The following is a 135,281-nucleotide window of genomic DNA, read 5'->3' as shown; positions in this document are numbered from 1 at the left end:
CAGAGCCGGAGTGCAGGGCTCCCTCGGCACAGACGTGTTGGCGGCAGTTCAGAGGGAAGCCACACAAATGATCAAAGGCACAGGGAGACTGATTTCTGAAAGAAGATTAAAAGGCTTAAATATATATATTGCTTGGTTAAGAGCTGTCCATGGGGAGACAAACTAAGAGCCTTACAGATCTGGTTGGAGTAAATAGAGAGGGAGGGAAGGAATTATTTAATAGAGTACAAGGGGCATCACCAGAAGGGATGACAGGAAATGAAGAAATGGAGCATTTAGGTTGAATGTCACAGGGGAAAAAATCCCCTCTGCTGACAGCAAAAATTATGAGGCTGCGACGTGGTTCCCTGGAGGGAGAAAGTTCTGTGGCTTGAGATATTTAAAACCAGACAGGATCAGTCTGAATATAAAGGCGCCTGGGATCAGCCACTGGCAGGGACTGTGCGGAGGAGTGAGAGCTGGGCAGGGATGCACCTCATTTCCCAGCTCTTTCTCCACTGAAATATTTCTTCATATATCACATATATAAAGGATATGCATTTTTTTTATTTATTACATATATGTACTTCTGCTACTGTAGAGAAAATCACTGACATGATAGATGCTGTGCCAGGCAGGGCTGAAAAGGCTTTGAATTCTGAGAAACTTCACTATGGGTCTGGAGGGGCATTAGAGGTGTGTTAATGACAGGTCTGAGGTTGCTGAGTGTAGAACCTGCACAGTGGGATATGCCCTGCAGCACAAGGTCTCCTGCAGCTTTGGCTTCTGTAGAACATCTCTTATCTCAGTGGCTTTTTGCAGGATGCTCTCCAATTGACCAAGGAGAAGCCAGGCCACAGCTGGCCAGTTGCAGATCACCCATAACCTTGGTTAACACTCCATCCTTTCACCTCCAGCTAATGCTCAGTTTGCCAGAGGCTGTGACAAGATCCCTTTGGAACAAAACAGCATCGATTGCGGCCCCACCCCTCCCCATCTCCTGCCTCACTGGAGGTCTGTGCGTGCTGTCAACAAAATGGATTAATAGTCCTATTATCAGTTCAGATGGATGGCCAGGGTGAGGAGAAAACATCGCGTCCCAGGGAACTCAAGTAGACACATTAATAAAGATGCCACATTTTGGCTCTGAAATCTAAAAGCTTCGCTCCACTCCTTGCAACACAATTAGTTTATCCAAAGCCCAACACTCCTGTTGCAATGCACCTGATGATGCCCCTAGCATCAATGCCTGGTGGCCTGGCTGCGAGGGAGGGAGCTGGTGGCATGGTGGTCCCCATGTCCCCTTTGGCCAAACCTCCTGCAAGAGCTCTCCATACAAGACAGCAGCCCACTTTGTAGTACCGTGCTCCAGTCCTGCTGCCATTGTGGAGCTGCATCACATCCCCCTTGGAGCCAGCTTGATGACCCCAGCATCAGACTGGGGGTCCAGGGTGGGCACAGGGCCAGCCTGAAGGCTGAGGAGTGGGACAGCACCATAACCTGTCAGTCACCCACCTCATTGATGGGTTCAGGCAGCGTGGAGTGGAGATATTGGTTCTGCCCACGCTGTAGAATAAGGAAAGCTTTTGATCAAAAGCAAGTGTTGCAGCTTGCAGCCCTTTGTTAGAGCACTAATGCGATGTCTCCTTTCCAGCCCAGCATTTATAGCTGTCTCTCTTGTACCTGTCAAAGAGTAAATCTCAGCATCTGAAACATGTATATTTAAAACTATGATATATAAGAGGGCTGGCAAGCCTAGGGGTTTTATTAAACATTCCTTGTGCAGGGATGAGGGAAAAGGACAAGCAGGGGATGGACCCTTGCCCACAAACATCTCCTGCCTGGCCAGCTCCTGCTCGCATCCCTGCCTCCCCTGGGATGTGAGACTGCAGAGGATGGTGGGCTTTGGGGGCTCAATGCCCGCTCTGCATCCCTCCCTATCCAAGGCCCCTATGGATCCTTACCCTGCTGGTGGTACCCAAACAATCACTCACATCCCCTGCTACAGCATGGGGGGAGTAAAGCCCTCTCTAACTCCTCCCATTTCTCTGCAGGAACATGCACAAAATAGTTTGAAAATTTGAAATCTGTTTTAAACATCAAGGAGGAACTTTATCTTTTTAATTTTTCAAAACCTTTCTTTTAATTTCATGTTTCTGAAGTGTTGTTTTTCCCCTTTCCAGCACCTTTTCCTTTTAGCTCCTGGGTGAAATAAAATAAATGATGTAGGTTTATTTTTTCCTTTCTTTGCTTATCCAGTTCTGCACAACTTGAAAGCTTTTCAAAGCATCTGGTGTCAGGAGTTACAGTTTAGATTTGTGCTTTTTTTCTCCTAGCAATGTTTCTAATATCACAGTAAAGTAAAAAAAAAAACACCAACCTGCAGTATAGAAAAAGGAAATGAAGAAATAAGAAAACTAAGAGTAAAATCCCTAGACCATTCAGCCATCAGACATCTACTGTGGGAGGAAAAAGGAAAGGCCTAACTGGAGAAAAATACAAGATTTTCTATTTAGGGGGGAATTTGGAAAATAAGACATTAGAATTAAACCCATTTTTTTTCCCTTTCATCTTGTGGGAATTCAGTGCCCATTCTCAAGAGGGTTTGGAGTGAAGAGATCTTGGCCAGCTCTGCCCATCAGCCCTCTGAGAGCCAAACTTTATCGAGCATCTTCAGGACTTGCAGACATTTGTCTGTGTAACTCTGTTAGCAGTTTGCACATAATGCAGATAAGGGACCGCTGCTGTAAAATATTGAGTCTTTAGACTATAAAAAACTGTCTTTCTAAGCTGAAATCTAACTTTATTTGTACTCCTGCAATTCCACCCAAGTCAGCAGGGTTTCCTGGCTGTTAGCAAGGGCAGCGTCTGGCACGCTCCTTCCACAGGAGAGGTTAAAGTGCCAAAGAGAGGACAACATCACTCCCAGGAATTCGATAAACTCCTATCACTCAATAGTTTAATTCACTTTTACTGATGCAGCATCTTTTATCAAAGATTACATAATGCTGAATAATCATGAAGCACATAATGCAGTGCCAGACAGGCAGTTATAATCAGATTTAAAGCCTATATTAAAAAAGTGACAGGTGCAGGGCTAATTCTCCTCTCCAACACTGGTGTCAGTCCAGAGGAAGCCCGCTGGACCCACTCCCGATGTACACAGCCTGTCTGGCAGCAAAATGTGGGGAAAGGGGAGAAATAGTCGGATGGTGCTTTCTGGAAGTACCTAAGGAGCCAAGCAGGCACATCCTGTGTGAGCAAAGGCAGCACAGGGCACAGCAAGGAGCTGGGAAGTGGCTGGCTCTCTGCAGCCTGCACAGAGCAATAGCAAGGCAAGGGCAGCCAGCATCACAGAATGGTTTGGGTTGGAAGGAACCTTAAGGATCATCTCTTTCCAAACCTCCCTGCCATGTGCAAGGGCACCTTTCATTACTCCACATTGCTCACAGCCCCTTCCAGCCTGGCCTTGAACACTCACAGGGCATCCACAACTTCTCTGGGTAACTGTGCCAGTGACTCCCCACCCTCACAGGCAAGAATTTCATTCTAATATCTAATCTAAATCTACCCTCTGTCAGCCTGAAGCCATTCTCCCTTGTCCTATGACTCCGTGCCTTTTTCCAAAGTCCCTCTTCAGCTCTCTTGTAGCCCCTTTTAGGTACTAGAAGGGGCTCTAAGGTCTCTCTGGAGCCTTCAAGATCTGAAACAAAAAATGCTGCACGATTCAGGGGGCTGTAATAAGTGATATTTCCCCGCTTCACTGGCTGTGCCCCTGTGCCCCACTGGCTGCTGCAGGATCACACCAAAACACTGTGCAGCTTGATTTAATCCCGTAGCTTGCAAGAAAAGCTGACTTGAGGGTCTGAAGAGGGCTGCTTGTCACCCCCTACAAGTGGCTCCCCACAGTGCTGTAGCTCGCCTGCACCTGGCAGCCTGTGGGGAGACACAGGTTCCAGCCATGCTGGCTAAACATTTCCCATGCAATCAATTCCAGGGTATAAAACCATCAAACAGGATAACCTTGTGATCAAATGGCCAACAGAGAGAAGTGCTTAATATTATCCACTCCAGATAATGAGCCGTATTTCCAGCTCAGGCCCCAAACACACATCACCATGCGCTAAATGCCCTGCGATCGCCTGCACAACAAGTTAAGCAAAGATTAAAAGCGAGGAGGAGAAAAGAGGGAGGGCAGAAAATGAAGCACAAGGAAACTGGAATGTGTGCCACTGGCACATGTGGGAGCCGAGCCGGGGGAGCACGGCAGTGCAGCTCAGTGCACAATTCCATGGTGGACCTTCTGCGCAGCGCGTTGGACGCCTGCCTGGATTACAAACCACGCGTGCTGTTCCCCGCACAGGTGAAGAACAGACGGCCTCAGGGTTTACAAGGCAACGCTGCCATGGATGAATTAAGAGGCAACCAAACCTCTCTCTGCAGGAGACCCGCCTGCTGGAGAAGGTTATCCCGGGTGATGGCAGAATCTCTGCTCTTTCTGCCCTGCTTACAAATAGCACGTCTTAATTCAGTCCCTGGGTCCCCACGTGGACAAACAGATTGCGAAGGTCGGGGAATAAAGACACCTGGGGAAGGACAGTGATTTAGTGAAACAGAGAAGTGCAGTGCCTCTAGTCTGAACAGCTTCACAGAGAGCACATAGAGCTTAGCCAACTCCGCACAGCTGCTCCAGCAACGCCCATCCCATCTTTCAAAACAGTCATGAACACAACTAAATCACTCATTCTACATTCCTCTTTCTACTTTTCTCCCCTTTATTCCTGCATGCTACTTTATCTGCTGCTGACCCCATGCAAGGGGTCAGAGAGAGTGCAATTCTTCCATCTTCCAGCACAAATTAGGTACCTGGCACTGGCAGAATGTTGACAGCTCCCAGACATTCATCTGCCTTTACCCCTGAGCCACAAGCCTCCTGCCCAGCATGCCAACAGGCAGGAGAGCTCATTTCTGGGATATACAGCCTCCTGCCACAGCGCTGAATGCCAACTGGGAGATTTCAGCAGCATTCCTCAGCTGGTGCAACTTGCCCCAGCTCCAGAGTTGCTGATGGAGACATGTAGCACCAGATGAGAAGCAGCTCCAGGGCCAGGACACGGCTCCATCCCACCAAGGTGCCCACACTGGGGAATCTGGCTCTGGTTCCTTGCTGGTACTAACTTTGCAGCATCCCACGGTTTGACATTTCAAACACTGCCTGCCTTATCCTACACCTGGCAATTAGCAGTCCAGGCACCAGTCGTGGTGTGCTTCCCTCCTCTCCGGCACCCCCTGCTACTCCTGCAACTGCAGGCTTAGGGAAACTGCAGAATGCCCCTGTCAAAGCCCCAGCATCGCCACGTGGATCATTTTCACCCATCAAACTGAGATTCTCACGTTCTGGCACCCCACCTGTGCTGTCTGCAGTGAGCCTGATGTTCCCACACTGCAGCACAGCCGGGACACCAGCGGTGTTTGAGCTGAGCGCTTGGTGATGTGGGATGTCAGGGAAAGTGATTTGTCACATAACATTACCTGCGAGGGAAGGGAGAAAAAGCTAGAAAAATGCCTAACAATTGCTGTAATTATGTCCTCTTGAAATGGCTACACGATGTCAGACAAGGGCTGGCATATCTTATCACAACTGAACCTGGGTGGATGGTGTTCCAAGCCAGTGATTAATAGTCTGCAAGGATTTGTTTTGGCACAGTGGAAAAAAATGAGCACAGTGTCTCAAAAAGATGCCAGATGGATGGCCTAGAGCAGAGCCCTCCAGCCAGCCACCAGCACACCTCAGAGCAAGGGCTTGCTCCTAATTTGTGGGGTAACAGCATTCTGGCAGGGACCAGCTCATATCACTGCCCCAGCGCTCCTCGAGCTGTTCCCCACAGAACAGGTGGAATGCTGGATGCAAAAGGCAATGTACAGGCAGGGTTGTTGGCTCTGTCCTCCCACAGCACAGGCTGCTCAGCAGCATGAGCACATGGAGGCAGCCTTATCACCATTCCTGCATCAGGTGCACCTCCACAAACAAGTTCCTGGGCCCTCATTTCCAACAGGAGTGCCAGGACAAAGCTTTGCTTCTGCAGCACAGGCTGGTCCTCCTCCCCTTCCCCAGTCTGCAGACCTCATTTGCTCTGGGCTGATGAAACACCATACTCTGGGCACCCAAAACAGCAGCTGCATCTCCAGAAGTGCAAAAGTATGAAGCATGGACCCTCGGGAGGCCACCCACCTGCCATGGAGCAGGTGTGCAGGGTGCCCAGCCTGGGATGGATCTACCTTCTCCCCAGAACCCTGAGACAATATGCTACCACAGCTGACATGGACCCTATCCTTCAGAAAAGGACACAGCAGGGAGGTGGCAGCCATGCATATCCAGCATCTCACACCACTCATTCTCTTTGGGAAGTAAGAGGCAGGTCTTGTCTGTCCATTACATCAGGTACCAACATCTCAGTGTCTACTGACACCAACATATCCTAAGTGTGAGGCTCAGGATAAAAGTAAGCCCAGCTGGGCCACAAGACATATTGTTTGGGTCAGGCTGAGAATCACTTATGCAGTGCTTTATTAACCATAATGGATAGCTGTGCCTGGTAAAATGAGTAATAATCTTGTTTGAGGGCTCGCTCCTGAATCACAGTGTTGTTGCCAATGCTGCAAACTTTCCTTACTGCTCTGCAGGCCAAATCCTGTCCTGTAGCAAGTGATACTCAGAACAGAAGACCACAAATAAGGCAGAAACAGCTTTCAGCCTTTTTTTTCCTCTTTTTTTTTTTTTTTTTTTAAGAAATAGAGATAATATGACAGGTAGCATCCTCCATCTCCCAATCTCTCTGATTTTCTCACTTCATCTCATCTCAGTCCATCAGCAGTGCTATCTTCCCCAGCACTTACCCAGCCTGCTGCTCCACATCCAGCTTGGGTGTTTCCCAGGGACAGAGCTCTGCCTGGGGTAAATGGCTGGTGGCTAATGGAAGAAAATGGAGGAAATAGTAATTTACATCAGCTAAGCATTTATTCTGTACACTGTTATTTTGTGATCATCTATAATTTTAATCTATTAACAGCAAAAAGCTGCATCTGTTCTCTGGGTTCATCTTGTTTACAGGTGATGTAAACAAGACCAAGGGACCAGTCTTCTGTTTGAGAGCATTTTGGGAAATTTTGTGTTTCCGCAGTCTTGAGTCACCCCTGAAAGCAAGGCAGGGCACTTGAGGAGGGACAGCATCCTACCTGATGGAGGAGCTGCCTTCAAAGCAAGACTTGCTCCAATATGTGACACACTCAGGAGCAGCACCAGGTGCCACATGGATATGTCCAGGACACGTTTGGAACATGGAGACACCCCACTGCCATTGCCTCAGCTCTGGGTAGAGAGCAGTGAGTGGCAGCAGCCTGGGGACAGATACCCAGGCACTGTGCAGAGCTGGGACCAGAGACCCACCCTTGGGACCTGTGGGGAACATGCCAGGATTCCAGAGAAAGCAGTTGCCCACAGCACAGCTGTGCATGCACATCCTCCTGACACACTTCTTCCCTGGGCAGACAATGATAAAACAAGGGGTAACAGTTTTAGACTAAGAGGACAGATTTAGATTAGACCTAAGGAAGAATTTCTTTAAAAGAGAGGGAGGTGAGGCCCTGGCACAGATTGCCCAGAGAAGTTCCATCCCTGGAAATGTTCAAGGCTGTGGTCAACATGGTCTAGTGGAAAGCGTCCCTGCCATGGCGGCGGGTTGGAACGACACAAACTTTAAGCTCTTTTCCAATCCAAGCCTTTCTATGATTCCCTGGTTCTCTACACAGCATCCAGGACCCTCATGCAGCCAAGCTGTGACTTACTCAGGGCACCAAGCTCTCCTGCAAACAGGAAATAAGTAACCATTAAACTTAAGGCAGGCACCACATTCAAAGGGAAAAGTCACAATTACAGCCGAGACCACGCGTCAGAGTGACGTGATACACTACGTGAAAACACACCCCCCACGGCAGAGATCTAACATATACCCCAGCCTTGTCATCATTATTTACTTTAATTGGCGAGCTAATCAGCTGACGGCGCTGTGGAGCCAGGGCTGGCACTAAGTGACAACCGAGGGTCCCGGTGGAGGCAGCCACCGGTGTGAGCCACCCTCGCAAGGCATCCTGAGCCTGCGTTAAGCTCGGAGGGTGCAGTGGGGGGGGAAGCTCAGCTTCCTTCCCTGTCTGTCTGTCCGTAGGAAAAGGCCTGAGCAGCCAGCCCGTGACCGAGATCAGGTTTCCAGCCCTGAAGAATGAAAACACAGCTTGTTGAAATTCCGGCTGCCTTCGCAAACAAAGCCCGCTGCTGCTCCGGGCTGGGAGCCCCGGCTCTGCCTGCACGGCCGGGAGTTCAGGTGGACCCTACGAAGTAGCAATACCACTTCTCAGCCTCCTATAAACAACAAATAAAGGGAAATAAATACTAAACGGTTCCCTTGCAGTGCACGAAAATGCCATGGGGACCATCCTCTTTAATGTGAGCCGGTCCGCCCGTGGGCACCTCCTTTGAACTTTGATTTCCTCCAAGCCCAGGACCTTTTTCCAGCTGCTGTCAAGGCCAGCAGCACCAGCGACCTGTTCCCTGCTGCTCTCCCTAAAGAGATGTTCCTGCTCACACCAGGAAATGGAACACACTTACTGGGATTTTGGCTAAGTCTCCTATCTCCAGAAATCACAGCCACCACCAGCAGCTTTGCCCACCGGGCTCTGGTTGTTCCCATCATTCCAGCACTGAGATTTTCACGGCTTTAGGCACCGCAGAACCTGAGCTGGAACGGACAGAGTTGGTTTGGGTATTCTGCAAATTTGCAGCAAACAGTTTATTGAAAACATTTAGCCCTCTTTCTGTTCATTAACGAAGTTCAAACACGCTTTGATTTTCTTCATATTTGCTCATTATTTGAAATTGCACAGGGATGCTTTAATGGGGATGTTCCAGAGTGGGGACTGCCTGCCTGTTGTTCAAAGGAAGCAGCAGCCACAGCACATCCCTGCTCCGGCCCCGACAGGCTCTGCAGGACGGAAACCTGGCAAGGATTCAGGCTCCTACTGCCGCCCCCCAGACCTCCTCTTTCCACAGGCTTTTCTGGAAGCAGACTTTGCTCCAGACGCAGAAGCTCTTGCTGAGAGCAATTTAAAAGGGTTTGCAAACACCAGCATGGTTCTTATTGAAACAAATATCCACCAATCTGCACTGTGCTCCGAGTGCACCAGCTTTGGGAAAGATCACATCTCCCCAGCTGGTTTGGACACGGTGCCATGGCAGCAGCCTTGGGGCATCTCAGCCACAGGCAGCCCCCTGCCAGCCCTGCACATGCCATAGGGCATGAGCCCAGGACACCTTCCCAGGCATGATGGCACCCTGGGACCAGTGCTGGAAGAGAAGGGGAGAGGTCAATGCAGCTGGAGGGCATGAGGAGAGACCCCATGGCCAAAATATCCCCTGTGGTGGGAGCACCCAAGTCCAGGTAGAAGGTCGTTGTAGGCACCAAGCACAGATTCTCCACCCTCCAAACAATTCCTGTGTGGCTAATAAAGCTCCACTTATGTGAGGCAAGGAAACACAGAACAGGGCCATGAGGTATCTCCTTCCCCTGCTTCTTCAGCCCCCTCCTGACCTGAGACAGGTGGAGTCACCAGGAGGCCTGCATGACCCTGGTAGGTATAATCACAAGGGAGAACTGCAGGGTAAGACACAAACCCCTTATTAAACCTGGTTACACCAAGAAGCATCAGTGTCACTGCCACATCTCCCAAGCTGCAAAAGAAGGTCTCACCCAGGCTTAGCAGAGCATCCCTTCCTAGCCCAAGCCTCCGCAGGGGTTTTCCAAACCAGGAGCTGACACCGACAAGCAGAAAGCTTTGTGTGGATGCTCCCAACCACTGCCAAAACTTCTGTGGGCTGAACATTCCAGACCTGCTGTGACATTTGCATACCTCACATATATTGCACAATCCCAGTTTATTTTGGGAATTACATGGTGATGGATAGCTAGATGCAAGGAAAGGCCATTATATGCTATAAAAAGCTGCACAGTCTTCCTGACTGCTCCGTGCTCTGTGACAAACCATCTGCTTCTCCTGCACCTCCCTTTGTTTATCCTGCTCAGCTCAGCTGAAATTAAAATTGACAAAAGCAATTTCTCCCGATCAAGTTGGAAAGATAAGGAGAGCGGCTGCTGCACACACTGCCATAGAAACCTGGGCTACTCCAGCACTTCATCCTTCTCCCCATGCACCAGCTCAGCCTCTGAAGTGAAGTGCCCAGCTGCAGTGGGTAGATCCTCCTGCTCTCACCAAAGGAGAAACACAGATGGATTTAGCCATGGGAGATCAGTCTCACAAATGCAGCGCTGAGAAGGAGTTTTGTTTTATTTGTGCTCCAATCCCCTCCCCTTGGATTCAGAAGTACAAAGTGGCCCCTTTGATTAGAAAAGCACATTTGGATGAATTTGGAATTATTTCCTGTTCAAGGGAAAGGAGGGGGGAAAGCAGCATATTTTCTTGGAGAACATTTCTGGGGCATTTGAGAACCTTCTACATTATATTTACACTGCTAAAGCACTTTTCAGATCAAAGCACTCTGAAAAATATGGGTCCAGGCTGCAGACACAGCTGTAGCTCAGCTCTGGCATCAAGCCTCCAGGATTCAGTCCCACAGCCTCTGACAACACACCTGCATGGGGCTGTAAAAGCTGTAGATGGGAGAGAGCCCCCATCACCTCACAGCACCTCTCCCCAAGGTTCTGGGTCACAACACCCCCCTTTCAGCCCAGCGGGGTCAGCTCCTGAAACCTATTTGCATCCCACAATGCCACACAGCTCACGTAGAAGCCAGGAGCCCGAGGCACAGAGTACAGCTCTTAAAAGACGAGGGACCTTCATATTTCTACATCCAATTTCTTTAGACATGTTAATAGCACAAGGCCTTTTTTCTCTCCGAGATGCAGGAGCAGCTGCTCGAGTCTCCACTGAATTAAGCTAAGGGCAAGTTTTATGTTTTGAAGAGAGATTTTGGGGGTCTGGTATTTTTCTTTCAAACCTGAGAGCAAAGAAAGACATCACAACAACATCAAGCTGCAAGACATGCCATTTTCCCAGTGCTGGTATAACTCAGGAATCACTGAATAAAACCACAGTCCATGTTCCTGACAAATTCCCTGGTGGGCTGAGTAAAGGCTTGAGAAATTCCACCCCAGAAGGTAATTACTTTTTTTTTCCTTCCTGAAGTTATTAGAGTCACAGGAAGGCCTTGCAGCAGAAGCCCCTTGACCCACAGGAGCAGCAGCCCCGTGCAAGCTGGAGCCCATGGGCTGCACACAGGGATGGTGGGCTTCAGGGACCAGCCTTTGCAGGGCAAAGCAGCAAAACGTCAGGGGACATCAGATGTTACAGCCCTTCTCTCACTAAAGTCACAGGTGGAAACCTCCAGGGACTGAGAGGAGACCAAGAAGCATTTTGAGCAGGAGCAAGAGCCTCACAGACTGCACCTTTTGCTGGCATCCACGACTCCACAACCACCTTTGGCAGCAAAGAAAAGTTCCCTCAGCTCAGGTGAAATGAGAACAGAGGGTGCCTTGATTCGCAGCCAGCACTTAACCTCCTCCCTCTATTGTACTGCTCTTACATAGGAAGTCTCATGGTTTCCCAGCTGCAGCAGCCACCACAGTCCTGCAGCTGGAGACGCCCAACGCTCACTGCCAACAGTTAATCAAGATTCATCAAGTTTCATCAACTGCTTTGATTGCATTACACATCAAGGGGCAGATAACACCGATAAACCCCTCTGCAACGAGGGGAAACCAGAGTGACAACGCCAGCAAATCAATAGAGCCATTCTGGATTTGCATGGGATGCATTACCTCAGGATCTGGATCTGCTCCTGGGTTTGTCCAGGATAAGCAAGATTAGATCTGGATCAATCCCGGGCTTACTGGGGCTAAGCAAGATTAGACCACAGATCAGCCTGAGTATTGATCATATAATTTGTCACTACTATGCTTGGGAAAAACATCCCTCATGCAGCTAATGGAGGCTGCACCAGCACGAGGGGGTGGTAATGCCAGCCCTGCTCCCCTTGCTGTATTCATTAGACGTGTCACTCACTCGACACAGTCATTGTTTTCTGTGATAACGTACTTAAAATTCAGCAGTGCGCTCTTCCCCACATTTAAATAGAGACAGAGTTACCCCTGGACATATATTATGCATTAAAACAGCATTTTAAGAATTGGAGTAAGAATTCACCTGACTCCTCATTTATCTGCAGCTAATGAGGCTCCACAAACCAGCACCCCATGAAAGCTCCTGCCCGGGCAAGAGCCAGAGGGACCATGACATCAGGATGGCATGCACAGAGGGAGCAGCATGTGGTCTGGGAAGTAACTCAGGGGAGAAACCAGATGAGCATCCAAGGAAACCGGGTACACAAAGAGAATGGGGAATGATCTGCAACACCACTTGCTTGACAGCGTCTGCCAGCCACCGGCCGATGCAATGTGACATTTCAGTGTCTGGGATGGGGACGTGACTTCATCTAGACCTCACTAAGTTGCCCTGGGAATTTGAAGGGTTTGATGATTGTAATAACTTGTTGGGGTTTTTTTTGCATGAGCCACTTTTTATGCATCCCCGACTATAGGAGTTAGAAGGAATCAAAGACTTTCAAGCCTTCTGGCAGCTTTGGGGCCCACAGCGAGCAGAGAGTAGAGGGAAGAACTCTCCTGGCCTCTGAAGTCTGCTCCTCCTCGGGGAGCAGCGGGAAGTTATTTCTGCAATATTGCAGCTGGATCAACCGAGGAGGAGATGACATGAGATTAATGAAATAATCGTGCTCTGTGGGCTGAGCGGGGAGCAGGGCAGGATATTGCCCTGGCAATGCTCCTGGCAGCAGGCTGAGCAGCAGGCAGGGAAATCACAGTCACCAGCCTTCTGCCCCAGCCTTTTGCCTCCAGCAGCAAGAACTTCTGTCTGCATCTCTCCTGTGCCTTGTCCCCTCCTGGGCAAAGGAGGGTCATTTCCAGGTGCAGAGACGAGAATTTACTCTGTTCAGGAGCACCAGACCACAGCTTGCTGCATTCAGTGTGGTGAGTCCGGTGTGCTTGGTGCTCATCCATCCAAACAAACATCTCCCAGATTTCACTGCATTTTCACAAGGTATCCATGTCCTCCTCTTGCTGAGTGCACTATTGAAAGGGTTATCTGCTAAAGTCAAGTGTTTTTGCAAACGTGGCGGGTGACACCAATAAATCACTGGGTCACACTGCTACCAGGGAGATCCTGATGGGCCACCTAGTGATGGGTTTGTGACCCTCTTGACCCCCACATTCCCCTTTCCACCCCAAGGTCTTGCTTTGTTGTCCACTGGGAGCCCCTGGAGAGCTCAGCCACATCTACAGACACCAGTTTCTACAAACAACCCCTGTGCAGGTTGGGTTTTTTTTGCTGCTTATCCCAGTAAATATGTTTCAGTTAATCCAATTTGCTCCCACATTGAGTCACATCAAACACAACAGCTGCCAACCAAATATTAAAGACAAAAAAAAAGGCAGCTTCAGCCCCTTGCTCACAGTTTGGGAGAGAAGGCTCAGCGTGGGCATCACACACTGCAGAGGGCAAACAACTCCCTTGGTCCCCTGAGACACTCCTGGGGTGCACCAGTGACAAGCAGAAAAAACATAGGGGCAAAGGACTAAATCACACTTGTACATCCTCCTCCATGTTTCTCTGCATTATTTAAGAGAAAACATGTTCTCTTCTAGTCTTTACTCTTTTCCTTTTGCACTCAATTCCTACTGCAGGCAAGTGAACTAAATCAAACACTCCCAGTCCATGTTTCACAAAGCCACTCTGATTAGACTGGGTCTAATCCAGGTCTGGGAAGTCATCCCCATTCCTGCAGCAGGGCAGAGCCAGCTCTTAGATCAGACAGACCCAGAGCCATGCAGACCTGGGCTCAGCAGAGCCGACAGCTGCCATGCATGGACTAAAAGCCCAGAGCCCAACACTTGTAGCTTTGAACTGCAGATCCAGGTCCAAACTCTGGCAAAGAGCCATGCCCTGGGAGTACACACATGGGCAGCTGCCACTGACTCTTCCCAGGACCATCAGAAGACAAAGCACGAGCCCGAGGCCACCATGTCAGGCAGAGTTTGGAGCAGAGGGCAGACACCACATGCCAGCATAGCCCCAGGTTCCTCACTGGAGCATCATGTAGGTGTGGAGCACTTGCAGAGCCATCACACCCCGCTGTCTAGACAACCCAAAAGGAGCCCCCACACCCTCACAGCACCAGAACCTTGCAGGAGCACCATTGATTTTCCCAGAAAAATGACTCCTACCTGCGCCACTCCAGCAGACACCATGGGTAGAAAAAGGTGGGGTGACAGGGGGGCAGCCCCACTCATGGCCAAGTAAGGGCAGGGAGGGGGTTCTTCCCCCTCCAGGGCACCTGTAAGGTCATGAGGTTAGGTCAGGCACCAGCATCTCCATGAAAAACATATCCCTGCAGAGCAAAATTGATTTTTTTAAATTAATCTATACAGAGTTGGAGTTGAGCTAGCTTTAGGTGCTATTTAAGCTTCTTTCCCTATGCCTCATGTTCAGCATTTGCATGGTGGGATTAAGTCAGATGGAGGGAGCAGGAGCTGAGAAATGAGTGCCTCTGGGTGTGCCCAATGTCTGCACACCCAGAGTGAGGTCTGAGCCTCCTCACAGCCCTCTATCCTACCCAAAGCATCCCTCCATCAGGGCAAGGTTGGGGGAGCAGTGAAGGAGCCCCAAAAGCTTTGGGGTGCAGCATTGGAGAGCCAGATGCCAGCAGCCTGAGGTGCTCCAGCCCAGCAGAACCCCCAGCAGCCTCCACCAGAGATCTTTCACATGTTGGGAAAAAAGCTTAGCAAGGATGATTTCTCCTCTCTGTCATTAACCTGACATAATGTCTTTCCTGCTGGCAGCTTTCAGGCTCAGCAGGTTTGTTATAAAATTCATTATCAGATATTGCAATCACAGTCACCTTTATTGGGCTCTGCATTTACAATAATTAGGCCAATAAACACTGATTTATAAAAATGACAAACAGGAACTCCCAGTAAGCAAGAAAAATGTGCTTTCTTTAGCAAGCAGTTTCTCACAGAACAAAAAGAATTGTAAAAAGGCAGAAACCAATCACTGCAGCTGACAGCAAAGTAAAGCAGGTTCTCCTGGGAATTTCCACTTCCCAGCCAAGACCTCACCAGGGACAGACACAGGGTGCAGACCCCAGTGCCAGAGTCTGTAGCCCCTCCTGCTGCAGAACTGGGGAGCAGGGGAGATGCTGGAGGTGCAATGGGAAGAGAAGATCTTTGCAGGTGACACGGAGAGGGAAAAGAGCAAGGAGAAGGCAGCAGGAACCAGGAGAGAGAACAGGAACAAAGTGAAGAAAGAGAAAAATTCAACAAAAGGGAAGCACCTTGGCAGGGAGGGAGGCAAAAAAGAACCTGACAGGTGTAGCAATGGGAGAGCAGAGCAGTAGGAGAGAAAGAAGGTGGGATGGAGCTTCAAGCCCTAATATCAGGGAAAAAATAAGAGCAGGAGTGAGAGAGGAGGGAGAGATGTGTCATCAGAGAGAGGGCACTGCAGATGCTCTCTGCATTCCCAGACTGCTCCAAAGGTAGATGCAAACTCAGTCTAGCCTCAGTGGGTTTTGTGGGGCACAGCCAGGCTGTGACAGCAAGCCAAGCCCCCTGCAGCAGACCCTTGTGTGTATGTTGTGCAGAAGGCAAGGGCAGACACCCCACACACAGCAGATATGTGTGTGATGGTGATCCCAAAGGCAAAGACTCACCAAGTCAAGGCAAGAGCAGAGCTGTGGCCAGCCTGGCTGCAGGGGAAGCAAGCTCATGGGGCACAGAATGGAGCCAAGCACAACACCAGTGGCCCTGCACAACAGAGGCCTAAGTCAGCTCTCCTACAGACCCCAAGACAGGTGCTAGGAGAACCTCACCCAGGGTCAGTGCCCTGGGACTCAGGCACCTCCCAAAAGGGCAATAGCTGAGTCACCCAGGTTTCGACAGCACCCCCAGTCACAGTGGGACATCAACTCCTGGAACAACCCACAGCAGCTCCCTGTACCACCAGACACAGTCAGGAGCAGTGGGAACCCTCCGGCCCGACACCAGCCAGGTAGTAGCCTCAGGACAGGGCTGCCCCTACAGCTGGGCTGGAGGGAGCACGGCAGGAGCGCTGTGTCCGCGGCAGCCAGACCCCTCCCGCAGGCGGGAGAGCGGCGTGTGCCGCGGTACAGCAGCAACAATATGCTCATCGTCTCCCCTCTGCACCCCCTCGGCAGCCCATCTGCGAGCACACATGGCTGAGGCGGAGAGAAAGCTGCAGAGGAGAAGGAGGAGACCCTCCCCTGCCATCATCGCCCCGTGGGCACACAGCCCAGCCTGACACAGGTGCCACTGCCCTGCAGGAACGGGGCTGCTCAACGCACACATCAGTGCCGTGACCCCACGGCTCCCGCCTCACCTGCACGCACCAGAGCCTCCCCCCTGCTCCGTTGCCTACCTTTTTTTCCGTATTTGTCCCGATTTCTTCATGCCGATCCTCATCACACTGTATTCCTGGGAGCCCTGCAGTCCCCCTGCCACCAGCAGCCAAACGCAGAGCCCAAACCCAGCTGCAGCCACCCCATCCCCTATATACCCTCCCAGCCAGCTGAGCAACATTGGCTCCAAACACCTTTGCTCATGAGGAACACCTGATGCCCCAGGTGGAAGCTGTCTGGAGTGCCCCCCAACCTGGGCACCCCCAGGGCCCCTTGGCTTCCAATGAGCATCCAGAGGGGAGCCTGCACCAGCTGATGAACCCCAAAAGAGTTACAGAGCTTTCCGCTTCTTCTTTCTGTTGGAGCCAGAGGTGGGCAATCATGCTGACTTTAGATCGTTTTATTTATTTTATTGATTTTTAAAATAGCTGCTTTTCTTTCCAAAAGGACTCTGGGGCTGTGAACAGCTTGACTGTACATGTGAGAGCTGTGAAAAAGGCAGCAGTGGAGCTGGAGGTGCAGGGAAACAGATAAGGCTGCGTGGAGACACCACTGAGAAAGAACCAGGCAAACCCTCATCTCCTGAGCCTCAGAATCTTCCCAGGAACCTCAGTGCACCCAGTACACCTGGGAATTCATCCTCCCATCGCTGGGCTGCGGCTGCACGTGGTCTCAGGGGAAATGGTGGTTGCAGCAACACAGAGCAATTAATGGCAAAGGCCATCAATGGGAGATTTAATGACATTCAAAGAAAAATTAACTGCATTGAAATGCTTTACTTTAATGGATTCTTTCTTGATTAGTAGCAGTTGGGAGTAATTTCAAATCTGTCTTTGTTGCTTTAGTAAGTAAACAACATTAATATGTATATCAGGTGACAATAAAATAAGGCAGGAGCCTATGCAATACTGAACTGATTCAGCAGGAAACGTTCAGTATGTTAATATTAAATATTTTAGGTTTGCTAAGCAGTGATAATACACTAATTATTCTCTTCACACAATCCTAGTGCAATGAAGTAATTTTTACCAAAATTTTTCTTCTCCCTTTAGCTTTCCCACTCTCAAGTTCTCAACTGAGAACTTGGGGGACCTGGCAGTCCCTCAAAGGGGGAACCTGGTGCCTCTCCACGTTGGGCTTACTGCTGCTGCTGGAGGGACCCAGAGTATCCCTCCATCCTGCAAGGGACTCCCAGACCTGCAGTACCACACCTGCAACTCCCTGAGGAACCAGGCTGGCCTCATCCACCTCTTTCTCCTGCACCTCAGACACAGTCATTACAAAATTACCAGCTTCTAATGAAGCAGGCTGGCAATTAACTGCTGCCAGAAGAGCGTTGGCACCACTCCGAGCATCATCTGCAGCCATGAACAGGGAACCAAATAACACCTCTGTACGGTGGTTTCGGGTAAAGGGCAACAGGAGGGAGATCACTGCAGGGCAGGGGAGACACTAACCCATCACTCCCAGGTGATCCTCTTCCTGCTTTCCTTTCTTGCACATCCAAGAGGAGCCGCAGAATATTCCTTCAGATGTACACAACTCTCAAAGTATTTTTAATAAAAGTCTTTTCAGTGTGACACCAACACACACGTAGCTTTCAATTACATTTTAGCATTCCCAGTAGGAAGCAGCTTTTTATTGGGAAAAGTGATTTACAATAGTGCAGGATTATGGGTTTGGTCTTTGCGTTACAGGTATTCAAAGCCTGGTGAAAATAAAAACTGCTCAGCACATATTCTGCAGCTGAGCTGAGCCTTGTGCATGGGGAAGCATTTCGGAAGAAGTTAAGTGTTTGAAATAAAACCGTGTAGTCATCTGGTGGAACAGAGACATGAAATTGTTATTTATCAAGATGAAACTGGCATTTGGATAAAATTCTCCAGCGCTGTTAATAACTTCTGTTGACGAGGGAGTCGCAGCAGCAGCAATGAGGCAGCCGTCCCCTGAGCTCGGAGGAGTGGGATTTTTCATGGGCTGTGAGCAAGGAGAAGCGTGTGTCTTCAGTAATAACTTTCTGAGCACCTCCATCAGAACGGCCACCATGAATTTATCTTTCTCTTTTCTCTCCAAAAAGCTTTGTCAGTTTTGAATAATTTGCTGTGAGTAGCGGCTGCTGGAGTGCCACATGGCCACGCACGTCTCCAACACGAGCTCCAGCTCCCTGAGCAGTTTTATCATAATGATTAAGTTTCTTAACTTAAATCAAGGATGTCTCTGGAGTTCCCTGCGATGATGTGAACTTAAGATAAACAATGAATGATGAATAGGCCAATTACTGAAACCTCCCTTACTGAAACTTTCAGTTAAGGCCGTGTATGGCTGGTTGGTAAGAAGAGGTGCTTGTCCTCTCATCTGACAAATGTTACAAAAAACAGGATGGTTTGAAGCAAAGACAGTTCTGTGTAATCAGGCACTGGCTAATGAGCAATTTTCTTTTATATGTGATTTTTCCCTTTCTCTGTTTTGCTGTCTGGGATGTTGGAAGTAGAGAGGGAGCTGACAGCCTGAGCCACATGCACGCAAATGCTTCATTCTGGTACAAATCCCTGCCCTCTGCTCCCACAGCTGGTCCCAGTCCAAGGCACAAAAGTAGCAGGAGATGACCAAGGGCTGTGTAGTGGTACTACACATCTCCTGATGGTGAGGAAGCCTTTCCTGAGAGACCCACCCAAACCAGGGGAACAGCCTTTCCATAAGTCCACCTTGGACCACAGCTGAGGATCAAGGGACAGGCACCTTGTACCATGAATGCATCACCTCAGACAATCTGTCAGCCAGTCCTCTGGATGTGTTTTGGGGCTTAAGCACCTAAAAAAGCAAAGCAAGAGGCACTTTTCCTCAGTGGAAAACAAGGAGAAGGGGCAAAGACTGATGAAGAGGGGGACACAGTGGGGTCCCTCAGGTGCTGAGGTTCTGTGTCACTCCCCTGGTTCTGTCCAGGAGCCACCACACCACCCGCCAGAGAGAGCAGCATCCCACGGTAAATTATATGATTTACTTACTGCCCATGGAATTGCCCAATTAATTCACTATCCACATTAATATTATGCCTCATTTTTAACTTTACTGTCTCCATCGTTCCAATTTAGTGCTGCTCAGAGATGCTGCCACTGACCTTAATGGGTTTTTCATTATAAAAAAGAGCACGATATTAATCACGAGGGGGTTTCAGCTGGAGGTTGCTGCCCCAGCCCCACTGCTTGTGGGAGCTGCTTTTTAGTGGTTCGGGGACCTGTTTTATTTCTGCCAGGCTTTTCGCCCCCGCTCACACTGTCTACGATCCTTTGTGCTGTCCAGGAGGAATTTCTTGGTATAAAATTTCCAGGCACAGAGATTTTATGCAGCAGTCAAGCTACGCTGCGGATATGATGGATTTTTCCGGGCAAATTGGAACAAGGAGTAGAAAACTGAAAGGATGCACCAGTCATAGCCAATGAGCCTCTTATTGTCCTGTATAAAAATCAAATGCCTTTTAATCATTTCAAATGTTCTTCTGGGTATCAATTAGTCACACATTAATATCAGTATTGCTTCTCTTCCTCAGTTTGCATCAGATTAAATTCTCCCCTGTCATATGCACTCGTGCTCATTAGCTTCAAGGAAAATTAGTGATTGTTCCCTCTTCATTGGCATTGATGAGAGATTTTCATCAGAACTGCTTTTTATACAGGGAACCTGATTGCCATTTTAAAGAGATTGAGGGTTTTTCCCCCCAAATTGTTGTCTTTTCGTAAAAGAAAAAAAATGCTTTTTTTCCCTCTAAACCCCTCAACTCTGAGCATTGGGAAACGGGGGGAGGGAAAAAACCATCTTGATGAGTGTCATCCTGCAGTTTCTGTCACTCTCTGCATCTCAAATATCTGTCTCCTTGTCAGGATCCAGTGGCTGTCGCACACCCACAGCTGCTGGGCGGAGGACACTTGGGGTTGCACGGGGTTTTTTGTTGATGTCACCCCTCCCTGTTCAAGGCTGAGTATTCATGATGCTCTCTGTGGAGAACAGCAGTGTTGAGGGATCTCATTCTGCTCCCTGCCCTGTATGGAGCTAGGATATGCAGTGCTGAGCTGGCTCTGGGGCTCCACGTGCGTGCCTGTGTGTGCATGTGTATGTATGCATTGCGTATGCCCACTCCCATAGCTCCCCCTCCCTCCTGGGCAGCAGTGCCCAGCTTTGCAGGCTGCAGCAGAACTAGGTTTTCAGCCCAGACACAGGATCCCCCCACACCCCCAGCACTCACCTCAGCTGCTCCATCCCCTGCACTCCAAGCGCTGGAAGGGACTGGTGATATTTATTGAGTTTTATTAACTCCCGGCCCTGGGAGGTTCTCACCTCTTCCAACTAATTCAGGCACCTGACTCCTGCTGGAGTTACAGTGATTGCCATTAAAAAGCTTGACATTTACCTTACAACAGTAATAAAATAATAATGCCTAATTTAGTTTACGAGTGGTATTTGCAGTGTTTCCTGTGCCTTGAGTGGGGGATATGGTGAAGATCCCTGCTCTGCTGATCAATTACGTCTGTTTAACGCCACTGCTGTAATTCTTTCCTGTAATCAGAACCATCTTTCAGTAGAGCTGTTCCAAAGTTTTCCTCTGAAACTCTAATTTTGACAAGAAAAGAAAATGTTTTCAAATACGTCAGTTTCCAGTGAATAACAAAAGCTTCTGAGATGGAACTTTCTAGTGAGAAGTGGAGACAGACAAACCTGGTGTCTGCACAGATTTGCTGCATTTAGATTTCCAAAATCTCTCAGATATTTTCAAAGGCTGCCTGTGATTGTTTTCCATTAAAAAGGGATTTTTTCCTCCTCCAAATAACCTCATCAATATGATTCCCTTCTGTTATTGGCATCTCAAATATTAAACACCCCTGGTGTGTTTTACATCCCTGGCACTACCAAGGGACTGTGGGGTGAGGAGCTCCTGCTGCTCCAGGGCCAGGGGGCCCAAGCCCCTCTGCAGGGAGCAGATACACACCAGGGCACACTCCCCTGGCACACACAAGTGCACAATGCTCTCCCCAAGCGATTCAGCATCTCCACTTCTGTCCCTCCGGGTTTCACCCCCAGGTTGCAGGTAGCGACGTTCCCAATGCTTGCAAAGCCAGCCCTGAACCTGCTAAAAGCAATTTCTGTCTCCATTTCTCATCCTGAGCAAAACTTGATGTGGATTTTCATTTTTTCTGTGCAATTTTAATTAGTACGTGATGCGCTCTGGGTTTTTATTAGAGTAAACAGCTTGGAAAAAGAGTTCCATGCCAGCCCTTCTACACCAGGGAGCCTCATCATGTTCAGACTAGAAACCTCACTCCGGATTCCTGAAAGCCTTTCTTGAGATGGGTTCATTTCCATGAAGAAATGCTACGATTTCAACACAGGGAAATTTTTTTAGCATATTGAAAGAAAAAATCAGTCAGGAAATTCCTGGCTAGGCCGACTTTGGGGCAAGGCTCTGCACGAGGCGGGCGTGGGATGCCACAGCCCTCCACTGGGAGAGATCGGGCTTCACGGCACACACACACTGCGCATGTGCTCACACGTGTGTACGTGCACACCCGTGTCCGTGTCCATGCAAACACACTGCACACACACACACACACACACCTGTGTGCACACACATGTACATACACACCCATGCCCACCCGTGCCCGTATGCCTGCACACACGTGCCCGTACACATGTGCCCACACACACTTGGTCCCCCACCATTCCCATCTCCCCCCACCATGCCCATGTCCCCCTGCCACGCAGTGACCCCACTGTCAGCTCCTGGGCTGCACCCACTGCAGAGCCCCACTCACACACATGAACAGAGGTGAGCAGCCCCGACTGCAGCAGTGTCCACGTCCCCAAGCTACAGGGGGACTGGCGGCATTTGCACAGCCTGGGCACCTCCAGCCATTGGTGCATGGGCAACAGGGTAGGGAAAAAGCAGAGATTAAACCAAAAATGTGACCCTGGATGGATATGACAGACACCGACCGCGCTGTGAGGCTCCATGTGGGCTCGTCTCCAGCAGCGTGGGAATGGCTTGTGCCCTGCAGACAGGAGCGCTGTGGGAGCGCCTGGGGCCCCGCAGGCTGTGGGGAAAGCTGGCTGCACATCCATGGGGGCGGCCGTGACCCAGCCTTCCCACCGCCTGTGCAGACAGAGCCTAACTCCACCTCGGAGCGGGCTGGCGTCGTCGCACACGGAGGAGACCATGGGAGGGACGGCTCGGGAGAGCCCGGAGCACTGCCGCTTTCTGGACGTAAGTTCACGGCTTGCCCTGCCACCCTGCATCTCTACAGCACCACAAATGTCTGATACCTGCGTGTCCTCCTCCCTCCTCGAATCCTCGGCACACCCTGGCTATCACTGTTTTGTCATTAACTAGGCAGAAGCAGCCAAGCCGCGGAAGAAGAGCTGCCCCAGGTACCAGCTCTGTGGACTGCTCCTCAGCGTGCTGCTCCTTTCTCTTATTCTGATATTTTTTGGTGTCAAATACCTCTGGAACCCAACACCCAGAAAAGTAAGTAAAAACTCTTTGATACAGCATTTCAAAGCCTTGTTTCCCCAGACAGAGTTGTCCTCCTCCCCTTAACCCCTGAAATTTTAACTGCTCCCCAAAACCCAAGCAACTTCACAAAGTGCATTTTCTCAGACCACAAGTATTCATGGCACTTTTAAAAATCTCTGTATTATTCATAACTAGCTTTTACTTAATACAGGCTGAGTTTTTTCCCTGCCACCGCATTCTTTCCCCAGTTGACAATTACAGGGGGTGGGAGCTACGCCATGAAGAGTTAAAGTTACTCTTATTTCACCGGCAGCAAATTTTATGACAAGTAAGAAAATATTTTCCATTTCATTTCAATTATCTTGCCAGAAACCGGTGGAAAAGTCATTATGCCACTGCATAAAGAGGAGAGAAAGCCAGGACGCAGTGGTGATTGATTGTCATGGATTATATTTCTTACTTTAATGTGTCTGCAATGTGAGGGGACGGTGAGACGGATTAGCTTCTGGAGGAGCTCCTGCTAACTGGATTGGGCTCGTTTATTCCCAGCTCCAGACGGACACTGCTGTAAGTGCCGAGCATGTCAGGGTGGCAGCAGGACTGTGCATCTCCTATCCGTCTCTGCCTGCTGCCACCCAACATCCTGACAGTTCTGCTAAAACTCTTTTTTTATCCCATACCCCAAGTAAATCTCTTAACCTTGAAGCCAACAGCCTGCCCAGTACCCCTCATTCTCCTTTCCTTTGAATTTCCATGCTCACCCAGGAGGCCCCACTTTGCACCCTGGTGCCAGCAGGTTTTGACAACTCTCAAGAACATCTACGAAATTCCCATGTGCAGCCAAGGCAGCCTGTTTCCCATGCTGGCATCTCCTCTCTCCTCCCTGCCCCACGCCGGAGCTGCTCCAGCCTGGCCAGGCTGCCCTCCTGCCAGGCAGAGGAAGCACCCTGCTTGCTGGAAACTTTGTCTTCTTATCAGCAAATAGAAATAAATACCCCCCAAAATAAAAGAAAAAGCAATAAAAGCCAGATGTGCCTCCAGGATCCTGCCAAGATATAAAGTCTCTACTGTTCCTAGAAAAACAGGGGTCATGCCAGCCATGAGGAGAAGAGGTTGTTAACCCCTGGAGGGGAGGATTTCTCTTGACAGCACAGAGACATTGCCAGTCTCAGAAAGCATATCCAGAACACCAGTCCTTGGCATCCTCACCAGCGGGCACTAGTGAAGGATGGACTCCATCCAGCCCTCCCCAACACCTGATGGGCAGAAAAGTGGAATGTGAGGTCACAGGAAAGCAGAGATGTTCCTGCAGTGGAGCTGCATGCTGACACTCCCAGTGTCCAGCACTGCTGTGTCCCTGTGGCTGCAGGGCAATGTCTTCTCCAGCTGACCCAGGAGCACTTGGGGAAAAGCAGGATGGGGGAGGCTGGAACTTCCTGACACTCAAAAATATAAACCAAGGGGAATTAAACTGTTTAAAGAACAAGAAACCCTTCAAGCTCCCGTAATGTAACCAGAGTGTGGGGAAAAAAAACTTGAAAGAAAAGTTGTTCCTCCGAGGGGTTGCCTTGGATGTGGCTGTGCCCCCTGCAAGTCAGCACCCATGCCAGCGGGCACAGCAGATGATGCAGCTAACAAGGGGTTTTCATCACAGCCTGGCAGGGGGGCATATTTCAATGATTCACCAGAAAGTGTCATTTTTAGCCCTAGAAAACATCTCACAGCTCCCTGAATAGCACGGAGCTGGCAAAGCCCAAGTGGGTTAACTGGACGCTGCACTGGCCAAAGTAATTCTTTGTAAATGGAGTGGCACTCAAAGGTAAGGTGCCACCTGGGATCCTGCCCTCCTAGAGATGATTCATGGCACCATGCACGTTTTGTCAGTCAAAACCAGCAGCCTCACAGCCATTTTAGGCTTCAGACTGTTTTTACCATATCATAAAATCCATTGAGAGCTATATATCTTTGTAAAAGCTTCCTGCAGACCAACAGGAGATGCTCATCACTGCCAAGGTGCATATCACTCCTCTAACCTTAAAGCAGGGGTGAAGGTACCTAGCAGTTCCCACAGCCGGTTCTGTGCCCAGGTGGATGCAAAATGGGTTATGCTGATGCTGGAAACATTGCTAAGAGACTTTGAAGCCCCCAAATGGGAAGATATGTGCAGGAATCAGAAGACTGTGAAAGGGGGTTTGGGTTGGCACTGAAGGCAGAGCCCCTGCCCCACACCAGTGGGGCCAGGGTGCTCCTTCCCTGGCTCCATGGCCATGTCAGGGGATTAACAGGGCTTTCCCATCACCGTGTCTCCCTCCCTCCTCCCTGCCCAGTGGACTTGAGGGGTTTTGCACAAGCCCTTTGCTTCCACACAGCACCGGGAAAACAGGACTCCCTGAGGCTCGCCAGCTCACGCTGCGCCAGCAGGATAATTTTTGTGCTTCAAATAGCATCTGCCACTACTCATCCTTTAAGGGTCAGGCATCCGCAGAGACTGGAGGGCTGCCGGGCTGGCTGAGTGCGGCGAGCACCTGCGAGGAGGGGAGGGCTGCTCCCTCCGGCGCTGCTCACCCCGGCTCCCCGCGGGGAGGAATGCCGCCGGGAAGCCGGCTGCTACGCCCCGAAGCTCTTCAGCAGCCCTCAAGGAGGTCTTTGATCCGCAGGCAATCCTTGATCTCCTCCAGGCAGAGAGAGGCTCTTACCTCTGCCTTTCCAGGAAAAACAGAAGGCGCAGAGATGGAGTGAGTGAGCTGAGGACACAGTGATGGAGTAAGCGAGACGGGGATGCAGTGATGGAGCAAGAGAGACAGGGAGACAGGGATGCAGCAAGCAAGGCAGGGAGAAGGGAAAATGAAGTCCCCCTGTGTTCAGGACTTCAGTCCAGCCTGGGATGTAAGCAGGCTCATGCCACAGAAAGCACCAGTAAGAGCTGAGCTGTGGCAAAGCTCCTGCTGCAAGTGTGGGATGAGCATCTTTTCCTAGGTTTGACACACATCCCAGGCTTGACAGACAAGTTGCCCCTCATTCTGGCTGCATCTTGACCTTCTACTGAGCCCTGGCACCTGGGAGCTGCTTCTCCTTGTGCTATCCAGAAGGTTGCTTTGGCTCAGAGCCACCGTGTGAGTAAGCAGCCATGGCAGGATACCCAGCATGGGTGATCATGCACCCAGCACCAACCTGTTCACCCACTGGGCAGCGTGTGAAACTGGGAGGGGTGCTGAGCTGACCCCTGTGTGACTTTGGCCCGTACAGGTCTATGATATGGAACACACGTTCTTCAGCAATGGTGAGAAGAAGAAGATTGTGATGGAGATTGACCCCCTGGCCAGGACGGAGACCTTCACCAGCGGGAACGGCAGCGAGGAAATCCTGGAGATCCATGACTTCAAAAATGTGAGTGTGGCAGTTTGTCCCTGAGACCCCCCCAGTCTCGCAGCAGGACTGATGGGACCCCTTAGTGTGCTGTGGAATCACTGAAGCAAGTCCCAGGACCATTTGCTCCTGCATCAGGGAGAGAAATGCTCAAACTCTCTGGGGATACTCTCAAAGGAAAGGAGATGTGTATCTACATAAGCTTCCACTGGTATTTTATAGAGGCGTGGTCAGTTCCAATGAAATACATCTTCAAGTGAGACCTGGTTATTGGATTTACCCTTGCAAAGGAACACAGTCATCATCAGTCTATCCAAGCCCAGTACATTCATCTGTCTGGAGAACATTAAAACCTCATGACATTGTTGTAGGCTCTCTCTGAAACCTAATTAAAATTTGTAGGGAAATACCCTGTGCAGTGACATATGGCAAAATTTTGAGCTAATAGCCTAGCAGGAACTGGGGGATGAATGTTCATATAACCATAACGGTCAGATGCTATTCTGCATATTTTTATTTATGATAATGAGAGCTCATGATAGTTATAAGGAGAAGAGGAGTGGAGTAAAATTTTATGACTACCTGCTTTAAAATATTTACAAAAATCCCAGTTCTCCCAAACCATAAAATGCAATATCGCTTAGGAGAACCTGTTAGTGCATCTTAGCACCACTGTGGAACAGAGGTGGCACAAAAACACCAACATCAAAAATATGACTAAGTCCTCCTCCAGCTGTACCATCTGTACAATGGGTTATTTGTCCTCCTCTTTGCCCTGACTGCTTTTTGGGTGTTTGCTTTGATCCTGTAGGGAATAACCGGCATCTTCTTTGTGGGACTTCAAAAATGTTTCATCAAAACTCAGACTAAAGTCCTACCTGAGACGACAGAGGCCAAGATCCCCGAGCTTGAGGTAGGTGAATAAAACAGGGCACCTCTGTCCCCTGTGAAACTCACTCCTCTCCCTGGCATAGGAGAGTGGCTGCCATTCCTGCCACCCTCCCATCTGCGCCAGCCTTCCCAGAGAGGCTGCAATAAAGAAATAATGAGCTGTGATCGCTTCATAAAATGCTCTTATTTCAGAGGATTGCTTATAAAAACAAGTGAAAAGAGACGGGATTAGACAGCGACAGACAAAAACCTCTCAGCACAATACCGGAGATCAAGAACAATAATCCTGTTGTAGTCAAAAGGTCGCAAGGCAGCTCAGGATTAGCAGGCACCAAAAAGTCAATCAAATTGTTTTCTCCCACGTTTGAGCCTCATGTTCTCAAGCAGAATGAGGCAGAAGTAAGGGATTTAAAAGAGCAGCCACTTCTAAGAAATGCGATTTGAGAAAACTCTTGGTGTATAGACCTGAGAGGTGGGAAGCACCAGGCTGGGGCCACTTCCCTGCATGGACTTTCCTCCCACTGATGTGCCTGGTTGCTTCCTGCATCAATTTATCTTTTGCCTACTGCATCCTGCTGCAAGGAGCCTCACATTTTGCATGCTGCATGGAAAAAGGTGTTGGACTCCCTATTTTAACCCTTCTCTGACCCCGGAGTGATGGCTCAGTCCTTTGACAGCAGTTGTCCCCTGGCCCTGTCCCCATCCCCAAGGCCCCCGTGGTGGCACAGCCTTCCTGCCTCCCCATTTGAGAGACGACGGGTGTTAGCAGATTGAATCCCCCCCAAGGATGCTGCCACAGATAAAACACCAGCAGGACATGTGTTTGAAACGAAGCGTGGGCAGAAACATTTCCCTGAATCATGACCCAAATTCCCAGACACCGATTCTTTGATTATGCCCTAAGAAGCTAATAGATCTTTTCAGCTACCATCATAAAAGGGATATGACTTCCCAGGCTTTAGCAGAACATCGCCCCGGGTAGAGAGCTGAAATGTAAAACCCAATGAGATAAATGTAGATTTAAGCTCTTCTCAGAGCCTGCACGCTGCCAGGTGCTGCAAGCAGCACCGCCCCAACCCCGCAGCTTCTACCAGAGAATCCCAAAACGACCCAGACTGGGTCAGGTTGTGTTGGCTCCTTCCTGTGTCTTCCCAAAGTCATAAGAAAAAAACTCTGTAAGAGAGATATACAGCTCCAGACGCCTTCTGAGAGAAAAATGCCTTTTGCCAGCTTGCTCTATGGGCTACCACCAACAACATAGACAATGTTGCCTTGGCAGAGAGCTCAGCGCAGATCCATCCAATAATCTTTATATATCTCCCTCCCTAAGTGCCTGCCAAAACACACCATGGACTAATGCAACGACAGAGACATGTGGTATAAATTACAGAATACAGCCGTGCAAAGAATTTCTGTGAGGAATAAATTAAAGTGTTCGATCACAAAATCAGTAGCAGAAGGAGAGAGGGATTAAGTACTAAGAGCAAAGCAGAGAGGAGATGTTTTAATCTTGTGTTTGAATGAGTTGGGGTGCTTCAGAAGGCTCTTCCAGATAGTGGGGACTGCACAGGAGAAGGCCTTTGGATGATCAACTAGGAGAGAGCATAGTGGTTTTGACTGAAGGTGGACAGGAAAGACAAGGCTTTCTTTCTCCCCATGTGAGGACCAGTTGGGTACTTTTTGTACACCCAGAGAGCACCATGAGCCAAGGCAGATAAAGTCCAGATGCTCTCTGGGAGGGGAGAGGTGCCTCTGGGTAAGCCAAGGGAAGTGGAAGCAGCCAGTGGTGGGGAGAGGGTGACTCCCATGTGGGTGACCATGCCAGGGCCAAATCTTGCTCTTTTTCCAGGGAGAAGAAATCACCACCACCTACTTTGAGCAGTCTGTAGTCTGGGTGCCTGGGGAAAAGCCCATTCAGAACAAGGAATTCCTGAAGAGCTCCAAAATTTTTGACATCTGCAGAAATGTGACCATCTTCTGGATCCACCCCACACCAATAGCAGGTACAAGGAGCCATCTCCTCCCCAAGGTGCTCTTGTGCCCTCTCACCAGGAGCAGCTCTGTCACACACTCGTGGCCCCCCTGCCACGTCCCCCACTGTGACATGGTGGGAACCCATTTTCACAGCCTTGCTGTACATCTCAGACATGAACACAGTGCTCCCCATGACCACAGGAGATCTCGGCCAGTGCAATAGCAGGGGCTGAAGTTTCTCTCTGCAAAGCGCTTGTCTCTGCCGGCTCCCCACTGACCTGTGCTTTACAGAGTGGCCACCCTCCTCATAACAAGGGAAAAAAAAAACCCAATCCTTTATACCTGCAAAGAAACCAGCGCTGCTGGAAACTGGGACGCCTAAATTCTCGACACCGCATGAACATCAGAGTGTGAGCAGACATCTGCATCTAAATCACACGGCGGGGTTGCCACCTCCAGCTGCTCACTACACAGCCCTTACAGAGGTTGTGGCCTCTGAGATCTGCCGGTGTAATTACCCACTCTCTCTAACCCACTTCCAGCCGAATGAGCTAGTTTAAAACTCCCTACTGAGAAAACTCCCTCTGCTCTGCAGCCACAGAGCCACATCATGTCCCCCACAGGTACCGGCCACCCGTGGTCCTGAGGGCAGGTGGGCATCAGAGATCCTTGGTGCAGAGGGAGGCTGTTATCCTTGACTTGTCCCCTTTCTGCTCCCTCATCCCTGCTGTTAGACTCCGTCTGCAGCGGCACTTGTGTCCCAGGTCAGTGGGTCCAGCTGGGTCACCAAGGTGCATCCAATGCCTTTACCAGGACAGCAGTGTCCCGAGGCTTCCTGGCACCTCCCCCAGCAAAGGAAATCAATGCTGCTGTGGGTCTTACCCAAGCTATGAGTGCTGTATCTACAAATCCACCTCACAGCAGCAGATCCCACCATGAGGATGCACTTCTATACACCCAAGACTCATGCAGGAGATGCCAGCAGCACCCACGGACACCCATCACCCATGGGGATGGAATGGGCCATTACCTCCTACAGTCCTTCTCCCAGGCTGGGTGAGAGCAGGAGGAAATGGAGTCTGGTGGGTGTTTTCTGTACCTTGGCACCACATTCTGGTAGACACATTAGTTCTTGCTGCAGCTTTTGCCCCCCTGCTCTGTAGTTGTTGACAGTAACATTTGGGCTCTTCCTGCAGCTCCTGAGCTGGCCAACCTTGAAGGGGCAGAAGAAGAAGACCCTGAGCTGCTCATAGACAACCAGAGCTGGTTGGATGGGGGGAGCGAACACGAGGTGGAGAAGGATGCACAGCTGGGGCCCAAGCGCCGGGCACGACAGCTCACTGAGGAGGACCTGCCCGTCAATGACTATGTGAGTGAGAGAATCCCACCCTGGGGTGCCCTGCCCATGATCTGGGGTGCCCTGGCCACAACCCTGGAGTATCTTGGCCATGCTCCCACAGTGTCCTAGCTATGCTCCTTGGAATGTCCTGTCCATGCTGCTGGAATGCCCTGTCTATGCCTCTAGAGTGCCCTGTCCACGTTCCTGGGGTGCTCTGCCCATGCCTCTGGGGTGCCCTGGCTGCCTTCCCAGGATATCCTGTCCATGTCCCCGGGGCGCCTAGGCCGCACACTGCCCTCACTGCACTGACTCTGCCTCTTCCCCGCAGTCAGAGAATGGGCTGGAATTCCATCCCCTGTGGGACGAGCGAGGCTACTGCTGTGCCCAGTGCCGCCGTGCCAACCGCTACTGCCGGCGGGTCTGCGAGCCCCTCCTGGGCTACTACCCCTACCCCTACTGCTACCAGGGCGGGAGGGTCATCTGCCGGATCATCATGCCCTGCAACTGGTGGATCGCGCGGATGCTGGGCAGGGTGTAGCACCCACCTCTCGGGTGCTGCCCCACACCCGCCCGCCGCGCCACCACCCAGCCAGGTGCACCCTGACACAGCCAACACGCAGGTCACCACCTGTTTGATGCCCAGTGAGGTGCAAACCTGCCGACTGTGGCACCCTCACCGTGTGTGTCCCCCGGCATCCTGCGCTGCTCCGGCGGGGCTGGGTGAGGCTGCGCTCGAGTGCGTTGCCGCCATGCTGAGCAGCAAGAGGCAAACAATAAATGTCTTGTATGAGTGATTGCAAAGAAAATGGAAAGTCTTTTAGTCTCAGTCTGATGCTTAATGGGTCTGAGAAGTGATCTAATTGCTTGGCTGCCTCGTCATGAGCATCCATAACTCAGGTACTGGGTCTGCCGGTGCTCACCTCACTGGGAACGTGCAGAGGTCCCTAATTTGCTCTCTGATGGCGCTGGTGGTTGTTCAGCATGTCCTGACCCCCTGTTCCAGCATCCTCTGATGTGTTCAGTAGTTGTTGCTGACAGCTCAGGGGTGCCACCAGTCCACTCTGGAGTTGTCTCAGCACAGGCAGAGGAAGGAGCTGGCACAAGGAGCTCCCTGAGGAACCAAGCATCCAAAGTCAGAGGGAGCAGAGGGTGTGGAGTAGGGTGACCACTGTCCCCAGCTCTGCTACCAACAGATGGGCAAAACTTGAGCTCAAGGGGAAAAAGTAAGCCCTTGACACTGCAGCTGCCCTGAGCAGGACACTGCCTGCAGCAGTGCTGAGGGCTCACATCAAAATCCCTGTGCACTCCTGTGCAGTCTTCCTCTGCCCACAGCCTTGGGGCTCACACCAGACCCAGGTTCAAGCTCTCATCCCAGGGAGCCAGCTGCTGCCAAGGAGCTCTGACATCCCACAGGTATCACCAGGTGAAACCCTCTCTGTGTCACCAAGGAATCACACACTGTCATGGCCAGAACGTACATACAGAGAAGGGAGGAGAGGTCAGAGCCAGACCCTCCTCACATTCCTGCATCTCCTATGGGGACATAAGCATATTTTCAGAGCAGTTCCCTTCGTTGCTGTTGATGGCTGTGCTGACAATGTGGTTAAAACACTGGGAGCACGGTGCAGCAGAACTCCCCACGTGATATCCCAAGGGACACCAACTAGCTTTGGGGACACCAAGCCTGACAAGTCCCCTGAGACATTTATCCCTCAGAGAGGAAAGGTTTAAACACCGTGGGGGATGTGTGAAACCCACCCAACCATAGCTGTTGCAAGAAACCAGAGCCCTTCTGTCCCTGCTCAGTGGGTCCAGACAGGTGACCAAGGTGCCTTTGCTAGGACAGCAGTGTCCCAAGTCTGCCTGGCACCTCCCCAAGCACATGCCTGTTCCTCCAGAACATCTCTCCAAATTAAAGTGAGTTGTCTGCACAGGTGTTATTCAACCAGGTAAGATCCACACACTCTGATGGCCACAGTGCTGTCACTGCCTACAGGAATGAGCAGGCTGAAGAAGCCTCAACACTCCCCAGGTTGGCACAATCCATGCTGGTTTTCCTGCAGCAGCTCAGAAACCTCCAGGCTCCCTGCATCACCCTCTGCTGGCACTATCCTTGTCCGCCTGGCATCACCTCCTCCAGCCACCCTGGGAAGGGATTTGCCTGTGGAGGCAGAGGCACAGACCAGGGCAGGGCAAGGTCCTTCCCTCTGTGCAGGCTTTCAGATGAGGATGGGTTTATCCAAATATGGTTCTGCTTCTCACGTGTCCTTGCCCTGCCTCCATCCATCCGTTAATTGCCATCAGCCAATCTCCAGCCCAGTTTCTACACTCTGACGCACTCTGCCTTGCCATCCCAAGCCAGGAAGCTTTCAGCCTGCCAGGAGCTGACAAGAGTCTTGATTTACTCACCTGGGTTAAATGCAAACACAGGGATTTTGGGTGTTCCCCTCCAGGTTCCTCCGTCAGCAGGGAGGCTGAGCTGTAGTGGGTGATTGTCCACACTGTGGGGTGGCTGGGCTGGGACAGCTCACCCAGCACCAAGGCAGCATTTGCCAGAGTGGTGACACTGACAAAGGGCCACCACTGCTACCCATGGCTTCACTGCTCCATTTGCACCTGCCTCCTATCCAGGAATAGGACAGGCAGCCCAGCATCCAGCCAGACACAGCCCATTTGAGTTCAGTGCTTGAGACCCAAAAATCCCCCAAGCTCAGCAGAGGGGAACTTCACTACATCACTGCAGCATCAGGCTTGCCAAGGCAAGGGCTTGCTGATGAAACAGCCCCAAGATGAGCAGTAACAAAGGAACATAAAAGCTTAAATCCACATTTCTTGCCCTGGGGAGCAGCTGGGGACTGCCCAGCACTGCCCTGCCCTTCGCTCCAAGACAGTGGCCAGCCAAGGATGCACGTGTTTGCACTGGGCTGAACTTACCCACCTGGCTCCTGGGCTGGGATGCTCCAGGCCCTCTGCTCCAGCACCGTTACACAACCTCTGTCATGAAGAAAATTCAATTACAGAAGTTATTTGCAAGCACAAGTGCACCAGTGCACGTTGGAGGAATGAGAACTGCAATGGCCAGAGGTTCCCGCCTGGCCCAGGGTGAGCAGATCACCCCCAGGGGGGCTTGCTGCTCTTCAAGCAGAGGAATTTCTAGGACATGAAAGAAAAGTCAAGGAGGTTTCATAGAGTAAAATATCTTAATATTTATTGTGTCTCAGGACAAAAGAGTTCTACTCAATACATAAAATGAGTTGAAGCAGCATATAATACTGACAGTCAAGTCACAGCTGACTCGGTGCAAGGACACCTACCAAGGTAAAGGCACCAGGAGCTACATCACCAAATCTCACTACAGCTTAAAAAGAACCACTACAGCCTGTACTTCAAGAAGTACAACTATAAAAAAATATATAAAACCCGGGGTAAGGATGAGAGAGAGCTTGGCAACAAGCCAAGACCTGGCTGAGCCAAGGCTTCAGGCAGGCAGGGCCGTGTTTTAACTGGGCAACAGCCTCATCTCGAGAGCAACCACATCCAGAGAGTGAGGGGATCTCAAAGGGCTGCCAGAGGGGAGGGGAAGCATCGCTTTCCCAATGGAGGCACTGAAGATGAGCACCGTGAGTCCCACGAGGCCACCAGCAGGGTCGGTTCGACATGGCACAGCACTCTGCACTGCCAAGGAAAGGGCTGCAGCGCCCGGAGGAACGTGCTGGCTGTAACCACCACAGCTACACTAATTATCCCAGGCGGTGGCACAGCAGAGTAGTGTCAGGACAAGTCCCTGAGCACACCAGGACAGCTGGTGCACTCGTTTCTATGAGCTAGTTGAGAAGAAGATCAGTCAGTTCAAAGCAAGATTTCACAATGTGGCATCCAGGGGAAAACTGAAGGTGGAGGCATCCTCCCCAGCCATGGAGAGCATTCCCTGCAACGCACAACAGCAAAGAGATAACAGACAGGATGGATTTATACACAGCTCAAAATAACATAGGAGACACAGTCTTGCAGGTTCCCTCTAAGCACATGCCCCATGCATGGTGCCCCTATCCCAGGGGCGACCATGCAGCAGCCAGGGGTACAGAGACAGCCCAGTAAACTCACAGACATACCCAGCCACAGGCACAGCGTGCTGGGGGCCAGCTACACCATCTCATACTGATTGTTCGTGATGTACCGGGACAGGCAGCAGGCGAGAATGATGCCAATCAACTGAAAAAGAGAAAAAAATCCCATGTATCAGAGGTAGCCAAAACCAGGATGAGGTGTTCTAAGGAGAAAAACCTGACAAATTGGTCCGGAGTTATATAAAATCCAAGGATGGACAGTGGTGTTTACGAACCACAACAGGGGCTGCTGTGCCCTGCTTTGGAGTCACTGAAAGTGGCTGAAGCAGAGGATCCTGGCTGGCACCAGCCAAACAAGCTCCTCACAAGAGACGCTCCACATCCCATCCCGTTACATTTTGCTTCATGAAGCATCTACTGTTTTATGGTAATTGTGGAGATTACACAGATATCAGAAGAGTCACAGCCAATTACACAGCCACCAGAGAATGGCAGTACCTCTCCCTGTTACAAGGGCAGTGGGGAAACAAGGCTGCTGTTCTCACATCAGCATCTGAAGGACACGGTACTGTTATCACAACATGCTCTGTTATCACAACACAGCCCCCCAGCACCCGTGCAGACATTCAGGGACAGGTCCTGCACAAGCCTGGCCTCCACAAGTGGAGTTAGAGGCACATCAGCACAATGAGTCCCTGTCAGCCACACAGCCAGCAAGGCTAGCTGAAGGAGCAATAAAAGCTAGGAACTGGTCATAATTCCCAAGCCTGCTGAGATACTTTTGCAGCTGGGAGCCTGTGTGAGTTCACCATTTGTGTGTTGGCCACATCTCAGTGACCCCACAGCAAGCACAGCCCAACCAAGGAGGAGCGTGGGGCGAGTGGCTGGGCACAGCAGAGCAGCTACATCTCCCAGGCTCTCCCAAAGCACTTGGTAGCACAAGCTGCAGCCAAGGGCTGTCAGCTCATGCCTCTCCCCCAGTTCACTCCATCCGGTACGGAAAACACACGGCAACACACTCATTACAGCAGAGTATCTTGGCAGGGTTCCTTCTCCCCACGCCAGCACCGGCAGCCAGTGGTCCTGGCCAGCAGTGCCTTGATGCTCCTGTTATGGCCTCTGTGTGCTGGGTCAAGGGGAGGGTGAATTCAAGCCCCTCCAAAGCCAAGGCCAGCTGCTGAACACCGAGAGCCCAGCAAGCTCCCACAATCCAGCCAAAGGAGGGACGGCTGCACATCCGGTGCATCGGAAAACCCTCGGCACGTTGGGAAACCCCACGGCAGCGTCAGTGTGCCCAACACCCAGCCTGGCGGAGCTGGGGGCAGGGGCCTCTCGTTTCCTGCCGGGATAAAGCCTGCCAGAGCAGGGGCTGGCGGGTGTGCTGCTGCTGCGGCTCCTGCAGGAAGTGTCCTGCAGGATAAAGTAAAGGAGAGGCTGGGGAGCAGGAGGGAGGGGACACAACGGCCGGGTAGAGTGACACGTGGGGTGTCAGCCACCAGCACAGGTGGTGCCCCATGGGTACTTACAGGGACCCTCTCACACAGAAGCAATGCCAAAACACCTCCCTGATAACAAGAGAGGTTGGTGGGTAGGAAAAGAAAGGGTGCAAATTTGATTCCTGACAAGAGCAGGCACAGGGAGTTTGTTTGCCTCTGTTTGGCTTTCCTCAAGTCAGTGGTTTCGGAGGGGAGCTCTTCCCAAATAACCTGGGCTCATGGAAAGAGAACTGGTGCTTCAGCCCTGGGTGTAAGAGACTGGAGCATGCACAGTGGTGAGATTAAACCCAAGGGGAATCTGCGGAATAGCTGCTCCTCCCTGACTGAAACTGGCCGTGTCCTTTGTACACATCAGACTTTGAACTGAAATTAAATACCTCCAGAGACACACTAGCTTCATTCTGCACTCCTCCTGAGCCAGGAAAGGGAGATTTACCTGGAAACACGCGATGCCAAAGGAGATTCCAGCCACAATGCTCATTTTGGACTCCATAGTTGACATTACCAGGAAAAAACAACCCTGCAGAGGAGGGAAAGCAAGCATATGGGTCCAGTGCTTTTTACTCCCAGGAGTACAAAGCAGCACCTCCCCAGAGCACCCACAGCAGGAGCACGGAGTTGAGCAAGGTGACTCATCAGAGGAACACGCCTTGCATCATCCAACCATCCCTGTGGGATGAGGTCACCTGTGCTCACCACCAGGTCAGGACTTTGCACCAATGGGAGGTGTCACCATTACCGAAATAAACTTTACTGGGAAACTACTTCCTGACTCACCTGTTCTCCAAAACACACAGCCCCAAGTGCCAGTGTTTGGGTCCAGCTGGTCCCTGACCTCCAAGGAAGGAGTGGGGGGACCTGAGACAGTAGAGAGGACTCCAAACCCTTCCCCTACCTGCACTCCAGGGGAGTCTCTGGGCCACAGACCAGTTGCACTGATAGAACAGTTCTCCTTTTAAGCCTCCCAGGGACAGACTAGCCCTTCTCCACCTGCCCATCCCTGCCTCCAGGACTGGCAGTGGGATTTTTCTGAGCTTAACTTACATCCACAAACACTTTCAGCTTGGCCTTGTTCGGGTCTTTCAGATCTTTCTCCGAGCAGTCGTTCGGGCGCTTGCAGCAGCTCTGGGGGATGCCCTTCTGGCTGAAGTATTCAGTCCTCTCCCAGTCCGAGTAGTTCTGCACCCCACAGCAGTGCAGCTGGAGGGGGAAGCACATTTGGGGAGCGTGGTCACACCAGGGTACTGATCCCCTAGTCCCACCACCACTCCCATGGGTTCCCAGGGAACTTGCTTCTCCAGGAACTGCGGGATCTCATCCAGCATCTGTGAGATGGTGCACGTATGCCGTGACACTGATGGTGACATATGGTGACACCGATGCTGTGGGGGGTCCCAGGGGACACCCTGGGGCGAGGGGAGCATTCCCACCTGATGCCAGCCAGACACCAGCCTGGAGTACTCACCGTCCTCTGGATGGTGTCGACGGCCTCGCTGTGCCGATCCGCAGTCACGTTGTAGTTCTCCAAGGCCAGGTTCAGGTTACTCTCAAAGTTTGTCTTAATCTGCAGGAGAAAGGTCTCAGTGGTGGTGCCGTGCTCTCCCACGCTCCGGGACCCACGTCCCCACATTAGTCACCGCTCCATGATGGCAGGAATGACTCCGGCTGTGGCCAGCAGACACTTCCCAGCCACCAGGCAATTAGAGGCTGTATTAAAGGGCAGCTGGATACACTGTGGCAGCAGGGATGCTGCATGTAATAACAAGGACCTGCGCAGTGCCAACTCCCCCCCAAGCAGGCTGCTCTGTGGCGCAGGAACCCTCTGAGGAGCTTTAATTACTGAAATTATCGCAGAAGATAGATCAGAGCCAGAAATTACAGTCCAGGGCTACTCTGCCAGTTCTGGTGGAGGGGCAGCGTGCCGTGCTGGGCTGACCCTGCACCTAGGCTCATCCTTCTGGGTCCTTACAGGGACCAAGTTCCTCTTTGGGCTGTTTTAACACCATTTCTGCTAAGCTAAGCACCACTCCCAGCAGCACCTCTGTCCCTCCAGCGACACCTGCAACTGCACTTGGGTTAAAACCAGCATCAAACTCACTCCGAGATGGCAGCGGCCACCCAGACTCACCTCGTGCCTGAAGACAAAACCCACGACGGCGGCCACCAGGACGATGAGGAAGATGAGGGACAGGAGCATGGCATACTGCGGGCAGAAAGGGTGGGATGGGAGGGGGTGGATTGGATGGGGTAGGACGGGATGGGATGGGGTAAGATGGGATGGGACGGCATAGGATGGGACGGAATGGGGTAAGATGGGATGGAACGGGGCTGGAACAGGGGGAGTTGAGACAGGATTGGATGTGGAAGGGATGGGGTTTGAACAGGGCAAGTTGGGATGGGAGGGGATAGGGATGGGGTAGGGAAGGATGGGACGTTTCGGGATGGATCAGGGCAGGTCAGGATGGATTAGGAGAGGATGGGACCCCATCCCGCCCTGTCTGGGGCCACCCACCAGCTTGAGCATCCAGGTGCTGCCGCGGCAGGTGGCAAAGCAGCCAAAGGTGCCCAGGAGGACAACGACGGTGCCGGCGCCCACCAGGACGAAGGGGACGTTGGTGGCCTTCTCGTCCAGCAGGGAGAAGTAGACGGCCAGGCTCACCTTGCCCCAGACGCCCACGGCCAGCAGCACAATGCCCGACACCTGGGGAGAGGGGAAAGCTGCCGTGGCTACCGACTGTCACGACAGAGCGGCGCGGCCGCGACTTGTCGCGGGGGCTTGGGCGGGGCGGGGTGGGCGCTCACCCAGAAGATGAAGGTGTAGGTGAGCAGGACGCTCTTGAGGCAGGTGATCACCGGCTTCGTCTGCAGCCGCCGCGACGGGGACGCCATGGCCGACACTGGGCGACTGCCGGGACCGGGGCCGGGGCGGGGCCGCGGGGACACGCCCCGGACACGCCCCTGGGCGGGGCCGGTCCCGCCCCACCCGCCGGAGGGGCCCGAGCGCTCACGGAAAGGGCCGAGCGCGTAGGAAGAGCGGAGCCCCTGCCCCTCGGGGTACCGGTGTCACACCCCGAGCGGTGCCACCCCCTGTCCGGTGCCACCTTCTGCCTGCCCCGTGTCACTCCCTGCTCGTTTCCTGCCATTCCCTGCCCGGTACCGCCCGCTGTCTGGCCCGTGTCACCCCTGTCCAGTGTCACCCCCTGTCCAGTGTCACCCCCTGTCCAGTGTCACCCCCTGCCTGTTTCCTGCCATCCCCTGTCCGGTGCCTGTCCCGTGTTACCCCTCCGGTGCAACGCCCTGTCCTGTGTCACCCCCTGCTTGGTGCCACTCGCTGTCCAGTGTCGCCCTCTGCCTGTCCAATGTCACCCTCTGCCTGTTCCCTGCCACGCTCTGTCCGGTGCCACCGCCTGCACCATGCCGCCGCCTGCCCGCCTCGTACCACCCCCAGCCACCTCCCACCTGCCCCGCGCCACCCTGTGCCACTCGCTGCCCGACCCATGCCACCATTTCTTGCCTCCCCGGTGCCACCTCCTGCCTGCGCCGTGACACCCTCCACCTTCCCTGAGCCACCTTCTGCCCGATGCCAACCAGTTCCTGCTTTCCTGCCCCAGCGGCTGCCGATGCAGCCCCAGCCCCAGAAGGGGGGGCCCTCCTATCCAAGTGTCCAACAGGAGAGCCACCTCGTGGCCCAGCACATGGCAGTACCACCGTGCCAACAAGCGACGGGCTTCCTGCCCTCCGTGGGGTGAGCACCCCCACCCCCTCCCAGGGATGTCGCCGGGCTGCAGGGGCCCGTGGGCTCCCCACAATCGGCAGCAGCAGCCCCTCCTGGCAGCCCTCTCCTGCTCAGGACAGCGTTGTTAATCAGTGCGCTCACTGGCCTGGCCGCCACATAATTAGCCCATTGAGGCAGCACGTCCTCCCCCCCTCACCACCCCACGCCAATGTTCCTACCTGTCTGTGCCAGGCTCACCCTTCGTTTTTCCTTGCCCATGCAGTCCCGTGTTCCAGAGCCCAAATCCCAGGTGGCTCCAGCTCCCTCCTGACCCCAACCCCCGTGGGATGTGGGGCGGTGGGTCCTAACGAAGGCATTTCGTTACCTCTGCCTCGCGGAGGCTGAACTTCAGCTGGAAAACAGACCCCAGCTGGAAGCGCTTGCCTCATGAGCAGTTTCAGAGCCCGCCGTCTGCAGCAGAGTCTCTCCCTCCCTCCTAGAAAGAGGTGGGAAAAGGGTCCCGGCTCCTGCGGTTTTGTGCTTGTCCCCCCCGTTGCCGGAGCCCGGCAGGGCTGACAGAGGCTCGGCTTGGCTCTTTCCTGTGTTTAAACACGCTCCTGGCTCTTCTGCTTGCAAAGAAAAACCTCTTACAACTTTTTAAAGCCTCGGAGGAGCAGGAGGAGCATCGGAAAACGGGCGATCCTAGGACTTGTAATTTTTTACAATCTCATCATTTTGGGCCTGACTCACGGCTTTTGAATGTTTGGGACGGGCAGCCAAGGGGGAAAGTAAGTTTACTCAGCACCAGCAGCACAGCCAGGCAGGGGAGACAGGCGTCTGTGTGGTGACCAGGCGACGCAGGGGGCCATCGTCCTGCTTCCAGCCCCTCTCCATCCTCGTCAGGGCTCGCGGCTGCCCCTGGACCCAGCACGGCAGGTGGGCTGCCCGGCCCCCCGACCCCCAGCATGGCGCAGGAGGCAGCCCCCGTCCTCCTGGTTGTCCTCGCCAGGCTGGTGTCATCCACGTGGCACGAAGGTGAGTGCGGGCACAGCGGGGCTCCCGGGGATGGCAGCCTGCAGGGTCCCTCTCCCGTCGGGGGCTCGTGCTGGGGAGGGAGGGAGGGAGGGTGTCCGAGCGATGCCGGGAGAGCATCAGTGCCTGGGGGTACTGGGTGCTTGCGGGTGTACGCTGAGAGGTGCAGGGAGGAACTGAGTGGGTGCTGGAAGGCATCCAGAGAGGAGCAGAAAACCAGCCTCTCCATCACACCCCTGCCTGCAGGAGCGCAGATTCTCCCTGACTCCTTGCTCCCACGGGAGCCATCGGTCAGCAGATGTTTGCCTGAATGGAGCACTCAATCCCAACCGCCCCACGGCTGGGCAGCTGGATCAAGGGTTGCAAGCCTTGTTTGGGGGTTTTCCCCCTTCCCTGCTTCTATCCCCTCCCCTGGCCGTGCTGCCAGCACGCCTGGCTGGGGATGCTCCTGCCCGGTGCAGCCGGGGCTGCGAGCTGACCCCAGGTGAGAAGGAAAAGGCAGCACCTCTATAAAAAGGGAACATCCCATTAAATGGCACATTTGCCTGTGGGGACACAGTGCACGCCGTCCCCAGGGCCCCAGGGGGGAGCTTGGCATGTGCCCCTGGGAAACAGCCCTTCTCACCAGGTCACCAACACATCCCCACGGCCAGCCCCGCGGGCACCATCACTGGGCTCTCCCCCGGCTCCTCCGCTCTCCAAGGCACCACGGCAGTGTGGGAAGGGCATCAGGACAAAAGGCTTGTGAACAATGAGTGGGCGACTTGTGGGAAGCAGTAGGGAGTCACTTTATAGTAAAAGTTCGCGTCTGAAAGATTTGCAATGGAGTTTCCTCCCCGTGACGGCAGGGCTGCTGCTCGGATTGGTCCCGGCGGATATCCCCTTCCCAAAACACAGGACAGGGAGAAGAGGAGATGATTGGGTGCAACCACAGCGGGGCTGCCGCTTCTCCTGGGGTCCTTTCCCAGGCTGAGCATCCCCGCCATGCCGGAGAGGGGAGCGCAGTGGGGTGGGCTGGCGGCGAGGAGGGGGCAGCGCTGGCGGGGCCCAGCGGAAACGCGGCGGAAACGTGAGCTCAGTGCTCGGGAATGCCGCGGCCGGCCGAGGCGCCGAGGGGCCGCGGGTAAGGAAGCCAGCCCTCTCCCCCTGCACGGCTCTCTCCCCACTGGCGTGTCCCTTGCCCATGAAGACATAGTGTGGGCTAGAGGGTGGCCCGCAAGGATGGCGCAAGGCTGTCTTCACCCCATCCGGGGGGCCCCTCTGCGCAGCATGGATGGCGTGAGGCCAGCAGCTCCGGCCAAGCCTCTCCAGTAGCTTCATCCTTCCTTGAAGCACAGGCAAGGGGTTGCATCCCCTCCAGCCCCCTGAAGGGGGCTGGGCAGTGTGCTTCTCATCCCTTGCTTTGGCCAGGGGATGGGCAGGAGAGAGCAGCCTTCTTCCTTCTCTCGGCATGCCCCGTGGCAGGAATGGTGCCATGGGACCGTGTGGAAGGACTTCCCAGCAGCACGAAGCTGGGGGTCGGTGCCAGCCCACTCCGTGCCAGCACCCGTTTCCTGCCATAACCACAGTTGCTTCTGCCACTGTTTAGTCTGCGGCTGGTGCCAGCACAAACCATGTCACTGGGGACTGTGCTCACAGTGTGCCGGGCTTAACCCTTGACAGCAGCCCCAAGGATACAGGACAGGGTCTGCCTGGAGATGGGATTGCTTGTTGGGGATGTTTTGCAGCCACGAACAACCCCACAGCCCCCTTGACTCTTTCCTCCTCCCCAGGGTCTGGCTACTACACAGAGAGTCACACCAATGAGGTCTATGCAGAAGAAACCCCCCCTGAGCCTGCCCTGGATTACCGTCGAGGTAATGGCACCCAACCCGTCCTTTGGGTCCTCATGGGGAAACTGAGACACAGTGGGGGCCTCCCTCACCTTCCTCCTCTCCCGCAGTGCCCCAGTGGTGTGCCACACTCAACATCCACCGCGGAGATGCCACCTGCTACTCACCCCGGGGCAGCTCCTACCGCAGCAGCCTGGGGACACGCTGCGAGCTGAGCTGCACCCGCGGGTACCGGCTGGTGGGTTCCAGTGTGGTCCAGTGCCTGCCCAACCGCCACTGGTCTGGGATGGCGTACTGCCGACGTGAGTGTGCCCAGCTCCTGCTTTGTCAGCACCTCCACAGGCCCCCCAGAGGCCAGTCCTGGGTGCTCTGCCCACTCACATGGCTGGCTGCCACTTCCCTCCCCTCTTTGCTCTCTCCATCCCAGAAATCCGATGCCATGTGCTGCCAGCAGTGCTGCGGGGCTCCTACGTGTGCTCAGCGGGAGTGCAGATGGATTCCCGCTGTGACTACACCTGCCTGCCTGGCTACCAGCTGGAGGGCGACCGGAGCCGCATCTGCATGGAGGACGGGCGCTGGAGTGGGACCGAGCCAATCTGTGTAGGTAAATTTTCAACCCATGATTCTGAGGCACACAGGGGCCTGTCACCCTTCATCCCTGGGGTGTCTGCAGGTGTCACCCCACATCCAAAATGGGTATTGCCAGGTGCCAGCTCTTGCACCTCCCCATCGTAGGACCCCTGGTCCCTCTGCTCCCCATGGTGCCATTAGCCCCGAAGCACAGGCACCAGCCCAGGATTGGGCACCCAGCACTGGCTTTACAGCAGTTCCCAATGGCTCCGGTGTGCTTGGCTATGTGCAGCATCCCTGTGGTGGTTCAGTGCTGGGGTTGGTGCCTGGCTCTTGTAGCCCAGCCCCAGCATCCACAGGTTCCCCAACACCCTCTCCTCCCTGTGGGCAGACCTGGAGCCTCCCAAGATCCGCTGTCCAGACTCCCGGGAGCGGATAGCCGAGCCAGGCAAGCTGACTGCAACTGTCTACTGGGACCCTCCTCGCGTGAAGGACTCTGCTGACGGCGTCATCAAGAGGTGAGGGTGGAGGTGCCGCAGGCACTGCCAGCAAGGGCTGGAGGCTATGGGGGCCTGATGGAGAAACCCGTCTGCTGGGTTCAGGGTGATGCTGCGGGGCCCAGAGCCAGGCTCTGAATTCCCTGAAGGAGAGCATGTGATCCGCTACACCGCCCACGACCAGGCGTACAACCGAGCCAGCTGCAAGTTCAGTGTCCGTGTCCAAGGCAAGTGGGCTCCCCCGGGGCTCCCAGCTGCCTCTCCCATGGCTTCAGGCTCCACACCCCATGGCTGGGGCTGTGCTCCATCACCCCCAGCTCTCATCCAGCTCCCCTCTTCGCAGTGAGGCGCTGCCCTGTCCTGAAGCCTCCACAGAACGGGTACATCTCCTGCACCTCCGACGGCAACAACTACGGTGCCACCTGCGAGTACCTGTGTGATGGGGGCTACGAGCGCCAGGGCACCTCTCTACGGGTCTGCCAGTCCACGCAGCAGTGGACGGGCTCCCAGCCCCTCTGCACACGTAAGTGGTGTGGGAAGGGCAGGACCTGCCCATGGCAATGCCTGGCAGTTTGAGGGGATGCTGCCCAGCAGAGTGAAGGGGTGATGGGGGGCACAATGGCACCTCTGCACACCCTTGTCTTGCCCCAGCCATGCAGATCAACACAGCTGTGAACTCAGCCGCCAGCCTGCTGGATCAGTTCAACGAGAAACGCCGCCTCCTCGTCATCTCGGCCCCCGACCCCTCTAACCGCTACTACAAGATGCAGATCTCCATGCTGCAGGTGAGGAGAACCTCCTGCTGCTCTTCTTCCTACCTCTGCCTCCATCGCACCCTCACTGCCCCCTTCCTCCACAGCAAGCCGCCTGTGGGCTGGACCTGCGCCATGTCACCATCATTGAGCTGGTGGGGCAGCCCCCACACGAGGTGGGACGCATCCGGGAGCACCAGCTGTCCCTTGGCATCATCCAGGAGCTCAGGTAGGGCAGATGGGAGGCTGTCCTGCAGAGCCTGTGCGAAGGCACCGGGAATGGGGAGACCTCTGGGGATGGCAGAGCGTGAGGTTGCGATTGGATTCGTGGATAGTCCCTTCCTTCTGCACCAGAGGGGCTTGTGCAATGGGAGGACCCCCCAGCAAGTCTGAATGTAGCATCACCAGAGCCCCACAGTGCTCACAGCCCCAAGGAAGAAGTGGGAGCCCCCACTTCAGGAGGACCTGAAGTGGGCAGGCTCAGCCCTCAGTGCAACCCCCCAGCCCTGACCGGTGACCCCTCCTGTGCCCCCAGGCAGTTCCTGCACCTCACCCGCTCCCACTTCAACGCGGTGCTGTTGGACAAGGCAGGCACTGACCGCGAGCGCTACATCGCCCCCGTCAGCCCTGACGAGCTCTTCGTCTTCATCGACACGTACCTGCTGGGCGAGCGGGAGGCGGCTCGGCGGGAGCAGAACGGGGACCCCTGCGAGTGAGCCAGCGCCGGGGAAAACCCTCCCTCCACTGCCCTCAGAGGATGGACACCTTCCTTTCTGCTTTTCTAGTCGCCCACCATAGAGGAGAAACAGGGTGCCAAGGACCCCCGGGGAAGGGGAGCCCGTCTCTGGCTGTTCTGGCACAGAGAGGTGAACAGGGATGAAGACAGGGGCCGTGTGCCAGCAGTGGCCCCACTGCCCAGCAGACAGGAGCTCTCTGGCTGAGGGGTTGGATGGCTCAGCTTGGCCAGGACCGTGGCGGGAGACACCGGATTGCCCTGGTCAAATCCCAGGGCAGGGGGGAGACATGGAGCCAGAGCAGAGGAGAGCAGGTAGGGCAGCAGTGCAACAGCCTCTAACACAGCAGCTTCAGCCTCCCCATGGCCACCCTCACCCTGTGCACAAACCTCCCATCCAGAAAGCCCTTATTAAAAGCAAATGGCCCCACCTTCAGCAGAGCCGGTAGCAGCCAGCCAGGAATGCAGCCCACCCTGAGGGCTCGCCCTCCCCACTGCCACTTGCTTCCCCCTCCCACCACCCACAGGGCACCCTTCCTGGGAACTGCTTTGGCAGTAGAATATTAACTTGAAATAAATAAATTTGTATAAAAAGTCTGTGCTGGCAGATGTGTTGCTGAGAGGCCCAGAAAACAAATGTTTCCTGGGGACCACGACCCCTGGTGCCCCCAGGCTGACCCCACATGGTTCCATCCTGGTCCCTGCAGCCAGGGCTGGGGCTGGGCTGTGCACAGTGAGGAGGATGGAGACAACAGGGAGGGAGCAGACTGTGAAACAGAAAGGGTGGGAGAAAGAAGAATGGAAAGAAATACAAACCCAATGACATTTCAAAGCATTTTGCCTCAGGGGGGAAAAGGGAGGGTCCACCAGGACTTCAGTTCAGCCTGAAATGTGGTGCAAGGCTTATGACAAAAGGAAAACCCTTTAAATGAAGCTAGGCCAAGAAGACTTTCTGCCCAAGCCTGTTTAGAGAAGGTCATGTTTATTAAAGAAGAAAAAAGAATACCACAACCCACGTTTGGCAGCCCTGCCAAGCCCTGCAGTGAGAGTGGCTCCGGAGCAGCGGTGCCAGTCCTCAGCCGAGTCCAGGTGCTGGTGCCACAGCCTATGGCCTCAGCTTGGCCATGGTGGAGCGGAGCTGGAGTGTCCCCTCTGCCCAGGAGCCTGGATACTGGCACATCTTCTGCCACAGGTTCAGCTCCTCGCCCATGGAGTCCATCCAGTCCACAGCCTGCCCATTGCTCATGCCTGGGAGAAAGGATGGAAGAGGGCAGAAGTCACTGCCAGAGCAGGCTCCTGCTCACAGTGCAGCAGCTCCAAGAAAGGCTGCTTGTCCCTAGGGTCTGATGGGACCACAGGGCTCCTCACCATTGCCCACCCCTAGACGGACACCCCCAAGGAAGTCGTTGCTGGACAGTGGCTCCCGGTCCCAGACTGTCAGCTCCAGGCAGATGTGCTGCAGGTCCTCAGGTTTGATACCATTGTAGACAAAGGTGTGGTTGTAATGAGGGTTCAGGGTCTTCTTCACCACAGGCGTCTTCCTCTTGGAGGCTTTGTTTTTGTGTGGCAGGAGGTAGCTGGGGGAAGCAATCCCTTGGGTTAGCAGCACAATGGGCAACTGCCTTCTGCTCCGGGGGCTGGGGTACCTCAGCACCCCCGGACCTGGCCTGGAGCTGCTCTTTCCACCTTCTCTGACAGAGCCTTTCACCACAACCTCTCAATCAGCCAAAATCCAGGAGAGCACCTGGTATCAGGAGCATCTTGTCTCTGGTCAGACAGTGACTCTCAAGGTACCAACACAGGCAGTGCAGGGCAGCTAACGGAGAGACCCTGCCCTCCTCCAGGTCCCCATGGCAGCACTGAAAATATAGCCAGGGAGGACAGTGCCTTCATTGCCCACCCCCCCAGGACTCTCACTCACCCCTTGACAAAGCTGTCTGAGGTCCCCCCAGATTTGGCAGCTGTGAGGTTCTTGGCTTCTTTGATCCAGACCTGGAGCTCACCACCTTCCCCCGTTTTGCCTAGGAAAAACCCAACACATCAGTTAACCAACTTTAATTTCCACCACCACAAACTTCGGGAAAGGTCCTGCTGAACACCCTTCATCCCAGGGGCATGTACAGAGCCCGGGATGCCATTTCCTCTTGCCTTCTCCCCTACTGGCCCTGCCTGCTGAGGTGAAGGTGGACAATTGCTTCATGAAGGTCCAGTCTGGTCCAGCCCCAAGGAAGCACTGGGATGGCTCAGCCAGACTGAGGACAGCCAGCTCTGCCCTGACCCAGAGCAGCCTTGCAGGTGCTGGAGAAGGCTGCAGTGACACTACCCCAGAGCCAGATCACGTGGCCACAAGCAGATCCTGCAAGGCTGCACAGACATCCTGGAGCTCCAGCACTCACCTTTCCTGCCATTCCCAGCCCCGGGGTGCTTGACAGATGGGATGTACTTCATGGAGACAACCAACTCTCCCTTGTACTGGTGGAGACCAGCAGCATCTGCCCCAGTCTGCAAAGGAGATGAGACTTACCAAACACTGCAGAGAGGCCACGGCAGACACAGTGACAGCCTGGCCTGTGTGCAGCACCTTCCCAGGCTGGGACAAAGGGCTTGGCTTCTCCTAGATGTGACTGAGCTGGCATAAGTGCTTGCAAACCCTCCCCAGCATCACCAGATCACCCCAGCTCCTTTGGGATCTTATTTTGGCTCAATCACCTGAGGAACAGCCAGGAAACTAGGCTTGAGGCAGAAGATCTGCCCTTTTTTATGATAGCACTGCTGTCTACTTCTGGGCTGTTCACTTCTCCAGAGATTTGGCACGAGCCTTTTGGCAGCTCCCAGCTGTCTCCACACCCCTCTGCCCACAGAGGGCTATACCCCTCACCAGGGCCAGGCAAGGGAAGCTGCGGGCAGCAGGGGCACACCTTGCCATGCAGGAGCAGGAACTCCTCCAGGTGGCTGTCAAAGTTCCAGGCATCCAGTGGGACTTCCACCTCCCCCAGGAACGTGTTGCGGCCAAAGCGATCGTGGTGCCAGACCGAGAACTGCAGTGTCCTCGTGAGCAGGAGGGACTTGCTAATCTCGTACTAGGGAGAGAGATAGGAAAACCCCTGGTGAGCAGGCAGCAGCAGGCAGGGACAGACTTGGCAAACACCATCAGCCACAGCTCTCGATCAGGAAAGAAACAAGTTTGAGGAGCAGTGGATGCACACAGGAGTCTGTTCTTCTTTCCATGCCTGCTGAAACCTCAGAGTCCTGGGGCAGTGGTGCAGGAGCCCATGCTCTCCAGACAGACAGACCTCAGAGCCAGGCACCTGTCCACCCATCCCACAACACACAGAGCTCTGCCAGCCCACAGGGCCTCAGGGGGTCAGAGCATAAGACCTTAGTAAACCTGGCTGTGAGAGCCTAAAAACCAAACCACAGCTCCCACTTCCTCCTGTCTGAGAGTGCCTGGCCTCAGCAATGCACTGCCAGGCTCAGGGACAGAGTCAGCCAGTCACACCACCCCAAAGTGGCTGCAGCAGGGCTGGTGAAGGACAGTGCAAAGTTGTTCTGCCCTGGGGCCCAGAACTGCCTTACTTCTGCCTCTGCAGCTGTGCTGCTCTCCCACCAATGTAACCTGTTTCCAGGGGCCTGGAAGCCTTTGCCACGGAAGGAAATGCCCAGCGTAAGTAGGATGCCCCTGCGGAATGCCAGAGGAACCAGGGACATGCCCTGTGACATGTTTACATCTGCAGCTGTGCCTTCACCGCACCACGGCACTGGGACTTGACACCAGGGCCAGACCAGAGCAGGACTGACTACCTGCACCCCAATCCATCCCTGCTCACCTTCAGCAGCTCATTGTACAGGGGGTTGATGGTGTTGCGTTTGATTGTTGTCTTGCGTTTCCCCTGCCGGGATTTGTCAGGCAGGAGGTAGGTCTTCACGTACCTGCAGGGAGGAGCAAGCAGCACTTCACCAAGGTCCCCACACAATTAACCCCGTCCGAGCTCCCCAGGGCAACCCCAGACTTCCTGCCTTGTCAAGACCTCCCCACTTACAGCTCCCACCTCTGGCGGACACCCCACAACCCAGGTGGGCACCACCAGTGGTGTCACCAGCCATCGCCCCCCCGGCTCTCACGGGTTGGAGCGCTTCCTGCCCTCGTCCCCGTAGGCCAGCTGGCGACACTCCTTCACGTGGATGAACAAGGTCTGCGTCTTCTGCTCATAGCTCAGGGAGAAGGAGATGCCTCCAGTGACTGCCACACTGCCAAAGTCACCAGCCTCGCTGTAAATGCTGACCATGCTCCCCAGCGTGCTCTGGAAGACATGGCAGGGCTCAGCTGGCACACCATCACTTGATGGTCCCTCTTCATCTTCAGCAAGACTACTACCTCCTCCATACAGCCCCTCTCACCCTCTGTGCCTGGGGATGGCCACTGAGTGCCTCCCACCTGCATGGAGGCTCCCCAGAAGAGAGTTGGGTCTCTGCATTTCAATTCCCTTCAAGGGGAGGAAGCCCCCATGCCTCAGGCTCTTGCCTCTGCACCACCCTGCCTTTCTCCCACCTAACCCATTGGCACTGCCTTTCTCCATCATTACTCCCTGCAGCGGGGCAGAGCATGGCCACACCAGGGGGACTCACCGAGGAGGTGCCACTGCGCATGCTGCCCCGGGCCACCCGCTGCCGATGGATCTCCACCAGGTTATCAATGTCCTCCTCCTCCTCCTCCTGAAAGGAGGGAGACAAGTCAACTGTGTGGGGAGCAGGAGGGCACAGCCAGCCAGATACCCAGCTCCTCCACCACAGCATGCCAAAGGTCTCACCAGCTCCGTGTTGAGGCCAGGGACCGACTTGCTCCTGTCCCCCAAAGATCCACCATCCCCCATGAAGTCCTCGGGGCGCAGGTCGATCACCGACTTGGTGTAGTCTGCACAAGAGGTGGTGAGCAGGAGGCAGCAGCACAGAGCAGGACTAGCAGAGCCCTGCTGCTCTCTCAAACAAGGGACTGCCCCAGCCTCTCCCATCAGCACCAAAAGCTCACCTCAGCCCAGGGAGAAGCAGCTGCCCACCCCTGGCCGTGCTGGCACCCAAACCCCCTGCACCCCTGCAGCTCTCACCTGCAGGCCTCACCACCCGCCGCGGGTTCTTCTTGAATATCGTTTCATGCTCGTCCACCAAGGCGCTGCTGCGGGTCCCTGCAGTGGCATCCTGGGGAGGAGAGGTCCCGTCAGAGCAGGGCAGGGCTGGGCACCCCACAGGACTCCCGGCCCCATGCCCCAGGACAGGGCTGGGCCTGCTGGAGCAGCGTCACACACCCGTCCGTCGGAGTAAGCGTTTTTGGAGCGGAGAGGGAGGGTCAGGCTGGAGGCAGCAGGTCCTGCTGGTGCAGCAACCTGTTTTCCAGGGATGGCTCTCTCCAGGGAGTTACTCCTGCAGAGGACACAGAAAGGTCTGTCCCAGGCCACAAGCCCAGCTGGGAGAGCAAGTACTGGCTGGAAAGTACCATCTCCACACAGGCTCCCTGGAGGGACATAAGCTCCCTATAGCACGCCAGCCTGGGAGCAGAGGACATGCCTGCCCAGGGACAAGTTTCAGCCTAGCCAAAGGAGCTAGCTCCCCCTCACTAGAGCAAGAAAAACACACTTCAGATGAAAGTCCTCATTCTTTGCCAGCCAGTCTTGCCAAGGACAACCCATCTGGGGAGCCCCTCACCTGCCCCCCCCATCACCAGGACTAGATCTGTAGCCATCCAGGCTCATGTTTTCCATGGACTCTGTGTCACTTTTGCCATCCCGAGGGTCTGAGGCATCTGGAAACAAACTGCAGACAAACAAAACCACAGGTATGTCCTGTTTGGCAAGGAAGTTGGTCTGAGAGAGTTTCTGTGCCACCGATAATCCAAGCAGGGCGGCACCATCGCTCCCATCCCCGCAGCAGATGAGGGCTGGTGCCTGGAGCAGGTGGGACAGCAAGGATTCTTACCTGGACCCCTCCCGGGGTGCAGGGGGGCTCGGCTGCCGGGCTGCAGAGGAGCTTTTGGGCTCGCTAAGCTGAGCTTTCTGGAGGAGAGTTTGTCCTACAGTCTCTCTTTTGCTGGCTGGAAGGAGAGAGGCATCAGGAGGACCCCTGCTCCAAGCCAATTGCCTGAAGCAGGAGCTGCTCCCATCCAGCTCCACACTGTGCAAGGTGCACCGGGGAAAGGGGGAGCATCCCAGATGGCTGAGCTGTGGGAGGAGGAGTTGCTGTGGCACCCCTACCTGTCGGCCTGTGCCGCAGGGACAGCCGCACCATGTCGCTGCCCAGGTGGTTGGCGAAGCGGTTGACCCTCTGGTCGTAGAACCAGTCACCCGTTGTCTTCTTCAGCTCACTGCAGGGCAGGGAGGTGGGGGGGGCAGTCAAGGGCAGTGGGGGGCTGATCCTTGCACCCCAACCCACCCTTGGTGCTCCCACCACCCAAGGAGAACACAGACACAGTGGGCATGATCAGCAGGCGACTGGGCAGAGACAATTCACTGGGCAGTTGACGGGCTCAGCTACGTCCCCAGTAAATATGGGAGCAAGACAGGTTTTATAGGACAGGGGAGGCCAAGAAGGAGGAAACCTGGGATACTTGAAACACAGGCTGTGCAAGGGGAACTGGGGGATGCTCGAGTCAAGTAAAGGGGGGGGAAAGGAGTGAGGAGGGCATGGAGGAGACACAAGATTGGGGTGTGACTAAATTCTCCATCACCCAACCATGGGAATCCACTCCAGGAGCAACAGCAGAGCCAGCTGTCCTGCAGTGAAAAGGACTAGGCTAGGAAAGGCCAGACATGGGGCATCAAGCTGGGGAGACTGGGAAGAGGAAGGGAACAGGAAGCACATGCAGAAAGTCTCTGCCACTTGTCCGCAGGTACTCACGCCTCCTTGGTGCAGACTTTGCAGCGCCAGGAGCTGTTGGGGCTGTAGGAACGGCAGTCCCGACACACCAAGTGGTTGCAGCCCCGGCACGTGTTGGCCTTGGGGCTGACACGGCTCAGGCTCTGCTGGCAGCGGGCGCAGGTCCGCTCGCTGTACCGCTGGCTGCCCCGCTTGGCTCCCTTGCGCCGGATCTCCAGCAGCTCATTCTTCAGGCGCCTGCTCAGACCCGACACCGGGAGCTGTCAGAGCCGCCCCGGGGAACCCCCATCACCAGCACTCTCACTCCTCCACCCACTTCCAGAGCAAAGCAGGGAACCAGCTCCTGCCCAGCCCCAGCCATGTCCACACCTGATTCTCCTCTCCTCTGCTTTACGGAGCTCCTCGTCGCGCTGCAGGACCTGCAGGATCAATTCTCTCTCCACGTCTGACAGGAAGGACAGATCCACGGCTTCCGACATCGCTGCACCCGGGATCGCCGGCCCTGGCCAGATGTGTCCGTGCTAGGGACATGCCAGCCGCTAAGCCCGGCGGCTCCCGCCCCGCGAGGTGCTCCGTGAGCGCTCCCCGGGCTGGACCGGATCGCGGCACCCGGGACAGCGGTCCGCCCGCCGCCTCCGCCGCCCTGCTCTGGGCTGGGCTCGGGCCGCCTGCCAGCCCCGCCGCCCCGGTGACCTCAGCCGGCTCCGTGGGACCGCGCTGACGCCCAGCACCCGCGGGCAACCCCGGCAGGAAGGAGCCGCCCCGGGCTGCCGCTCCCACGAACGCAGCGGGGCCCGGAGCTGCCCGACCCCCGCGGAGCCGCCGGGAGCGGACACGCTCCAGGAGCCGCGGCGGGGGCAGGATCCGGTCCGGAGGCGCCGGCACCGGGACCCGGGTGGCCGCGGCCGCTCCAGCCCCGAAGGAGCAGGGGCGCCTGCTCGGGGGGCTGCAGCTCAGCCCGCTGCCCACTCGGGACCGCCGGCACAGCCGGGACGGAGCTTCCCGTCCCCGCAGCCGCGCCCCGGGGAACAGGGGGCGGTGGGACGGACCCCGGGCTCCTCTCTCGGGGGAGTCCGGGGCCGCCGGCACCGCGCTCGCAGCGCGGCCACCGGGGCAAGCACCGACCCCGACCCGGGACACCCGCGGCTCGACCCCCCAACTACAGAGGGACACCCGGAACCCGCCGGCACCCCCCCAGCCGAGGGATCCCCGGTGCCCCCCGTCCGCGGAGGAACCCCCTGTACCCCCCGACCCCCCGCCAGCGGAGGGACCCCCGGTCCCCACGACCCTCCCGGTACCTGCGGCGGCTCCGGCCGGCGCCTCCCGGAGCGGGGAGGTGGGGCCGGGGGGGGGCGCGGCGCCGGAGCCTTAAAGGAGCCGCACCTGCGGCACGGACGGGGCGGCCCGTGCGGGAGGCGGTGCCCGCACCCTCCAGCCCTTTCCCCGCTTGAGCTGCGGCCCCTGCGCCGCGGGACGCTTCCCTCCCGCACGACTGGGCAGGGCCCGGTGCCCCACGGCCCTGGCTGGGAGCGCAGCTGCTCCCGAAGAGCACAGAGCCCACCGCCACCAGAACTGCGGGGCGCCCTCCCGGGGTCTCCAAGGAGAAGGACTGAAACCCCAGCCGCGCGGCCGTGGTGTCCTCCCGCCGCAAGGCTCCAGCCTCTGCCCTTGTCCTTCGTGGCAGAGATACGGCCACGGCAGGACCCTCGTCACAGCCCACGGCGGCACAGGCAACACGGGAACCTCGAGCACACGCCGCAGGACAAGGCGCGGGGCTCTCACCAGTGGAGAGGTGGCTTCTTGCCACGCAGGTCCTGCGGGGAAGGCCAGCTGGGAGCAGCCCTGAGCAAACGCGAGGACGCAGCTCTTCCCACACTTTCGGCCGCACCCCGGGGCTCCCTTGTCACGGGATTGGAGAGAGAGAGGCTCCCAGCCCTACAGAAGATGAGACACCGACACGGGAAAAAAACATGGGGACGCCAGTGGGAGCTCCCTCATGCGGCAGAGGTTCTCTCCATCAGGGGTACACACACAATGCTTAGAGGGCTTTGGGCTTGCAGGCAGAGGATGCCAGCAGAGGTTTTGCTCTCTGAGCCCCTCCACACACCTCTCTGGGACCTGGCCTTCCCAGGCCCCCATGCTTGCACCAGTGTTCACATTTTAACTGGACACCAACAAGAGAGATGAGAAACATCCTTATTTCTGAAAAAATGTAAGAAGAAGCCAAGATAAACAGCCCTGTTTCCAGTACAATAAAAAATCACATTGGTAAATACGAGCACAAAGCCTGTCCCCAACCTGTTGAAATGAACCCAGCAGGAACCCGAGGTTTTTCAGCCCTGTGGTTCTCTCCTGTGTGGAAACAGGGCTGAAAGTGCCACCACATGTCCAAAATCTGGGCAGCGACTGGCAGAGTTGGGGCAGGACACAGGGAGCTCTCATCCCCATCTCACTGCATCCTCGACCTTGATCCTGGAGGGATCTCCCAGGGGAGCACATCCCTGGGTGCTCTGGGCACAGGGAGGCACTGCTGGGCAGGGGACATAAGCCACATCCAGGCTGGCAGCAGGACACTGCTCCTGGTGCTGTGGTAGCACCATTCCATGGGAGCTGGAGCCCCGACAGGGCCCATTCCCAGCTACGTGGGCAGTGCTGGCCGGCACTCGAGGTCCAGCACGAGGTGATGGACGTGGGGTGCGTAGGACTTCACTGCCTCGATGTGCAGGACCCTGGTGTGCCACGGCCGCCCATGCAGCTCCACCAGCAGCCCCTGGATCCGCGTTGCCGTGGTTTCAGCCCACCTCTGCCACTCGGGTCTGATCCTGGCCCCCACTGTCTTGTTCCCGGTGTCCTCCATTGGATGCTGTGCCTCTGGAGACCCCCACTCAGCTGGCAGGACCGGGGTCGGTGCAGGGGGAGTCTCCACGTTGTGGTGGATGTGGAGAACCCCACCCGTGTCCTTCTTGAGGACACGGCAGGCCACTGGCCAGCCTTCCTCTGAGCTGGGGATCAGCCCCAGGTTCACCCGGTCGGCCGTGTCCTGCAGCTCCAGCTGGGAGGAGAGGGGAGGTGAGGGGATGCCCGGTGCGGAGGGGGGCCCGCGGCTGGGCGGTGGCGCTCACCTGCCGGCTGTCCCCGTGGTGGATGTGGCACCGATCCTGCACCCCGTTCAGTGCCAGGGCCCGGCGCAGGGCCTCCACGGCGTGGACGTTCCACTCACAGGCATGGACAAAGGCGGCTCCCGCGTGAACCAGGAATGGCAGCGTGAAATAGCCGATGCCTGCGGGCAGGAGGTGGCAGTGGCTGAGGGCAAGGACCTGCTGGGGACCCATGCTCCTCCCTGGAGGCAGGGCGGGGTACATGCTGTCACCCCAGCTCTCCAAAACTGCTTTGCTCTGGGTTGGAACGAGCCCAAACACTGGGTAAATGGAAGTTCATCCCTCCCTCCTCTGCAAAAGCAAAATCTGTCTTGAAAAATGTTTAGAGGAGCTTATTTTACCTTCAGTCTCTGGCCATCAGCTCGAAACCTGCCCTGCTTCCACTCTGTGCAGGAGTGCCCAGACTAACATTTAATTAATCCAGAGCAGTTTTGTGTGTGCCACATCCCTTCAGTGTGGCACAAATTGGAAGCACTAACTTCCCTAAGCACAAAACAGCGGCAAATCTTTCCCCTGGATCCAAATGATCCCTTCAAGCAGCAGTGCTCTGCAGAGCCTGAGTGCAAGGTCATCCTAAGTGTTCAAAGGCAACAGGGACATAGGAGAGACAGAAGTGCCAGGATAGCTGAGGGCTCACAAACAAGGTGGGAGCTCTAAGCCTAAGTATTTTTCATTCCAGGCTGGAAATTACATCTGGATGCCATCTGCATCACTGCTCTCTGCCTGCCTACCCTGCCAAAGCCCTTCTCCATCCCCCTTACCTGCATAAAGATCCACCAGGACCTCCCCGGAGCAGGGCAGCGAGGCCACCCGCAGCTTCTCCGTGATGTTTCCCGGTGAGAACATGCACTTGGTCACGTCAAAGGTGTACCTGGAAGACCCCGCCGGGATGGTGAAGGTGGCCCCTTCCCTGTGCCGGCTGCATCCCGCACCGTGGCTCCTGCCTACCTGATCCCATTGTCCACGTGCTCCACCCAGCCGTCCTGGCCCAGCAGCAGGGTCACACTGGGGGTCCGCATCCCATCTGGCAACACCCGTCCTCGCCTGGCTATCCGCCGGGCACCCAAAGCCGAGGCCACCGTCTCCCAGAGCACTGGACCTGGAACACACCCATCCCAGGAGATTTGGGAAAGGCCAGAACAGGTTCTGTGGGCAGGATCAGGGCAGGCAGACCCTGCTCCTCCTTACCCAGGCTCTCCCACGGTGCAGCCCTGAAGCTGTCCTCACTCAGCAGCACCAGGTCCCCGTGCCGCTGCCAGGCGTGGGGCACATCCCGCTCCAGCTCCTCCGACCAGCTCCCGCCCAGCAGCTGCCGCAACTCATCCCGCAGCTTCTGGGCAGGCGCCCGCCGCCGGGATGCCCTGGAGGGGACAGGGTCCTGCTGCAGGGATGTGACACGTGGGGTTGAGACCTCACCGCCCCACGCAGGGCTCGGGGCAAGGGGGCTCTCCCGACCTGGATCTGGACCAGCTCACAGGGCATCTCCAGGGGCAGGCACAGCTGGGAGAGCTTCTCCTCCAGCACGGGCAGGGCCACGCGGCCCCCTGGCACCTGCTGCAGCTGGTAGCGCCTGTCCAGCAGCTGCTCCTCTTCCAAATGCTCCCTGCAAGGCCAAGGCCTGGTCAGGCCCTTCCCAGCTCCGCTGACCCTCCTGGTGCGGGACTGGCCCTGTGACCCTCCTCCCAACCCGTCCCACCATCACGTGCTGGAGCAGCACAGGGCTCCCATTATCCCCTCGCTCCCATTCCCCTCACCTGAGGCGCTGGGCGAGCCGCCGCTCCGTGGCTAGCGCAGGGATGGGGATGGAGATGTCCTTGGCTTCCATCCTGCCAAACCCGGGACGGACGGACTTCACCGGGTGCCAGGGACATCGGAGCCCTGGCTGCTGCCTGGGGGCACTGGGGACTGGGGGCACTGGGGACAGGGTGACCGGGGTGGTGGGGTGCCCTGGGGGTGGTGTCCCAGGGAATGGGATGCTCTGGGTTCGGGCAATACGGATGGGATGGAATGGCGTGCCTGGCAATGGGGCACTCCAGGAGATGGGGTGTCTGAGGCGTAGAGTACTCCAGAGGGGGCGTACCCTAGGGGTGAGGTGTCCCAGGGGATTAGGAGGATTGGGCACCCTGGGAGTGGGGTGCCCGGGGGTCTGATGGGACGGGGTGCCCTGGGATCGGGGCTCTCGGGGATGGGGTGCCCGGGGTGGGATACCCGGGGGACTGTGCCTCAGGGCTGGTGCCCGGAACTGCACCACCGAGGCCGCGGGGCTGCTCCAGGAGCTGGCACCTCCTGACCGGCTGTGCCAGGAGGGCTCCCCAAGGCCACAGTCGGGGTCGCGCTCTCGGTCCGAGGGTCGCGGTCCTACCGGGCGTTTCCCGCCGGAGCACTTTCCGAGAGCGCCGCCGCCATGTGTCTGTGGGCGGAGGCGGAAGCGGGGGGCCCGTGTGTGCGCGGACCGGAAGTGGCCGGCGGCGCGATGGCGGGGCTGTCGGTGCGGGACCCGGCCGTGGATCGGTCCCTGCGCTCCGTGTTCGGTGAGAGAGGCTGGGCTGAGGGACAGCACAGGGGCAGGGACGGGGAAGGGACGGGGCATCAGGCGGGGTCCCCCCCGCCCTTCGCCGTTGGGTCGGTCCCAGCCGCGCTGACCGGCGGCTCCGTCTGTGTCCGCAGTGGGGAACATCCCGTACGAGGCCACCGAGGAGCAGCTGAAGGACATTTTCTCGGAGGTTGGGCCCGTGGTCAGCTTTAGGTGAGAGCGGCCGCTGGCCTCCCCTGCGTCCCCCTGCTCGGCCCCAGACCGGGTTCTGGGAACCGCGGAGTCGGGAATCCTTAACGTTGGAAAAGCCCTCTAAGGCCGTCGAGTCCAGCCATTCCCCCAGCACTGTTACCGCTAAACCACGTCCCCAAGCGCCACATCCACACACCTTCTGAGCATCCCCAGGAATGATGAATCCACTGCTTCCCGGGGCAGCCTATGCCAATGCTTGACAACAAGTGAAGAGGTTTTCCCTAATATCCAGTCCAAACCTACCCTGGCACACCTTGAGCAGAGCAGTGCAGCATCTGAAGGGGGTTGTGAGGCTGTGCCAGCTGTGCTCAGGAACTGAGGGGCTGTGCCTTGGTCACCTGGAGATGGAGCACACGGAGCACAACAGAGGGACATGGGCTGGAGGGGCCACCCTGCTGTGGCAGAGGAGTGCTCAGGCTCTGGGCAGGCTCTGTGCTCCTCACTCCTGTCCCAGTGCCTCCCAGGGGTGTTTCCCGGGTCCTGAAGAGCTCTCAGTTAAGGGCTTGTGAGCTCCGGGAGCAGCCAGTCCCATCCTGTGCCCTTACGAGCTGCCTGGTGGGGTCAGAGTTCCTGCACACCAGAGCTTTGGGAACACCCCTCCCAGAAGCCAGGAGACCCTTTGCCTCTGGCTTAGGGATGACTTAACCAGCCTAAACCTGGCATCAGTGCCTTCACTGCTCCCAGCACATCCGTGGGGTGTATCCCAGCAGCTCCTCCCTTGCTTTGGGAGCTGTGGGTGCTGCTGGGTGCCCACCCTGCCCTCAGCAGAGGTGTCCCTCCCCTCCCTGCACAGGCTGGTGTACGACAGGGAGACAGGGAAGCCCAAGGGATATGGGTTCTGTGAGTACCAAGACCAGGAGACGGCGCTGAGCGCCATGAGAAACCTGAACGGGCGCGAGTTCAGCGGGAGGGCCCTGCGCGTCGACAACGCCGCCAGCGAGAAGAACAAGGAGGAGCTCAAGAGTGAGTCTGAACTCTGGGGTGGGCCTGGCCCTGGCAGTGCTGCAGAGCAAGGTGGTGCTCTCCTGTGTGGCTGTGAGAGCTGACTTGTTCTAAGGGGTGTTGTGAGTGGCTCCCCAGAGGGGTGCATGGGCTCAGTGATGTGTTTTCACTCCCAGGTGACCACTGGGATCTTTTAGATTGGAAAAGATCTCTTAAGATCAAGTCCAAACTTTGACCAAACACCACCTTGTCAACTAAACCACAGCACTAAGTGCCACATCCAGTCTTTTCCTAAACACCTCCAGGGATGGTGACTCCGCCACCTCCTTGGGCAGCCCATTCCAATGCTTGACCACCCTTTCTGTTAAGAAATTTCTCCTGATGTCTCCCTGTTTTCACTGCCCCCCCTTTCCCCGTAGTAGGGTGGTGCTCCCCTCCTCATGACCCCACTACCCACTGTCGGTTCATTTTGCCATACAAGGTCACCAACTGTGTTTCAGGCTTGGGCACAGGTGCCCCCATCATAGAGTCACCCTACGGGGATCCTGTGAACCCCGAGGACGCTCCCGAGTCCATCAGCCGAGCAGTGGCCAGCCTGCCCCCCGAGCAGATGTTCGAGCTCATGAAGCAGATGAAGGTGAGTGCAGGAGGGCACAGCTCCCACTGCCACTGCCCCGTCACACCTTGTCAGAGCTCTAACCCATGCATGTCTTCTCAGCTGTGTGTCCAGAACAGCCCCCAGGAAGCCAGGAACATGCTGCTGCAGAACCCCCAGCTGGCCTATGCCCTGCTGCAGGCCCAGGTGGTCATGAGGATCGTCGACCCCGAGATCGCGCTGGTTCGTCCCTTGCTGCTCATCCGGGGTCGGGAGCGTGTCAGTGGCAGCCTGTGTGGAGTGGGAGTGGGAAAGAACTTATTTCTCCTTTTTCTTCCCCTAGAAAATCCTACATCGCCAGACCAGTGTTCCTCCTCTGATCCCAGGCAACCAACAGCCAGTGCCAGGGCCAGGACCTGGGCCAGGACCAGGGCCTGGGCCAGGGCCCAACACGCAGCTGAACCCACAGAACACCCCCTCGTCCCAGCCACAGCCCATAGTAAGAGCCTGCACGACACATGAGCTGTGCAGGGAAGATGGGCAGTGCCAGCTCCAGCTCTTCCAGCTGGGGTGCATACCTGGGTGACCAGACATCCCTGAACTCCAGTGTCTCTCCTGGCAGGGTGGGATGCATGTGAACGGCGCTCCTCCTCTGATGCAGCCGCCCATGCAGGGGGGAGTGCCGGCCCCAGGGCAGATGGCAGCTCCTGTGCAGGGCCCAGGACCCGGACCCATGGCTCCAGGAGGTGAGTTTGGGCTGAGGCACCCCACCTGTGGGCACACAGGTCCTGCAAACACCCCCCTCTGCCTTCCCCCTGACCGGAGGGCTTGGCCCCATGAGAGCACATGTGGTCCCATACCTCACGCTGTGGTTGTGGCTGCTGCCAGTGGCAGACTGGAATGTTGGATTATCTCTGGGGGGGGACCAACACCAAGGAAATAAACCTGCAGATACACCTCCAGGAGCTGGGAGGGGGGGCAAAGGAATGGGTTAGTGGTGCAGGGATGGCTGAGGAGGGGTCTGATCTCTGCTTCTCCTCTCCCAGGTGGGCTGCAGCCACAGGTTGGGATGCCGGGTGCAGGGCCTGTCCCCTTGGAGCGCGGACAAGGTAAAACAGACGTGGTTGGTGCTGTGTGTGGGGTGAGCCTCCCTCCAGCGGGGCCCAGGCTGTGGGTGCTGAGCAGTGCAGCACCCAGAGCCCCTGCCAGCCACCTGCAACCTGGCTGTGCCTGCCCCTGGGGCAGCTCCACAGTGCTGGGCTGTGGTAGCACAAGGCTTAGCCACAAGGCTGTGGTAGCAGCTCTCTGGCTCCCAGGACTCAGCCCGCGCACTGGTTTGCTCCCAGCTCGTTCTGTGCTATGCTGTGCAGTTGTGCCCTGGAAGCCAGGGAGAGCTGCCAAGCCCCGCCGAGCGGGATGTGCCTGTGTTTTCCATCTTTGCGAGCCCCTGTCTGTCCCTGTGCTTGTGCGGGCAGGCAGAGCTTGCTCTTCTCTGGTCCCTGTCCTGCTCCTTTGCTGCATGCCTGCTGGGAAGCAGCTGGTGCGGCCACTGCGTCCTCCCCCGCCGTGCCCAGCAGAGGGAGCTGGGCCTCCGCTTTGGCTTGAGGCTTGGCTGGGAATTTCCCGGGGAGTGACGGCTCGGCTTTCCCTCCGCAGGCACGGTCTGTATGGCCCAGCCCCGTAGCTAGATTCCTTATGGTTCACGTGTTGCCATGTGCCAGGGCTAGGGAGACCTGAGCGTTCTTGTTCTCCCAGTAACAAAGCATGCAGGCACCTGACACTCCTGTTGTCTTGATTTGTATCCTAGCCTTGTTTCAGGAACGTGGTCTGAGATACTTTGGCCTTAGGGGTAGTTGACTCTTGTTTTCTTTGGAGTGAGCAATGTCTTCCTGAGAACAGCCTGGTAGTTCTTGGCACCTGAAAAGTTTTGGAGAGCAGAAACTCTGGGCAGAGGCAGAAGCAGGAGCTGGCTGGCTGTGTGTTGTGGGGCCATCGTGGCTCCACAGAGTGCCACGTCTTTTGGCAGGTTGTCTTCCTTCCCTGCCTCTCTCCCTGAGCAAGGGAAGGACTGTGCCACGCTGGCTGCGCTGCCTGTGGTGACAGAGGTGGTGTTAATGGAAGAGGTCGATAAAGCCAGATCTGCAGCATCTTCTCTGTAGGTTTTCCTGGGGACTTTAGGAAGTGTGATCCTTCAGGCAGCACTGTCCCCAAGGCTGGATGCATGTGTGCACACACTATTTACGTGTCTGCTCTTTCCCTCTTTTCCTGCTGCTTGCCCAGGGAACCTGCAGCTCTCGCCCGTGGGACCTGCCAGGCCTGCGTCTATCGAACGCGTCCAAGGTATCCCAGCACCCGCCAGCTCCCTCCTCCCATGGAGCTCATTGTGGAGTGTGCAGAGAGCAGCTTTCACCCCACTATGCTGAGGCCTGGGGACTGGCATATCACTCCCTGGCAGGGTTAAGATGAGGAGGAGGAGGCAGGATTTCCTTTAGGGCCGTAGAAGAGAACAGTCTAGAGCCATGCATGGAGCCTCCAGTGGAAAAGGAGAGCCTGTTCGGAGAGGGCTTTTGCCTAGGGTCCAGCCTCCTTTGACACTGCACTTCCAGGAGTCTTCCAGGTCTTGCTTTACTCCTGGCCCCACGTCAGCAGGGTGTTGATGCCCACGCTTGTAGGGATTGCCATGGGAGCACCCACGCTTGGTTTGACCCCTGGTGCCATAAGGAGCCTGAGGTAGATCCAGGGAGGAAAAAGAGAGGAATAAAATCAGGAGCCAGGAAAGGGGCTTTGGTGTGCTCCAGCCTTGGGTGTGGGGCTGCCTCCCCAGCAGTGCAGCCGACCCACACCCGGCCCCAGAGCGCCGGGGACGGTCTCGGCACGGCACTGGTCGTGCAGATCCTCACGAGCTCTTGTGTGTCTCCCTGGCAGTGCCCATGCCAGACCCGAGGGCCCCTATGCAGCGTGGACCTCTACCTGCTAGTGGCCCGCCGCCCCGAGGCCTTTTGGGAGATGCCCCGAATGACCCTCGCGGAGGGACCCTGCTCTCAGTCACTGGAGAAGTGGAGCCCAGGTGAGGGGAGAGGGAAGGAGAGGAACCCTTGGCACTGTCCCCTGCCCAAGGGTGACCTCTCACTGAGGACAGGGATGGCACCAGCCTTCCGGGAGTCACTGCTGCCTGGTCGGAGGCCTGTGTGCTGCTGACCGTGGGGGCCGGCCCGTTTCCCCGGGGACGGGACATCCCCGGGGTGATGGCAGCTGCCCTGTGGCATGGGGCCACCAGCACCTATCCCTGTGTCAGCCTCACCCTCCTCCCCCACGGCCGGCTTCGGGGGCAATCCCAGCGCTCTGCCCAGACCGTGCCAAGCCAGTGTCTGATTCACACTCTCTCGCTTTCTCTCCTCCTCCTGCTTTGCTCTCCTCGTCTCTCTGCATCAGAGGTTACCTTGGGCCGCCCCACCAGGGAGCCCCTATGCACCATATGCCTGGTCATGACAGCCGTGGCCCCCCCCATGAGATGAGGGGGGGACCCATGGGAGAACCCCGACCACTGATGGGAGAGCCGCGGGGGCCCTTGATGGACGCTCGAGGTGAGAGAGGGGGCATGAAATACTGGGTGGCTTAGAGCATGCAGGCAAGAAGTCAGAGTAGAGCCAGCTGCCCTGACCCGAGGTGTAGGAAGGGGGTTTGGGCAGTGAAATGGCTGACACCAGGCAAGGAGGGACTGTCCCAGGGTGCAAGGGACTTTCTCCAGGCATGTCCCCTCTGCCCCCAGCCCTGCACCTTTTGGGTGCTTGCTAGCCCCCAGACAAAGGAGGCACAGGCTCGCTCCCACACTCCCTGCAGTACTGCTCCCTTCAGCACCTTACCTTGTCTTTCCTCCGCAGTTGGAAGAGATCCCCGAGGGCTGGAGCCACGAGGATTGGAGCCGCGCGGGCTGGAGCCCCGGGTGCTGGAGGCACGAGCACTGGAGGCACGAGGCCTGGAGCCGCGGGTCCTGGAGCCACGAGTGCTGGAAGCCAGGGCCATGGAGGCCAGGGTCCTGGAGCCCCGGGGCCTGGAGCCTCGAGGGCCCGGTCCCAACCCACGTGGCCCCATGCCCGGTGGGATACAGGGTCCTGGGCCACTTAACATGGGAGCCAGTGGCCCACAGGGGCCCCGCCAGGTACACACGTCTCTGCTCAGCTGCTTGGGCACCGACGGCATCCTGTAGATTGGGGCTGGGTGGAGGGTGTCACATAGAGCTTTCCTCTGGGAAGCATAAGGCCTGGGACACTGGCTCTGGGTCCCATCTCCCCAGGCACTGCCCATCTGCTGGGGACAGGACAAGGCTCAGGCTTCTCTCCACCTCTTCCTGGCATGCAGGAAGGAGTGCAGGAGTTGGAGGGAGAGGAGAGCACGTAAAACACGTGGTAGCCTGTCTCTCGTCATGCTCAGGCATCTTCAGGCTGTCCGAGGGCATCCATCAGATCATCTGCATTACCTTCCTGGAATTGTATGGTTGAGTCCAGAGACCTCACCCCCTCTCTCATTCCCACAGGTTCCTAACATGGCAGGGGGAGGCTTGCAGGGAGGAGGCATTCCTGGGGCAGGAGTCCAAGGAGCTGGTCAGCCTGGAGGCTTTAGCCCTGGACAGAGCCAGGTCACCCCCCAGGATCATGAGAAGGTGAGAGAAGAAAAGGGAAAGGGTGAGATGTCAGGAGCAGAACTTAGTGTGTGCCTTTCTGTGGCTAGGGCAGCCCCTCCCTGGCTCTGGTAACCCAGATTCTCTGGCAGGTTGTGTCTCTGACCCCCTTCTCCCCACAGGCAGCGCTGATCATGCAGGTCCTGCAGCTGACAGCAGACCAGATTGCCATGCTGCCCCCAGAGCAGCGGCAGAGCATCCTCATTCTGAAGGAGCAGATCCAGAAGTCCACAGGGGCACCCTGACAGGTAATATCCTTAACCTGGCCCTCAACCTGTGCCTGTTCTCCTTCTCTAATACATCAGAGCTGCCCAGGATGGGCCTCTGTCCTGCTTCTCTCCATGCCAGACTCAGTCTCCTCCCCTTCCTTCTGGCAGGCTTGTGGTGGATAGAGGTGATGCTCCATGGCAGCTGCTTCCTGTTGGTACCTGAGCTGATGCTGCGTTTTGGGAGAGGTTGTGTCCCCCTCAACGTTTTTCCCTCCAATTCATCCTTTTTTTTTTTTCTTCTGTGTATATTTTATGATGTTTGAAATAAAGTGGGAGGAGGGTTTGAATAAAGCCATGTCTCTGGCTGTCTTGTTTGGTCTCTTGTGGAGGCCAGAGTGGGACTCTTGGGTTCTGGATGCATTCTGGCCTGTCTCCAGTCTTGTCCAAAGCACTTGCCATCCTCCCTCCTCCACAGCACCAGGGCAAGAGCTAGTCCTGGAATTTCTTGTTCCATGCTCTTCACAGGGGTGTAGGGGAAGGGCAGGACAGAGAGCTTGGCTTTCTATCCTTGCTGGCAGAGCAGGAAGGGCTCCATATTGGATTGCAGTATCGCTTACCATGCCAGCCGGCTCGGGGAGGGGAGTTTTCCCTCTTTTTTGCATATGCTGGAGCAGGGTATGTGTGAGCTTTGCATCTGCTGCTGGCCTGTGTGCTGGGGTGCCTGGCTCTGGGGGCAGCCCGGCTCTGGGGGTGGCAGGATGGCAGCAAGTCCCTGTAGAGGGGTGTGTGACCCTGCATCTCAGAGGGTTTGCTATTAACCAGCTGTTTTATTGCAGCCCTACAAGAGGTCGGAGCATGGGCTGCTTCACCACGGAGACTCTCATTGCAAAGAAAAACAAGTTTAATTTAATCTTTTACACAAAGAACTGTTTAAACCTGGAGGAGCATGTTTGGCCCCTGATGCCTGTGTCCCATTTGTGTCCTGTGGTTCTTCCCAGCCCACTGGGCGTTCCTGCTGCCTCCCGCTGCTCTGGCAGCACCATTGCAGCACGTGTCTCTGGTTTGTCAGTGAAGGGGCCATGCAGAGCTGCCAGCCCACTGGCTCCATGAGGATCCCTTGTACACCAGGACAGGCAGGCAGCAGTCTTTGAACCTGGAATTTCTCATGGAGAAATTCTTGCTGTGTCTTGCCTGGCTTCAGTGCATACACAGATGCTTATCCCTGGCCTTGCTCTGGCACAGGAGGTGAGGTGAGATGGGCAATGTCCCTGCCCGCTGGGGTTCCAGCCTCGCTGCTACTTAGAAGTTCTCCTTGTTGAAGTAGAATTTGACCTTCCTGGGGTCCAGACTGGAATGCTGGTGACAAGACTTCTGCAGGCTCTTTGCCAGGGCCCCCGGCCCACAGAGGAACACACCGACCACTGACCTGCAAACAGCATGGGGATGTCAGCGCCGGGTGGGCGACTCAGGGTAAAGTGACTTCAAAGCTTTTTAGGCTCCCTGCTGGGGAGCACACCTCTCCCAAAGCCACTGCCCAGCCCACTGCTGAGTGCCAGGGAGGAGAGGGGTGCATCCCCGCTTCAGCATTCTGAATTCTGTGCCCACCTCTCACCTGGGGTGGGCTGCAGCCACTGCTGCAAACTCTGTGTTCCACATGGGCCGCCCAAAGATGGTTTTCTGCCTGAGGCCTGTCACCGTGTCCGTAGCAGTGTCAAAGTGAAGTGCCACGTTGTTGGCCTGGGCAGAACAGGGATGGTGAGAACCCCAGACACCACCCCTGAGCCCACCTCCAGTCCCTCACCGTGGAGGAGTATCCATTGCTGATCCCACCAAACACCATGCCCGGACTTTTGCCTGAAAGCCGTTGTCGTGCTTGCCCTGCCCCTCCTGCCCAACTCAGCCACTCAGTGTCCCCTCTTGCAGCCACAACAGCCTGTGGTTGACTCACAATGCTGGTGTCCCAGCCAGTGAGGAAGAGGCGGTAGGTGAGGAAGTCTGCCTTGCCCGACTCGGCCATCTTCTGCTCCAGCGAGGCAAGCAGGTCATTAAACCAGGCAAAGGCTTCTCTGTCCCGGCAGAGCCAGTAGAAGTAGATCTGGGATGTAGGGGGAGAGGGGTTGCTCAAGATGGAGTGGAGACAGAGGGGTGGGAGAATGCAATGCCAAGTACTGGGAAGCTCAAGCATGGAGAAACCCACAGCTGGTCCCGTGGGACACCCTGTACCTTCTTGGTCTTGAGGGTCTGGTCAGCCTGCTGGAACCTGTACCAGATGGATTTCAGGATGGAGGCGAAGGGAGTGACGCCGATGCCCGCTCCCACCAGCATGACCACCTCGTACTGGAACACGTCTTCACTGGCAGTGCCAAACGGACCATCCACCTCGATCCTGGACAAGGGAGGGCCTGGGTGAGAGGTGTGGCCTCCTCAAATCCCTGTGATGGCCTGTTGGGGCGCTCTCCAGCCTACCTGGGGTTCTCTGACTGGAAGGTGTCGATGAGACGCTCTGTCCAGTCACCAGCCACCCGGATGTGGATGGAGAAGAAGTCCTCCTCGGGTGCAGAGGTGAGGGTGAAGGGGTGCCACTCCAGCGGGGAGATGGCGGGGCAGTTGACGAAGATGTATTGCCCCACCTCCATGTGGAAGCCCTTCTTCTGCATTTGCAGCTCCAGCACACGGGCAGGGTGCATGACCACCTGGGGGCACGGGCGGGGCTCAGCTCCCAGCCTGGCTCCTGTCTCTGGGAAGGGGCTGTGGCCACCACCCCTGCCCACCTCCCCACGGCCACCACAGCAAGGAGCTGCAGCACCAGCGACTCCAAGGAAAGGAGCTGGGGTAGGAACAGACTCCTGCACCACCCACCTTCTTGACAATCACCTTCTGCTGCGCACGCCAGACCCGGAGGATCCGCTCAAAGACATAGAGGATGATGGGGGCCAGAACCCACTTCCAAGACTGTGGTGACAGAGGAAGGCAAAGGGTTGGGGAGGACCAGGGCTGGAGCCTCCCATGGGGAGGGCTTCTCCCCTCGCACCCATTCCAATGCTGCCCTACCTCAGCAGGGATGCTCCCAAACTCAGGGTCTTTGCAGCAGTGGTGGGTGCAGTTCTGGTCCCTCTGCGTGAGGTACTGGGCGCAGAGATGGGGGTCCACCTCTGCCATGCTCTGCTCTGTCTGCCCACGCACCAGCCCGCTGTAGGGAGGTGAGGGGTGAGCCTGAGGGCCAGCTCCTGCCTCCCAGCCAGGGCTGAGCTGCGCTGCACGAGGCCAGCTGGGCTAGCCCACCATGGGAATGGCAGTTCACAACCCCACTGGACTCTTCCTGGGGTGCCCCACAGGGGATTTGCAGCCACTGCCCCTCAGTATCCTGCCTTGGGGATGGTGAGGAGTCTTACGCAATGCCGTGGATGACGAGGCCAGCGAAGTAGACAAGGAAGAGGTGGTGTGTGTACCAGAAGACCTCGAAGTAGTTCCTGCGGATGAACTCAGTGGAGGACGTGACCATGAGGATGAGCGCCAGTGTGATGATGACCCCCGTCAGCCCCGGGATGGTTGTGAAAGCCATGTACTCGACGGTCTGCAGGGGAGGCAGGATGGGTTAGGGGGGCAGGGGACAGGTGGTGGCAGGGGGCTGGATGCCAAGGCTGCGCTCACCGTCTCGTTAGAGTGGATGGGGTTCAGCCACTTGTTATTCTGCAGGTGCATCTTAGAGAGGACGGCGGGGAGGCTGCCATCGGTGGCTTGTTGGCTCTGGTTGTAGCGCTCCAGGTTGAAGAGGTGGGCAATGGTGTGCACGGCTGGACAGGGGACAGGCAGTCACCCACATGGCCATCCCCTCCTCCCTCCGTACCCCAGCCCAGTGCTGGTGATACCTGTGAGCAGGGCCAGGGCGTAGGCCACCAGCTTGTGGAAGGTGAGGTTGTGGTCCAGCTGCTTCCTCAGCGTCCGCCTGCAGCACTGCAGGGAGAGGCAGTGGTGTCAGGATGGGGACAGGGACAGGGACAAGGACGGGGACAGCCATGCTGACCACGCCACTGCGGGGCACTCACCGAGCAGGTCCCACGGAGGAAGGAGAGGAGGTTGCGGCAGATGGGCAGCAGGATCAGCATGCTGTTGAAGTTGAGGCACTTGGCTGATGCTCGAGCCCACGCCAAGGCAGACTGGGGAGAAGAGAGGGGTGAGCACCTCCCTTGGGGCTGTAACTGGGACTGGGTTAGGATGGGGCCAGGTGATGCTGAGCTGGGATTGAGTGATGCTGGCCTGGGTACTGGGAGGGAGCAATGCTGGACTGGGATGGAGACTTGGAAGGGAGAGGCTGAGCTGGACTGGGAGGGGGTGGTGCTGGACTGGGCTGGGATGCTGTTGGGCTGGGACCAGACAGGGATCAAGACAGGGACCAACAAGGAGCAATACTGGGCTGGGGAGTGGGACAGAATGGTGGTGGGCTGGAAGAGGATAGAACAAGGATGGGGCATGGGATGTTGCAGCCCCCACTCCACTGCAGGAGGGCTCCAAGAGGCACACGTGCCTGGGCAGGCAGAGTGCTGTCGGAGAGCACCTTACCCCAAGGATGGCCCTGGTGTAGAAATATCGGTCATCTTGGTCAAAGAACAGAAAGTAGTAAGTGAAGAGGAAGATGTTGATGCCCAGCCAGGCTGCCTGTGGGGAAAAGTCACAGCCTCATGAAGGGCCCTGGCCTTGGGAGCCCCTCACCCTGCAGCAATCAGGTGCAGGCACAGCCAGAGGGTGTCAGGACAGCACATCCCCTCCTGTTTCCCTATGAGCTGCAGCATCACGCACAGGGCTGGGACACAGGGCCAAGGGTGGGCAGAGGTGTGGAAGTCTTGCGAAATTACTGTCTTGTCACCCACAGCCCTGTGCTTCACCCACGCGTGAGGAAGGAGGAAAGGCAGGAGCAGGCAACACCCGTGTAACGGGAAGGCAGGTCCAGAGGTTGGTCAGGGCTGCGCGGGGAAGACTCTGGGAGAAGGAAGTTTCACAGGGAGCTGGCTCACCCAGCCTCACCATCCCCTGCCTAACCCCACTGCACCCCACACTGGCCCCTCTCACAGCCATTGACTTTTTGCAGAGCTCCCCCAAAAAACACTCTGCCTTCTATTTGTTTTTTGGTTTATTTGGGTTTTTTTTTAAGGTAACTTAAAATAGTCCAACTTCCTATAAACTCCCATTTCCCCATGTATTCATAGCTCCCCATGCAGTGCCGACCAGTTGATGGGTGCTGGCCAGGCATGCTCTGTTACACCAGTGATGCCACAGCACAGCACTGGCAGACAGTCCCTATGGACCATCTCCATCTCCTCACCCCGGCATGGGCTCTCACAGGATCCTCCTGCTTTCATGAGGGGTGGGAGGCTCACAGCCAACGTGGGCAAACCAGCAGCATTTTTAAGTTTTCCAGGATCTCCCTTTCCTCTGAGCTGCATTTCCCTTAAGACTTCAGTTTTCCAAACCCCCATCCTTCCCCTGGCTGCCGGGGTATGCAGGTTGGCTGAGCAGAAGGGACACTTGTCTATTCCCAGAGCCCAGCCCCGGGACAGCCCGTCAGCCCCCATCTCTCCCACGAGCGCCCCAGGGCCCATAGCCCCCGTAGCCCCCCGCATTGCCCTACCCCTGTGAGCCCCCCAGCCCACACACTCACGAGGACGGCGGCCGAGAACCAGTGGTTGACCAGCCAGTTGCCCATGGTGCGATGTCCCTGCTCCTACCTCTGCCTGCCTGCGCCTGCCGCTGCCTGCCCGAGGTTTTATGGAGGGGGCAGGCGGTGCGGCAATCCCGGCTGCGGGAACTGCACCGCGGGGACTTTCCCCTGAGAAGCCTTTGAGGAAATGCCGGTAGTTTCAAAGGCCACCTTCCGGGAAGGCAGGGCTGACCGCATCGGCCAACCCCAAACCAGCCCCCTGCGCCGGCCGGGGATGGCCCCCAGCTGAGGGTCCCCTTGGCACACACGACTGGGTGCGGGAGGGAATCAGGCTGCTCCTCTTGGGGTTTTACAATCTTTGAGGACAAAAATGGGCTTCTTATAAGGTAGGAATTTCCTGGTGGGAAGAAGTTGCGGAGGATCCATCCTGTGACCGGTTCAACCAATGTGCTGTTTCCTGACCTCCCTCCACTGCCTCTGTTTTACAGAAAAACCCCCAAAGGAGGAGAAGCATCCTGGGGATGCTGCGCCGGTGCCAGAACCTGGCCCAGGGATACATTACAGGGCAGGTGAGTTAAAACTGAGCACCAGCAGTGCTGCACCTCTGCGAGCACGAGGGGGGATGAGCGTCCTCGTTCTTGTACCCAAACTGACCTGACCCTATAAATGGCTACTGGGGGAGTGGTGTCACAATGCTAGTTTGGGGTCAGGATGCCTGGGTCCCATCAGCATACTTGCTGTTTTGCCAGCCACCTTTCCCCTCTTGCCTGCCCTCCACCGGAGGCCCCAAGCTCTGCAGTGCCCAGCACTCCAGCTGGGAACAGCAGTCAGTGCTGGGGCCCTGAGCCTGGAGGAACAGGTTGGACAGGATTGCTCTTTGCTGGCATGCTGGTTTCTCCTGGCCCCCAGCCATGGCCACGCTGACGGAAGTGCAGGGTGAGGCCAGCCCCCATCTCACCGTGCTCCCAAATCTTACCAGCTCCACTGAGGGTTTTTCCCCCCATCCCCATATGCCCCGCGGGGGCAGCCCCGTTTCAGTGCCCATGAACATGAGAGTTATGTGGACAGCAGGTGTGTGCATGCATGCCAACCCTGGCGGGACAGTCCCCACCCTCTGCGTGAGTCACTGCCAGCACCCAGACACGCAGCCACAGCAAAGTTTCTTTACTGCTTAAAACAGTCCCAATGGCACCCCTGGCCCAAAGTCACAGTCTGCATCCTAGCAGCAGGTGGGGGTGTAGGGGCACCCCAGGGGCTGTGCACTGCACAGCAGCCAGCTTGCAGCAGCAGGTGGTTTGGGCACCCCACAAGTCCTTGAATCGTAGAATCACAGAATAGTTTGGATTGGGAGGGACCTCTAAGGGCCACCTAGTCCAATTCCCCTGCCATCAGCAGGGATATCTTCACCTAGACCAGGTTGCTCAGAGCCCCATCCAACCTGGCCTTGAATATGTTCAGGAATGAGATGTCCACCCTCTCTCTGGGCAACCTGTGCCAGTGCCTCACCACTCTCATTGTAAAAAACTCCTTTCTTGTATCAAATCCAAATCAACCGTCCTTCATGTTCATATGCACGGTTCTGGGCAGGTGAGCACATTCCTGTCCCCCTGCCACTGTGAAGACACACTGGGACTGGCTGCCACTGCAGGACCAGGCAGTGCCTGGCTCATGCTGCGAGCATCCTCTGACTGCTGGTGCAGCCCAGTGCTGCCCATCCCCATGCCTGCAGTCAGCCGGAAGAGATGGGTGCTAGCTGTGCCTCAGACAATGCTGTGCCTCACACCGGGCTCAAAGGGTGCCTCGAGGCACAGTGGGGTCCCTGGTGGGTGCCGGTGGCAGCAGACACAGTGCAGGAAGTCGGCGACGTTGTGCCGGAAGAGCTGGCGGCAGGGGTGCAGGTACTGGAAGAAGAGGAGCATGAAGTAGATGCCCAGGCAGTAGCCAAGGAGCAGCTGCACTACCAGCAGTGGGGTGCAGACGTTCTCATAGACGTCTGTTTTGAAGAAGTACCAGAGGATGACGAGGGCCGTGTTCTCGGCCAGCCGGGCCACGTAGTACACGGCCAGGCGGCCCCAGTTCTGCGACTTGTCGATGAGGTCCCGGTCGGCCAGTTTGAGCTGCACGGCCGACCAGCAGAACATGTTGATGCTGGCATAGAGGAGGGTGAAGGCGCAAAGCACCACCACTGTGCCTACATGGCTGAAGTTCTTCTCGATGTTGTCGGGCAGGTGGGTGCCGCTGCGCCAGAACTGCACCCAGGGCAGGAAGAAGACCACCAGCAGGTTGGCCAGGGCAATGGGGATGATCCAGTGCTTGAAGACGGTGCTGAAGAGTACAAGAACGGCCACACGGGTGGAGATCTCCAAGCTGCGCCACAGCACGATGCAGAGGAAGGCCAGTGGCCGCAGCTGGACCTTGTAGTCATCGTACTTGACCTGGATGGCCAGGATGTTGCAGACGAGCGCTCCGTAGGTGACCGACACCAGGCAGATGGCCATGAGGACGGCTGCAGAGGGAGAGAGCAGGGGAGTCAGGCAGCATCAGGGACTGCTCTGTGTGTCCAGCCTCTCTGCTGCCTGAGGTGCAAAGCCTGGGGTGCCAGCTCCATGTGGGAAACATGGGGTGCCAATCCTGGGTGAGAAGTGCGGGGTGCCAAACCCTGGGGCTCACAGCAGGAGGCTCAGTGTGAGCATTGCTGGCTCAGCTCATGGCTGGTGGTGACAGTCCCCATGATGAGGTGACTTTGAGGGGAGCTGCTGGCAGCAGGAGGTTCTGCCTGGCTTGGTAGCATGCAGAAGTGGGAGTTAAAAGCTTGCTCTGGCACATCCACCCCCAAGCACATAAACATCCTGGGAGCTCACAAGGGAGCCTGGGAGTGGGAGTGCTGGGCTAGGAGCTCCAGCTGTTGGGAAAGGTACAGAAACAGATCCAGTGGAAGGACTGTAGGGAAACCAGAGGCTGTAGCTAGATAGAAAAAAACTAATGGAGACTGGAGCAGGCTGGGACAGGCACCTGACATTTTTATGGGACAGGGCACCGAGGGGATGGCACGGCTCCGTAGGGAAGATACCCACAAGCATTGGGGCTGGGAGCAGAGCCTGGCACCTCAGCCATGGCCAACTCCTCCCACTGTCTTCATCCTCACTGCAAGCCGAAAAGCAGAGAGCTGATGAGTGCCCAACCTCTGTGGGTTGTGCTCCGCATTTAGGGGAGTCCAGTGGCAGTTGTGATCCCAGAAACAACTGCTTGGACTGCTTGGATGCCACATTGGCGCACACAGCTAAGGAGCTGGCACTGTGCCCTGGTGGGGTTCCTAGGGAGCTCACGTGCCAGGCACCCTTACCTCGGGCAACAGGGACGTACTTCTCCAAGACACTGATGTAGAGCTGGACGGTGAGCTGCGGGGTGGAGCCCAGGAAGGCCTGGATGACAGCCATGCGTTTGAAAGCGTTGCGGTGCGTGGCCAGCCGGCGCTCCGAGTGTCCCACCTCCTGCTCCATCTCCACCTCGTAGCCTTTCTGCAGCCACCGCTTGCGGGTGATGGTGACGTAGGGCTCCTCCTCCTTCCCTGACTTGCAGTACACCAGCAGGGCCTCCATGCACCTGTGGAGACATAGGAGCTGTCACCCCACCAGCTGCCACCCTGCCAGCCCCCCTGCTGGCCCCCAGCCCCACTCCTGGCACGTCTAGCAGACTCTTTCCTGGTGCTGGCCAGACCCTCCTCCTGCTGAGTGCAGCCCAACTGATTTGGGCAGCTGTCCAGCAGTGCTGTGGGCAGTTCCTGGTCCTGGGATGGCAAGACAATGGCAGAGTCACACCAGGATCATGAAGGTGCCTGGTGGCTGCTCCTCTGCTCCAGCACTCTGGATGAATCATATGAGGCAGAGGGGCAACAGTTGCCCCAGCGAGGGCAACTCATGAGGTGAAACAGCTGCTGCAAGAGGTGCAGCATCCAGGGTACAGAAACAGTGGCTCTGCTGGGAGCTACAGCTACAGGAAGGTGTTAATTGCCTTTGGGCTCTGTTTTCCCAACTGGCAAAAACCTCTTCCTCTAAGCAGAGGGAACAGAAACTCTGATATTGTCTTTGATCTCTGCTCTTGAGCAGAAGAAGGCTTCCACGCTTCCTTCTTGGTGGGGACAGCAGGAAGGGGAGCGTGGGGTGAAGCCGTGTGTGACATGGGCAGATAAGACAGCGCTTCCGCAGGCCCTGTTCTGCGGGGCATCCTCACGTGTGGGTGAGGATGTGACTTTCTCCTGTGCTGCTCCTCACTGCAAGGGCAGGGGGATCCCCAGCCCCTCCCCACACAGCCATGGGGTGGATGTGCATGGCAAGAGGTGATCAGCAGAGGAGGATTCATCCGACAGGCTTGGCTCGTGCCTGGGGACTAGCTAGCCCTGGGACCAACAGGATATCATTATTTATGAGCGCTCATTAGAGCAGCAGAAATTTATCTGCATCAGACCCAAATGGAATGAGGTTTTTGGATAAATTCTCTCGGCAGATCAGGCCAGCACACGTGGCTCATTGCAAACTCGAATGGGAAAATGGTTTCATCCCAAAGGCCCGGCTTCAAGGGCAGTCCCAGCTGGCTCCTAGTGCCCTGCCAGACCTTCTCAGCAGGCTGGGTTCCACCTCCGGCCCGAGCAGACGGCTGAGGCAGTCTACCCCGGGCGGCTCCGGCTGGCTCTTGCAAGCAGCCAAGCTCCACCATAACCGTCTCAGACAGCCTCGGTCGGTGTGGTGAGACCCACGACACCACCATGGGCCACCGCGGGCTGGCAGCACGGAGGTGAGACCCCCCAGCAACCTCTGAAGATGGGATGTGGTGACGAGAACACCTCCGGCACTCTGCTTGTTTCCGGTGATGGAGGAAGTGGGGTGCCACCGTGTTTTTGCAGTTCTGTGGGCCCTGAAGAGTGGCTCCTGGCCCACCCTTGGAGATGGCAGCTCTGCCTTGCCTCCTGCTTTACATTCTCACCGAGAAGGGTGGCCAGGGTGACAGCAGCCCAGGAAGTACTGCAGCATTCCCAAGGAATGAGAGATCAGCACATCTCCAACTTGTGCAATATCCACCCCCTCACTCCCGTCTTCCCAACATGGTCCAGTGGCCCACAGTTCCCATGCCAGCCCCACCCCTGTACCCAGGTCCTCTCCTCCATGTCCCATGATCCCACCTGTTCCAGGTCTGGGGACCTTCTTTGAGGGTGCTCCTATTCACCCCCGAGCACCCAGCCAGGATTCCCATCTGTGCTCCCAGCAAGGAGATGACAAACTCCAGACACTGGGAGAGCCTCTGGTGGCAGCCAGGACTCTGCGAGGTGCCTTTCCAGCAGCTGGGATGCAACAGGCTGGCAGAGCCACGTCCTGCCCGGAGAGGGGTCCAGCAGGCAGGAGCACCCGTTCCACCACTAGAGAGGGAGGGGCGAGCAGGGGACCCCCTTGAGCCAGGAGCAGCAGCAGCTCCGGGGAGGAGGGACGAGGAGCCGGCAGGAGCAGCTCCGGGCACATTGGACAGATGGTTGCTGACAGGCGGTCCGCGGGGCGCCCGTCCTGCTCGGCACCGGTTCCTGCTCTCATCCGGTGCCCGCGGACGTGCCGGGGGTCTCCGTGTACCTGCCGGGGGTCCGCGCATTCGTGCGGGGGGTCCCTGCGCCCCCAGCTGTGCTCACCTGATAACGGGGCCAAACTGGAGCAGGTGCATGAGCAGAATGAGGGGGCGGTCGCGGCTGAGGTCGCGGTGCACGAAGGTGAGGGTGAGCTGCACCAGGACGGAGGGGCAGATCACGAAGAAGATGGTGAGCGCCAGCCAGAAGCGGTCGTCGGAGTGGCTGTAGGAGAGGCAGAGCACGGTGGCCGCCGCCCCCTCCCCGCAGAACAGCGCCGTCGAGAAGACGATGCCGAGCGGCAGCTTCGCCCGCGACGGGGCGGCGGCGGGCGGGCGGTCCCCGCTCGGGCGGTCCCCGCTCGGGCTGTCCATCGCGGCCCCGGCCCGGCCCGGCCCGGCCCGGGCGCTCAGCCCCGCCGCGGCGCCATCCCGGGCTGCAGCGGAGGGAAGAGCGGCGCTGCGGGGCGGGACGGGCCGGGGCGGGGCTCCCCCGCCGCACCGAGCCCCGACGGGCGGCAGCGCACCGGCACCGCTCCGGCACCACCCAGGCGGGCCCCGACCCTCCAGCCAGGGCTCCCCCCTCCAGGTATCCCAGCCCCACCCTGTCCCCCAACCTCCTGCGCTGGGATCCCCTGCAACTGCTGTACCCTGGTCCCCATCAGGCGTGGAGCCCCTTGCCCCAGGACATCCCCACCTGTGCCCCTGCCCCAACAGCCTTGCCTTTGACAGGGATCTTCTACCGAGGACTCCTTGTCTCTGCAGGGAAACCCCACCCCAAGACACCCCCAACATGGCCAGGAACCCCCTGCCCCCGCAGCACCCACCCTGGGACTCCCATTCCCCCAGCTACAGCCCTGTCAACCCCCATGCTACAACCTGCATGTGCTCTGGGGTCTCTGGGGTCTCTGGGGTCCTCCTCAGGACCTCTCAGTCAAATCCTGGCCCAATCATGTCCTGGCAGCTACCAACACCCCAAGGTGCAGTAACATGGAGGGTCCCTCCAGGGGAGAATTGTCAGGCAGCTCCAGGGACAGCAGGGTCCCACTGTGGGGCAGGAGGGGATGCCAGTGTGGGTGCCAGCCCTGCCTGCATCAGCCAGCTGCCAAAGAGCTGCCTGTACCCACTGCTGCCTCAGATCTGGGGCCTGACCCCAGCTCTGGGGCCTGACCCAAGCTCCAGCCCTGAGAAGGGTATGTGGGGCCAGGCCAGGGCACCCACCAGCCTGTGGCCCTGTGCCATGTGGGGCAGCATGTGGGAGGAAGGGTATTACCAAGGGAGGGAGCATTTTGGTATCTCGCAAGCCAAGCTGTGGCAGGGACACCCCTTCAGGTCCGGCAGGCAGCTGGAGTCTGTATCAAGATTTGGGTTGGATGTTACAGGGGAGATGTGGCTCCTGTATCCTGAACGCTGCTGCCTCCAGGTAAGATGTAGTGAAGACCACCTTGGCCTACAGGTGAGCAGCAACTGCTTTTCCCATCACCTCCAAGGATCCTGCCTTCAAAGTGATGGGTTATACGGACTTGCTGACAGAGCCAAACCTCCCATCGCTGAGCCCACCACTCACATCCCTCTTGTCTGTCCCACCTTGGTCACCTGTACAGTGGTGGGAACACAGGGCTGTGTGGGCTGCTCCCCACCTCGATGGGCATGGTTGTCCCTGCTCTGCCCAACACACACAGTGCCCCCAGCACCAGCCCTGCCAACCTTCTCCCCATGAGCAGCAGTGTGGACACAGGCAGGGATGCACACCTGATGTTTTGCTCAAGCACCCACTGCCTGCCAGATGGAAGAGATGGGACAAGGCAAAGAGTATTTGACATTGGTTAGTTTTTCCTGGTTTAGGCAGACCAGGAGATTTTAGGTAACTTTTAAAAGCCACTTAGTGCTAATCCCTCAGCAGCCAGGCCAGCTCACAAGGAGATGCCTGTGCTAGCAGCAGAGAAACTGTGTCCACTCACCTTCCCCACATAAGCCAAAAGCACAAACCCCCTCAAACCCCATGCACAAGAGTTTTTCCCATTTTACCAGGCTGGAAGCATTACCAGGGCTTTTGGTCTTATCAGCAGCAGAGCTGGGAATAAAACCGCCTGAGGCCTTGGAGGCTGTGTCTCCCCCAACAGCAATTCCCACACAGAAGCAATCCCTGTCCCTGCAGCTGCTCATTGCTTTCCTTCCAAGGATGGACGGCTGCTTCAGGAAACCACAAACCCCATGAGCTCATGGGGACTGGCCTGACCAGCAGGGACGGGAGATCTACGTGACAGCTCAGTTCTGGCATGATAGTTACATATTTTCAAGCTGTTTTTGGAAAACAGCCTCTCCAAAAAAAACCTCCAGCAGGGCAGAGTGTGAAGGGATGTGTCTAAAACACAGGAGCCTGCCACCAGCCAGAGGCCAGCTGGGGTGGGAGCTGTGCACAGCAGCAGCTATGCCCAGCTGGGTGCTCAGCCAGTGGTGGCACATCATGCGGTGCTGCCAGCTGCACCCACAGCTCTGTATGAGCAGCAGGAGCAATGCGCCCTTTGTACCATTTATGAAACTTCCACTTACCCAAATTAAAAGCATTCCCCAGGAGCCTGGCAGGTCACCAAGCCCTCAGCTGAGCAACGCCTGCGCTTCGACTCATCATATTTTTAATTTCCCCTGCTTCATGATGAAATACTTAAGAGCAGTTGTTTAAGCAGGCAAGAATTCCAGTCCTGTATCCATAAACCCCAGCAGCCATCAAGAGGAATGGAGAGACAAAGCGTCACAGCACTTCCCATACCAGTTATTATCCTATTTTCTGACCCAAGCACGAAGAGGCAGCGGGCTGTTCACGTCATGAGTCACCTCTGCAGCCTGACCCCACCTGTCCACAGCTCAGCACTGTAAACAGCGGATAGGCCATAAAAGTGATCTGTGTCACAGATAGCATCAGCCAGGGATCCTGTCCCACTGCCCCGCCACTCCCTGTCCCTGCCAGCTCCACGCCTGCACCTCTACCTGCGAGCCCAGCAGGGCTGGGGCTGCACAGACACTCTGGGACACAACTGGCACAGAGCAACTGCCTGACCCAGGGCTGTCACAAGCCAGCAGGGCACTGGGGATGTCCTACCCCATTGTTCCTATGCTCAGTGGCTGGATCCTGGGTGGCTGCTGTCTGACCCTTGTTCTGAGTCCTCCCAGGAGCAGAACAGCCCCTGGGCTGGCGGAGATGAAGTGATGTGGAATCATAGAATATGCTGAGTTGGAAGGGACCCACTATGATCATCAAGTCCAACTACTGGCCCTGCACAGGACAGCCCCAAGAGTCACACCATGTGACTAAGAATGTTGTCCGAATGCTTCTTGAGCTCTGTCAGGCCTGGTGCTGTGACCACTTCCCTGAGAAGCCTGTTCCAACGCCTGACCACTTTGTGGGTGAAGAACCTTTTCCTGATATCTAACCTAAACCTACCCTGATGCAGCTTCATGCCATTTAGTGACATCCAAGATGATGTGAAACTGCCCTGGAAGTGCCCATGAGGATATAACTCAAGGTACCAAACAGAGGGGGACTGTGCTGGCTTCTCATCTGCCTGTATCACCAATAGAGCAGCAGCAGGATGAGGACAGCGATTGTCCCCCTGTACCGGGCACTGATGAGGCCGCACCTCAAATCCCATGTTCAGTTTTGGGCGCCTCACTTCAAGTAAGACATTGAGGGACTGGAGCATGTCCAGAGAAGGGCAACAAAGCTGGTGAAGGGTCTAGAGGGTAAGCGTGATGAAGAGAGGCTGAGGGAGCTGGGGGGACTCCACCTGGAGAAAAGAGGGCTCAGGGGAGCCCTTATTGCTCTCCACAACTACCTGAAAGGAGGTTGTAGCCAGGTGGGGGTCACTCTCTTTCCCAAGTAACAAGCTACAGGACAAGAGGAAATGGCCTCAAGTTGTAGCGGAGAAGGTTTGGATTGGATACAAGGAAACAAATATTCACTCAAAGGATGGTCAGAGGTTGGAACAGACTCCCCAGGGAAGTGGTGGAGTCACCATCCCTGAAAGTGCTCTAGGTGTGGCACTTGGGGATATGGTTTAATGGTAAACTTTACAGTGCTGGGTTAATTGTTATACTCGATGATCTTAGAGGATCTTCCCAGCCTTAATGATTCTGTGGTTCTATGATGTCTAGGACCACTTAGGAAATCGAGGAGTTTAGGTGGGGTGCCTGTTACTTCTGTTACAGAAGCTCCTAGAAGCTCGTGTTTTTTCCAGACCTCACTGTCAGGAGCTGGAACAGGAGAAAAAGGCAGAGGGAAGGAGAAACCAATTTTCCCTGCACAAGAGTGGCACAGTGTCACCTGAGTCCCTTTCCCATGTTTTTCTGCAGGCATCAGCATTCAGGAGTCTACCTGTGAATGCCCAAGGCACCGGCTGGAGTCCTACCACCATGTGTAGATGTCAATTCTCCTGTCTCCACAAGTGTCTGCCCTGCCTTGGAGAGCTTCCCAGCTTCATTAATATCTTAATCCCAGCCTTTATTATTTTTTTTAATCCCAGTGTTCACACAACACGCTTTGCACAAAGGGCAGTGGCTGTGGTGGCCACCCGCTGTGGGAAATGCAGGGTTTGCTGTGCAGCTTTTCCAACCCCTTGGATGCCTGAGGATGTGCCAGGGCATTTGGGTGCAGGATTGTGGATGTGGGGTGGGAACAGGCTCCTTCACCAGCTCTCACTCTCGAAATAGCCGTGTCTGCTTTACACATGCCTGTCTGGTGGCTCAGCTCCTGTAAAAGGCGAAGAGAAAAGCTGTTTGGAAAAGGCAGGGAGCTCTGAGCCAGAGCTCTTAAAGAGCCCAGGTGGGGAGAGCTGCCAGCATGCTGCCCAGGCTCTCCTCTCCTCACTGCACTAGGACCTGGAGCAGATATCGCTGCCAGGGTGCTTGTTGGGACATGCCAAGAGCACGCTGCTGCCTTTCCAAATATAGCCCTGCACACAGAGGTGGAGGCAGCTGCTCAGGGTGTGGGGATGGCCAAGCTTCCCTGCTTCAGATCTGAAACCACCTCAGGAACACGATCTGTGCAGGGGATTAAACATTCAGCTGGTGCCGTGTGGGGCAATGGTGGGAATGTGTTGATCTCCAAAACACCCAGTGTGCTGGATGAAGTGGAAATCAAAAAATGTCCCCCTGCTTGACATGCTGTGAGCAAGGGACACAGTTGTGTCCCCCTCAGTGCAGCCACTCCATCCTGACTAACAGGGCTGGGAGATTCTGAGGAATCCAGGAGCTAGGAATGTTTTACTTAGTTTGGAAATAGCTTTGCAAATGACTGGTTTCCACGGGCTAAACTGTTTGGATTTTACATTGCTTTCTCAGTAGCCCAGCTGTATTTTTTCCTGCCCCAGCAGTCTGTGGAATAGTTTCTGGTTGGGGAAATATTTATTCCATTCCCTTCATCATGTGACTGCTTTTACCGCTTCAGTTCCTCACCCAGCTTCGGTCCCTGATCCTCCTGGGAGAAAAACAGATGCTTGTGCTGAGGACCTCATCTCTCTAAATCTCACTGGAAGCTGTGCTGAGCCCACTGGGATCCAGACACTGGACTCCATGCTGCCAGAGCCAGGATGCCTGCCTGCAGAGCATGGGCCATGTCACTGCTGCCTCATGGCTTCAATTCTTTAACAAGAAAGCAGAGTTACCTTTGGGTGCATTTATAGGTCTTTGCAATAAATACATATTTTGAAGTCATGCCTCCTTGGCTACAGTCCCAGCTCAGGCAGCAGGTAATGCTGTAACACTAAACCAGGCAGGAAGGGTTAAAATTACCTTTAATTGACTGATTCCCCCCCGGTCCCCTCTGCTGTAAGAGTATACAGCCCTGACAGGGTTATAACCCAGCCAGGCTGCTCCTGTGCCTGCCCAGGCATTCCGGCAGGCAGGAGGATTGGTTTACACTCCCCTATTCCCCATGCAAGAAAGCAGCAGGAGCACTGTAATGCTCTCAGCAAAACTGTTGTAGGAGCCCAGATAGGGCTTGTAGCCATCACAGAGGCTTCCTAGAGCTGTGTATATGGCACAGGAGCAAGCTGGCAGCTTGTCTTGCAGCAGGGAGCAGAGCAAAGAGAGTGCTCAAATCCAAACTTCTCCCAGGAATTTGTGTGTGCTTTGGCTGGGAAGCACCCCGCCAGGAATTGGGTGAAGAGCAAACAGCTCCCTGCACATTTCCTGCTTGCTTCTGCATCTGACACAGGGTGATGGTACTGGTGTGGGAGAGCAAAGAATGCTCTGGAAAAACAATCTCCCTTACCCAAAATAGCTTGTGGAATGGTTGCTGGCAGAGGGATGCAAACCATCCATGCTCCTTGGTACTACGCCAGCAAACCTGCCTGGTGCCCCAATTCCTCACCAACAGGTCTCCATGTCACAGGCTGTAATTATCTTGTGTTCCCAGCCTGACTGTGGGGTGTTTGCCTGTAATTAGCTCTTGGGATTTAGGAGCTGGTATGATCCGGGGTTATCGTTAGTCACCAGTGCCGTGCTGGGATTTAAAGGGACAATGCGGTTGTTTGCATATCTACCACCTCAGTGTGCTGTCAGACAGCACGTTAAATAGAAAGACTAGTCTCTCCTCAAAGCCTATGAGTGACCTTGCCCCCCACAGATCCCTTTCTAGGCAGAGTTGATGCAGTTCCAAGTAAAGCAGAACAGCTTGCTAATATTTCCACTGTGACTTTTTGGTCTTTACCATCACCTCGTCTCTGGTGTCACCCCAGCTCAAGGCCCTCGGTAAAGGCTGTGGTCAGCCCCTATAAGCCGCTATAGCTCTGCACTGCCCATCATGTTCCCTTGCAAACCATCATTCCCCATGTGAAAGCTTCCCAGCCATCCCCCCCGCTCTGCCTTTTGCCCCAGGGGTGTCAAGCAGGGTTCCCAGTGCGCCCAGTGCCGGCTCGGGCACGTACTCACGGGGTCTAGGGAAGCCGAGGCAGGGCAGCCCGCCAGCCCGCGTCCATCTGCGCTTCTCCGCGGTCCCTGTGCTTTCGTCTCATTCCCTCGCCTGCGACACTCCAGCAGGCAGAAATAGCCCCAAAGCACGTGCCACCTTCTGGGGAGCGATGCCAGGGGCCAGGCAGCCCCAGCACCTCGGGCACAGCCCCCACTCAGGGGCTCCTGATGGCACCAGAGTGTCCAGCCCAGCACCGTGCCGGGGCACAGTCCGGGCATAGCGCTGGTGAGGAACATCTTCATTTATCCACCAAGATAATAAATTCTGCCTTGGAGTTTCTCACCTGGCAACAGTCACCAAGGAAACGAGAATGGCTGCTGCGGGTCCCCACTGGTGCTGCCTGGGGGGTCCCCATGGCCCTGGCAGAGGGTCTCCAGCTGCACCCTGTCTGGTCATCTGTGTGGGCGAAGGGCCAGTCACTCACTTGTAACCCGAGCCCAGGCACAGCAGAACGCCCATCGATGCAGGCTTGGCCTTTGCACCAGCTCTCCAGAGCCGAGTGTGGGTTTCATCAGGTTTGGGGTGGATTTTGAGGTTTTCTTGGCTGTTGATCCCAGTGTGTGTGCATTGGAAAGAGTGAACTGGAGCTGCCTCAGGCTTCTGGGGCTTTTCCCTGTCCCTGGCACTGGTTCGGTCTGGGATTTTGGACATTTGTGTTAAAAGCAGTAGTACCCCAAGTGCTCAGAGATCTCTGGAAATCCATTGTTATCAGAGGGAGATGAGTTCTTGCTACCTTTCAGGATTCCAAGCCACTGCCTCCAGGGTTGCCTGACACATGGCACTTCCCTATTTATAGCAACTGTGGTCATGCCTCCTCCCATCCCCTGCCAGGCTGTCCACTAGCAGTGCCACCCCTAAGCTCAGAGGCAGGCATCGTCTTCCAACAAGTAATTTCAGATCTGGTACAGCTAATTCTGCAAAAAGCATCCCAGTCCCATGCTACCTGCAAACCTGGCTCTGACACTGGTCCCTGCAGTTGCTGGCACAGGCACAGAAGCAACCAGGAAAGGCCGTCAGGCTGGGGACAGGGTTCTGTCCCTGGGCCAGGCTAGGGTAGCTGATGTGCAGCCACTGCCACGCCATCAGCAGCACAGGGGTGACCAGTCACCCCAAATATGGCAGGTGGCTGTGGTATGGGAACAGAAATTTCCTCCGTCAACCATTAACTACACATGGCTCCCTGCCCCACCATTAACTACACATGGCTCCCTGCCCACGGCACTGCTCTGGGGCACCTCCCTTGCCTAGGGCAGGTGCTGAGCTTCCCAACAGCACGTGGTGCTGGAGAGAGGTGCATAGGGCTGTGCCCATCCCAGGCCTGCACCCCTGGGGCCATCCTGGATGCGAGGCAGCATCTGAGCATCTTTGGCTCATGGGTGGGATTTAGCTGGTCAAGGTAGTGCTGCTGGCACCGGGTGGTTTAGCATGGACCAATGTGAGACAGTGGGCTTCCTGTTTGCTCCACAGTAAGGCTTTTGAAGGCTCTCCTTGTCCCTCTGGACACCGCTTCCCCTACCCAGAGCTCCTGCAGCTCAGACATCCTTGTGTGATTTCTTCTCCTCCACATGCAACAGCGGCAGCATGCCAGGGAGGGGAGCTCCTGCTGGGAAAAGCACCAGGAAACCTGAGAAGCAAGATAAGAGCTTCAGAGTTACAGATCAAGGAGCTGAGGCATTTTTCCTCCACCATTGTCTGAGGGTCTCCACCACCTCCCTGCTCCCAGCCAGGCTCCTGATGGGGCTGGCCACTGTTTCTGTCCCAAGCGGCAAAGGACCAGCTGCCACTCAGGGGGCATTCACAGCTCATTAGGGCATGAAATACAAGCAGTGAGCAGTGATGTCCCCCAGCCCGGCTCAGAGTGGGCCCTGGGGGGGGCAGCAGTTCTGTGCACACCATGAAGCGGATGATCCTTGCAGGGGCTGCAGAGAAACATCCACGTGGGGATTAGGCAGCAAGGAGCTGGGGACGCTGTTCCTTAGAGGAGGAATTAATTCAGCTGGAAACCTCACATCAGACGATGTCCCCACCACAAGCCGTTTACACCAGCGATGGAAGCACGAGGCTGCCCAGCACCATGGGGGTGCAGTGGGGTGGGTGATGCAGTGCCCAGTGCAGCAGGCAGCCCCACGACACACAACGTCCCAGCAGCCACTGGCCTGGGCCGACCCACCAGGATTAAAGGGCCTGCGGGAGTAAGTAATTTAAATCCAGATTAGATTTAAGCAGCTGCTACGCAAAGGGGATGTGAGCAGGGGTCGCACTGTGGGGACGAGCAGGTGAGAGGCTGACTGGCACCCCTGTGATGCAAGGGGCTGTCAGGGCAGGGTCTGTCCAGCAGGTCCATGCCCATGAGGTATTGCCCAGAGGGACGGATTTTATCCCCGGGTTTGGCTTGTGCGTACCAGGCTGGAGGCAGCAGTGTTGGGCCGTGAGACTGGGCATCCTGGGATGAGATGCTCCCAGCCATGGGGAGAGAGCACAGGCAGGAGGAGGAAGCACACGGATGCTCCGGGCTGCTCACTGAGTAGGTGCCGAAGAGAGGCCATCCCTCCACAAGGGTTGCAGACCATGTTCCACCTCTTCTCCCACTGCTGGTCGTGGCTGCAGGCCATACAGGAGCCCATCAGGTAAGTCACTGTGCCTGCTCCTCGGGACTCCCAGGGGGCATAACATTTACCTGTGTGTTTACCAGTGGTGAGGGCACCAGTGCAGTAACAGGGTGAGAGTGGAGCCCATTGCAGGAACTGCCCCCAAACTGCTGAGCAAGGCACACAAGTGTGTCCTTGCTGTCCCTTGAGCAGGCAGGAGCTGGCAGGCAGGGGAGCAGGCTGGGCAGGGGTGCACATGCAGGGAATGCTCCCAGCAGGATGTCCCCTGTGCAAAGTCAGCAGCTCCCCAGGAAAGATGGGGAGGGTGCACTGAAACACTGCTGTGTCTGTGTGTGTTGGGAGATCCAGGCTAATTACCCCGGGACAGCACTGCAAGGGGGTTTATAGTCCTCTCCCTCAAGAGAGGAGACCTTACCTGTCGAAATGCTGGAGGTGGAGCCATGCCACCCACACAGCCTGGTCTGTATGTTTAAGGAAGAAAACTATACTGCAAATGACTACTGTGGCTTGTCAACAAGAGGGAAGACTTTCTCTGTGTGCTCTGGTGGAGCACATTGCTGGAGACCAAGTAGGACTGTTTGGCAACAGGAGAAACCACCTGAGTCCAGGCAGAAGCTTGTAAAAATGTCCTTGCTACCTCTCCCTAGTTGTGTATACTCATAACTTACTGCCAAGGAAGGAGTAATCATTGACAGCATATAAGGAAGAATCATTTTGGCCTGTGCACACCATTACTTAATCCTATATGATATGTAAATAAGTTCTTGCCATAGGAAGCACCTTGAAGGCTCTGCATAGTGGCTGTCCCACAGTGTTGGGGTGGCTCCAGGCACTTGTGCCTTCCCTCACCCTCTCCCAGGCACCAGAGCCCATCCCTGCCCTTGCCCCCAGCTCAGCCAGAGCCTGTGTCACTGTCCTGTACCTCTCCTGGCTGAAGTGCAGCTGCTGTGGGCAGGGTCTCTTGTCTGGGAGCCTGGGGCCCTGCAGTGGTCACCACTCTCCAGGGAGTACAACCTTTCTCTCGGATGCTCAGCTGCTGTTGTCGCTCTGCAGAAAGGTGACCCTCCTTGTCGTGGGGCTGGACAATGCAGGGAAAACCTCTGTCATCACGGACATAGAGAAAGGTGAGGAGCAGCACCAGAGCCGGCCTCAGCTGGAGGCAGCAGCTTTATAGTCCTTTGCAACCAAGTGTCCAAGACTCCTAAAATACAGCCGCTGTTCTGGGGAAGTGTGCAAGGCACCAGCTGTGCCGCGGGCAGCTCTGGGAGTGGGAGCAGGGATGCGGCTGGGGGAGGAGGAGGCACATGCCGCAGGGAAGCTCCCGGACTCCCCTGCCAGCTCTCTGCCCTCTCCCCACACACAGCGCTGGCCGGGGAGGTGCTGCCCGACGCACAGCCCGGCCAGACCCGCCTGCGGGTGGACAGGTTCGAGGTGACGCTGGTGGATCTGCCCGGGGGGCAGCGATCCCGCAGTTCCTGGCGCAGCCACTACAGCGGGGCCCACGGGCTCCTCTTCGTCCTGGACTCCAGTGACCTGGCGCGGATGGAAGAGGCCCGCAAGGTCCTGAGTCGCGTCCTGAGCCATCCCGACATCTCCGGGAAGCCTCTCTTACTGTAAGGCTGGTCAGCGGGATGTGACCTTTGGGGTTTGAGGTGAGGGGGGTGAGTGGTAACCTGTTGCTGGGGTTGTGGGTTGCGTGCACGGGCTGCTGCGGGGGCGTGGCGTCCGGGGAGCTGTCGAGGGGTGCTGGGACATGAGGACCACAGTGGCACTTGGGAGGTGGGAGCATCCCTGGAGAGGAGATGAGGAGGGGGCTCCAGTGCCAGGCAAGGGCTGGGGCAACGCTTCACCTAATCTCAGCCAAATCGGGAGAAAGCACCCAACCTCCCCCGCCGTCGCACAGCGAGGCGCCCAGAGGCCGGGGTGACGGCCGCGCTCCGCTCTCCCCATGCCCCAGGCTGGCCAACAAGCAAGACTCGGCGGCCGCGCTGCTGCCCTGCGAGGTGATCGAGCGGCTGTGCCTGGAGCGGCTGGTCAACGAGAATCGCTCTCCCTGCCGCATCGTGAGTGCGGGGCTGGCCCCGCTCCCCGCTCCCCGCTCCCGCTCCCTGCGGAGCTGCGCTCCCCGGGCTGACCCCCCGCCTGCCCGCAGGAGCCCTGTGTCGCCAAGCGGGGCCCCCCCGCAGGCCCGGTCCGTGCCACCCTGCTGGGCCTGCGCTGGCTCCTCCGCGCCGCCACCGCCCCGGCCCCGCCGCCCGCCGAACCCGCACCGCCCGCCCCGAGGGCCGCCCGCGCCCGCCGGCCCGCCCGCAGGTGCGTGAGGGGCTCCGCGGGTGCGTGTCCCCTTCCCCGTCCTCCTCCCCACAGCGCTCGACCTCAACCCCAGCGTGCTCTCGCCCCAGGGACCGGCCGCCCCCAGGGGAGGATGCTCGAGAAGGTGCGGGGAAGAACGGGGACAACCGGCCGCTGCGCCCCGTCTGCCGCCTCCTGCCCCTGGTGAGGGAGTCTGACTCCAGGGGTGGGACGGGGTGGAAGGGGGGCTCCTCCGCTTTCCTCTCATCCTCCTTACCCTGTCCAGGAGGAGAGCGCTAAGGGCCCCAGGAGGAGGAAGAAGAAGGTAAAGGTGAAAAAGAAGGGCTTGGGGCAGCCGAGCCCAGCTGAGGAGCCGGAGGGACCAGGAGAAGGGGGTGACAGCCACGCGGGAGCCACTGGGGGGCTGCTGCTCCCCAACAGGGTCGGGCAGGAGGAACCTGTGCCCACCAGGATGGCCACACCCCACCCAGGTGAGAGGGGGCTATGGGGGGCTGCCAGCACTGCTGGCACCAGCATGTCAGGACCCCCAGAGCCACCCCACAGGTAGGGTTTGGAGCCTGGTAATACAGCAGAATGCTGGACCACGGGTCCCCGCCACCCCCAATAGCTTTGCTTGCAGACCAGCAGAGTGCAGAGCAAGGTCACAGGAGTCTGAAGGGGAAGAGGAGAGACATCTCTGAGCACCTCCATAAGGAATGGTGCACTGAAGCAATGAAGGACTGCAGACCCGCCACCAACAGTCCTCTCGTTTGGTTCGGTGACAAAAACATCCTTGCTCAGGTGTGGTGCCTGAAATTTTGTGTTTCTCTGTCCAGTGCAGGGCATGAAAAAGAAAAAGAAGAAGAAAATCAAGAATAAAATTAAGTCGCAGGAATCTTCTGTGGAGCAGCAGCATGAGGAGGTCTCAAGCACCTTTGGTTGGTATTTCCCAGGACAGATTTTGCTGAAAGCATCAAGGAGCCTGGCCTGCTGGCAATAGGGTGTGAGCTGTGTAGGGACACTTGGCCACGGGGTGCTTGGTGTGGGGACATGGGCACAAGCAAGTGCTGCTGCAGGACAAGGTGGTGGCTGTTGGGGAGGCAGATGCTGCTGCCTCCATTGTGAGGTGGAATGAGTGCACTGTGCTGGAGGCTGGGGTGTCCTTGCAGCTCTCACTCAGCACAAGGTGCCAGGTGGGTCCCGGAGCTGGCCCCTGGTCAGTGCCCGACTGCTTCCCTTCCTTGCAGACTTGTACCGCCGGGCGATGCTGGCTCTGAAGATGAGGCAGGAGCAGAGGAAGCAGCCATCTGCCATCACCCCCTGAGCAGGGAAGGCACAAACTGGGGGATGGGTGGTCCTAGAGGACCCAACCTGCAGTGGCAGTGGGATCCCAGACTGAAGTGGCAGTGGGATTCATGCAGGGCTGCTGGGGTGCTTTTCCAGGGCTGGCAGTCCTGGGCAATAGATTCTGGGGCATGAACAGCAGCATTGTCCTTGGCGTGGCTTGGAAACAGGGCATTTGCAGGGACGAGCCAAAAGTCCCTTTGTAAGATGCTTCTCTGGCAGCTGGGCTGCAAACCCATCTGAAAAGGGAATAGCCAGCCACTTGCTGACCCCTGTTAGTATTCTGTGGAAGACTCCATCTAAACCCAGATTAGCCTGTGGAAGAGAGGAAGATCAGAGCAAACATCTCAGGGGAAAAAACCTTCATCTTGAATTGACCTATGTCCCAGGAAAGCTGTCTTCACAGGTCAGGGGCTGACTTGGCCTGTCAATCAGTCCCTGCCTACTGCCTGGAACAGTCTCATTTCCCAGTGGTGAAGATGGGAGGGCAGTCCCAGGTGATCTGCTGGAGACCTTCACTCAGCCCACAGCCACATCTGGCAGTGCTGTCAGGACTCCCCTCACATGGTGAAGGAGGGTTATGCCTGTGTTTGTGCGTCCAGCAGCCTGTCAGTGAAAGTTTAAGTTCAATGGCAACTGGTGGTGGAGGCTGCTGGAAGCTCCTTCCCCAAGATCGTTCTTCCCGATGCTGCCATCCTCCCAGGAGGGACAGTGGTGACCTGCAGGAAAATCAAAATCCTCCCATGTCACTGGCAGCCTGGCACCCTACAGCCCCAGGCAGTCACTGCTCTGTGCTCATCTCAGCTCTGAGACAGGACAACAAGCAACATTTGCATCCCAACACAACCCATCTGTGACACAAGCCTGTCACAGGGACTGAGCTGTGCCAGAGGACTGAGCTTGTGCTGCCTGGCTCCAGTTGGGTGTATGTGCTGAGAAACCAATCCTCAGTCCTGGAAACACTTTATGTGAAGTCAGGAGTGGGACGGTTTTCTCTTAACACCTGCAAGAGCGTTAGGACTTGAACTGTGCATTAGTCACCTCTTTTCCCATGATTACTGATTAACAGGCCTTTGTGGTCCACGGGGAAGGAAAATCACTGAAGCCCCTGGAAGGGCTGAGAAGGGAAGAGAAACTGTAGCTACACTGCCTTGCCTGCCTGCTATAAAGTTTTATCTAACTTTGCTGGATTCAACTGTCAGAGACTAAAAGGATTCACTGTAAATAAACTGTAAATAACAAGAGCACAAATTAATATTGGCCTGTAAATACATCACTTTTAGTAACCCCCTTGTCTCTGTCTGGTGGAATTCCCTGCGATGTCGGTGCTGTGGGCAGGAATGTGCAGAAGGGACCTGCACCCGTGGAGCCCCTTCTCCTGGGATGGGTCAGGACCATGGGTGCCCCCAGGGGGCCAGTCCAGGCTGCCAGCCAGGTTCTTCCTGCCAGGCTCACAAATCTCCACAGGATTATTGGGAAAGGAACATTAAAAATCTATCCCCTCTAACAGCCCCTTCTCACACACCCAATGGGTCTGGGAGGAGGCCAAGCACTCCCAAACAGCTGGAATCCCAAAACAGCCCATGGCCCACTCGCTGTGGCTCCAGAACCATGTGGGGAGTGGGAGCTGAGCGGGTTTGGGACCGTCTGGCACAGACGGTTGCAGCCAGCTCCCTCTGGTGATTCCCGCAGCTCCCGGCACTGCAGCTCCTCGGCACGGGCAGCGGCAGCCAGGCAGGGACACAGCCCTGTGTGACACCCACAGCCAGAGAGGATGGCCAGCGAGGCAAGTCCAAAGGCAGAACTGGCCAAACTGGTGCTGCCAAGTAGCTGAAGGAAGCTTTCCCTGAGAGCCAGCTGTAAGAAACCATTAAGGTTGATCTAACATGTTTCCCCTGACATAACGATCTCCAGCCTGTGCTGCAGACAGGCAGTTAAAATATATTTTGGAATCAAACCTCCTTATCCTGGTGCTTCCATGGGTGGAGAGCAGCTAATCCCTACTACAACCAGGAGTCAATCCTGGTCTGCACCAACCAGGAATATGACTTTTATCTTCTTTAGAAAGTGAGCAGCAACAACTCCACGTTAAAAGCGATCTATCTCAAAATATCTGAGAAATATCTCAGAAATGAGATGTGATCAAAGATAAATCAAAATACATTAGTTAATGGCTAATCCATGCCACTGGATAATTGTTTAGGCTGCTCCTGCCATGTGTGAGAAGTGGAGGCTGTAGCACAGTGAGCATGCCTGGGGCAAGCAGGGTGAGCAGGGTTCCTTTTTCCATATTTCTCATCTTTTTATTCATCTTACATTCAATAGCCGAATAACCAGCGAGGGCAGAGGTCTCTGAGGGGCATGGTCCTGGTGGCACTGCCTGCTGTTGGGGGGGATGAGATGCAGCTCTGCCCAGGCTGGTCCTGGAGTGTCCAGTCTGCTGCTTGTGCACTGAGGCCAACAGGGGTGCTTGCCTTGAGAAGAACATCCTCAAAAAGAAGATAGAGGTGAGTGGTACTCTCCCGTGAATTTTGGGTTTGTTGGAATGTGCTGGAATGCCAAACGTGCTGAGAAGCAAATGCTCCAGGGAGACACATTTTCTATCTCTCGTGCATGGTATCAACAGAATTTTCTGCAGACAGGACTGGAGCCAGCTGGGTGACACAACCCTGCTTCACATTTCAGCATTTTGATATTATCTAGCAGATCCTTCTTTTCTGGTTCCCAGAGGAGCTGTCTCAGGAGGGTCAGGTTAGGCAAAACCTGGTGCCTGCTCCCACCAGTGTTTTCGTGATGCCTCAGCCTGGGCTGTGGTTGCATTTCTTGTAAACTGGTGTGTGAGTTTTGCATTTCTACAGCCCACTACCCTTGATGGTGCTCATTTGGAGACCCACAGCTGCCAGCATGGCCACCAGCAGCTCTCTCTATGGCATATGTCCTTCTGAGCCTGTAGGATGGAGGGATAGAGGGACAGAGGGAGGAGACTGTGTTTGTGTGAGCTTTGCAAAAGTTGTGGTGGTTTGTATTGTGCCAGGAGGAGATGAAGAGACATTTCAGTGAGTGCCTGTGTGCATACACCTACACAGGGCATGGCTGGTCTCATCACCTCACACCAACATTGCTTTGCACAATCAGATTCTTTCCTGATGCCTGTTATTGCTATCAGAATTTAAATGGGTGAGCAGAGTAACAGAGAGGCTACTGTGCTTTTGAGAAGAGAGCTGGGAAGAGCATTGTTTCATCACTGCTAAAAACATTGCCAAGTCCTCCAGTGTACAGGACACCACAAAGAATTCCAGGGAGCAGGAAGACCTGGAGGAGAGCCTGGAAGATAGGACCATGTAATGAAGCTGCCAGCCCCTCTGGCTGCACCCATAGCCACGTTGTGCTTTCTTCCACGTCATTACACTTCCCTTTCTGCCCACTGGCTGGGCTTAGCCAGCAATTATACTTCATGTTATAACGTCTCTTTGCTCCTCTCTATCCCCAGAAGAGGATGGGGAAGGTGGTCTTGACTCTGAAATCTCCTCTGAGAACCTTTGATTTGTCCCAAGATCATGGACAGGGTAGGAGATCCCCCCATGGCAATCTGGTCTTGAAATGTACAGGTATCTTTCCTGCTATACATCCACTGTTGTATTTTATTAGTAAAAACTCAATTGTGTGGGGTTTTTTTCCCCTATACGAGTGTTTCCAGAGGAGTGTGAACCATTGTGGGTCTCACCATTGTTTCCAGTTTTCTGATGGAGACATCTTTTCGGAGTCAGCCTTCCTAGCACTTGGAGCAGGGGTGCCCCATACTCAGAGGTGCAGGACAAGGAAGGTGAGCCTGGTCCTGGGGTGCTCCACACATCAGGGAGCCGTGGGGTGGCACAACCCAGCAGCAGCCAGGCCCCATGAGGGAAAAAAAACCTCAGCAAAGAGACTGAGACTTGTGATTGTGTGAAAAACATGGTGGTTCTTTGTCTGCTACTTCACTAACTCAAATTTACAGAAGAAGGAACCAAGAAGCAGTTTTGGAGACCACCTCAGACACCGGAATTCCAACACTGACTTAAGGCTGTAAAGGCAAGTGAGTGCAAGTGGAAGTGATCCAGGCTAACGGGTGTTTTGCAAGGCAAATGGAACCAATCACATCCTGTGGGGTGCCTGCAGGTGGTTCTTGTTCCCCACCAGCTTACCCATAAATCCCATCACCTGTTTGAGGGCATATATATACAGCCAGGGGAAGACTAAGGTTTCCTTAGGAGACAGACTTTGGGGTGGTTAAGGTCTTTCTTCTCTGCTTTTGGCTGAAGGTAAAGAAATTAGTGACAAGTCTCTTACCCCACAGCAGCAGTGGCTGGTGGGGAGGTGTGCAGTCCCTGCTCCTTGGCTTTGTCATCCTTTGGGACAGGGCTGGAGGTATCACAAATGCACTGGTCAGGCAGCGCTAAGGGGTGGGGCTTTTTCTCAGGTTACATTGTTGTCTGAAAGCTGGTTACACTGTGTACATACTTAAATAAACATGTATAAGCAAGCTAAGTGGATTTTAAGCCTGGGCATGGGCATTTGGGCTGATAAAAGCATGGGGTGGATGGTTTTTTGAGCTTGAGAAGCTGGTTGCTATGTACACTTTCTTGTGCTTGCAGCACCTACCCTCTGACTCCGACCAGGGTGGGCTAGGAGCCAGGATGTCCTTGTGGAATTTTCCTAGTTGAGACACACAAGGCAAGTGCTGAGAAGCACTTTTGCTTTTTCTAAACGAGCATAGTAGGGCACAACTGACTTTCAGTGGAACATTCAAAATATTGAGCTGAGAAATGCTGGCATGTGATATCGGGCAGCTCTCAACACATCAAGTAATGAATAACCATGCATGGGTTTCTTTTGGAGTTTTGTTATCAGTTGTAGGTCCTCTGTTGTATTGCACTAAAAATGAACGTTGGAGTGTTTGCTGTTATGTGTTCTGCAGAACTGTTAAAAAAATAAGCCTGAATTTAGTGAAAGTAACTCCCTAAGCTGCTCTTAATTGTTATGAGTCTATCAAGACTTTGTAGGGAAAGAGAAGATAATGAGCACTGGAATTTGGGAAAATATGAAAACTTTCCTTTTTTAGGCTAAATTAGCCTTGTTGGAGACATTGCTACTGGCAAAAGGAGGAAGGATATAATCAAATTTATTTAATGGATATATTTGTTTCAGGACACCAGGAAATGTGTCAGAGTCTGAGGTATATAAATTTATCACATTATGTATCAAATATGTTTGCTGGTTTTCCCCCATTTAAAAAAAGCTTACTCTTTAAAAAGGCAAATTGTGTTAACCAAAATTGGTAGTCTTTCACTGTCATAAATTATCATTCTGTAAGTCGCTGCATATTTGAATAGGTTATTTCAGACTGTAAGGGGAAATTGCCTCTTGAGAAAGACTATCACTGTATTAATTAGAAGGGCTTTTGCTACAGAATATCACTGGATATGGGATCAAGAGCCAATTTATTAACCAAAATTTTTCATTTTAAAGTCATCTGCAGCAATCAGAGCTCAGGCCTTGCATGCAAGAGAATTTTCACCTTATTAAACTACACTTATATTTCTGTGCAGGTGAGTTTAGCAAGACTCTAGCCCGAATTCCTGACCTGGTGGCATAAATCTTGCTTTCCACCTGAGCTCTCCTCTGATTAGACTTCACACCCACCTCCCATGCACAGTGCCGCTGTAGGAGAAGTTTGAGTGTGATTTTGTAGGGCTTTCATTTGTTGATTGTTTGGTTTTTTTTTTGGCGAGGCTTGTGTTCATAGGCTGCAGGTACCAGTGCTACAGAGGCCTGCAGCAACCAGCATCTGAGATCTCTGCCCTGTTTCAGCAAAGAAAGCTGCTGGTGGAGCGATAAACTGATCTAAAACATGCTTGAGGGGTGGAGAGAAGCATGTGCAAGTCCCCTTGTGTGATGGACACTGCAGTGTGGTGCTGCTGCAGAGTCAACTCTGTAGTGCTCAGTGCAGACTATGAACTTGCTTCTTACTCCCCTTTTCCAGGAAGGTTGGGAAAGCCCAGAAGCACTCCCGGGGATGTCCCTGCTGCAGGTTATGACTTTCCAGAGGAAATCATATGTCTGAAGCAGATGTTTTTGGCACAGGGTGTGAGGCAGAAATTGGGAAACTGGTGCTGAGTGATGTGCTCAGCTGGTGCTGGTCAAGCCCTGCTGATCCAGGGGGAAAGGGATGCACAGGTTCCAAGGGAAGTCGTGAGGCATGGCTTCATGCAGACTCCTCTGCAGACAGTCACTGGCTTCCTTCCCTCACAGGTGTTTTGCAAGTCTGATGCAATCCCTCCACGTAATGCCCCGGATACCCAAGCACTTGCTGGCCACTCCCAGGTGGAACCTGTTTTTTCCAGGCAGCCAGGCATGAGGGGAGGATGAAATCTGCAGCCTGCCCTGCTGAGGGGCAATGCCCAGAGATGTCAGCAGCTAAAGGCTATAGGTAGGGCTCCAGCAGATACAGAATTTGGGTGGCTTTGGCTGCTTTCAGAAAGTGTGCTCCTGGTCCTGTGGCCCCTGGTCAGCCCTGTGCTGGTAGGGTAGATTTGAAAGTCTCAGGTGTGAAGAGACAGGAATTCTGCCTTGGGATGTGTTGGTGGAAAAAAAGTTTCCATTTCTTATGAAACAACCTATGCCATCAAATCAGTGAAAGATCTGCCCCATTCAGGAAAAGGGGAGGAAAAAAATGGTGATGTCAGCTCCTCCTTGGCATTCCCCCCAAGGGCCCTGGCACATGCCCATGTACCTGTGGGCAACAACAGAGCCCTGCCAGTCTCTTCAGAGTGCTGAGACTGTGGCAGCCCTGAGCAAGAACTCACATTTCCAGATGGAGATGGCCCTGGAATGGTTCTCAGGGGGAAAGAATCACCTCGAGAGTGGGTAGCTGTGGTGTCAGTCAGCAGTGAGTACCTCTTTCTTGATCCTGTTGCCTGGTGTGAGGAGGAGGAGCAGCAAGTCAATAGGGAGGTCATGCCCTGACAATAAACTAGCTGTTAGTCTACAAGGTTGGATTAACAAGATCTCCCTCAAGCTGTAGCAACACTAAAGATAAACCTGTAGTACTCGTCAGGCAGTGGATGGACCTTGAAGAGATGCAATACATCTCCATTGACTTCATACTCCACCGGATACTACAAAAATCCATTAAACAGTTTGAAGACATGGAAAGGCGACTGCGTGTTCTGCCAGAAACTGCTCTTCATCCTCCAAGTGGCCACACGATGGCAGAAGAAGCAAAGAACACTGCAAGAATAAGCGTTTAAAAAAAAAAACAAACCAAAAAAACCAAAACAAATAATGCAGTGAGGGTTAGTGTGTGTCCCAAGGTCAGTGGGCAGCCTGGCTCTCACCTCCTGCTAAGCCATCTGCCAGGGACTGAGCTTCAAAAGCCTCCATCGCCATGAACAGTAGAAACAAAGGTTTTCACAGGACATGAAAAGTATTTTGTGAGAGGATTTAATGGACTTTCTGAAGTTGTGAGTAGCTCACAGCAATCCCTTGGGTCACTCTGTTCTCGCCCTGGCTGTAGTCTGCTGAGAGCTTGGCTGATGTACTGAATAACTTCTTTTTGATGCTAACTGAAGTAGTGATGGGTCCCAACCAAGCTGTACTGTGCAAAATTCTCCCAAGGACCTACCCCTTGTGGTCCCCTTGTCATGGGCAGGGTAGGGCACGGCTGAATGCAGGATGGAGTCCCTGCCAGCTCTGTGCAAGAGACCCTTTTGGTACTGCTTGTGCCACGTGTTATCCATGCAGCACGGGCTGTTTGAGGCATTAAAAACAAATTTCCCTTGTAAAAGACCTGTGAGCTGATACAATTGCTACCAAATCAGCAGTGGAATCACGCAGGCTATTCCAGGGTGTGAAAAAGCCCAGTCAGGGTTGTTCCTCTTTGTGGGGGTGGTTTCTGCTGAGATAGGGGTTTCACTGCCCGAGTCCACTGTGTCAGCAGCAAACAGGGGGAGGGGGGAAATGACAGCTGCCTTGATTTCTCCAGTGAAATCCTGCATGGATGTTCTCTTCTGCTGGTGAGACCAACTCCCCTTCTTGCCAGTTAATGCAAGTGAAAGGTGAAGAGCAACTGTACCTGTAGGAATATCCTGAAGAGAAGAATATAGTTCATTTCTGTGGGCCAGGTGAGTTAGGCTGCCTTGGCCTTTGGAAACATCTACACGCCTGGCTCCAAAGGCTGGTGATTCACTGGGCACTGCTGGTCTGTTCAGCACCTACCACAGAGCCTTGCAACAGGAAAAAATGTCTGGAAAGAGCAACTCTCTCTTCTAACCAACACAAACAGGCTCAAAAAGCATCAGAAAAGCATCCAAGAAGCAGTGCAAAGCTGCAGGGTAGTGTAGGTCTAAGTTTAGTTCTCTTTTGTTTTGTAGGGGAGGGAAGTCTACAGCTAAAATGGTTAGGTATTATATTATGATGTTTAACAATTCCCATTCATTATTTTAAAACGTGTTTCAAGCTGCCTAGCATTGTTTCCTGGTTTCCTCTGTTGTGGTTAGGCCTTTGTGTGGAAAGGTGAGTAACAGCACAGCTGCACAGAGAGTGGAAAGGTTGCACTTGGGATTCAGATGAGCACTGGCTGTGCCCTAGGGAATGCTGCCTTGCTCAGTAGGGATGTGAGAGCCTTTATGATCCCTCTACTGCTGCCCTGGGATAAGTGGGGTTAAAAAAATCCCAGTAGGCTCCTGCTTGTCCACCTGACTGCTATTTTGGTGCTGGGGTAGGCTTTCTGTGCGAGCTTAGATATATCACACCGTGTAAAACTGCCAGACAGTGGGTGCTTAGGAGAGGAAGTATGACTGGGTTTAGCCCTAGTAAAATCAATATGATGCTCTTCTTGCTTTAAAAATGCCAAGTAAAAAAAAAATCTGTGTGTTTTCCAGGTCTCTGGAACCTGACAGTAGCTCTCCAGGCCCAGTCGTGGTGCCACAAGGTGGGTTTTTTTGGTTTCCAGGAGAAGCTGGCTTTAAAACAGGAGCAGTGCAAGCTGCTGAAATGACAGTGGCCCCTGGGGGCTGGGGTCAAGGAGCCTGCCTGCTCCTGGAGGTGCTTGGGGCTGTCAGCAAGAGACAGCACCAGGAAAACTCCCTGCCCTGTGCTGTTGCAGAGGATATTGCTCTAGAAAAGATTGTTCTATTACCAGGCAGTAAGGATGTCAAAAACATGATGAAAACCACGTATATTTTGTTAGGTTACATCTTGTCTTTCTTAGTTTGGGTGGTTTATGTGGAAACAAATATTCTCATGTTCTGTGGCTGCAGAACTAGGGAGAAGGTCCCTGGAGGAAATGTTTCAGATGAGTGTTGCTTCCACTCATGCGCTACCCCAGCCCAGAGGGAAGAGGATGTGTTTAGCTTGTGTGCTGTGGGAAGGCTGGAGGCACCAGGGAATGCTGGGCAGCTGTGGGCTCAGAGGCTGCAAAAGTGCCCCAGGGAACAGGCTGGACTAGCTGGCAGCTGTCTGAGCCACCCATGGCAGTGAGCTGCCTGGGAAGAGTTTGCAATGGGGAAAAGTACCCAGAGGCTCTAAATACCTTCTGTGGTCAGTCATGATTTGAGGAAAATGCTCTGAGGTGTTGCTTGAGCATCATGAAGGTGGCTGGGCTTCTTGTACCAGATGAGGGAAAGACTGTGTGCTTGTACTTCAGGAAGCCAACCGTGTCCTGGGCTGCATCACCAGCAGGTTGAGGGAGGGGATTCTGCCCTTTGTTCCACTCTTGACACCCACACTTGCAGTGCTGTGTTCAGCTCTGTGACCCCCCGACATAAGAAGGATGTGGACCTGTTGGGGCAAGTCCACAGAAGGCCATGAAGATGCTCTGAGGGCTGGAGCAGTTCTGCTATGGAGACAGGCTGAGAGAGGGCTGGGGAAAAGAAGGCTCCGAGGAGACCTTAGAGCCCCTTCCAGTTCCTAAAGGGGCTACAGGATTGCTGGAGGTGGACTCTTAAAGAGGGCATGTAGTGATAGGACTGGAAGAATGACCCCTTGGGAGGTCACAAAAGGGATTAGTCCTCTTCAAACATAAAGAGGGAAGGTTTGGATTAGGTATTAGGAAGAAATTCTGCCCTATGAGGGTGGTGTGGCACTGGCATAGGTTTCCCAGAGAAAGCGTGGCTGCCCTATCCCTGGAGATGCTCAAGGACAGGTTGGATGGGGCTTGGAGCAGCCTGCTCTGGTGGAAGGCATCCCTGCCCATGGCAGAGGGGTGGAATTAGATGGCTTTTGAGTTCCCTTCCGATCCAAACCGTTCTATACAGGGTGCCACCGTGCAGGGGGGGGGAAGCTGCATTGAAGACAAATCGCACCCGTGGGCGGAGGTGGGCAGGAGGGTTTAACAGGGCACGAGGTGCCGCGGGCAGGAGGTTGTCCCCGGCCACTGCTGCAGCCCCTCCCGTCCCCTCCCGTCCCCTGCTGTCTCTCTGTCCGTCTGTCCCCGTCCCCGCGGGCCGGCCCGGGGCGCGGTGTCTCCCCCCGGCGGCCGCCGGCGGTACTGCAGCTCCCAGGCTGCTCCGGGGCGGTCCCGCCCCCGGGGCGCGGCGGGACAAAGCGGGGCTGAGCGCGGCCGGGCCGGGCGGCGGGGCCGGGGCCGGGCGGCATGGAGCGGGGCCGGCGGCGGAGCCCGCGGCCGCAATAGGAGCCGAGCCGAGCTGAGCCGGGCCGGGCGATGCGGCGGTGAGCGCGGCGGGGCCGGGCGCCGCCGCGATGCTCCGCCGCAGCCTCAGCCGCCTGGTGAGTGCGGGGCCGGGGTGGCGGGAGAGGGAAAAGTTCATTGTTATTATTGTTTTTCGCCTTGTGTTGGGTTTGTTTTTCCGGGAGGGGTGAGCGGCGCATCCCCCTCCCGGCGCGGTCCGCCCGCGCCGCGGGGCCCCGGCCCGCTCCCCTTTCTTCCGTCTGTCCGTCCGTCCGTCGCTGCGAGCCCTCCAGAAGTTGCCTTTGCTCCTAGAGCCCAAACCTTGTTTTTTACCCCCCGAAACCCAGCGGAGGGGACTTCCCTGCCCTGGCAGCGCGCACCGCAAACCGCGTGGTTCTTCCCCGGCGGGATGCAGGGTGTGCTGCCCCCGCCGCTGCTCCACCCGCTTCCTGCCCCCCAAATCCATCCCGAACCTTTCCCAGTGCCACATAAGCTACTTGAAGATTTCACAGTGACCTCATTGCTTGGCCTGAACGCTGTAATTGCTCATTTTTTCCTCTTCCACAGCAAATATGGCAAAACCAGTGTTTTAACATCATTTCAGGCGCCGCTGTTTACTCAGCAGTGTCATTGATTGCGCAGTGCGTAGTTAGCAAAGTTCCTGGAGTTCAAGCAGCAGGCAGCGGTGTGTGGTGTCAGCACAGCTCAAACACCCTGAGAGGCTCCGGAGCTGGTTCCTGAGGCACCACCCGGTTACCTGCCGGAATAATGGGCTCTGCCCGCGATTGCCCGTAAGGCCGGAGCCGCTGGGAGATGCACTCTCATATTCACTTTTGGTTTTGAGCGAGCTGCTATGTGTGCCAGATTTTCCAGATTTGCTGGACAAGGGACGCTAAATCTCCTTTTTCAGTCTGGAGGTAGCTCTGCAGTGCTTATGGGGGGAAAACTGGTTGATTTTCCCATTTGTAGGTTGTGTTTCTGTTGCAGGCTCTGGGTTAGCCCTGTGGAGAACCAACCACAACCATTGTTTTGCAGCCTCGGGGTCAAATATATCTGATCTGAACTCAGTGCCTTGCTTTTCTGGCTTTGATGACTGAGTTTATCTCTGCCCTGTGTTATGTGCTTCCTGCCCCACCCTTGTGGGAGGCTTTTTCTCAGTCCTGTCGGAAGGCCTTTGGGGTTTGAAGCATCTCCACTGAGTTCAGAGAGAAGCTTTTTTAGGGGGCTGCTTCCCCTGAGCAGGTACCCACAGAGGTGCCTGACTAGGCTCTGGGTCCAGCACCCTCCTTATGTGTGAGGTGTGACCCCTGTGCTGCTTGGGGGCCCCCACACAGCCTCTGTTCCACCTCTCGCAGTCCCTTGCTGTGGGGAGTGGATGTGCATCACTGCTGGGGTGTGCTGTCCTTTGGGGCAGAGGAAAAACAGCCCTGAACGCTGAACCCAGGTATTTCTGAATGCTTTGTGCGGGGCTGAACTGTTGTGGCACCTGTTTGGAAGGTAAGAGGTAATTTTCTGGCTAGAGGAACAGCTCTGCTTGGGGACTAGAATAGGGTGGCAGGGCATCTGCAGTGTTGGTGAGGGGTTTTAGACACTTTTTCTGCCTCTTGGCTTTGTAAGCGGCGTTTGAGTAGCAACGAGATGTTTGTTATCAAGCTGGTGCAAGTGGCCATATCAGCCTTTGGCTGATGGAGCAGCTCCTGCCATGCTGCTGCAGCTCTGTCCTGTCCCCAGCCCTGCAGGGTGCCCTGGGAGGTTTGGATTGGTCCCCTCTCCCCTGCTCCATGGGAGGAGGGGACAACCCATGGCAATCTCCATGGAGCTGTCCCAAGCTGCTGTCTTGCCCTCAGTCCTGGGTGGGTAGCTCTGGGCTTCAAGAGATGCTTGTCTTCATTGCAGAAAATTCACTGCAGTTACTGAAGGCTGCAGATTTTCTGACACTTAAGATCCCATAGGGCTACTCAGACAAATGTTGTAACCTCTTCTCTGTGTGGTCTCTGCCAGAGGCTCATAAATACCAACAGATATTAAAAATCCTGTTTTCAGCTGTATTTCACAGCTTAGGCACGATGGATGTGCCTTGCCCTATCAACATGATTGTTTGTGGCTCTGTTTCTCCCTCCTATAAACTCTTATTCTGGATTGGGTATGACATGGGGTGGTAAAAAGAGCAAGAAGGGTAGAGGTGTGTGTGGGTCTGCTTTGCTACCCAGGGGTACAGACTGATGCTCTACAGAGACAAATTGGATTCTTAACTTCAGTTTCCACCACTGAAATAATCTCTGCCAAAAGAATAGTGGGGCTGGGATCACTGCGGGGGGGTGGGATTGAATTGCCATGGTTAATTCACTTTTAGGAGATACTGTCAACTTGAAATATAACTTTAATTCTTTTTTGGAAACGGATTCTAGCACTGGAGTCTTATTTTTAGTCTCATGCTGCTTGTACAGCTGTTGCGGGGAGGATGCGGGAGCAGAGTGGGGAAGTGTGTTGGTGGCCCGGGGAGGGTTTGGGTCAGTCTGCGGTGCTGGGCCCCTCACAGGGCTGGGGTGAGCTCTGTCCACTTCCAGACTCGCTGGGAAGTGCTGGTCCCTGTGCTGTGCATCAAAGACAAGGTGCTTTTTCTCATTTATTGCTCTTCCTGGATTCTTCCGAAGCGTGCAGACAGCTGTACCTGCAGGCCACAGCTCTGCACCACAGCTCTGCCAGTGCTGCGGGGCTGGGGCTGGTTCGGGTTGTTGTAAGAACTAAGTGAGAAATGCAGAAAGAGAAGTTACTCGTGCCCTCATTATTTCAGTTTTCCCCTCCATTTGTTTTAAGACCGATCTGGAAGTGAGCCCTGGGAGCTGTCACCCTGCTCACAGTGCAGGAAGGCTGCAGGGGGCACAGAAAGACCCCAGAGTGTTCTCTCTCCTCTTGGGGTACCTGGTGCTGGCTGAGCTCGTGGACTGATATTTGCACTACCTCCTGGGTCTCTTGCCTCTGCAGTCAATGCAGTTCCTTCCTCTGGTATTTTCCTATTCTGTTCAGAACCCAGGATAATTAAGAAAACAACAAACAGTCTGTAATTGGGAGCAAAATTCTTCTGTTTGTGTGTTTGTGCAGTGCCCAACAACAGGACCTTAGTTGCGTTATTCCCTTTTAATTAATACCTTGGGGCCTGATCCTCTTTGCAGCCTGTACCCTGGTAAATCCCTGGTGTTTAGCAAGTGCTGGGCTTGTTGTGAGCTGCAGGTTCTCAGGAATGTTCGCTTGATGTTGGGGAAAGAAGATGCATCTTAGATGGTCATGCAGTGCTTGTCCCTGGGCTGGACCCACATTGTGACTCTGTGCCTTTGCCTTGTTGTAAGTTGGAGTGATGTTCCCTTGCTGATCTTCTGGAATCTGCAGCTGCCAGCCATGGGATTACCCCCAGGTTGTTTATGGGACCCTGTGGGGCAGGTCCTACCTGATGCCCTGCAGGAAAATACCCCTACTGAGACCTATTCAAATGACAGAAAATGGGAAATGGCCCAAAGTAATTTTTTAGAGGGGAAATAAATTCCCCATTGGCAATGAGAAATAGGTGAGAAGGGGCAGGGGTGGGTGGGGAGAGCTCCTGGGGTGCACTGGGCAGTGTGGGAGCTGACCACTGTTGGTTGCTGCTTATCTGGCTCCTGCCCAGCTCGGGGGGATGCTGGAGTATGGCTTGTGGGAGATGTCTGAGTCTGAGGTGGAGTATGTCTATAGTTTTTGCAACAAATGTGTAATAATGTCTATTTTGGGACATGGAGCACATCTGTGATTTTCTTTCACTTTTTTTTTTTTTTTAAGACAGTGTGAACCAAACATTAATGCGTGATTGCAGTTCCTATTCTAATAACAAAGAAGACCATAGGCAGGAATTGGTAGCCTTGAGAATTGTCTTTTTTCCCCTAAATCAAGCCATGTTAACAGCTTGTGAGTAAGGCTGCACGTCAGATACCTTGTACCTGACTGACAACTTCTGCAAGAAGTGTTTTGCTTTCATTAATGTGACAAAAACCTGCAAGCAGCAAAGGTTGGGGCTGGGGTGTTTCTGTGACACCAGGTGGCAGTTCTGCTTGGAGAAATCCCACACTTCAAAAGAGTGTGAATTTTAACGAAGCGACTTGAATTTTTCATGAAAGTTGCTGGAATTTATTTTGTAAGGTGTATTTAACATGATAACAGCATTTCATGTGCTTGGGGCCAGTTCCCCTATAGCAACCACAGGGCAGCCCATGCTTGACCACAGAGAAGACAAGCTCAAATAGCTGCAAAAGACTTTTTCCCAGGGATGCAGTCCCTTATTGATGCCCCTCCCCTGGAAAATGGGGACATGGGAGTTTCTCAACTTCTGTGGAATGTGGGGACACAGGAGTTTCTTCGATTCCTGTAACTGTTTCTTCTTTAACGTCTCCTAACTGTAACCTTGTTCCCAGAAATATCTCAACCATTTGGCTAAAAATAAAGAAAAATCAAACAAAAAACTTACCCTGGGATAAACAGCTGCATGGAAGCATTCATGTGTGCAGTTGAAGTTTGGAGAAGTTAGAAAATGCTGTAAGGAGTGACTGGAAAGCACCGGTCAAACATTAATGATAAATGGTGCTGCCAATTAAACCTGTGGTGTGCAGAAACTTTTTTGTGGAGAATAACATGTGTCTGGCCTGTATTTTATTCTTCACTCAATACCATTTTTGTCCCCTGTTGGTATTTTGCTGAGAATAATGATGATTATCTGGGCTGTGCGGGGAAGGTTCAGAGCTGAGCTGACTGGAGTTGCGGCTGAAGGCATGGCAATTTTATTTTAACAATAAAAGTTGTAAAAGCTAACAGGCTGTCTATTAATAGGAAGCTTTTCAGCCTTGCCTTTAATTTCATCCTGTTGCCTTTAGTTTATGCACTTCCTTTCTGATTAAAACTGCTGTTTTCTGGCTGTAACTGTCTCTCTCTAGTGGAGAGATTTATTTTTTTTTGATGTTAGTTAAAAGCAAAGCTGATGGAGAGTATTCGTGGGGTCTGTAAGTTCTGACTTACAGACCTCCCCACTCAAATTAGTTGTTGTCCACCAGTGATCCCATTTTTAGCAATGCAGGTTGGGTTCCTGTGAGCATCTTCCTCCCTCGGCACCATGCTTGGGTCTCTTATCCGAGGTGTGCAGCAGAAAAATAGCCTTTGTCTGCTAATTCCTTGAGGTGGGGGACTCTATGTCCCCTTGGGAGACTTGAACCTGCTGTCCTTGCTGAGAAAACTCTGGGTTGGCCGAGTGGGGGAACATCCCTTTGGCCGAGATCTTCCCACTGGAGATGGCAGGGGTAAGGGAGCCGCCGAGCCTGGCTGGGGTGCCTGGGCAGGGGGAGTTTCCTGAGAACTTGGACTGAGTGTGCTGTTAACCCATTTGCCTTTCTCTGAAAACGTTTGCTCAGGGGGTTTTTCACGGGAGTTTCCTGTATTTAGTTGTGTGTAGGAGGCTGGTGCTGAGGCCGGACGGCAGTGGGGAGGTTTTCCTGCTCAGCCAGTCCCTCCAGTGGCCTTCTGCCCAAGAGTGTCCCCTGCTGAGCCCTGCCAAGGGGAGAGGGCAGCAGCTCTTGCCCTGTGCCAGGACAGGCTATCCTGAGGTGATCTTAGAAAATACTTTACTTCTGCATTTAGACTGAAATCTCCTTCTCGCTGCTCATCTCAGAAATAATTCTGTGCCTGCTGAGGTCTGGTGTTGGGAAAGACGGGCTGGTTTTTCTCAAGCAGGTTTTGCCAGTGCAATAAACAGGGTGTTGTGGGCTTTACCTGCCTGTGCCTCCCAGCCAGTGGACCTGCATCCAGACCTGGGCTTGAAGGTGATGCTGCATGGGAGCCAGGAGAACCTGGCATGTGTCTCCTGCAGCTCTGCCCTGGCAGTTACCTCATCTCTTGCAAGTAGACAATATTTTTTTTCCCTATTTTAATTACCAAGCAATATTTTGGGTTTTTTTCCAGTGTTTTCTGTTGTTTACCTGGAGATTTGCAGTTTTCTCCAACTTGTGGGGACTGTGCAGACGCTGGGCTGCAGGCAGGGCTGGTCCCCAGCAGCTTGGTGTGCTGGACTGTGGCTTTTTTTTTGCCCACTTGTGATTAATTGTGTCACTCAGGAGCCTCACACTGCTGGGTTGTTGTTAGCAGCGGGCACAGTATGAAGGACACTGTGAAGTGGGCTGTGCTAGACCCTGTCCTGCCTTTAGGGGTACTGTGCCAGTCAGAAAGTGAGTCCTACTCATTGGAAATGCTCATGTTGCTGATGATTGTAAGCCATTTCTATTATTATTATGTTAAAATTGTGTCTCTTTCCCATAGTTTTTCTCTTCTATGTGTCCTTGTACTCTTTTCACAGGCTCTCTCCACCACGACCAGGCAACCCCAACTGCTTTTAGTGTAACCATCATGCTGCAGTTTGCTGAATTGCTTTGATTTGTCCAACCTCACACCAATGACTTGTTCACTGTGCTTGCCTTGATTGGTTAACATTTGATTTGGGCAGTTACTATTTTGGCTTTTTTGCAAACTTGACTCCAAGACTTGTGCATGAAGCTTTGACGTGGATTGCCATCACCCTTCCGTGGTAGGAGGGCAATGCTGGTGCTGCCTCTGCACTGCAGGGGATGGCAGTAAGTGGCAGGCTGGTTTAAAGCTTGGTTTGCTAACTTGTAGCCTGGGGAAACAGTAAAACTGTTCTGTTTTAAAAGGTCTCCTCCGGCCTCTGCCCTTACCTGGCTCTTGCCTGGCAGCAGCACGGCTGCTGGGTCAGGAAAAGCCTGTTTTGCCCACAGGCTGCAGTGACTTCAGTGTGTATATATATGCATTAAATATACATTCATGCAATATATGCACATCAAATATGCATATATGCAATATATATATAGATGCATTAAGTATATACATTTATTTTTGCTTATGGGCTCTTTCTTGGGCTTGGCCAAAACCCAGGGAGCTGCAGGCCAGTGGTTGGCACAAGGCACCACTTTGGTGGCTGCAAAGTGCATTTGGATATTGAGCTGCACGTGGGGCAGTGGGGTGGGGATAGCAGCTGGGGGCTCACTGGTGGGAGGGAAGCAGTCCTAGGTTTTGCTTCTCCTCCCCTCCATGTTTTTTTGTGTTCTCATAGGGGTGCTTGCTGCCACAGGTGCTGATCAGAACCAATACTCTGTAAAATGTTTAGCTCCTTATGCAATCCCTTGCACATGTGATTCACAGATTGTCCATTCTTGTGGGCACCTGTTGCATCTTGCTGACTCCAGTGATTTTTTTTTCCCCAAAACCTCATTTATGTTGTTTGGGATGGAATTCCAACTGGAGCCCATTTAGTCTAAAAGCATACCTGCTCTGAACATCCAGCCCTAATTGATAGTGCTTGTAGTTCAGAGGCATTTGTCCTATTCTGCTTAATGAAAGCTTAATGCACTTATTTTTGATCTGGCTGTTTGTAAAGAGCTTTTTGTTTTCCTCCTGCAGCAGAAGGGAGGGTAAGCCCCTGTGAGGCTGTCCTAGCTGGGTATTTTGGGAGCAAGACTCTTAATTTTTTTTCACGACTTGAACACGATTCCTGTTAACCTCCTTTGTGGCCTTGGCTGAGTAATGCTTTGCTGTGGGCTTTTTGCTCTGTTTTCAGTGGAATTTTGCAGGATCTATAGGTGAAAGGTCCCCAGCTTTGCTTTTGTAGGGCAGTATGTGGAGGGCTTGGTAATTTCCTGCAGTGTATTTCCAAAGGGTCTTTACATCTTGAATGTCTTAAAGTGTGCTGTATGCCTTAACAAGATTTTATAAGACTATTAGAGTGAGAAACAGAGGCATCAGCCACTTGGTAGATGTAATTTGTTTGCAGTACTGTGGCAAACACACTGATTTGCAAAACAGAGGGATCCTATTTTTCTTGTACTGTAAAGGACCTAGAAAAGCTGAGTAAGATGTGCAACAGGCAAGACTAGACAATTTGAAGCGCTTCTTTGGCATTGCAATCCAAGATCTCTTCAGCAGTAATACAAATTAAATACTGCTTGACTGCAGCGACACTGTGCTCTGTCACTGGAGTCTCAATTGGCTTAAGAGGGGGAAAAAAATAAAAAAAAATCCAAACTCACTGCCGGGAAATTAAATGCAGGGGAAAAAATCCACTTTGTGAGCAGCCTTGCCATCTTTTATTATAATTTCTGTGTAATTCCTCCCCAGCGTTTGCACAAAGCCAAGCAGCTGCTGTCTGTAGGGACTCAGGCTGCACTGGGGGGGCTGCAAACTCAAGCATAAAATGCAGTTAATATATTTTTTTGTTTACTTTGGGTGGTGTTTTGCACGCCACTTTTGTTCACTCTGAGTTGTGGGACATTTTTGTTCCTTTTGTTTTTTCTTCCTTCCTTACAACTCACCTTTTCTTATATTGTTTGCTCAGGGAGGGAGCACCATAAAATTAGCTGTGATGCCCAGAGGGCTGTTGTCCTTGTGTCAGCCAAATTAATATTGTGGAGTACATAATTTCCACGGGGTGGTTTCTTTCAGTGCAGTTGAATGGATGGAAGTGGGACTTTCCACTGGACAAGTCCCATTCCGGTAAGTGCAGGGCGGGAAGCAGCGACACAGAGAGAGGAAACCTTGGGTGAAGGAGCTTATCTTGATAACTGTGAGAGTAGGAATGCGCTTGTGCCAGTGCTTGGCTAGGGATAGCCTCTGATAGGATGGGATGGAGGTGGCTGAGGCATTTCCTGGGGTGCTGTCTTGTTCTCTGGCACAGGATGGGCTCGCTTCTGCGGCTGGTGGTGCTGCTATTGGCCACACTGAAACCCCTTGAGCTCCAAGGCCAACATGCTGGGGCTAACTCAAACCTCAGCTCCACGTCCCTGTGGATAAGCAGATTTCCCTCCTGCTGCCAATCCAGGCTGCTGTGCTGCTGGCATTGCTTGGGCAGCCTGTGCTCTGCAGGAGCTGCTCTGCAGCTGCCTTACCCAGCCCAGCAGGAACATGAGCCAAAGGATTTCCTGAAGATAAACAGTTCTAGGGAACATGTTGAGGATTTCTCTCCTGACTGTGTGGATTGCAATGATCCTGTATCCTGGTACAATTGTGCCTGCAGCCCCAAGAATGAATCTATTGGTCACTGTTGTATCTGGAGATGAAAGTATTTCCAGTGGGGTCTGGAGCATGTAGAGCTGCTTTTGGCTGTGGAGCAAGGGATGAAGAAGGTGATTTATCCCTCTCTTTTCCCTTTTATCTCCTGCTGCTTCTGTGGTAACATTTCTCTGTAGTACAGCAAGAGGAGGATTAGAAAACCATGGCTTTTACATTTTTGGAGTTGAAAACTTAATCTGAATCAGTGTGAGTGAGGAGCATGGTATGGGGGGCTGGGACCTTGGACCTTGGGTACCTGTTGCAGGGACTGAGAGCACCCCGTGGTGCTGGTGCAGGACTTGGTGAGCCCCTGCAGCCTGTATCTGCCCTCCCATCCCTGCTGGTGGCTGTTGTGTGGGAGACAGGACAGCCTCCCTGGGGCAAAGCTTGATCTGGGGGGATGTGGCTGGGCAGGCCTGTGTACCAGCCCATGCTTCTGGGATGCTGTGGTGAGGTACACCCTGGTAGGGGGGTGTGCAGCTCTGTCCCCAGAGTGTGGACAGCCAAGCAGGCTTGCTTCCCAGGGGAAAGGGAGGAAACTGCTCTGGGAAATGGGCTCCTTGCCAGTCAGCTGGCAGCCTGGCTTTGAAATGCTGGGAAAACTTAAAAAGGGGCAAAATGTTTGTAGGTGGCAGAGGTCAGAGCAATGTCTGGCCGAGCGGGGATGCATAACATAGCATTTAGGGGTTTTTTTTGTTTCCATAACTGAAGAGCTCAGGCTTTCAGAGGACCAGAAAACAACAGGAAAACCAACAAATTATAGCTCTGCAGGGTGATGCAAGCACTGACAATTGCAAACTTGAAGGTTTTTTTCCACTTTGCTCTTATTTTAATTTTTGCCAGGGCAAATCACTGCTCTGGAGAGCTTGCTGCCTTGCTAAAATAGCTGCCGATGAACAGACATATGTGCACAGCTTGAGCTGGGGAAAGGAGGGAGGAAGAGTTTTGAAGACAGGAAGACCTCGTTGTATTTGCTTTGTGACCTCTGCAAAACATTTGGCTCTTATTCAAAGTCCTTTTTTCTATTCTCGAGCCTGAAGTGTTCCGATGAGCCTGAATTTTATATGCTGGCAGCATGCTGGTCGAACTTTTGTTTTGGACTGCCAAAAATAAAGATCTGCTGCCTGTATTTCAAGATGAGCAATGGTTTCATAACCCTGGCTGCCAACGGGGTAGAGAAAAAAGGAATTGAGATACTGAAAACTTCCAAAGGTCGGTGGTTATGTTTGAACAGGAGCAACAGATTTTCCACACAACAGCAGCACTGAAGTAATACTGGCCCAATCAATACTGTCTGGGTTTGACTTTCTACATCATATGTGAACCTGACTTTGTGCAAAGTGCTGCTGAACAGAAGCTGTGATTACAGACATTGTGGCATGTTTGATGGGAAGATGCAGTATTGTGTGGTTTGGGGGCAGACTTCTTCCAGAAGGAAAAAGAAAAACAAAACCCGTGCCAAAAAAGGTCTTTTCAGCTGTCACCCCTGTGCACAGGGCTCCTCAAGTCCAGGATGGGGCTGGGCTCTCCTATAAATTTAGTATCTTGGAAAAAAAACTCTTGTATTTCCTCTCTCCACCCTTATTAAACCTTTCAAGTAGCTCTTTCCCCTGTTCTCCCCACCCTGCCATGTCTCTCTCTGTTTTTATCAGTGGCTTTGTTGGCTAAGTCAGCTTTTCCAGGAAGTGCAGCCTAGTTTGGCTCTGCTGTTCCCCAGCCCATTGTCCTTGATGAAAGTGACCTTCTTACAAGCCCACATGGTCAGGCAGAACAATCTTGGGGCAGAGAGGACATGGGAGCAGGCTCTCGTTGGGGCCCCTTGCTTGGATGTACTTGAACTTGCATTAAGGATGGTGTGATCTGGGTCAGTGATGTTCTGCTAGAGCACATGATATACCGCTTTGTCATCCCCAACAGGGACCAAGGGCAAGGTCTGGGTATTGAACTTCATCACGTGTTGACTGTGATTTTTAAAAACCCCCAGGTATTGGTCCTTTTCCCATGACTCCTCTTTTGCTGTTGTTTGTTCTGTTGGTCTGGGGGCTCTCATGGTTACCCCTGCTGAACCCGGCTTATCCCAGCAGTCACTCCTTGGTGATTGTGTTTTGTCTCTGGTTGAAATAGCAGCAGAAGCTTCAGCTTCAACACAGGAGAAGGGATACAGGTTTAAACTTCAACTTTCTGCTTTCCCAAGGTACCAGCCTTCCCTATTCTGCTTAGGGTTGAGCAGCTGAAGTCCTGTCCAGTGAGAGATGAGTTTCATGCAGCACACACCTTCAGCCCTTTCTCTTGGACCTATGAGCTCTTGATGTTTTGAATGCAATGTTGGTTGGTTGTTTCCTTTCCAAGGTCTGTGCCCAATATCGACTCTTTCCTGCAGGTTCAGGGAGAGCAGTGGGGTTGATCCCTGTCGATGGAATTCTCTCTCTAAATCAGGAGATCTGCCTAAATATGTGGTCAGCATGGGTAAGCATAGTCCGAACTAAATTATTAAGGGTATTCTCAAAGGATTGCTTGTACCTGCATAGAAATGACTGAAAACAAGGAGTCATAGAAAAATTGGCAAGAAAAATTTTCAATTAAAAATGTATCAGTTGGGCAGTGGAGTTGGTGTGCTGAGCGACTGCCCAAGGCTGATGGATGTTTTGGGGAGGTTATGGTAAATTTATGGACGCTTTTTAAAATTGTGCATGCGTTTTTCTTTGTTCTTTTGGGGCTAAATGAAACAGGAGCTGGAACAGGCTGTTTTTGGGAGATGGTGTTATTTTTGCAGGCTTTTTTTTTTTGTAAATCAGGTCGTCTTCGCTACTACATTTTGATAAATGGAACAATATAGGAGAAATTAGACTTTAAACTATTCATGAGATTGAAGCCAAGTAATGCGATTTAATCTTTCTTTTGCATATATTTAATATAAGCTGTGATTTCATTCAAATGTTTGAACTTTGTACTTATACCGTATAATTATCTCTGGTTTTAGCAGATGACTTTTTTTTTAGATGCCTGTGGTTTTTGTTAGATATGTTTTCTACGAGTTATTTGTGTTTACTTTGTGGCTTGAAGCTATCTTCAGCAAACATGAAAGGAGTGTTTTTTTTATTAGTTAGTTCTGGTTTAGGTGCTTTCTGAAACTCTAGTAAATCAAATGCTGGTGGGTTTTTTCCTTCTGCCACTGTGCTTTTTTTTTCCTGGAAACAGGGTCAGCAGGTAGCACACAACTTGCTTTCCATATGGGGCATGTAATTATACACTGTGTTTTACAGCTGCCCTAGAAATAGTGCACTCAGAGTGGCTCCTTGTCAGTGGTGGCTGCAGGAGAGTTTCACCTCTCCTGTTGAACTCAGACTAACTCCATTAATTTTTATCCAGGCTTGCTAATTTTTACCCAGGTTTGCAACTTTTATCAAGGGCCATCCAGGTCCTGTACATGAGGCTGTAATGGATTCGTAGAAACTGGGGAGGGTGGGTGAAGAGAAGCCTCTTTCTGAGTCAGGGGGTAGCCGTTGTGCTGGAGAGGATGTCTCTGTGGGAGAAGGGCACAGATGGAGAGGGGAAAGAGGAACAAAGGGAGAGTTGCCCAAACTAAGGTGAAGAATCTGGGGAGTGCTGTGGGCTGCAAATGTAATTCCGTTGTCTCTATCTAATGCTCCAACAACTTCAAGTCATAGATGATTTTGGGTTATTTATTAGTTGCAAGTTGCATCCATGAGTATTTTTAGACCTGGTCTGATGTCTTCAAGTCATATGTGTTTTTATCTTCTCAAAAAAAAGATTTTAGTGAAATGCCAAACTTCTACTGACCTTCCATGGGTGTATTGGTGCATGTAGATGGGCTTTTTAAATTTGGACAGCGTAAGAAAATAGTTATTATCCTTAATGTCTTGTTCTCAGAGCTGCTACTCCTAGATACGTGGGCTTTATAAAAGGTGAGAGCAGGGGAAAGTTGGGTTGCATCAAATTATTTAACAGAAATATGTTCTGTATCTGAATTTCTCCATGAGCTGAGGAGGACTGTGCTGCAGCAGCAGCCCTTTGCCTGTGCAGCAGAGTGTGCCTGCATCGGTGGTGATGATGTGGTTATTTATTACTGCAGCTGGACTCCTAGTCCTGCCCAAGGGGGAAAACGAAGATGGAAAGTGAGCTGCCAACTTGAAGGATGTTCCTGGCAGAACAGCCTTGCTAGCCTCATCTTTATCTCTTATGATTTGTGTTTGACTCTGGCTGTTGTCTTCCAGCTGAGCTCCTTCAGGAGAAATCTGGTTTGGATGCCCTGCTGAAAGATTGACTCATTGATAGGCTTGGTTAGGCACTGGGGGAGTGGACCAGGAGCCCTGAACTGAAGCTTGAAATATTGCAGGAGAGACGCACGTCTTTGAGGCTGGTCCAGAGATGATGCAGACAGGATAGTGACTGTGCTCAAAAATACCTCCTTCCCTCCTTCCTCTCAGTTCCTGGTGTCTGCAGTGTCCCCCAGGGTGCTGCTGTGTGTCTGCCAGCTGCTGGGAGCTCTTCTGGGTTGCAGGGACGTGGTACAGCAAACAGATCTGAGGTCATCTGCCCACATCCCTACATTCTCAAGCCTTGGTGGGATGATGCAGTGTGGCTTCCCCTGGCACTGTCCCGAGGTTGTGAGCAGTCTGACACCACTAATCCCTACAGATAGCTCTGGTTCTCCCAGCACTAATGCAAACGCCACGCCTCAGGCCGAGGGAGGTGATAAAGTGCGTATGAGGGGAATGAAATTGTTTATTTTCTTGAATAATCCTTTTGGCAGGCTTGGCTCTAAACAGCAGGAGAAACTCTGGCATTTGCCTGCACCAGCTCACTTCAGAGCTGTGGACTCTGGGCTTTATAGAACCCCACCAGGCAACAAGGCAGCTGTTTGAATTGTATCCAAGTAATATTTTCTTTTTTTTTAATCAGAATTAAAATTTTTGATGAAAGGCGGTTGGAAAAGGTAATCTAAATCCTCTCTCTGCTAATCTGCATATTTTATAATTTTCCACAAAGCCTGGCAGTTATTCCCTAAATCTCCCTGTAAGTCTCTGTTGAGAGCCGTTATTAAGATGTAGCAATCTATTAGCGACCCAGCGAGAGGTCCGAGGTGGGTTCGTCAAAATGAGAGCTTCTAATTGCTGAGCTGAGCCAACACCTCTCGCCTCAGGCGTCATCGTGGTGTGTGTTCACTTTCTGGAAAGTGGAGAAGAGAAAGATGTGGTGTGAAGCCTTCCAGCTTCTCGTGGGGTGTAGGATGGTGTGACACCGTGGGGTGGTTGAGGGAGTGGGAAATGAAATGCCGTGAGTGGTGGGAGCCTGGTCAGACCAGGGAATGACGACTTCTCCCTGTCCTGCCACCGCAGAGGGCTGGGATGCATTGTGGAGTTACAGCGTTACTGTTAACATGGGGTTACAGTCATTCTTTGTAAGAGATGCTTCCAATAAATAACTGAAGGGAGATGAGGGTGAAAGCCCACCTAGGAGTTAGTGGTGCTAACTTGGTGAGGCTTGGTCAGCCAACACACCACATCTGGGGTTTGGGTTCTCCTCTGCTCTGGGGCTTCACGTGCTCCCTGTGTTCTATGGCAAACTGTGGATAGTCAGTAAATGCTCGTGTATATTTTTCCAGTAGTGCTTTAACCAGAACTTTATGGTTTTCATGCCAATATGTGTGTTTGGCAAACCCTCACCCCTGCTCCTTCCCCCCTGCTCTGCCAATAGTGCAGGCAGGGGAAGCTGTCGCTTCCTCCCTGTGCTGGAAGGATACTCACCAGGCATGCCTGGCTCCAGATCCTTCACAGGGACACGACGGGGACTTCACACTTGGGGACAGTCTGTCTCAACTCCCTGGTGCTGCAGTGGTGTGGATGAATGGCTCTGCCTCTCGCTCCTGGGGTGCAGGTTGGTGAGACCCACCTCCATAACGCAGCAGATACATCGGGGAACATTTTTTGGGTCTAGTTTCTGGTTTGGAAGATGTGCTGTTCGCTGCTGCGGGCAGTGGTGAGGAGCCTGGGAGAGTGGTGGCATTCCCTAGCTGGGAGTGTGCACCTGCCTTATCTGTGTTTGGGAGCTGCTGCGGGGGGTGCTGGTGGCTGCTGCTGGATCTGTGTTGGGAGGTGCAGAGATATGGTGCAGGGTTGTGAGAAATTTCCATCTTCTGCTCTAAGCATCAGCTGCTGGAGGTTTGAGGATGGCTGTAGCAAGAGCAGTCAGCACAGCAAACCAGGTTTAGGCATAGTGTAAAAATACTTCTTTAATTAGAGATGCTACAGACACGGGTGGGGAGCAGGGGGAAGGAAGCTGCTTCCTTTGGGCAGATCCTGCTCCTGGTGCGACAGGATCAATTCAGTTGTTGCTGCTCCGGGTACACCTATTTTAGTTGTTTCAATTTTTGGTTTTTACACTTTCCCCAAGCAGCAGTTAGTCCCAGGCTTTGCTGTCTTAACATGTTTGCTTTCAGAGCACCTTTTCTCTAGCTGGGTTTTGTTTGCAGCTTGACAAGCTGCCTGTGATGAGCCCTTTGGACAACCGAGATGCGGAGCCAAATCCAGGGCACTCCATGAGCATCCGTCTGCAGAGGCTGAGTCCATGCTGGGCAACTGGCATGAGACAGATATTTGGCACTTGCCATTTTGGGTTTCAAAGTAGGCAAGCTGTAGGGTTGAGAGTTAGTATGAGTAAGCAGACTATGAACAGCATGTGCTGGTGTTTTAGCAGCCCTGCTGCCTGCTAATGCCCTTGAAGCGTAGACTGTGACAAACGTCTTCCCTGCTCGTGTTTTAAAATCCAAAACCTTAACTCCTAAGAAAACCTCAGCCTGGTCTAACACCACTCTCTCCCCCCCAGCCCTATCTATCTTAGTGGGTATTTTAAATTTATTGTATAATTTTAAGTTCAACCTTGCAAAATGCTTTCTGATGCCAGGCAAGTCTTCTCCCTTGACTGTGAGCATCCGTGGCAGGGACACTTTGTTATATGAAAGGGGGAACCTGGACAGAATGAAAAGCTGATTTTTAAACTATTGCACAATTTTGTTTCTTTTGAAAATAAAGTTTTCAGATCCACTGAGAAACTTGAGTGTGCTGGGCAGCCCAGAGCTAGAGGCTCATGGTGACAGAGCCCACAGTGTTGCCTCATCCACCTGACAGCTTCCCCAGGGCTGCAGGGACCTGGGTGGCCTCTGCTTTGTCACAAATTGGCAAGTGGTTTTAAATAAAGTTACAAGAAGTTGGACATTCTGTGTTTAAGAGTTACATTGAAATAGAAGAGCTCTGTTACTTTGGAATATTCAGATACTTTGTTTACGATGAGTTAACATCATTTCTATTGATCAGGAGGATCTATCTTTGATTTGGCCGGTGCAGTCACCTGCCATGGGCAGCCTGGAAGGGCTGTGGGATGGCTGGGTCTCTGCTACAGACCTGTGTTGCTGATCACAGGTGTCTCGTGGCTTCATGCAAGGGATGCTCTCCCACGGAGCACCTCTGCTTCCCTGCTGAGGTTATGCTGCTGCAATTCCCCTCATCCTTCTCCTGGCTGCTGCAGAGCAATGGGACTTTCATCAAACCCCCATGACACAAGGTTAACACTCATTGTGACATCTCATTCTGCTTTAAATTAAACCCCCAGCAAGCCCAGCTGGCTTCCCCTGCACCCTGCGTGTCTTCTTGAGGAGTTTGTGATGTGAAACTGTCTGCTTCATTATTCCTGGTTTTAGCTGAGATTTTTAAATAGAAGTAGACTTTTTTAAGGCTAAATCCAAAGTCTGTCTGTACCTGTGTGCTGGTGAGACATTTTGCATGGACTTGAGGAGTGGATAGGAGAGTGTGTGTAAAGGAGGCTGCAATTTCCATCATTCTACGTGTGGTGAATAAACCCAAAGCTGGAAGACTCTCAGATCAGGACTAGGAAGAGATGTGTAGATGATAAATTATATTCCTTACAACTTCAAATTCTTGGTAAAGATACATATTCCCCTTCAAGAAGGAGAAATTGCCTGGTACAGGCTGCAAGTATAGGCAGCAGATGTCCGGCATAGTGACCTGTCCTGGTGACAGGCTGTGATCCTGGGAGCTGATGGCTGAGCAGAGCTGGGCTACAGGCTCAGCATGGCCTTGGTTTTGCTAAATGACCTTACATGTTCCTCTTTGTGCTTTGACTGGGGCATAGAAGTGAATTTTTGTGTTTCTAGCTGCCTTATTTCCAATGAACAGCATAGTGCATTGAGAAGGTGGAAGCTATTATCACAGATAATTAATTTTTTTGAGTTAAAAGCTAATTTCTCCCTTTCCTGGTTGCCCTGACAGTGTGCTGGGGAGGAGAAGCGGGTCGGTACACGCACCGTGGTGGTCGGGCACCGTCCTGTTTCAGAAACAGAGGCGTGTGTGGCACAGAAGTTCTGCGACAACAGGATTGTCTCCTCCAAGGTGAGCTCGCTCTGCTTGTCCAGGTGCATAGTGGGCATGTATTCCCTGCTCCTGTATTCACCCTGGTTTTATTTGGTGGTGGTTTTTGAAATTGAGAAATGCTGAGTTCCTCAGGGTTGGATGTAAAGGTCCCTTTGCAAGTGGAGCAGCGTGGTACGGACCTTACATGCAGCTCCAGTCTCTCTCTTTGGCTTTTTTTTTTTCTTCCTGTCAATGCCAGTGGGGGTCTGTACAAGTTCCTTTCTTTTAGGCTGGATGAGAGCAAAGCACATGGACACAATGATTTTGGGGGGTTGGGGTAGGTGTTCTTGGTGGTGTCTTTTTTTTTTTTTTCTTTTTTAAAGTTTTCAGGCATTTGCTTTGGGAAGAAAGGACAATTTAGATGTTATACAGTATGAGTTAACAGCAATCAGATTTGCAAAAGGGAGTGAGAATTATTTAATTTATAAATGGACTGAAAAATACAATTCCCCATTTTATTTTATTTTTTTTAATTCCATGGGATTTTTCTGTCTTGAGATAGGACAAAAATAATCATGCTCTGTTTATCCCTTTGGATGGAAAGGGGGAAACATTCATATGGTATTAATGCCGCTTTTGTTTATGGTGGAAAACTGTGATGACACCCATCTGCCTTCTGCTTAGCTTTTTTCCATGACATTCATGAAGCTATTTCAAAAGATTTGAAGCCAATTCAAGTAAAATATCAAACAAGTGGAATTCCATATTGTCAACACAGCTGGATACATATATATTGCTTAGGATTCATGATGCTCAGCATACACTTAGGCTTCAGTTTTGCTGTACTTGAGCTGTAAGGCGTTTTTCCCCTCTCCTTTCTCTTTTTATACATCTTGGCTCTTATCTGTTTTTGTATGTCTGTGCTGTCTGAGTTTATTTTGGGAAAAAGTTTTCAGTCTAGCCGTGTTTAACTTGTGTAGCATTCCCATTGATGTTTCCCTGGCACGCAAGAGGGGGTCCTTCAGCGAGGACACCTTCCCCTGTTCCAGTTCCCTCTCTGACAAATGGTTTGTTTGAGCACTAATTTTAGTTCTTCCTTGATTTATTTTTGAATGTTGTGTCCTTGCTCTTTTTTTCCATTTATATTTGCTAGGCATGGGTGGTCTTACCTGACCAGTCTCTTTTATAATTAAGTAGATATTGGTCTTGAGACTTGGCTGCTTATTCTTTTTTCTTCCAGGCAGACTGAAAGGTAGATATTAGACCCATTATTTTACATGTTCATCTTAAATTCCATGTTTTCTAAAGCAAATGATTCAGCAACCTTCTTAAAATTGTAATAAAGCAGGACCTAATACCAGATTTGTATGGGCAGTGTGGCTTTTGTTTGGTTGGGTTTTTGTTTGTTTGATTGGGTTTTTGTTTGGTTGTTTGTTTGGGTTTTTTTGGTTGGTTGTTTTTTTTTGGTTGGTTGGCTGGGTTTTTGTTTGGTTGGTTGAGTTTTTGTTTGTTTTTTTTTAATTTTTTTTAACAGAAAAGCAGCTCTAAGATGGTTTAGGGAATTTGGAAAAAAATCTCCACTGTGCATTATTTCTTAATAAAATCATGTGTCTACAAATGCCTTTCTAGAAGTTGTCTGCTGAAGTAGATCCTGTTGTTTTTATTTTTTTACCTCCATCATTTTCCAAATGTGTGGTTTGGGTTATTTTGACAAAAGGGAAATAGTTGTCTAGTTTAAAGCAAAGAAACACAAATGCCCACGCAACTGTGAGGCACTTCCAACTATTCCTACTCTGCTCCAGCAGAGAGAACCGGAGCTGGAATCTGAAGCAGGAGCTCAGTGGCATTTCAGCATCCAGGGGCATCGTGCTCCTGGTTTTAGATCTGGGACCTGGACCTCTGCCTGGAGCTGCTCAGCTGCCCTGCTGTGGTTCTCCTTGCCACATTAAAGGGAGAACTCCTTTCTTCTTTTGTGCAAATACTACAGCATTTTGTAGCTCTAGTCTCTCTCAGTCGCGTGCCTTGATCTGTTTGTGAGTCCCCGTCTCTCCCCACAGTACACCCTCTGGAACTTCCTCCCGAAGAACCTTTTTGAACAGTTTAGAAGAATTGCCAACTTCTATTTCCTGATCATCTTCCTCGTGCAGGTAAGAGCTTTGCTGCTGAGAGTGGGTTTTATTTTGGTACAGATGGTAAGCACAGCTTGAACAAGAATTGAGCTTCAAAACTGACTCTGTTTGTGCTTATAAGTGGTTTTGGTTTTTTTAGTTGGAAGCCGTGTTATAATTCTACCACACCATCCAGTACATTATAATAATTAAAATATCTAGGCCTATCTGAGATGAGGTTTGAATGACTGCTGGAACATTGATGAACTGTCTTAACTCTAACTGTTAAGATCAAGCAACCAGTGAAAATACACTTGATGCTACAGAATCTATTTTTTTGTCACAGTTACTACTTCTATTGCATAAATCTATTTTCTGAAGTCACATGATATTTGTATGTATGTCTCAGTTATCATGAGTTTCAGGGCAAACAGGAGAGATAGGTTGTACTTAGTAGAATTTAGAAAATGCGTAGGATGACATTCAGTAACATGAAGTTTCAGGAAGCTGCTATGCACGGACAAAACAGCAAATTTTTTACATGAATGAACTTTTCCTGCTCTGCTTTGTGGCTTGAGTTAAGGGGCAAATCCTGGGGAAGCCTGAATACTCATTTTATCTGTTCTGTCATCCAAGAAAAGCAGGCTGTCAAAATGCATTGGGGCAAAGGGAGTTTGAGAGAATCACCACAGTGCATTTACTCACCTTTTAAATCCTCAGGCCTGGGTCTCAGCAGACAGCCAGCTCTGGGGCTGAAAATAGGCATCAGAGCTGTACCCCAGTAAATGAAGTGGCATTGTGTGGCTACTGCAGAGATCCTTCTGTTAGGTGGCTTCTCCAGGGTTTTGGTGATTCAGGACTGGGGTATCACTCTCTCCTAGGCTGCTTGTTTGAAAGACGAGTGCCTAAAATCTTTATCCTTACAGTAAAGAGTTATGATTTATAGTCATTTTGGTGGTTGCTGCAGAAACGGGGGATCCCAAGATAACAGCTGTGTGTGGCTCTTCCTGGCAGTGTGACATGAAAGGCCAATTTACTCCGGCGTCAGCTGGCTCGCCTCCATCTCTTCATTTCGCTGGCGTTGCTCCATTTTGTCAGACCCAATTTGTAATTTGCCTTGAACTGAAGCGATGCCCTGGAGTCGGGATGTCCTTTTTGTGTAGCTGGCCACTTAGTGACGCGGTATTACATTTTATCTATTGACCCTCTGGCCATGAAGAACGTGGAATATTCCTGATTATACTCACAGAGCGGGTTGCAGTCTAGCTGCTTGCCCGTTTTAGACACAGGTGTGTGCAGGTGAGAGAAGAGCCTGATTGTTCCTCCTTCACTGTGTTCTGTGAGCATCTCTAAAATAAGGAAGCAGCCCTCATGGTCTATTAAAAAAATAACAAACCCAACCAAGCAAAACCCAACCTGACAGCACTGATCCACTGGCTGCTGTATAGAGTAACCACCTGCCCCCGGGTGCTTCTGGAGATGTCACTTGCCTTAAAAAGCAGCCAGGGCCACTCCATTCATTTAAAATACCAAGGGTTGTACCTTGAAAAATGCCATTGCTTAAATGTTTGTGCTTATCTTTAAGTTTCTTCAAATTAATGGAATTTCCTTACATGATTGCTGCATGAGGAGTGAAGCACCACAGCACTTGGGGTATTCCCTGCTGCATCTACTCTACCTGTCGTGAAACCCTTTATGAAAACATTACATTGTGACTCCAGCTCTTTTGTCTCTCTAAGACAAAATAGGTACATTACGCGTGGAACACCTGTGACAGACAAGCAGGGTTACAGATACAAATAGTTGTTTCTTTGTTTCATCTATTGCAACACTCACAGGAATCTGCAAGGAAACTCCCAGTGGAAAGGGTTGGTCTGGAGTAACTGAACTCCCAAGTGTGTTTGTAGACAGACCAAGCTGGTGGCAGTAAACTAATTTAGGAGGTACCAGGAGTGGAAAGTGTCCCTTTTGATTGATGGAGATGACTTCTACAGTGTGATTCTCAATCTCCTAAGGAATCACCTATTAAGTAACAGGAGGATTTTGTCACTTTTAAGTGGATCCAAATTAAGCTGTTGAAGTCCTGAACCAGTTCAAAAATAGCTTCAGAGCAGTCTGCCTTTGATGTTCTGGCTCATTGTCGGTGTGTTCCTCAGCCTTCCACCAGCCACTAAGCGGAAGAGTAGTATCCAGACGTGGGATGTGTAGGGTGTGCAAACTCCAAACACATAAATTACTTATTTCAGGGAATTCATCTGATATTTGTGTTCCTACATCTATAATACAGCATTTTTGTGGACAGAAATCGTATTGTTTGTTTACATAAATACATACAACTGCATCTTGTCCAGTGCAGAAAACTCTTCTGCTGGGCTGCAGGAGGTCCTCTGCTTTGCCTTTCTGAGCCAAAGCTCCTCTTGGATTCCCAAGACCTGTCCAATTTTTGGAAGATAACTTTTGTCTGACTGGCCTAAATTTCAACGATGTCACCCCAGTGAGAGGCCATCACGTGTGCAGTGTGTCTGTGTGACACTTGGCACTATCCTCGCTCGAGGTTGTTCCTCCAAAGTCTGGTTTCTACCAGACTTTCTGCTTGGAGACATTTTACACCCATTTGAGTGAGCCAGGGCTTTGTGTTCCTGGGGATATTTGTGGTGTTTATCTTAGTTTACCCTCCTGCTACTTAACTCATACGCCACTTGTATGGCTGCTTCTTATGTTGTATCTCTTCCACTTCAGTATTCTCTGACTTTTCTCTTTGGGTTCAGTAGTGCAGGGTAATATTGCAGTGTACAGCACTTCATAGTCAAAAATGCCCACGTAGCCAGTAAGAGGAGTCCTGTCTTTAACACGGCATTTTACGGGCAGTCTGAAACAATAAATATACAGATGCTGCTGATTTTGAGTGCGCCAGGGAAGCACAAACAAGAGACAAAGTCCCTTTGTGGGGACACAAAGCCTTTCTGCTGAATTTCCCCATCCCTTTCACCACAGTGCTCATCATCTGCCTCTTGTGCTCCCGTTCTCTCTGAGGACAGCAGGAAAAGCAAGCTCAGGAAGGGTCCACCTATCTGCCCTAAGGCCCCTGTGTACCCATGGTGCTTAAATTGTGCTCTGAAATCCCAATTTGAGAGCTGAAAGACATAGCATGGGTTTCTGTTTTACTTAAATATTCATGTTCTATTCTGCAGTATATCTAATAGGTAATTTGGGCTGATGTGTGTTATTTTTAACCTTCAATTGTCAGTGGTTCAAGATGACTTGTACTGTCCTCCCTTTCATAACCAGAAGTGGTTTAAGGTTCAGATGTGCCCTGTCTCCACTGCCAAACTGGAGAAAGGACCCTCCTGTGGCTCAGTGAGGAATGAGGGTGGTTGTCACTTCATTCATTGCTGCTGCCTCTGCCCCATCCTTGTCCTCTGCCGTGGTCCTCTCCAGCACACCCTGTGGTGGGAGTGGGTTTGCTGGCATTCACCCTTTGAATAGTTGCATTTAGCCCATCTCCAGCAGCCTATTCACTCAGGCTTTTGTTTCCTGCTAGAGCAAGGTCAAATTTAGGCTTTAAGCTACTTCTGCTAGGATTTTTCCCACCGGAGGCCATCCCATGATCTTCAGAAGCAAGTATTGAAGTCTCCTTGTGATGGAGAAGGGCACTCCTGTGGAGGCCTGTGCTGATCCTTCTCATGTGCCCCTTGGAACTGTAGAATGAGTCATGGAATGGTTTGGGTTGGAAGGGATCTTAAAGATCGTATAATTCCAACCTGCCTGCCATGGAATGCCACTCAGTAGATCAGTTTGCTCAGGGCCCCATCCAGCCTTGCTTGAACACTTCCAGGGACAAGGCCCTTCCTTCCCTTCCTCCTCTGCTGGGCTCTGACTTGCCTCCAGTGGGATGAGCCCTTTTTCCCCCCGTTACTAGGGTTTTGGTTTCTTCTGCTACCTGTCAGCAGTACATGGTTGTTTTTTTTTCTCTGCAGGTGATAGTGGACACCCCAACCAGCCCAGTGACCAGTGGCCTCCCACTCTTCTTTGTCATCACTGTCACAGCTATCAAACAGGTACAGATGTCAGTGTGGGGAGAAGAAGATGCTCTTTGGGACATGTAGAAAAAATCATGAACATGTATTTAAATATACTCAGAAGTCACCAACTTGGACTGGTAGTTTTGGTGAACCCTTCTTAAAGGGTGAGACACGTGCACTGGTGCTTCTCAAGAGAGACTGCATTCTGAGTGTGGTTATTGGTGTCTCTTGTTTTGGCACTGTAAAGCATCTCTGCATGTGCTATTGTAAGCAGGCCATGAGGGTCAGTAAAGCTCACTGCTGTAGTTCTGGTTTTACTTGAATGTTTTTTCCCTTTTTAGAAATGCTCTGTAGGTCTTTGCAGAGACGTGCTCCAAGTATAGCCCACGCTCTGCTCCCGTGTAGGTAGGTGGAAAGGACAGGTTCTGTTCAACCACTCAGCTAGTCCTGAACACATGTAGTCCTCCCTCATCTTGTGGTGTAAAAAGACCTTTTTCCTCCCATCATATGCACGTGTGCCATTTAAAATTTCCCGATTTGAATAACAAAAGACGTTTCTTCTACAGTGGCCGGAAAGAGAGAGCTAGAATAAAATCTATCTGCTTCAAATCTCAATGTTTTATTCTTCCAATAAAGACTGAAGAGGAAGAGTCTCATCCTGCGTTACCATAGGAAAGAGTTGCGGGCTGCTAAGTGCATTATTCATATTATCAGCCTGTTCTTGGCAACACTGAGAATAATAGAAATGTGTTACAGTAGTTTGGCTGCTCATTGCATGCCCCGCATATAGATTATTTTTATGTGTTATTTTAATCTGTTCTGAATCTGTCAAATATGCATATGAAGTTTTTAAAATAAATTGATTCAGTCTGAGCTACTCTGGTTGATGTTTTGTCAGGCATGAAGGAGGTCTGAGGACCGCTTGATATATTCATTGTTTTAATCTGTCCCTCTACAGCCTCACTCATCCTCTTTCATTAGTTTACTTGCTTCTTTATGAGCTTTGTTGCCTGTGTCTGTGTGCCTAGGGGTACGAGGACTGGCTGAGGCACAGAGCTGACAACGAAGTGAACAAGAGCAACGTCTTCGTTGTCGAAAATGCAAAGCAAGTGCGGAAAGAGAGTGAAAAAATCAAGGTAACTGTTAACTCGCATGTGGTTATCGCTGAAGCTGATGGGAACACAAAGGTGCATGTGGTAAGGAGACAGGGGCAGGGGAGGAGGGATGTACTGGGTTAGAGCTGCCCCAGCCTGCTCACTTTCAGATGAGATGCTTCGAGAGCTGTTCCTGCTTAAGGAGTGAAGCTGCCTTTGATTGCTTTTGAAAAGCTGTCTCACAAAAGCTGAACTGGGGCTGACAAGTGACAGATCTGTCAGCGTTTTGCACTTCTCCAGGACGGGCAGTCCTCTTCTATTTCCAACTCTCCCAAGGACACCAGGAAAGTACACTTAGCTTTGACGTTAATTTATCACGCCGCACTTCAGACAAGTACAGTCTCTTGCTCCATCAAGATTTAGCAGAGAAATAAACAGTAACTGTACCATGTGGATGCTCTGATTTGGTGATGGTCTGGATCACCCTGTAGGGCTTGTGGGGTGATGCTTAAGGACCCAACACCTCTTGAACCCCAGTTTACCTTTTTAGCCAAGGTGATTTCTTCTGGGCTTTGAGAGAAGCTAAATTGTAACCATCTCATAACAACTGAGAGGGCTTTTCATGTAAATATTTTCTATCTTCTAGGTTGGTGACATAGTAGAAGTGAAAGCAGATGAGACCTTCCCCTGTGACTTGATATTTTTGGCCTCCAGCAGCATTGATGGGACCTGTTATGTCACTACAGCGAGTCTTGATGGCGAGTCCAATTTCAAGGTGACAGGAATGGATGGGACAGTGTGTGGGAGGTGGTCTTTTGGTACCTGGAGGTGCCACTGCTTGCATGGCAGAAGGGTGCACTTAACTGGAGGGTGCTCCCATGGAGCCCATCCCTGTGGCTGCATGGCTGCATTTAACAGCTCTTCCCTCTTGTCTGCTTCCAGTGCATCAGCACTGAAGCCCTCGGGGATTCTTTGTGCTCTGTTTTGTCTCCAAAAGCCATTTCTGCTGGCACAGCCCCAAATTGTATTGATATTTATCAATACAGCTTCACTGCCTTACTGCCCAGCACGGGAAGCATGTTAGTGCTTCCCTGCTCCAGCCGCGCATTGCGAGGTCTGGTGCGTCAGTAAAGCAGTGCCTGCAGCTCTTCAGCTCCCTTTCCAGTACCTGTCAACGTACCTGTTACTTAACCAAGCATTTCCAGTGAAACTGGGGACTTTTTCAGGCAGTATGTCCAGATTCATTTGGGGAATTTTTCACCAGCGTGAGAAAAGCGTTGCTTCTGGGATTTTTTTTTCTCCCTTTCCCTGAAGCAAGAAGTGAAATTTAATACTAGTCTTGCTCAGGGTGAATCTCTTCAGTTTATTTTCTTTCTTTCTTACTCTCTAATCTAGGGAAAGAAGCAACAACAAAAAACTTATCTACCTCAGAAAACATGAACATTTGGTTGCACTTGAGTTTGATAATTTTTTTATACAGATACTAGCAGCTGCAGTAGTAAGACTGGAAGATACTTTAAAATTACATAATTCATTCTAGCACACTCTGAAGTCATTGGGAATACCACTGTGGATCTGATAAGTGTTATCTGGGGTTTGTGGCTCATCTCTATTGCCAGCTGTTAATTGGTTCTGGATGACTTGTGTAGGAGCTGATGCAGTGCTGGTGCACTGTACTGGTTCCACTAGTGAAGAGGAGTTGGAGCTTTGAAGTGGCTTGAGGCTAAAAATAGATAACCATATTAAAAAGGCTACTGCTTATTTGTGTCAGGTGTATTCTATGCATGAGTTCACATTACTTTTGCAGAGTCTTGGGTCTTAGTAACTTGTGAGTCTGTAAGTGTGATGCTGAGTTTCTATATCAAGCACTGGTGTTGTGTTTTTCTTGGTTTGCAAATTCCTGTAGGTGATGGGAGCTGTCTCCTGTTTCATGATGAGATGAAGATGAGTTTGAAGGGAAAGAGGAATAGAAAAGCCAGTTCTTTTTGAGGAAATAGGTCTAACATTTAGGAACCAAGGTTTGCTGCAAAATCACCATCTGCATGGATATCTGCTGTCTTCCTGGTGGAGATTTTTCTGGTATTTGGGGCTTGTCAGGTCGAGATATGGGAAAGGTGCCTGATTAAGTGAAACTGGAGCAGAACCATAAAAGAGATTTTGTCAGGGCTCTGTCTTTGAAGCTCAAATCTTTGGTCATACGTTAGCTAAAAGAACATGTGTTTTCCAAATACACTAGAGGATGTAAAGATTGTGGAATTGATTAGGAGACAGCTTTGAAGTATCACTCAGTAATTGCACAGTGTCTGTGGTTATGGGAGCAGCAGATGCAAAACCCCACACAAGGGCTGGGTTTGGTACTGGGCACTGCAGGAACAGCTCTGAGTCGTGTTTCACGAAAGCTGTGATTTATATTGGAGGGGCGTGTGTGTTTGTGTGTCTGCTTTCGATACGAACAGCCAGGCAGGTTACCAGAACGGCACGAAGGTGGCTATTTATGATGCCATGACTACAGTGTGTGTAATGTAATGGTGCTCCCTGGGATGCACAAGAAGGGGGATGCAAACGTAAGGAGTGGAGGAAGCTTTTTAATGAATTTGTTTATGAAGATGGATGGAGGCAGCGTGCCGTGCAGCCCGCCGTGACTTGGAGCTCTGAGTAGCTCCTATAAATAGAGCCTGAAAGGCAGCGAGCAGATCCTTTGTGGGCTTTCCAGTTAATTATGAGAGATGAACCTTTGCAGCAGCAGCTGCTAAAAATAGCTTGGAGTCTGCCCGTGCTCTGCCTGATCCCTGGGTGCTGGAGCTGGTGTCTAGTTACCATCAGGAGCCAGGGCAAGTGGTCCTCGGGAGCCCCTTCTTCAGGGGTCACCTGCATCCTCCCCCCACCTCAACCAGGACAGGTCCCTAGGGAACAACCAAAGATGTTCTGCTTTTGGTAGATATCTTACTGAGCGATATTCAGCAGCTTCTTTCCACTGTGGTTTTTCTTAAGCTTTAGTGACTTCATTCTTTCACTGAGAGCTGCTTCAGCTGCTTTGTGGGAGCATGGTGAGGGCTTGGGTGAGCTGCTGGTGCTGACAAGCCTGTGCATGGTGGCATTTTAAGTAACAAGAGTGTAAAACTCGGGGATGGGGTTGTTGGGGGCTTGTGGTGACACTGCCTGTTCTCCTCTGCCCAGACTCACTACGCAGTGCGGGACACCACCGTGCTCTGTACAGATGAAGCCATCGACACCCTCACTGCCACCATCGAGTGTGAACAGCCACAGCCTGACCTCTACAAGTGAGTCTGCCCCTCCTGCCTCCCTCCCTGCCCCTCCTGCCTCCCTCCCTGCCCCTCCTGCCCGATGTCCTTGCAGACACCTCAGCCCCATCATTTGGGAGATGTACTAAGTTACACTTCAGCAAAGCAAAGGCCATCTTTTAGTTTGACCAAAAGGTTTGTGAAGGCAGTGATAAGCTTTTAGGCTCCTTCCATATGAGGATGGCAAAGTCAACGCCATACTTCTTCAAGGCTGAATGTCTTTGCAGGAAAACCTCTGTCATGCAACACTTGCCATGGTGTAATGAGCTTTCTTTTTGTCAGCTCAGCTCTAGTAATGGTCCGTGTGATTATCTTAGCCACTCTGCCTCCCAGGTGAAATGCATTGGGCCAAATGACTTCCAGGAGTAAGGGTCTTTGTGGTTAAATCCTTTGAAGGAGGTTTGCTGGGGTGTGTTGCAGTCTGTAATGGGGATGTGCTGGGGCATGTAGGGACACCCCTGGCCCTGGGGGTGTGTGATTTCTCCCTGTCCTGAGTGCAGCCACCCCTCTGAAACATTAAACTCTCAAATGCGCTCATTTCTGTGTTTGCTTCCGTCTCCCATCGGTGATTTTTCTTTAGTATGTTTGTAGTATCTATAAGATGTTTGTAATAGAAGTTTCTCATATTTTTATTACAGATTTGTTGGAAGAATTATCATCTACAGAAGCAACCAGGAGCCCGTAGCCAGGTTGGTCTTACAGCCATCTGCTGGCCCTCCTCAGAGGGGTTGGGCATCTACATAAAATTTCAAGGATCTGAACTTGTGCTGCCATCATTTGGGAATGTTTTTTTTCTTTAACCATCCCAAAGATTTCATTATAAAAGGAGACCTCCCTTCTGCCATCCTGTTACTTTTTTGAGCCCCTCTTGGGGAAGCAGTGCAGGACCACCTGGTAATGTCCTGCCCTGCTGATGGGAGACAAATTTACCAGGCAATCACAAAATATTTTCATTCAAAGGAAAGCAAAAACTTAAACATCAATCAGAGCATTTCAGGGAAAAAATGAGCAAATAATGTTCATAAACCATCAAAAAAAGTCAGCTGTCACTGGAGCATGCTGGATGTCTTTTGTGCTGTGGTGGGTCTACTCATACCCTGGAAGCAAGAGAGGGTCATGGATGGGGGTCAACAGAGTGTCAGTGGGGGTTTCAGAGAGAAATAAAAACATAAATGGGGCCACCAGTTTTGATGGTGTCATTGATTGACTGTGCTTTGATGCTTTTAAAATCGGATTTTAATCTAAGTACTGGAACATATGAGGTCTGAACATTTTGCACTTATTCCTCAAAAGCCTTACTGATAATCCCTCAATAAATGTGGGACTTTGAGCATCAGGGATAGTCTGTGTAAGATGAAATGCAAATGTAAGTATATAAAGAGGAAAAACAAACTCAAGCAAGGCCCAATTTTACATACAAATCATGTACTCAAATCTAAAGAGCATCTGTTTAGCTTTATAATCTGTCTCTGAGTCTAAATTATAAAGTAGTTTGAATGTTGTTTGAATAATGTAATGTTATAATTTCTTTTATGTTTAGGTCTTTGGGTCCTGAAAACCTGTTGCTGAAAGGTGCTACCCTCAAAAATACCAAGAAGATTTATGGTGAACAGTTTTTATTACTTATTCACTTAAATAGTTTTGATAAACGATGAAAAATGTAGATGTTCATTGCTAAATTTGTAGAGGGAAAATACTTCTCTACAGCCTGTGTGCCTGGGCTGTACAGCTGTGTCTGGCATGCAAGCTGATTGCAAAGTGGACAGGGTGAAATTAGGAGGCAGTGGTTGTGTCTACAGTGCTGCCAAGCTCTGCAGGTTGTATTTATACACCAGAGCAAGCTTTTCTTTTTGCCTGAGATACAGTGAGCAAGGAGTTGTTCCCAAATCCTTTGCTGGAAGTGTGCTAGGAGCAGAGTTCCAGACACTAATGATTTAGGGTGACGGCTGTTATGGAAGACTGATGGTTTTTCTGACTGTATGTGATCCATAGGCTCCCGCTCAGTCCTCTGGGATACATGCAGTTGCATTACTTGGCAGCCTCAGAGATTTCTGTAGTTGAACAGTCCTTGGGTAATGCCTCTTTCTTCAGCTGGGATTTGAGTTTGATGTAAACACCGATGCCCCTTATGGTCAAGTGCCAGCTGGGTCCCTCTGGGGCTGCAAGTCCCTTACGAGCCCTGCTTTGATACCCTGCAGGAGTTGCAGTCTATACTGGAATGGAGACAAAAATGGCTCTGAACTACCAAGGGAAATCTCAGAAACGGTCTGCAGTGGAAAAGTGAGTATTTATATTCCAGAAAAAAATCAGTAAGAGTTGTTGGGTTTGTTTTTGTTTTTAATGGATGACTTGTACAGACATAATCCCCTAATCTACTGCCTTTTGTTGCAGATGCTCTCTGATTGCATAGGAAAATCTGGGTATTTGATAAAGCGTATCTTGCGAGAAGCAGCATAATTTAGTAGCTTTTTTTAATTTAAAAACAAAATTAAGAGATGTTAAAATATATGAACCTGACCCTGAATATCAGCAGTGTCAAAAGCACTTGTTCTGTATTTCCCTTTTTAAAAGTAAGGAAATCTTGTTCCTGCTTATTTACAGAGTTTTCTATATAAAAATAGCTGCAAGAATTGAAAAAAGAAACCTGTTTTTCAGATCTATCAACGCTTTCTTGATAGTGTATTTGTGCATCCTATTGAGCAAGGCCACTGTGTGCACGACTCTGAAATACGTCTGGCAGAGTAATCCATTTAATGATGAGCCTTGGTACAATGAAAAGACTAAAAAAGAGAGAGAGACATTCAAGGTAAGTGGATTTGTATTTCAGCACCTCCTCCAGCTTTACCTATTCTGACGGTTTTATTTAATCGTGGTGCCTGCTGCCAGCCCTGTGAGTCCTGTTTGCCCGCAGAAAGTGCTGTCGTTTCCTTCGGTCTCTCCTGCTGTTTGCGTTTCTTTCCTGCCTCTTTCGTGCTTGTGCACAGTGATATTTGTGTGGAGCAGGGCAAGGCATAAATAAATACTATATAATATAGAAGTGCAGCTGATTTAACCTGGGTCCTTATCTGAACTGGAGCTATCTTTCAGCTTTGAATAGGTAAACTTAAATTGAGGCCACATCAACCAGTTTCTTAAACTTGCCGAGACATGGGCAGTCAAGCCTGAAAGAGAGAGTGCAAGTGTGTAGAGATCTGTTATTTGATGGGTTATTGAACAGGACTTACAGGGATGTCACTGAATCAGTTGTACCCTTGCCATAACTTGACTAGTCTCAAGATACCTGCTCCTTGTTTCTAGTTACTTGGGATTGGGATGGACCTGTAGCAGTATACTGTTAAGAGGAATATGCTTGGATAAAACATTGTTTTGGTCACTATGGAGCTTTCTTTTATTTTTGTGTCAAAAATTGGATTTAGCCCTGTATCTTAGCTGTATTCATTTTTGGGTTGTTTTTTATCTGTTTAACTTTAGAAGCTGTCTAAAATCCCCGAGGTGTTGCTGTAAACTGGCCTTGAGTTACTCCTGATGGGCACAGACTACATCTTCTCTTTCCTTTGTAGGTCTTGCGGATGTTCACGGACTTCCTGTCATTTATGGTTCTCTTCAATTTTATTATCCCAGTCTCCATGTATGTTACAGTAGAGATGCAGAAGTTCTTGGGCTCCTTCTTCATCTCCTGGGACAAGGAGATGTACGACGAAGAAATAAAGGAGGGAGCATTGGTGAACACCTCAGACCTGAACGAAGAGCTCGGGCAGGTCAGAACACGCTCTGTTTGCATCTGCTTGGATGAAAGTGTGGGTGAAAATGTCCCCCCCCTGCTGGGAACCCTTGTTGTGGCGGTCCCTCACGGTCCCCTCAGGGCAGAGCTTCACCCGCTTTGGTGGCACTTTCCATTTAATGTGATTCCCCTCGCTCTGCGAAACAGATAAGGTTATAAATAGTGCATGAAAGAGCAGGAATTGGGTCACGCCAATTGTTTCCATATTGGGGAATATCAGGCGCAGCACTCTGCGTGTCAGGGTGGTTTGCTTTCACTGCTTCAATTAAAAATTAAAAATCCTCTGTCTCTTTGAGGATTAACAAAAATGTCTGCCCAGTCACCTCCCTGGGCACGCAGAGCACTTGCAACTGCTCTGCTGCTGGGGCACCTAGGCAGCTCCTTTCTTATCTGCACCAGGAGAGACTGGATGGAGGGCATGTGTAGTGCTTCCTGCTTTTAATTTTGCTTTAAAAAACAATAAAAATATATTTGGAGTAGCAATTAACTAATTGAAACACAGCACCAAGATGAAAATCCCCCAAAGGAGGCAGTAGACCTGAAGTAGCAGTTCTGCAAGCACAAGGAGCTATAGCAAAGTACTCAAGAAAGAGGATGAGGGGAAAGTGAAGAAACTGGAAACAGATTTTAAATCTTCAGAAGCTGCCTCCTGCCACCCATGAAACAGGCTGAAAAACAAAGGAGCTGCTCTAAGGAGCAAAGTAGAAGAACTACACAGTGATGAAGTGGGGCACCTGCATCTTTTCTGTAGGGTCAGGTTAGGATAGCAGCAAAGTACTGCTCTCCAACACGGGCACAGATGCAGTAAAATGCCCCGGCCTCTTTTTCTGGCGGGGCTCCTTCCCCGACAGATGGGGCTGGAGGTGCAGTGAGGCAGCCTGCCTGCTTGCTTCCAGGTGGAGTACGTCTTCACGGACAAAACCGGCACCCTGACAGAGAACAGCATGGAGTTCATCGAGTGCTGCATAGATGGGCACAAGTACAAAGACTGCATGTCGGAGGTGGATGGCTTCGCTCAGACCGATGGACTCCCGAAATACTACGGCAAGGCAGAAAAGGTAAGAAGTGTGCATATTGGTGGCTGTTAGGGTTTAGTGGTCAGCTCCACTAAAAAATCTGAGTGTCACTTCACATTGTTTTGATGCTAGGCTTCTTTCCTTTTCTGTGCCGTTGGCTTCCACCTTTATTTGATATACTTATATGGTCTCCATCGCAGTTGTGTCCAAGAATCTCCCAGGCAAGTTAAAAATAGAAGTAACAACAACAGGCTGTTTAGTCCAGTGGGAGAAGTGCCTGGTCCCAGTCGTGGTGGCACTGGTCCCTGCTCTCCCTGCCGGGTGCACGCTCTCAGCTCTGGTCCTTCTCCTAATTTCTCTCTGCCCTATGCCCTGCACATGATAAGCAGAACCACGATTAGTCTGGCTGGGTGAATACAACAGAAGCTGGGAGGGGGTGTGGGGTTTGGAGTTTTTTGGTTTTTAAATATGTGTACACAAAAATCACAACCAAGTACTGCAAGGTGGACTGGTAACAAGCCCTACTTCACTTCTGCCTAGAGCCGTGAGGAGCTGTTCCTGCGAGCCCTCTGCCTGTGCCACACGGTTCAGATCAAGGAAGCAGACCAGGTGGATGGGCTGATAGGACACCCAGAGCGCAAATACACCTACATCTCCTCTTCCCCAGATGAAATCGCTTTGGTGAAAGGCGCAGAAAAGTAAGAATTTGAAGATGTTGGGTTTTCAATTCCTTCCTTTGCTGGAGCCCTCATGGCCTTGTAGTTTAATCCCTGAGAAACAGAGACCAGTTACCATTTGCATATTGCAGTGAAATTGTTTCCTTGGCTTGCAGTGGCAAACCATAGGGTGGGTTACTTTTGTCAACGCCACATTTGTGTCCTGCCAGAGATGCTCAAGGCCAGGCTAGATGGGGCTTTGAGCAACCTGGACTAGTGAACAGGGGGTTGGGACTAGATGAACTGTAAGATACTCTCCAACCCAAACCATTCAGGGATTCGATGCTATTGCCAGGCCCTAGGTTTTAGATGAGGCTGTTGCAGCTGTATATACTTGCTCATGGCTTGTAAATCTGCCAGAGACCCAGTGGACCATGTCCAGAGGCTCTTGATGTCTCTGTGCTCCAATGCCCAAGCTCTCCAGGTGATGGGAGCAGTGCCAGAACATCATAGCAGGCTGTCCATGCAGTAAGCAAACATCCAGCCGTGCTCTTTAGCTCAGGCTCACTAACTTCTTTACTCTCCTCTGCAGTTCAGAAGGTGAAACGAGAACATTGTTAATGTATAATATGTGCCAATGGGTGTTTTCAATGTTGTTCTGTCCTTTTGTTTATTGACAGGTATGGTTTCACTTTTCTAGGACTTGAAAACGATTTCATGAAAATACGAAACCAAAAGAATGAAACTGAGATGTAAGTGCTGCTGGGGCTGCCGAGGAACAAGGCTGCTCTTCTGCGCCGCTCCCAAATGGCTTAAGCGAGTTTGGTCAACCTGGCAAGGTCAAAGCTGTTCCTTGAGGGCTGTCAGGCCATGCTGACCTGCCTGAAAAGTCCTGTCCTCTTTACAAAGCACAGCACAGCGAGGTGCAGGCTGAAAGGCTCGCTTGCAAAAATCCGCGGGAGGTTTACTGACGTCTAAATTCAGGTCCCTTAAGAGCCTGCAGACCTTTGCGTGTATTCTTCATCCGTGCCCAGACATGCAGATGGCTCTGGGTATTCACAGGGTGGCTGCTGACCTTATGGACAGTGGCTGGGTGTCACAGCAGGATACTGTAAGCCTAAACATATGATACGTCTCCCTTCCCTGTAACCTTTTTTCCCCTCCCAAGCTGAAAATAGTTAGATTTTACCCTGTGCTCACAGCTTGGTGGATACCTGAGAGTCACTGACCTAATCCCAGCGCTCCCTGAGAACTTGCCTTCACAAGCAAGTTTCACTTCTTACTTCCTTTACGGTGAAACTTCTTACTTAATTGGCAGAGTCAGTGTTGCTGCCTGTGCCATGTGGTTCTACACTCCCTGCTGAGCCCCTGCCCACCCTGGGGACTTGGCACGGTGGTGGCACCCACACCCTCAGCCCTATGCTCAGAGCACCACTGGAGTTCAGTTTTTTTCTCCATTGTCTTGTGCAGTAGCTGTAAAAAGTACATTCCCCAGTGGGTGATGCCTCTTGTAGAGTGTATTGATTTCTGCAGCTCATTGTTAGTGATTTTCTGTCTCAAATAGTTATTTTTCTGGTTTTCTTTTACTGAGTCAAAGCTTTTTTTTTTTTAAGGTACCAACTTCTCCATGTGTTGAACTTTGACCCTGTCCGTCGCCGTATGAGTGTCATTGTGAGAACCACCACAGGTACAGTCCAAGTGCATTTGTGGACTGTCATACGTATGTGCATGGATATAAAACACATTCTTCTTATTCCTGTAACCCAGAGAGACTGAGCTTTTAGTTTTTTAAGCTGATCTAACTAAATTCTGTACTGGGTCTGGTTGGGATAGAGTTAATTTTCCTCCGTAGCAGCCATTTGGGACCCAGCATCAGATCAGGGGTGGGAACAGTGACCCATGGAGAGCTTCCTGCCTGCCTTGTTCCAGGCTGGAACAAGTACAGAGAGAGAGATGTGAGAATGTCCCCTGAGTGAGATGGGGTTTCATGGGGACAACAGACAAAAATTCAGAGGTCACCATGCTTCTCAAGTGTCAGTCCTATAAGGTATGGGATGCTGGTTTTACTCTCCCTGGTAAGGTTACCAAGGCTTCTAAATAGGAAAAAATAAACTGCTTTGTCC

The 135,281-nt window shown here is 53.1% G+C and overlaps 9 protein-coding genes across 21 annotated transcripts in view; 4 read left to right on the top strand and 5 right to left on the bottom strand.

Annotated features, from left to right (window-relative positions):
* The first annotated feature begins 22,736 nt into the window (after positions 1–22,736).
* Positions 22,737–31,365, top strand: TNMD (tenomodulin). The gene is made up of 7 exons (XM_027687269.1): positions 22,737–22,784; positions 22,911–23,045; positions 26,280–26,420; positions 27,211–27,312; positions 29,140–29,293; positions 30,461–30,633; positions 30,932–31,365. The coding sequence occupies exons 1-7, from the start codon at positions 22,737–22,739 to the stop codon at positions 31,139–31,141; spliced, it is 963 nt and encodes a 320-aa protein (XP_027543070.1). The 3' UTR covers positions 31,142–31,365.
* A 2,424-nt stretch (positions 31,366–33,789) lies between these two features.
* On the bottom strand, positions 33,790–39,079 carry TSPAN6 (tetraspanin 6). Of its 2 annotated transcripts, XM_027687182.1 has the most exons (8): positions 38,969–39,079; positions 38,679–38,867; positions 38,295–38,369; positions 37,632–37,730; positions 37,211–37,366; positions 36,603–36,686; positions 34,716–34,815; positions 33,790–34,531 (listed from the first exon to the last, which is right to left on the bottom strand). In XM_027687182.1, exons 1-7 carry the CDS (start codon positions 39,053–39,055, stop codon positions 34,747–34,749), a joined length of 759 nt encoding a protein of 252 aa, XP_027542983.1. In that variant the 5' UTR covers positions 39,056–39,079; the 3' UTR covers positions 33,790–34,531; positions 34,716–34,746. The 2 variants fall into 2 exon arrangements, with proteins under 2 accessions (XP_027542983.1, XP_027542984.1); XM_027687183.1 differs by lacking the exon at positions 38,295–38,369.
* Positions 39,080–40,835: 1,756 nt separating this feature from the next.
* Positions 40,836–45,280, top strand: SRPX2 (sushi repeat containing protein X-linked 2). Its single transcript, XM_027687218.1, has 10 exons — positions 40,836–40,916; positions 42,686–42,769; positions 42,856–43,047; positions 43,173–43,349; positions 43,707–43,833; positions 43,918–44,039; positions 44,156–44,335; positions 44,464–44,597; positions 44,672–44,793; positions 45,100–45,280. Exons 1-10 carry the CDS (start codon positions 40,847–40,849, stop codon positions 45,278–45,280), a joined length of 1,389 nt encoding a protein of 462 aa, XP_027543019.1. The 5' UTR covers positions 40,836–40,846.
* A 982-nt stretch (positions 45,281–46,262) lies between these two features.
* Positions 46,263–53,492, bottom strand: SYTL4 (synaptotagmin like 4). Of its 3 annotated transcripts, none has more exons than XM_027687205.1 (17): positions 53,460–53,492; positions 52,531–52,663; positions 52,183–52,398; positions 51,540–51,649; positions 51,265–51,379; positions 50,995–51,102; positions 50,598–50,712; positions 50,400–50,490; positions 50,106–50,209; positions 49,924–50,010; positions 49,420–49,598; positions 49,125–49,227; positions 48,216–48,377; positions 47,694–47,799; positions 47,219–47,318; positions 46,666–46,874; positions 46,263–46,545 (listed from the first exon to the last, which is right to left on the bottom strand). In XM_027687205.1, the coding sequence occupies exons 2-17, from the start codon at positions 52,638–52,640 to the stop codon at positions 46,403–46,405; spliced, it is 2,058 nt and encodes a 685-aa protein (XP_027543006.1). In that variant the 5' UTR covers positions 52,641–52,663; positions 53,460–53,492; the 3' UTR covers positions 46,263–46,402. The 3 variants fall into 3 exon arrangements, with proteins under 3 accessions (XP_027543006.1, XP_027543005.1, XP_027543007.1); XM_027687204.1 differs by having other exon boundaries at positions 52,531–52,682; positions 53,460–53,486; XM_027687206.1 differs by having other exon boundaries at positions 49,924–50,007; positions 52,531–52,682; positions 53,460–53,486.
* Positions 53,493–54,344: 852 nt separating this feature from the next.
* On the bottom strand, positions 54,345–57,733 carry TRMT12 (tRNA methyltransferase 12 homolog). Of its 3 annotated transcripts, none has more exons than XM_027687211.1 (8): positions 57,682–57,733; positions 57,074–57,145; positions 56,775–56,922; positions 56,508–56,700; positions 56,268–56,418; positions 56,081–56,190; positions 55,284–55,441; positions 54,345–55,213 (listed from the first exon to the last, which is right to left on the bottom strand). In XM_027687211.1, exons 1-8 carry the CDS (start codon positions 57,723–57,725, stop codon positions 54,800–54,802), a joined length of 1,290 nt encoding a protein of 429 aa, XP_027543012.1. In that variant the 5' UTR covers positions 57,726–57,733; the 3' UTR covers positions 54,345–54,799. The 3 variants fall into 3 exon arrangements, with proteins under 3 accessions (XP_027543012.1, XP_027543013.1, XP_027543014.1); XM_027687212.1 differs by having other exon boundaries at positions 56,508–56,697; XM_027687213.1 differs by lacking the exon at positions 57,682–57,733 and adding an exon at positions 57,603–57,654.
* Positions 57,731–64,879, top strand: CSTF2 (cleavage stimulation factor subunit 2). 3 transcript variants are annotated; one of them, XM_027687208.1, is made up of 15 exons: positions 57,731–57,850; positions 57,987–58,065; positions 58,898–59,067; positions 59,547–59,683; positions 59,765–59,884; positions 59,985–60,140; positions 60,264–60,387; positions 60,688–60,750; positions 61,922–61,981; positions 62,567–62,708; positions 63,074–63,225; positions 63,523–63,800; positions 64,176–64,301; positions 64,442–64,567; positions 64,697–64,879. In XM_027687208.1, the coding sequence occupies exons 1-14, from the start codon at positions 57,793–57,795 to the stop codon at positions 64,562–64,564; spliced, it is 1,788 nt and encodes a 595-aa protein (XP_027543009.1). In that variant the 5' UTR covers positions 57,731–57,792; the 3' UTR covers positions 64,565–64,567; positions 64,697–64,879. The 3 variants fall into 3 exon arrangements, with proteins under 3 accessions (XP_027543009.1, XP_027543010.1, XP_027543011.1); XM_027687209.1 differs by lacking the exon at positions 61,922–61,981; XM_027687210.1 differs by lacking the exons at positions 61,922–61,981; positions 62,567–62,708; positions 63,074–63,225.
* An 862-nt stretch (positions 64,880–65,741) lies between these two features.
* On the bottom strand, positions 65,742–70,444 carry NOX1 (NADPH oxidase 1). The gene is made up of 13 exons (XM_027687221.1): positions 70,185–70,444; positions 69,089–69,184; positions 68,575–68,685; positions 68,398–68,482; positions 68,180–68,322; positions 67,921–68,102; positions 67,580–67,718; positions 67,388–67,480; positions 66,995–67,221; positions 66,752–66,914; positions 66,477–66,623; positions 66,141–66,265; positions 65,742–65,954 (listed from the first exon to the last, which is right to left on the bottom strand). Exons 1-13 carry the CDS (start codon positions 70,227–70,229, stop codon positions 65,828–65,830), a joined length of 1,683 nt encoding a protein of 560 aa, XP_027543022.1. The 5' UTR covers positions 70,230–70,444; the 3' UTR covers positions 65,742–65,827.
* Positions 70,445–71,329: 885 nt separating this feature from the next.
* On the bottom strand, positions 71,330–83,166 carry XKRX (XK related X-linked). 2 transcript variants are annotated; one of them, XM_027687224.1, is made up of 4 exons: positions 83,039–83,166; positions 75,856–76,014; positions 73,528–73,787; positions 71,330–72,690 (listed from the first exon to the last, which is right to left on the bottom strand). In XM_027687224.1, exons 1-4 carry the CDS (start codon positions 83,149–83,151, stop codon positions 71,945–71,947), a joined length of 1,278 nt encoding a protein of 425 aa, XP_027543025.1. In that variant the 5' UTR covers positions 83,152–83,166; the 3' UTR covers positions 71,330–71,944. The 2 variants fall into 2 exon arrangements, with proteins under 2 accessions (XP_027543025.1, XP_027543024.1); XM_027687223.1 differs by lacking the exon at positions 83,039–83,166 and adding an exon at positions 82,716–83,032 and having other exon boundaries at positions 75,856–76,225.
* Positions 83,167–99,695: 16,529 nt separating this feature from the next.
* The window catches only part of ATP11C (ATPase phospholipid transporting 11C), a 56,617-nt gene continuing 21,031 nt past the window's right edge, over positions 99,696–135,281 (top strand). For 4 of the 5 annotated variants that reach the window (XM_027687120.1, XM_027687122.1, XM_027687123.1 and 1 more), the window contains exons 1-16: positions 99,696–99,764; positions 117,099–117,218; positions 119,237–119,326; positions 123,265–123,345; positions 124,338–124,445; positions 125,050–125,178; positions 127,581–127,684; positions 128,344–128,394; positions 129,246–129,310; positions 129,904–129,985; positions 130,361–130,511; positions 131,266–131,463; positions 132,383–132,544; positions 133,043–133,200; positions 133,839–133,910; positions 134,772–134,845. In XM_027687120.1, the coding sequence (XP_027542921.1) occupies positions 99,738–99,764; positions 117,099–117,218; positions 119,237–119,326; positions 123,265–123,345; positions 124,338–124,445; positions 125,050–125,178; positions 127,581–127,684; positions 128,344–128,394; positions 129,246–129,310; positions 129,904–129,985; positions 130,361–130,511; positions 131,266–131,463; positions 132,383–132,544; positions 133,043–133,200; positions 133,839–133,910; positions 134,772–134,845 (1,672 nt within the window). In that variant the 5' untranslated portion in view covers positions 99,696–99,737. Of the gene's footprint in view, positions 99,765–111,142; positions 111,259–117,098; positions 117,219–119,236; positions 119,327–123,264; positions 123,346–124,337; positions 124,446–125,049; positions 125,179–127,580; positions 127,685–128,343; positions 128,395–129,245; positions 129,311–129,903; positions 129,986–130,360; positions 130,512–131,265; positions 131,464–132,382; positions 132,545–133,042; positions 133,201–133,838; positions 133,911–134,771; positions 134,846–135,281 lie in introns of those variants that run through there. The other variant, XM_027687121.1, reaches the window with a different exon arrangement.

This window comes from Neopelma chrysocephalum, unplaced genomic scaffold (genome assembly GCF_003984885.1).
Source record: "Neopelma chrysocephalum unplaced genomic scaffold, ASM398488v2 Primary Assembly neopelma1_73b, whole genome shotgun sequence".
Classification (NCBI taxonomy): Eukaryota; Metazoa; Chordata; class Aves; order Passeriformes; family Pipridae; genus Neopelma; species Neopelma chrysocephalum.
This window is presented reverse-complemented; position numbering and strand designations above follow the sequence as displayed.

Excerpts from the sequence above, each read along its gene's own strand:
- TSPAN6 (XM_027687182.1), bottom strand. The coding sequence starts at position 39,055 with ATGGCGTCCCCGTCGCGGCGGCTGCAGACGAAGCCGGTGATCACCTGC. Across the intron at positions 38,868-38,968 it reads CCTACACCTTCATCTTCTGG|GTGTCGGGCATTGTGCTGCT; the intron begins GTGAGCGCCCAC and ends CCCTCTCCCCAG. Across the intron at positions 34,816-36,602 it reads TTGGCATCGCGTGTTTCCAG|TTGATTGGCATCATTCTCGC; the intron begins GTAAATCTCCCT and ends TCTCTTTTTCAG.
- XKRX (XM_027687223.1), bottom strand. The coding sequence starts at position 76,163 with ATGGACAGCCCGAGCGGGGACCGCCCGAGCGGGGACCGCCCGCCCGCC. Across the intron at positions 73,788-75,855 it reads CAGTTTGGCCCCGTTATCAG|GTGCATGGAGGCCCTGCTGG; the intron begins GTGAGCACAGCT and ends ATGTCTCCACAG. Across the intron at positions 72,691-73,527 it reads GTACGTCCCTGTTGCCCGAG|CCGTCCTCATGGCCATCTGC; the intron begins GTAAGGGTGCCT and ends CTCCCTCTGCAG.
- TNMD (XM_027687269.1), top strand. The coding sequence starts at position 22,737 with ATGGGAGGGACGGCTCGGGAGAGCCCGGAGCACTGCCGCTTTCTGGAC. Across the intron at positions 22,785-22,910 it reads AGCACTGCCGCTTTCTGGAC|GCAGAAGCAGCCAAGCCGCG; the intron begins GTAAGTTCACGG and ends GTCATTAACTAG. Across the intron at positions 27,313-29,139 it reads CCAAGATCCCCGAGCTTGAG|GGAGAAGAAATCACCACCAC; the intron begins GTAGGTGAATAA and ends CTCTTTTTCCAG.
- NOX1 (XM_027687221.1), bottom strand. The coding sequence starts at position 70,229 with ATGGGCAACTGGCTGGTCAACCACTGGTTCTCGGCCGCCGTCCTC. Across the intron at positions 67,719-67,920 it reads CTCGTCATCCACGGCATTGC|CGGGCTGGTGCGTGGGCAGA; the intron begins GTAAGACTCCTC and ends ACCTCCCTACAG. Across the intron at positions 66,624-66,751 it reads AGACCCTCAAGACCAAGAAG|ATCTACTTCTACTGGCTCTG; the intron begins GTACAGGGTGTC and ends CCTACATCCCAG.
- SRPX2 (XM_027687218.1), top strand. The coding sequence starts at position 40,847 with ATGGCGCAGGAGGCAGCCCCCGTCCTCCTGGTTGTCCTCGCCAGGCTG. Across the intron at positions 40,917-42,685 it reads GTCATCCACGTGGCACGAAG|GGTCTGGCTACTACACAGAG; the intron begins GTGAGTGCGGGC and ends CCTCCTCCCCAG. Across the intron at positions 43,048-43,172 it reads TGGGATGGCGTACTGCCGAC|AAATCCGATGCCATGTGCTG; the intron begins GTGAGTGTGCCC and ends TCTCCATCCCAG.
- TRMT12 (XM_027687211.1), bottom strand. The coding sequence starts at position 57,725 with ATGGCGGCGGCGCTCTCGGAAAGTGCTCCGGCGGGAAACGCCCG. Across the intron at positions 56,419-56,507 it reads TGCACCGTGGGAGAGCCTGG|GTCCAGTGCTCTGGGAGACG; the intron begins GTAAGGAGGAGC and ends GGTGTGTTCCAG. Across the intron at positions 55,214-55,283 it reads ACCACGGGGACAGCCGGCAG|CTGGAGCTGCAGGACACGGC; the intron begins GTGAGCGCCACC and ends CTCTCCTCCCAG.
- SYTL4 (XM_027687205.1), bottom strand. The coding sequence starts at position 52,640 with ATGTCGGAAGCCGTGGATCTGTCCTTCCTGTCAGACGTGGAGAGAGAA. Across the intron at positions 50,491-50,597 it reads ACGCTTACTCCGACGGACGG|GATGCCACTGCAGGGACCCG; the intron begins GTGTGTGACGCT and ends TCTCCTCCCCAG. Across the intron at positions 46,875-47,218 it reads TCAGACAGCTTTGTCAAGGG|CTACCTCCTGCCACACAAAA; the intron begins GTGAGTGAGAGT and ends TGCTTCCCCCAG.
- CSTF2 (XM_027687208.1), top strand. The coding sequence starts at position 57,793 with ATGGCGGGGCTGTCGGTGCGGGACCCGGCCGTGGATCGGTCCCTGCGC. Across the intron at positions 58,066-58,897 it reads GGGCCCGTGGTCAGCTTTAG|GCTGGTGTACGACAGGGAGA; the intron begins GTGAGAGCGGCC and ends CTCCCTGCACAG. Across the intron at positions 61,982-62,566 it reads GTCTATCGAACGCGTCCAAG|TGCCCATGCCAGACCCGAGG; the intron begins GTATCCCAGCAC and ends TCTCCCTGGCAG.